This window comes from Carex rostrata, chromosome 29 (genome assembly GCF_964058835.1).
Source record: "Carex rostrata chromosome 29, lpCarRost1.2, whole genome shotgun sequence".
NCBI lineage: Eukaryota > Viridiplantae > Streptophyta > Magnoliopsida > Poales > Cyperaceae > Carex > Carex rostrata.
In genome coordinates this window covers 393522-537700 of record NC_135946.1, presented here as the reverse complement: position 1 = coordinate 537700, position 144179 = coordinate 393522, and the positions used below count along the sequence as shown (strand labels likewise).

Sequence of the window (144179 nt, the reverse complement as noted above, 5' to 3'; positions counted from 1 at the left end):
AACAGACATCGAAATTTAAAAATGAAACTTAAATCGACAATCAAAGAAAAAAATGTATATGAACTTGAAAGATATAATTTTAGATTACTATTCATACAATAAAAATAAGTATTATAGAATGATAGAATAAAAAATTTAAATAACAAAACTTATAACAATACTACTAATATAATTTGATATTAATAATAGAAACAAATATATGAAGGTGCCATTCTTACTTGTTAGTCTTCAATAAAATTCTAACAATTGACAATTAAAATTTGATAAATATTTGCTACATGTGCCGTAAAGCATGTGAGTCAGTGGATCACCTTTTGACTGCGATTCAGAATTTGTACAGAATTTCGTTTTTAAATATATAATATTTAATGAATTTAGGGGTGAAAACGGTATGGATAATATTCAATCTGTATTCGATTTGTATTTGAAAACTTAGATGTGGATATCTTTTTAAAATATTTTTATATATCAAAAAAAGAAATTTAAATAGATCTTAGTTTTACTAAAATGAATTCTATTTTCATTTATAATATCACACATATTGAAATTTTATTTTGTAGAGCATTCTATTATGTGTATTTTTTTTAATTTGACATGAAGAAAAATTTTAGCTCAAATCCTAATTATTACTGGTAGTTTACAAAATAATACTTCCAAAGACGATTATAATTATAATGCAATCCAAAAGATGCTTAGTCATTTATACAATTTTAATTAATTTAGTTATATTTTGAAATTTTAATAGAAAAAATTCTTCTAAGTTATAAATATATTTGTCCCTCTCATAAATTTTTTTTTTCTTTTTTTTTGAAAGCTTGATAGCGGCTATCCCCTCTCATAAAATAACGCATGTAAGTTTGTAATCTAGTGATTAAAATTACACATTGCAATTGTGAAATACAAGCTTAAATCTCATCTACTACACATTAAAGATTTTTATATTTTACGTTTAAGGTATTTCTATTTAAATTTTCTAGTTCCGCCTTTAACATTGAACTTTATCAATGTCTTCACTGGGCATTGAAATTACGAATAAATATTAATATTTTGAAAACTTGTTCTGTAATCATCTTAGAAATTTGCATTACATACTTGAAAATACTTATATATCACTTAATTAGTTAGTGTAAGTGTATTTGATTGTCACACCCCGGAACTAGGGGTCGTGCAGTTACGCCGTGAATATATAGATGACTATACATTCACAAGGCAATTACGGTGTAAACCTAACATAATATCGGTTTACAACATCACCACTTATCATTTAATTCGATTTAAAATCATGTTTATACAAATACATTTATAGATTATCAAACTATACTCAATAGTATATGTATAAATTCGTGCAATAACTATATAATCGAAAGATTAAACAATCCCAAATCAATTCTCATTTTATACCATTTCTCTTCCCCGATTTCAACTCGATCGATCCCCATATTTCCAAATCAATATAAATCATTCCCATTAACATTTTATACACAGTTTAAAACATAAAAAAAATTCATATTAAATCACAGTAAACGTTTAATATACAATTAGGTTTACAAAACCACTCGACACGGTCCGATAACATGGTTATACACAAATACCATACCAAAACCCTATCGACATCAAAATGGACTCAATGTGAGGCATACCCTATCGCTATGCGGCTTAAACCTCACTGGTCGAGCACTCGAATCCCTTCTATTCGCGTTTACCTGCAAACACATACGAAAGAATAAAGTTCCCCGAGGGGATAGGGGGTGAGAAAACTTGTCAACCGTTTTCTCAGTGCGGAATTTAGTCAGGGCTACTGGATTTGTAAGAAATCCATTACCGGAACTAAATAAACCCGCAACGAGTTTCAATTCAACAATTCGATAAAAGAAATGCATATGCAACATATATAGAAGCAATTGAAATCTAACTCATATCACAATCAAATGAAATCGAAGAATTCATAGAATGGTTTGGTACAACAGATACAATTGCTAAGTCCAGTTACAATTGATAGATATCGACTATCCATCTCATTTGGCTTAACATTTCTCTGGTCTGGTTTATAGTCAAACATCCATATCAATTCGTCAATTTCCAATTTAGGATTGCATATCTCCCGATCATGCAACGGGTTGTCACTCTTCCAAAGAGAGACCAATAACAATCAATTATCCACAGTTTCAATCCTCCTGCTATACTCTACCTTTTTGGTATCAGTTAACCTAGCTCTGCCTTTCTCCTTGGTTACCGATACCCTCCACAATTAGGGTTATTCACCGTATGCGCATATGGGCCCTGAGACAAAGTCTAGTAGCTAGCTAGACATTGTCCCTACAATTCACTCATTTCATTCACAATTAACTTATCCTCTGCCCTCTTCACATTTCAGTACTGTGGTTCCATTCAATTATCAAAACGATAGAACAATCAATCGAATAACAATACCAACATGCTAGATCAACAATATCATATCAATTCAATTATATCATTACTTATTTTCATGCAATGCTGCAAATAATGCTAACAATAGAGATCCAACATGAGGTCATGCACAATAAGTCAATTAACAATTCAATCGGTATATATATATAAGCACACACATATATATATATACATGTACCGTTATTTAATTCTAAGTAATAGAATCCAAAACAGATCCCGTGAACCCCCGCACCTGATCAAGTAGGGCACTTGGGTAGGATCCGGTATCGCTAAACTCGACGACCTCGTCTAATCCGCTAATCCTCGGTCAATCGGGTCTTGGCCTAAATTACATGGCATAGCAAGTCAATTTCAATATATTTCATAATTCCTATACCCAATCGCATTCTAATACTCGTAAACGGTCAATTCAACAAATTCGGACGTTTTACCATCTTACCCTTGCAATTCACCCTTTTTTTTAGGGTTTAAGTCACATTTCTTCTCAATTGGGGTTTATATCGAATAGATAGCAATACGGAAGTCTCAATTCACTCAAACTCGTAATCACGGTCATTTACAATTCAATTCGTTCGAAAGTTGGTTCAAAACCCTAATCAATTTGGGATAATCTCACCATTCGGGTTTTAGTTGGAATTGAGACATGAAATCAATCAAATAACGCTCAAGAAGCAACAAAGACATTGATTCTCGAGTTTGGTTCAATTTGGTCGGGTTTCACCGAAACCCTAAAAATCAAGGGACGAGAAAATAGAGCAAACGAGAAGAGGGATTACCAAACCAAGTGGAGGAAGGGGCGAGATTCGAGCTGCTCTACGATTTTCTCAAGTTTCGGCCAATTCCGCGGGAAATCAAACTCTCTCTCTCACTCTCTATCTCTCTCTCGTGTCTCTCTGTTGGGGCGGCCAAAGAGAAAAAAGGGAAAGGAGGAAGAGAAAGAAGGAGAGAGAACAGGAATTTTTGCTAAATAAACCCTCACTTTATCGGATAAAACGTTATGACGTTTTGTTAAATCGTTATAACGATTCAGCTAGTGAAAAACGCAGGAAATAGTGTATAAAACGCATAATTTAATGTATAAAACGTTATAACGTTTTCTGAAAACGTTATGACGTTTTAATTGAATCCAGCCTTCATAAAATCGTCGTTTTTCATCAAGTTTTACAGCGAAAAACGTTACATAACGTTTTAAAACGTTATAACGTTTTAGGAAATTTTTTTTTTTTTTTTCACGATGTTACATTGATGGGTATCTTATCAAATTCATTCGGATGTCTGATTTTGACCGTTTGATATTGTAACACCGTGAAAATAAAAAAAAAATAAATAAAAAAAAATAAAAATAAATTAAATGCAAATTGAATTAAAAGCCTAATTGTTAAATTAAATTGTATATATATATATGTAGAGGGAGAGATAAATGTATAATTTCCTTATTTATTGAATATTGAACTATTGGAGGGGTTTATTAGCAAAATTCCCAAAACATGACATGAGGGCCCCCCTTTCCTTTTCTTTTCCTCTCCTTCCTTCTCTTTTCCCTTCTCCCTGCGCCATTCTCCCTCCCTTTCGTTTGTGAGCCGCCCCAAAGAAGAAAGAAAAAGAGAGAGTGAGAGAGAGAGAGCTTCCTCCTTGAAACCACCCGAAAATTTGAGAAAATCGAAGAGGAGGTTGATTCTCGCCCCCTCATCTGCTCCATTGGTACTTCCCTCTTCTCATTTTCTCTACATTTCTTCTCTTGATTTTCTAGGGTTTCGGTGAAACCCGAAAGATTTGAACAAATCTCGAGTAATCCCTTTCTATTTTGCTTCTCGAGTGTTAAATTGTTGATTTCTTGTTTCAATTGCAACCAAATCCCGATTCGTGGATTTTTTTTCCAAAAGTTGATTAGGGTTAGAATACCTTTCTTGCAAATTGACTCGAATTTGACCTTGACAGTGAGTTTGGGTAAACTGAGACTTCCGTATTGTTCCTATTTGGTATAAAACCCTAATTGCGAGAAAGTATGCCTTAAACCCTAAAATGGTATTTTACAAGGTTAAAAGGGTAAACTTGCAAGATTTCCGAATTTAGTGAATTGACCATTTACGGGGTATTAAAATGCGATTGGATATAGGAAACTATGACTTTTATTGCAAATGACTTATTATGCCCTATAATCTAGGAATAGATCCTATTGATCACGGCTTAGTGGGATAGAAGGAATTACCGAATCTAGCGAAAGCGGATCCGCTCTGCGCACCCTACGTGATCAGGTGCGGGGGTTCACGGGATCTGTTTTGATTTGTATTTCTTTGAACTAAATAACTGTGCATATATATATCTATTGGATTTCTAATTGAACCATTGTGCATACTAACATGTTGAATCTCTGCTTGAAAGCATTATTCGCCGCATTGCATGAGGAAAAGTAATAGTATAATTGAATTGATATGATTGTGATGATCTAGCATGTTGGTATGGTTTTATCGATTTCTGTTCTATCGTTTCTGATAATTGAATGGAACCACAGTACTGAATTGAATTGAATTGAATGAATGAATTGTAATTGCAAAGTCTAGAGTCGGCGCTAGACTTTGATTCAGGACCCATATGCGCATACGGAGAATGACCCTAATTGACCCAGTACCGGTTGGGTGAGGGAAATTGAATTGTGATTGTGATTGTAGGAGTAGTGAAACTGTGGTAAATTGAATGTTTATTGGTCACTCTTTGATAAGAGTGATGATCCGTTGCATAATCACGAGATATGCGACCATAAATCGGAATTGATGAATTGATATGAATGTACGACTATAAACCAGAGAATATAATGGTTAAGCCCGATACGATAGATAGTTGATATCTATCATTTATAACCGGACTTGGTAAGTTTATCAGTTAAGCCCAGAAAATTCTGAGAATTTCTCGATTGCTTTTGAATGTGATATGAGTTGGATTTCATTTGATTCTATTCTTGGTGCATGTGCATTCATTATTATTGCATAATTGAATTGATACTCAAATGCGGTGTGTGTTTAGTTCTGGTAATGGATTTCTTACAAATCCAGTAGCCCTAATTAAATTCCGCACTGAGAAAACGGATGGCAAGTTTTCTCACCCCCCCCCCTCCCCCTCGGGGAATTTTATTTGATTGAATGTGTTTCAGGTAAACGCGAGTAAAAGGGACTCGAGCTCGACAAGTGAGGCATAATCCGGATAGATTTAGGGTATGCCAACTCAATGTGTCCATTTTGGTGTTTGATTAAACCATCGTATGGTATTTTGTTGTATAGCCTCTTATCGGACCATGTCATGTTGATTGTAACCCTAAATACGACCTAAATATATATACTTTATGTTAATATCGATTATTATGTTTTAAATGTGCTTAAAATGGTATTGGAAATGGGTATTGTATGTTTAACTATGCGGGAATTGATTGGTTCGAAAAATGGGAATGGTATTATACAATATGGAGCTAAATACTAAAAACTGGGGCTACTTTGCGGGCCGCAGAGAATCGGTTGCGGGCCGAAATCAAGGAATAAAATCAAAGTACTGCAAAAAAATGAAAATCTGAATGGGCCTTGCGGGCCGCAACAATTTTATTGCGGGCCGCAAGATTCAAGTCAGAGACTTTGTAAAATGCTGAAAGAAAAATAGTCAGCTTTGCGGGCCGTAGCCCAACCCATTCCGGGCCGTAACCCAGCTATTGCGGGCCGCAATATGGACCTTTACGGGCCGCAAGAAGAAGAAGAAATTGTTGTTTTTATTTGACAGATTTGAGTGCCGATTGCGGGCCGCAATAAGCCTCATTACGGGCCGCAATAGGTCATGCAGAAATGTTTATTTGATGGTAATAAAGTCTAATGGAATTGGAATCGAACCGGATTTATTTTAAATCTAAATTAAATAGTAATTGTATGATTTAAATATGTTTGTGAGTATATGTCGAAATTATATAAATCATATTTGTATAAATATGATTTTTGATTAATTAAATGGTAAGTTAGATTGGTTGTAAACCGTTATTATGTTAGGTTTACATCGTACTTGCCTTGTGAGTATATAGGAGACTATATATTCACGGCGGGACTGCACGACCCCATGTGTCGGGGTGTGACAGATATATGTTAAGAATATTGTGAAAACTAAAATTATAAATCGTTTCGTACATCTAAACAAAAGCGTGAATCTCAGCACGAGTAGGACAATCTCAACCGTTAGCGTAACAATTTAATGAAAGTAACATTCTTCTTAGTTTGATAATTTTTTTGATAACAAAAGCGTGAATCTCAGCACGAGTAGGACAATCTCAACCGTTAGCGTGAATATTTGTAGCGTTTTTAAATAACTAGTAATTTTTTTTATAACATGTTATTTTATAAAAAAAAAATTTGCAACAGATGTCTTGGATGAGAAGAAGAAGAGAGAAAAGGTGTTTTGCATGATCAATCATACATATCTTGTTTAAATATTTTATAAATTATATAAATAATGTTAACTATGATTTATAATAGTGTATATACGAAAAAAAAAGGTTTATCAACAAATAAGCATGTTTTAATATTTTACTAAGAAGATAAAACATAACTTAGTAATTATATTAAAAAAAATTACATGGAATTTTAAAAATATAATATCAGAGAAAATCAATAAATCTATCTTGTCTGGTTATTTATATCACGCCTAACAAAGTTAACTAGTCATATTTAAAACAACAATTTTTAATTTCACCATTAATTTATCATTACATTGATTCTCGATAACTCTCTTCATGACAGTTTACATATTTTTTTAGTTTTTATTTTTTGTGATGAATCGACTATCTGTTTTGCTAGCTCATCACTAATGATTAAAAATAAAAGATAATAATTATAGGCAAACAGTGTCATTCAGTGCTTCTACAAATGAACAACAACAAAGAGTAACAATGATTAATATTATTAGATGATTAAGAATAACATAATTAGTTATAACTAATTATGTTATTAGACTTGCTGTTAGGAGTTGTAAGAACTATAGTTAATTTAACTATTGTTGTTAGGACTATAGTTAAAGATTAGTCAGGATGTAAAAGATATAAATAGCGATTTAATGCCTCTCTGTAAAAATACAATTCATGGAATAAAATCAAAGATTGGAATCTCTCTCTATTTCTTACCTCTGTTTTTAAATATTACTTTAACGATTTTATGTTATTTGCAATTACTAGATTTTTACTTCTCAGTAAATAAGACATCAAATCATTACATGTTAAGAAAAATTCAACAAAGATTATGTTTGTTTCTCTCTCTTTTCAAAAATAATATGATATATATTACAAAATAGAAACAAAGATTAGTGAGAATTGAGTTTGCAATCGAGAGAGAGAGAGAGAGGGGAAAGACAAGGCATATAGAGAGAGTGCGCTTGACTTGAAGTGGACGGCTGAATGTGAAGAGAGAGGGAGAGGGAGACGAAGAAAGAGGAATAGAAAAAACAAAAGAAGAGAAAGGGTGAGAGGAGAAAAAAAAATGATGAAGAAAATAGTTTTATTTTTGTATGTACACATTTATCACAGTGATCAAACATGTGGCGGTTTTAATCTTGATTCGAAAGTAACATAGTTAAGCCTATTAAATCTCTTCATGAATCTAACACTACAGCAGAAAGTACTTTTTGCGACCGGAACTGACTCTACTACAGCAGAAAGTAACATATAATATGCGGTAACTGACTCTACTCATAAATATAATATAAAATAAATTGTAATTAAAATTTAAAAATCAAACTTAAATCCACGAATAAACAGTATACGGTAAAATATTTTATGTATATGAATTTGAAAGAGATAATAAAGAATACAATTCAAGTACATTACAGAAAAATAGAATAAAAAATTTAACTAACAAAAGTTACAAAACTGATAACATGACTACAAATATAATTTGATAATTATAATAGAAGTCCGGCTAATGTCATAACGTTATAATTTCAATCTAAGTTATAACGAGTTAGTTGTTGAGATTTCAAAGTCCGAATAGTCAATCCGAACCGCTCAACACGGTCTCCATATTAAAATGTGCTTGGACACCAAATTTTATATTTTTTGAGATTTGTTTTTACTATTTATTAAGATAGGCACAAAATCATTATTTTGGATGGTCGAGAATGATCTGAAAACAACAATTTTGTATCTATTTTAAAAAATAGTAAAAAAATCTAAAAAAAAATAAAATTTGGTCTCTAAGCACATTTTAATATAGAGGTCATGTTAAGCGGTTCGGATCAATAATTCAGATTTTGAAATCTCAAAAACTAACTCGGTATAACTTAGACTGAAATTATAACGTTATGATATTAGCCGGGCTCTTATAATAGTTACAAATATGAAGGTGCTCAATAAATTCTAACAATTGAAAATTTGATGAGAAGGGGTTAAAGTTTGGTAAACATTTGCTACATGTGCTGTAAAGCATGTGAGTCAGCTATGGTTCTAAATAAACGCTATTAACAGTTTTTTTTTTAATAATAATAATTTTAAATAACTAGCTATAATTGTGTTATAAGCTATAGCGCTATAATCGTTATTTAGAACTTTGCTTTTTAATCACTTTGAATGAGAATTCTTTATTTATAAGAATTATTATTAAATAATAAAGAAAAATAATAATACGTACTGTAGTTTTTTTTTTATGACATGGATTCGCAAAAAAAATCGGATTCAATTTTTGGAGCTGATTTTTTTTTTCGGATCCAAAGTGTTCTATTATGTTTCAGAAAAAAAAATTTTGACTACTCTTTCTGTTTCAAAAAAAAAAATCAACCAATCTTTCTATTTCAAAAAGAATCCAGCCACTTAAAAAAAAATTACTTTGGTCCCATTAAAAAAAATCAACTTCAAAGTTTGAATCCGAAATTATTTTCAAATCTATCTATGCCATGGTGCACTCTTTTCCTGATTTTCTTTATTTTAAGAATGATTTTTATAAATAAAAAATTATCACCGTGAAGTAACATTGATGCTCAATCGTTTGGTTCTACAGAGATCTTTTTAATGAACTTATTAAATGTTGGGGCTCGTAGCCTGGATTACATCCAACTAACGCAGAATAACCTAATAGATTCAAAAAAAAATATATTGAACGCATAATTCATATTTAGAGGTGTATTTCAACAAAAAAAAAACTATGAAAGTAGTTCAACAAAAAGAATAAAAAAAAACTTAAAATTCAAAAATCACAATTCAAATTGATAATTCGTTTGGAATATGGAGGCTTGACCTCCATCTTTCTTTCAAAAAAAAAAAAAATTATTCAGATTCGAATATTCGCATATTTATAAATTGTTTGATGTTTGATAATTCAAATTGTTTGGTTTTTTTATAACACAACAACAAAGTAGGCACTTTTCGCGAGAGAAAAAACGTATTTATGACGGAACTCCATTGCAAAAAGTACCGTCGCGAATAAAAAAAACACGTTTATGACGATACTCCGTCGTGAAAAGTGCCTGTCTAAAAAGTCCAAATTGTAAAGAGAAATTGAATGCACCAAGATAGTTCATTTTTAGATTTTTTTTACAACAAATATAGAACTCTACAAATTCAAATTTTGAGATGTTTGAATGCACCAAGATAGTTCATTAAATAAACCAATATGAAATGCTTGAATTTGCAATCCAACATCTTTCTAAAATTAAGCTCATAAACACCTATGATTAAGCTCAATACAGTTTTACTAATTTAACATGTTTAGTAATTATATATTAAGGAGCTAGCTGTTGAAGGATTGACAGCTATACCAAACTATGTATATATAATATAATACAAATATCAATATTACTTGGCGGTTGGATTTTCGGTTTTTTTTTTTTTTTTTTTTTTTTTTAAATCGTATATGTTTCTTTCCTTTGGTTCTTTTGATGTTTCTTTAATCCATTTCCTTTGATTGTAATAATTGGATGTTTCTTGTTGAGTCCGTTTCCACAGCAGGTACTTGTCACAATCTAATTTGATAGGGATTTTATGTTCAAATGGTGTAATATGTGCCATTGGAGAGGCAAAAGGGGTAATTAAGAGGAAGAAAGGGTAATTTGGAATTCGTTTGTTGACATAATTGGTACATTTAAAAAGTTATTGGTAAGTGATTTCAATTTTGATGATTCTCAGCGACCAAATTATATGAAACTTTTACTAAATTGATATATAAATAATTTACATAATTAAAAAAATAGAGAACCAGTTTTTGATATGGTGGCAAAGACAATGTTCTTTGTGTGAGAGGTTTCTGGTTGAAAACTTAAATAACAGAATTTGTTGTAGTTATTAAAATAGATAATTGGATGGTTTGAACTCCAACCTTTACTCAAATAATAATAATAACAATAATAATAATAATAATAATAATAACAATAATAACAATAATAATAATAATAATAACAATAACAATAATAATAATAATAATAATAATAATAATAATAATAGCAACAATAACAATAATAATAATAATAACTTAATAGGTATACAATCCATTATAATCACAATTAATTAGCTATTCATAGGAGGAAGCTAAGATTCATTCATTCATCATTTATAACCCAAAAAAAGCATTATTCAATTTCAGCTACAATGCCAGCCATGAGCCATGCCACTGCCACTACATATATATATAATTCCATTGTATGATTGTAGGTCTCTCTCTCTCTCTCTCTCTCTTTTGAGAAATTTTTCGCAGAAGCTGCGAATTCGTGAAAAGGAATCGAAATCTCAACTTTTAAGTACAACAACTTTAGACAGAGGTTCTTTAATTCCCTCATTCTTTCTCAAAATTTTACTGTTCCTCAGTTCATCTGGTTTTTTAAAGATGAATATATATATGCGAACAACTAGTTTTGTAATTTTCTTCATCGCAGACACACATAGTGAGGCATTGTTCTTCGTTGTGGAGCAAAAGCAACGAAGAAAATTACAAAACTAATTCTTCGCATATATATATATATATTCTTGTTAAAAAAAACCATGAAGTAAGGAGCAGTAAAATTAAGAGAAAGAACGAGGGAATTAAAGAGCGATGGAGTCTTAAACAAGAGTGTGTTGGAGTTCCAGTGACAAAAAACAATACATCACTAATGTGTGTTTGCGAAGACTTCACCGGTGACCATAGTGACAAATGAATTATTCGGATTCGGTTTCGATGAGGTCAAAAGTTCGTGATTAGAATAATTCAGATATAATTCAGAAATGATTAGAAATTATCCGAATCAGAGATCTCAGTCCTGCAAGAGAGCAAAAAAAAAATGTCATGAGAAAAATTCGGAAAAAATTTGCGAATTATTCGGTTTAATTCGGTCAAAGTTCGGTCAACAGAATAATTCAGCGTTTGGTTCGGCATCACCGAAAAAACAAATTATTCAGATTTAAAATTAGAGTATAATTTTTACCGATCTAAAGTTGAATCCAAAAGCTTCACCGATCTTTTATGTATAGAAAAAATAAGGTATTTTTTCTCTTTTTCTCTATTATTTTATAATATATTTTATAAGTATTTTTTTCCCTTATTTGCTCAGCAAAATAGCCAACTATTTATTATTATTAAGAGACTGAATAGTCTACCCACAACATTTCTTATTTTCTCAGGTATAGATATTGAAATTTGGAAAACTAAATCTCACCTTCAACTAAAAAAAAAAAAATCATTTCTCTTTCGCTGAGAGCTTTTTTTAATATTTTATTTTTCTTTTATGGCTGGACCAGATTCTCATTGAGTTACAAATGAATTGTGCAATTTAAGTATATAACATTCCGTGAAGCAGTCAGGATAATTTCATTGTATGAACTTCAACACGAAAGATTACACCAAATATCAACAGAGTATCTCACAAGGGAGGCAAAGACGAATAACAGAGTATTTCATTTTTTTTTTTATGATATTAAAATACAAAAAAATCACATACATGACATATCGGATTTTATATTTTTAATTAGAATCAAAATTGTTCAACACTTATATTGAGAGATTTAGAAATTCAATTTATTTCTTGCTCTTCTAATTTAGAGATTTGTTAATCCAGTAAGGCCTCTACCCAATTAGAATCAAAATTGTTCGATATTTTTTTTTATAAATCAAAAAGTCAGAATTGTAAAAAAAAAAAAAAAAAAAATGAATGCAAGGTAGTTCAATTTTAACTCATAAACTTTATATACAAAAAAAATCGACAAATTCAAATTTATAACTTATAATACTGTAAAAGCATATAAAAATAAAAATAAATAGAAATATTGATAGGGTTAAATTGTAATTTTCAATTTTACACAACGAAATAATATTACAGACGTGATAAAATAAAACATGAACTTATACTTAATAATTAAATAAAAAGAAATAATATTTTCTTTTTGTAATATATAAAATTTAATCACTTGTTCATTTTTTTTTTCTTTTTTGCATCAGTTAGTTATAATGTATTTGGTCTGAAAATTTAAAAGATTAAACTAATAGTTCATGGGCTTTCATGGAATTCAATTAATTGGACTAAAAGTCTCAAAAAATCTTATTTTGACCGCTTGACTTTATACTATATTAATTTGAATGTTTAAAATTTTCACAGGTAGACGCATCACTCGTAAGGTATGCGGATTTTAACAGTTCAAATTCGTCATTTGAAGCCGATTTGACGGGTTTTAGACTTAAGTTCATCAAATAACTTGGTGAACTTAAGAACATCCTAGTTCTATTCTATGCAAGTATGTAACACGAGTAGAACTAGGGTGTTCTTAAGTTCACCAAGTTCCTTAGTGAATTCAAGCCTAAAATCTGTCAAATCGGTTTTAAATGATGAATCCGAACTGTTGAAACCCGCCTACCTTACTAGTGATGCGTCTACATGTGAAAATTTTTAACATTCGAATTAATATAGTATAAAGTCAAACGGTCAAAATTAGAAAGTTAATAAAATAATTTTAATGCATTCATTTTTTGAATAATTTTTTACCACTTGACTTTATGCAAAATTAATTTCAAAATTAAAAATTTTCACATGTAGATGCATCACTTGTAAGGTAAGCGGGTTTCAACAGTTCGAATTTGTTATTTTTAGCCGATTTGATAAGTTTTAGCCGATTCTTTGTAACGTCCTGATTTTTTTTCTTGTATCAGGCCGTGATATTTTATAACGTCGATAACTATTATGTAATTGGTTGGTATCTAGACGTTGTGGTCTATAACGTCCTCTGAACGTTATAAACCATCACATTTTTCTTATACATTAATTTTCAGCAAAATCTTTTCCTATTGTCGATATTTATTTATTTATTTATTTATTAATAAAAATTTTGGGTTTATGTGTATAGAGAAGGAGAAAGTAGGAGGGGTATTTTGCATGATCAATCATGCATGTCTTATTTTTTGTTTTAATATTTCTTGAATTATATAAATAATACCAGCTATGATATATTGCATATAGAAAAGGGTAACATGTTCTCAACAAATTGAACTGTCTTCATATTTTATTAAGAAATTTGATAAAACATAGCTTTAGTAATTGGATTCAATAGTTTACATGATTTTCTAAATTTTTTAAATAAAATATCAGAGAAAATCAAAAAGTCAGAGGGTTGGTACAAGAACTGTGCACAACACCTAAATGCCTATATGCAAGCTATTACATATTTTTAGGGTTTTGGTTGTTTGCTTTATTTATAATTATAAGAGTATCTAAAAGAGATGAGTCAGAAAGATTAAACTTTTGTCAGCGCCTATGAACAAAGTTTAACAAATTGGTCCCTGTTTTCATAATATTTACACTTTTTATTGTTTTTATCAATTCTTGACCGTAGGCTCTTTTTGTGAAATCAAGTTCACTTGTGCTGATTATTGCCTTGTTAGACTGTACATTTTATATATCCAACTTCACTTTTATGTTTACTTACACATCTCTATCAAAAGTTTATCTTTACAAGATTCAATACAATGGGTTGTATTATAGAGAGTCGTGAGGTGTTCGTATCCAATCATGGTACTGTGGAGTCAAGTCCACTGTTTACACCTTCATCTCACAACTTTGCACCTATATCCTTGTAACTTGTTTATTTATAAAAATAGGCAAATGCTTCCTAACTTGGTTCTAGTTGCAAAATTGAAATATTGCGTTGTATGCATAAACAGGTTGGTGTAATATGTAATGTTAAGAAATAAATTAAAAGTTACATTATCAAAAATAAAAATAAAAGCTGATAATTGCAATCATTTGTGTCTTTTGTAATTGTAGGGAAGGTGCAGGAGACTGCAGTTTGGGCAAATAGATGTAATGTTGGAGCTTGTTGTGTTTACAAGTTTTTACTGGTTCGTGCATAGCTGTCTTTTGGTTATGCATGAAAATAATTTGTAGGAGCACCGGAGGAGGGATAATGGTTTTGACTTAAATATTCACATGACATGAAACCCAACATTAAATTTTCAAACAAGTAAAAAATCAATGCCGTTTGCAATTGGAAAAGAGTTCCTGTATGTCGTGCTTGTAACATGATACTCGAGGCCTTGATGCGTTGTTCTTTAAATTAACATGGGTTTTGGATTGTAATTATGTGCTATTACTGACCTAAGCGCAAGAAATTTCTCCTTTTTTCTTTTATAACTCAATTTTGAGCTTTGTTATTGTAGTACACCGACTGAAGTGTAAGAGAAGATTCTGAAAGGGAGGATGGATCACTAACGTGGCTATATATTTTTTGACGAATCCCGCCTAAGAGAGGCTATCATTTCATTTTACCTCCCTATACCGAAATTTCAAATAAGCCTTAGGTAATTTTGACGAATCCCGCCTAAAGGAGTATTGTTCTGCAATAGAGCATCTACATTCCTGAAATTATTAGAGTTTCTAATCTGACGTGGCAGTTTCTAATCCAGTTTCAGAGATGTGGGAGAGTTTTTTATTTAGAAACTATGCAGGAAAGTTTCTTATTAAGAAACTGTCACACCCCAAATCCCGGGTCTGACAGCCTGCCGCGTATATTTATTAAGTGTCACATATACACGCAAGGCAGTGGATCTTTTTATATGCATTACCAATATCCTCATTTGCTATATCCGTGTAATCAACCTGAAAATAACCCAAAGGGTGGGGGTGAGAATAAATTATCAGTGCGAAATTTGCCACAGTTTAGATTATTGGACTTCCAATCAAACTCCATATTCAAAAATGAAACCCAAACCAAAACAGTTCAAACAGATATATATATTCATAAATAACAGAATGCCAATGCTCGACAACAATTAATCAGATGAATCACAGTTAACGTAATTTCCAAGATGAATTTCAAACACAACAGATATTTTGGCTTAACTCAATTCAGTAGGGCTTGTAGCAATTACAGATGTTCTTTCGAGCTGGACCCTTTATCAAACCCACATCTGTAGGGTTACTGACACCTACAGATGGCCAACCGAGCTGGACCCTTTATCTGACACCCATCTGTAATCGCTTGGCTTAACCGTTTATTAAAGTCTGGTTCAAGTCAAATAAAGAAAATCCTTTTTAGAATCGTTTCCAATATTCGCAATATTCAATTGACCTTCCAAATGCATTAACACGTAGGAGAATGCCACCGAGCCATAGACGTTACACACTAGTCATCCACGATTCCAATTCACACCTCATAACATAATCACCCTCCCTCGTCCCAACCGGTACTGGGAAACATTGAGGGTCGTTCACCTAAGGCCATTTAGGATCCTGGGAATCAAAGTCAGCATACAGCTCGACTTTGCAAATTCATTGGATCCAAGTACTTAACTTCGTAAATCCATTCACATACATATCAAATCAAATCGTGGTGACTTTCAATCAAATCAGATCATAATAGATCGACACATCCTACAACCATACCAGCATGCAAATGACTCAAGTCACATCAATTCGAGTTTAATTTGATTGGGCTATGCAAATGCTTTACACAATTCAATGATGCAATCAATGATATTCAACATGACAAACGAATAAACAGTTTAATTCCTGAAAATAAAGTATCAAACAAGTCCAAGAATCCCGCACCTGAATACGACGAGCGTACCGCTTAATTAAGGATCGGACGTCTCGTATTGCCTCGCAACGTCTTGCTCGACCGAGCCTGCACCTATATTACACGTATACTAGGTTTAAACTTGGTTCACGATCGAGAGGTTTACTCGAGTTACTCCTAGGGCTTATACCTTCTTTAATCAATTCCTATGCCTTTGGTATCAATTCGTTCGGTTCATTATTTCTTACCAAAATCCTCTAAAACCTCACACAATCTCATCTAGGTCCTCGGGACCATACAAACTCTCAATTGGGTAACAATTCACTTACTAGTTCATCAATTTGGTTCTCGTAACAATTCGATTTACCGTTTGGTTAAACCCTAATTTGGTCAAATCTCAAATCAGTCGTTAAATGTCCTAGGAATTCAAGATCAGGAGGTAACCCTACCGATTACAAGTCTAATTGGTTGGGTTAAGCAAATCAATTCACGATTATGCCCAGTTTCAATTTTGGCACGAAACCCTAGAAATCCAAAATCAACAAATCAGAAGAAATCGGGAAAAAGATTGACAAATAAACAAGCAAGGAGTGTAGAGGAACTAATCCTCAAGCAATTCGAACACAAATCTCGAGTTTAAAACGAGAATCTGAGAAATCGAGAAAATTCGAGGTTTAGAAATGTTATACTTAAGGGGCACCGCTAATTAGCTCGAAAACTGAAAATTAATTGCAATTGAAAGTAAAAGAGATGAGTTTAGAGAAATTGACACGCGGGATGATAACGGAGTTCGGCAAAACAATGGCCTACGTCTCCGGGGTGTCGCAACCTCTTTCTAGGTGCGCCTTTCTATTACCCAATATGAAAGGATTACAATTGTGAACCGTGAGCCCTTACAAAACGGGAAGTCACGGCCAACGAGAGATGAGCGCCGGCGAGCCCTTACAACCAGGGGATGTCACACGAGCAACTCGAGAACAAGAGAAACATTCAATAGATCACTCTAACCTAATCTAACTAGAGATTAGTGAAGTGGATTTGAGGTTGTTTGAGATTGATTGAGAGATATTGAAGTTTTAAGCTCAATCAACAATGGTGGAACCAAGCTCTCAGAAAATCGCCTCTTTTGAAGTTTAGGGACGGCTAGGTTTTTTTTGAAAGTGATCCCTTCGGTCTATTTATAGTGGCAGCTCAAAAATGAGCTGATTGAGCTAAAACGTTACAACGTTTTCCAGAAACGTTGGTAACGTTTTATGAGCCTTCAAAAGTCCGAGAGCTGCACCAAAACGTTACACAAACGTTTCAAAAACGTTACAACGTTTATAAAACGTTACAACGTTTATAAAACGTTACAACGTTTATAAAACGTTACAACGTTTATAAAACGTTACAACGTTTATAAAACGTTACATAACGTTTTGCACTGTAAAAAACTTGATCAAAATCAGGAATTTCTGAAGTTTGGAAATTAATTAAAACGTTACCAACGTTTTAAAACGTTACAGCACCATTTTTTGACTTTTTTTGACTTTTTTTGACTTTGATCGAGTTGTTTCACAGCGTTTTCTTAAGGTATAATCGTTATAACGTTTTACAAACGTTACCAACGTTTTTATCCTGTTGAAACAACATCAAAAACACTTTACCAAGTTTAGATTTTACAATTTACATTCTTGATAAGTCTTCATGATTTCTTCAGTTCAAGTATTCCATATTGCAATTCCATTTGACTTGAACCTGCATAATTCTAAAATAGAAGAAATCGTAAAATTCAATAATTGTATGTTTTTGCAAATTAGTCAAATAGACTAAAAGGATTATTGCTAGAACAACAATCTCCCCCTTTTGACGATTTGCAAAAATATACAATGCGAGTAAGTGCATAAATGAGAATTTTTTTTTCTCAATTTGGTTTACCCAATTGTTATTTTGCACGTTTAGCAATTTCTCCCCCTTTTGGAAATCGACGAAAGGGAGAAAAATTAGCACAAATTAAGAGTGCTCCCCCTCAATTTAGTAATATGATACCGATAATTCACAAATGAGATAAAATTGAGGAATTACTCTAATACTTCATGTCAAACATTTTACAAATCCATTTAAATGTCGCAATTTTAAAGCAATGATTATCAATCGACAAATCAATTCAATGCATATCAATATATCACACAACTTGTCAAGATTCTAAGATACACAATTCTACTCATTCAACAATTTTGCAATTTAACCCTTGACAAGTTATCAATTCACACAATTCAAATAATTCATACATCTCATACCAACAACAAATACCAAATTAACTAAGATATAGCAATTCAAGCAATTAACATTTTTGCATTCAAACCCTTAACAAGTTTACAATTCATGAGACTCAACAATTCAAGGATTTCGTGAAAATATTGACAATTTGGTTTTTGGTGTCGATATATATGAGTTTTTTTTTTTTTTTTTTTTTTTTAGTTCTAGAGTGAAGAACCACATTTTGAAAATCATTTTAGCACTAGTGTTGTCACACATAATTGGTATGTTGCGGAAGCGAATTTCATAATCATTCAGAGTTTGGATAATTCATAAAATTTGTGTGCAACAACTATCAATGATCCAAGCATTTTCATTACGAGATTTAATCAAACACTCCTACCTTGTTTAATCTCCCCATTTGTTTTTAGCAATTTGAATAAATTAGGGGAGATTTAGTATAAACTTAAGCTAGTTTAGTTTTAGGAACCCAAACAACATTTGGGTTGTTGTCTCCATTTCTAAACCTACACTCTAAGGAGGTATGGCCAATTTTGCAACAATAATTACAAAATGTAATTGATGGCTTTTGAGCAATAGAACCTTGCTTGAAAGTGGATTGGTATTGATGCTTAATTTTATGCATGCTACATCTATGACTATCATGAGACCTATTTGCAACTTTAGATGTGACACTCTTAGTTTTGTTGAAATCAAATCGATTGTGATGTTGGGGAACATCTCTAGCTACACCATTTCTTTGAGTTTGGTTTTGTAAAGCATTTTTATTTTTAAGTTCATAAAACCATCCATCGGGTCCTTTGAAATAAGTTTTGTTTGACCCCTTTGGATTAAACATGTTCTTATCACTATTTTGAAAAGTATTTTTGTTCTTGAAATTTCTTTTATTGTACTTATACCTAAATGCATAATTTGGTGACTTTTTATCTTGTTTAGCATTTGAGGCATGAGAAGACTTCAATTTGGATGACTCCTTGTTCAAAGGAGTTAAACCCTTTTTGGTAAAAAATTGATAAGTTGAGTATTGCTCACAATTAAACTTAAGTTTGGCATTTGGAATACTTGAAGTTTGAGAATGTTCCCCTTTTTCTTTTGGGCCTTGTATGTGATTGGATTTAAATGAGGATTTACCCTTCTCAAATCCAAGACCAACTCTATCTATTTTATGATAAGATTGATCATGTATCAAATTACTCACATAATAAGGATCTAGACTAGTGACATTTGAAGATTCACTAGGAGACCTTAATGCCCTATTTTCGATCTCTAATGTTTGAACTTTAACCTTTAATATGCCTATTTCACCTATGTGCGATGTTTTTAAATTTCTAACTTCACATTCTAACATGTCATTTTTAGCAATCAATTTTTGAATAATACATTCCTTTTCAACCAAAATTCTATTGGACTCATCAAGGAGAGATTGCCACCTAGGTTCATCATCATACCGTGTTAGAATCTCATTTGTGAAATTGCTTGTATCATTGGTTTCTAACCGATTGGTACACAAGTCATGTTTGGTCTCATCAATTGAATCATTATATTCTTCACCACCTTCTTCCTCATCGGTCAATTCATCTTCGGTATCAAGATCATTAAGACCAAAACTTAAATGTACCTCATTAGCGGAGCTAGTTGAGGCTTCAATTTCATCACCTTCCTTGTTGATGTTTCTTGATTTGACAAGGTCTTTAAGAAATTCGATGGTGATCTCATCGGTGATATTCTTGCTTGCGATAATCGAGTCGACATCAATTGCCGAGAGACCTTCATCTACACTTGCCATCAATGCAAGGTTTGTCTCTTGTTCATTTTCCGACTCCGTGTCGGATTGCTCCGCCTCACTCTCATTCGAGAATAAGGCTTGCAAGGCTTTAGCCTTTTTCTTGGCCTTGTACCCATCCAATTGGAAGCAAGTTTGAGTGGTGTGCCCTTTTCTATGACATGCGAAGCACGTCACTCTTTTGTTTTTCTCTTCTCGTTCCTTGTTGTAATTTATTTCAAGATCAAGCATGTCTTGAAACATTTTGGATAGGAGAATGGTATTTTTGGAGGTCTTATGATCAATTTTGTTTATAAATTGATCATTTGAGAGACAAGTGTTTGAGGAGCTAGAAGGTTTTCGGTTTTGAGCCGGAAATGCCATGGTTTTGAATTTTGAACTTTTCTTTGGGTTTCCGGATTGCCGAAGTTTCTCTTCGAAGCTTCGTAAGTGTGCATAGAGGTCATCCGGTGTGAGTGAGTCATGTGTGCCTTGAATTGCTTCTAGCGCACTCACCAAGCCGGACCATTTGTCTCTCGTGAGCATGATCCTCAATAGCTTCCCTACAATTTTATTGTTAGAAAGCGGTTCTCCCAACTCGGTAAATTCATTTTGGATATGCATAAGTCTATTATACATATCCTCAATGCTTTCGCCATCTTCAACCTTAAAGGTTTCAAATTTGGCTTCTAAACCGGTTAATTTGGTTCGTTTAATTTGGGTATTTCCCTCATACCGGTTTACAAGAGCATCCCACATTTTTTTTGCGGTTAAAGAGCTACCAAAGATTAAGGCAACCGATTCACTAACCAAGTTAATTATGACATTAATTGCAAGATTATTGTCTTTCTTGGTTTGTTTGGATTCGGGAGTCTCGATTTTAATGTCGGTGGTAGTGGTAGTGAATATTGGTGTATACCCCTTGTTAACCACATCCCATAACTCAAGAATGTTTAAATAATTGATCATGGTTTTCTTCCAATGCATAAAATTTTTGGTCGAATTGCCAAAAATTAGGGGTTCCTTCACGGGTCTATAGGGTGCCATTTGACAAGTTGATCTAACTCTAATTAAGTGTGTCTTAATTTGAGTAACTTGCTCTGATACCACTTTGTTATACTTAAGGGGCACCGCTAATTAGCTCGAAAACTGAAAATTAATTGCAATTGAAAGTAAAATAGATGAATTTAGAGAAATTGACACGCGGGATGATAACGGAGTTCGGCAAAACAATGGCCTACGTCTCCGGGGCGTCGCAACCTCTTTCTAGGTGCGCCTTTCTATTACCCAATATGAAAGGATTACAATTGTGAACCGTGAGCCCTTACAAAACGGGAAGTCACGGCCAACGAGAGATGAGCGCCGGCGAGCCCTTACAACCAGGGGATGTCACACGAGCAACTCGAGAACAAGAGAAACACTCAATAGATCACTCTAACCTAATCTAACTAGAGATTAGTGAAGTGGATTTGAGGTTGTTTGAGATTGATTGAGAGATATTGAAGTTTTAAGCTCAATCAACAATGGTGGAACCAAGCTCTCAGAAAATCGCCTCTTTTGAAGTTTAGGGACGGCTAGGTTTTTTTTGAAAGTGATCCCTTCGGTCTATTTATAGTGGCAGCTCAAAAATGAGCTGATTGAGCTAAAACGTTACAACGTTTTCCAGAAACGTTGGTAACGTTTTATGAGCCTTCAAAAGTCCGAGAGCTGCACCAAAACGTTACACAAACGTTTCAAAAACGTTACAACGTTTATAAAACGTTACAACGTTTATAAAACGTTACAACGTTTATAAAACGTTACAACGTTTATAAAACGTTACATAACGTTTTGCACTGTAAAAAACTTGATCAAAATCAGGAATTTCTGAAGTTTGGAAATTAATTAAAACGTTACCAACGTTTTAAAACGTTACAGCACCGTTTTTTGACTTTTTTTGACTTTTTTTGACTTTGATCGAGTTGTTTCACAGCGTTTTCTTAAGGTATAATCGTTATAACGTTACCAACGTTTTTATCCTGTTGAAACAACATCAAAAACACTTTACCAAGTTTAGATTTTACAATTTACATTCTTGATAAGTCTTCATGATTTCTTCAGTTCAAGTATTTCATATTGCAATTCCATTTGACTTGAACCTGCATAATTCTAAAATAGAAGAAATCGTAAAATTCAATAATTGTATGTTTTTGCAAATTAGTCAAATAGACTAAAAGGATTATTGCTAGAACAACAAGAAAGAGGAAAGGAGAGAAAAGAATACCGAATCAGGGAGTTGGGAGAGATTCACGGGCGCTTACTCGGTTCCAGTTTCGATTTCTCGCAACAATCGGGGGTTTAAGATAGACGGGAAACTCTCTCGCTCTTTTTTCTTCTCTCTTGGCAGAAATTTCACTTAAAATGATAAATGAATGAAGTGGGAGAGAGAGAGACAAAGGAATTATGCAAATAAACCCTCAGATTCATTCAGTACGGATCGCTCACCCGCACTGGATCTGAGTGCGGACGCACTCAGCATTTAGTAGGTCTTTCCAGCGCTTTCCAGAAGAAAATTTGGTGTCGGTGCGGGTCCTCCACCCGCAGTGCGAGTCACTTCACCCGCACTCGGCACTTAGTCAGTTTTCAGAAATGCATTTTAACACAGAAATCACCCGCAGTCAGAACTTAGAAAATTTTCGACATAATTTCAGAAAAAGTCCGAGCGTAATGCGGACGCACCCACCCGCACTCACAGAAATTTCAAAGGCAATTTAAGGAAAACAGAAGTCAGTGCGGGTCAGTCACCCGCACTCACCACCAGTGCGGACGCACTGAGCCTATAAAGTCTCAAATTCTCGAAATTTCGACGCGGTTTCGATTCACACTTAACTTACCTTATTAGAGGAACCTAAATTAAGGTTTTAACTTTCATTTTGTTAGCACAATTAACTTGATTCTTACTTTTAATTCATTTGAATTTAATTGTAAAAATTTCGTAACGTAACAGAAACTATTTATAAATTCTATGTTGGTTAAATGATTGGCTCAAATTATTTCTCCTTTTTAATTTATTGCTGACGTGACTTAATAGAAACTCATTTTTGTGAGAGTTAGAAAGTTTAGAGACCATAATTTCTAAAAAGTAGTTAATAGTTATTTAGAAATCCTAATAATAATAATAATAATAATAATATTTATATAAAATAATGTAGATATTTATAAGTACACTTATAATGAGTATAGTTAATATAACATCAGTGTCATTTAAGCCTATATAACACCAACTCCAAGATCTATCGAATCGACTTCAAACGGTGAATTCAAACTGTTCAAACCGATTTACTTCATTAGTTGTGTGTTTGCAAATTAATAAATTTTCAAATTTATTTAGTATCAAGTCAAGCGGCCAAATGAGTGAGTTTTTAAGTTAATTTTAATACATTCATTTGTAACGCTTGATTTGATACTAAAATAACTCGAAAATATAAAAAAAAAAAAAATACATGTAAACGCATCACTCATAAAATAAATTGGTTTTAACAATTTGAATTAATCGTTTGAAGTCTATTTAATCAATTTTAAAATTAGTGTCACATGACATCAATGTTATACTAGCCGGACTCACTTATAATTCTAAAAAGATGCATTTAATTGAATCCGTTTTGTATCTGCCTTCTACGTTATCTTCAAATAACAATTTCAAATTCTAACACTAGATCGAGACATTCCAATATATTTCTTGCACATTTTTCATTAAAAAAAAAAAACTCCACAAATTAAAATATTTAATTAAATTCTTAGCTCATTAAGTACACCAATATCCAACGCACGAATTTGCGGTTTGAAGACAATCAGTAATATCAAATTATTCCTATCCAACTATGATTAAGCAAATTATTATCCATCTATGATTAAGCAAATAATTTTTTAACAGCAGATTTCATGAATATCTTGTTGAGTCAGTACCATCCATTTAAGGAGATACATTGGCCATTGTTTCCTAAAACCCTGTACCAGTCTGGTACTGCCAGATAATCCAGTATCTTATAATTCTGATATAGAGGTTACCGAGGTGTTTGGATCAACAGAACCAAACTTATTTTCCAAAACAGATTAGATATCAATGCTACCTAGTCCCTACCAAGGCAAATAACATAGATGTTTCTAGATGTGACATGCATTATACTGGTAGAGGAATCAAATTCTTCAAAATCAAAATGACTGACAATAGATCTAGTTAAATGTTTTGTGTAAGAGGGCGCCTTATCGGAAGGAACCATTATATACCTTGTCTCGAATATATTTTGCATTCATACTTGTAACTTGGCCCATTATCAATTTTGGATACCGGCTTGTCATACCATTTGAAAACCAAACCAGTAATGGTGCCGGTGAAAGACCGCGACAATCTTTTGATTTAATCAAAATTGGATTTTAAAGAGAATCTAGAGTGGTAAGGAAGATCCATACTATGCAAAGAATAATACTGGTAACAGTTGGCCCAGTACATGCTAGAGCCAGTATATCATCTGATAGTCACAGTCTCTACTCTTTCATCTAGCATTCAAATTTTGTACAGTACTGTACTGGTTAGGCATGTTACTGGTACATGTTACCACCTTATGGCAAGGCAATCCTAGTTCCCTAATATAATGACAAGCTAGAAAGAAGAATATTTCAATACTGTCAATATAATAAAATCCAGCATTCATGCGAAAGAACAAAGGACCCATAAGCATATATATATAATTGATAAACTATCCATAGATAAGCACATTTAAAGTACACAAATAAGTGGTCATATCTACAAAAGGGTCAAAATTTGAAACACATTCAAACATCTCTTCCATATTCACCCTCATAATTTACCAGAATACATTTCTAGAAACAAAATTTTGAGGAGGCTAAGTACAAAACAACCAAGTATTTTCAATGGTGTATGCAAACTACCTGAGATTCAGAAAACCCTATCTGAGTTGCTCACTACTGAGGTCTAGTCATTATCAAGTGAGAAGCTAATGCATCCCGCATTCTCACACCACCTTCATCTCCTTCCCCTTCAAAATCTGCAAAGCCGGGTAAAGGTTCTGGTACAGTCTCTGTACTGAGCAACACCTTCTCTGGTACCGGTTCACCACAATTCTCCAAGAAATTGTGAAGCAAGCAACCCGCAACCACTACATAAGGCAAGGCCTCGGCTTGTCCCTCCTTCCAACTTTGACCGAGCAAGCGCCACCTGTCTTTTACCAGCCCAAAAGCTTTGTTAACAATCTCCATACCGCACGCATGCACCTGATTGAATACAACATGACCCGAAGGAGACTCAGACCCGATTTTATAAGGTGTAATTAGCCATGGAAGAAGGGGGCAACACGAACCGCCTAACACATACCGGGGTAGGGTTACAAGCTGAGTCTGGTACAAGTTGGTTTGAGTAAGGATCTGAACCGGTTTCATTGATCCATGCCACCCGATAGAGAGATCAATAAACCTCCCATTTGAATCAACTAGAGCTTGCGCAATCAGAGAACCTCCTAAAGATTGGTGTTTTATGGGGAATCGAGTGTAACCGAGAATGCCGCAACAGTTAGGAAGTGAAAGATGGTGAAACCCTTGAGTGAGGAGAGGGATGTCGGAATTGAAACCGAAGAGGTGGCAGAGACGAGTAGTGACAGCATGGCACACTTCGTAGAACGCCTGGCAAGCGAGGGATGGTGACGAGAGGCCGAAGCGGCGAGCAATGATGTGAAACGGCACAGCATGAGCAAGACGAAAGAGAGCAATGCCAAGTCTGTGTTCAGGTGGAAGGGTAGAGAAGGGGAGGTGAAGGGATTGAAGGAGGGAGTAGAAGGTAGGACGGGAGAGGTGGAAGGAGAGAGGGAAGGCAGAGGGGGAAGAGGAGGATAAGAGGCGGAGGAACCAGGAGGAAGTGAAGGGGGGAGAAGGGGAAAGGGAGGTAAGGGAGATGGAAAGAAGAGGGAGAGGGAGGAGGGAAAGGAGACGGGAGAGGGAGAGGGAGGCAGAGAGGAGAGAGGAATCGAGAGGGAGAGAGAGAGGAGGAGGGAGGGAAGGGTCAAGAGAGGAGAGGAAGTGGCGAGAGAGGGAGAGGGAAGAGGAGAGGAGGGAGAGGAGGTGAGAGAGACGGGAGTAACTGAGGGGTTTTAGCTTCTTCTTTTTGAGAGGAGGTGAATGGGAGGGAGGGGAAGGGATTTTGCGCTTGGCGCCGACGCTGCCGCTCTTGGTGGCAGCGGCTGCGGTGGCGGAGGAGGAGGAGAGCATGGTTGATGGTTTTGGGGGAGTGTGCGCAGCGCGTGAGTGAGTGAGTGAGAAAGGGTTCTGGGTTTTGCCATTTTGGGTTTTTTGTTTTTGGAATTCGTGTTGCCTAAGGTAACAGAATATTTCTGTTTGAATCTGGACCGTTCGATCGGAATCCGCACGAAAATTAAAGCCGACCAGTGGTCCGGACTTCGATCGGACGGTCGTAATCTAAACATAAATGTTCTGTTACCTCAGAGGATATGGATTCTTCTTTTGGGGAAAGGGAAAAGAAAGACAAGTGACGGAGAGAGAGCGACGAGATTAATGGATTAGATTGCGTTAGATGATAGGCATCGGAGACCTGTTGGAGCCGTCCGATCTACATCAAGATTTGTGTTTAAAACATAGTTCGTGGGATTATGTTTGCACGACTCTTGATGCCAATCGGACGGCTCAGATCTAAAATCAGATCTGATGGGCGACTCCAGTTAGATGATGTTGATAAGGGTAAAATCGTCAATTACAAAAAATCTTTAATAAAAAATGAATAGTTTTAAGATTTGTACTAGAGTACTAATTTATGGGTAAATATTTTAACAGAGCAGTCTTCACTTCATGCAGCACACGGACTATAAAATCAAAACGAAGACGCATATGGTTTGTGCGCTGTATGAAGCCGAAACGACTCTGTTAAAATCTTTACTCTAATTTATCAGAAAACCTCTTTCAGGTGCTGCACACAGCACACAACACACAAATTGAATTATACAAACTGCCAGGGTTAAGTTGGTTAATTCCTACTTTAAAAAGAAAGGTTTGATTGCTTTAATCTAAACTCACTAATTTTGTTTCAAAAAATGGAAGGAAATCAAGACAGACACCTAATTTCTCTGTAAACAACACTAAGCCTCTGCAAGTGCTTCAGAAAGCTTTGACAAAGTAGAATCTATCTTCTCTGCAACCATTGATATCCATGCCTATTAAGGTAAAAAGGAAATTAACCGAAAAAGAAATAAAATGAAATCAACATTTTTGTTTTCGAAATTCAAATAGTCGATCTGAACCGTTCAATGTGATCTTCATAAGAAAATGAACCTGCAAACTAAATTTTATATTTTTTAAAAAAAATTTTACTATTTTTTAGATAGGTACAAAATCACTAGTTTTGAATGGTCTAAAAATCTTTTGATAAAGTAATTTTCTGACTATCTGAAAGAATAGTAGAAAGTTTCTAAAAAATGTAAAATTTGATCTACAAGTACATTTTCATGTGGATATCATGTTGAATGGTTCAGATCAACTATTTAGACTTTAAAAATGAAGATATTGATCCATAGTACAGACCGCTGTGCGCTATGCATAGTACCATAGCCGAACTCTTCTCAAAATCATTAATTTTAAAGAGAAATGAAAAAAAAAAAAAACCTGATCAGTAGTTGTGAATCCTTTTACAGTGTCTCCTCCTATAATAGCAACCCCTCTATCACCAATTGGTTGTAATATAAGAGCCTAAATAGGAAAAAAAGAAAAAAGAAAAAATGTAATACGAAATTTTACAATGAATTGTTATCAACAAAGTAACTGACAAATGAAAATAATAAACACCTGGGTATTGTTAGGCAAAAATGGAAGCTCTGATCTTCCCGGATACAGGGGCAAATTTGCCAGATAACTTTCTGAGAAATAAAAAAAAAAAAAGATAATAGTAAGTGATAAAAAGTCCCTTAAATATTGGTAACTAAAGAGCAATACAAACATGTAACTGCGAGCGATAATTACAAATCCACCTATATCCAGGTCAGCATTTTACCAGTATAGTGCAAGCATGCGTTAATCACGCTACAACCAGAACTGGTACAGGTACCAGTTGGAGTGGTCTTTTTTTTTTGGATTTATAAAAAAGGAAATTCATAAAATAAAAAAATTAAAAAAAAGGATTACCATCCAGGTCAGTTTTTTTTCTACCAGAAACTGCGTAAGCATGTGCTAATCACACTATAACTGGTGCTGGTACAGTATCAGCTGGGTGGTCCTATTTTTTTGTTTTTTTTTTATTTATAAAAAAGATAATTCATACGTTTTGAAGATTGCATGCAACTTTTGTAAAGAGACCCTTGGGTTAACTTATTTACATCCACTGCCACTATGCCACCATCTCCCTCATATGACTCAGCTGCAACTCCAATTTGAAGAAGGCAATCATTTCCGTATACTACAACTAGAGATTTACAGCACGTGGCAGTTGAAAGAGATTCCCAAAACCTAGAAAAAATTGTACTCAATATATTTTCATTATTTAAATCAATTAGGAAAACAAAACCAATTAGGAAAATCACAAATCATAAAAAAGTTGGTTAAAATAAATAAACCATGCCACTGCTTAGATTTTCATGCCGATTAAATATATCGTACCATATCAACTCACGACTGGCATCGGTCGAAATACCAGGTTTAACCCACTTGCATTCTACACCTGATGGGACCACCTAAAAGTAGGTACAGCACAAAAGCAATTAATATGAAATAAAATAGGAAAGTCAAAAATTATATCCATTAAAAATGTCTTCGTATATGAATAATTGAATAGAACTTAACAATTGAAGAGCCGAGATGCAAATGTTCAGGGGCAATTTTGAAATTTCTCTTGCTTTAGATTTACAAATAAGTAGCAGGATACGAGTTTAAAGTGTCTTACTGGAGGTATATATTTAGGCCGAATAGAGAGCCAGATGAGGCCGGTTAGGATGTCAGTGACAGCCAAAGAGAGAGTTAATATATCGGCACGTGACTGTGAACTTTCCAGAAGGTTGAACAGAAAAAAAAAATGAGAAAGAAAAAGAAACTTAAATTCAAAATGGAGATTATAATTGAGTAACAGTTATCGGGTCGGGTTTTATAGGCAACAAAAGTTTAGTGTAACTCCATATGCTGGTGATTCGGTACGTTAAAATCATTGTGTCAACCTGACCCAATCCGATTAAACCCTCGACTTTTTGGGTATTTAGTTTATTTAATTTTAGAAAAATTCACTCATCAGACCCTGACCCAATCCATCTCTTCTCTTTACCAGTAGTGTGCCAGACCAACTGATAACCATCCGGTACCACAGTGCTTATGACATGAATTTATAGGTACCTACCGCGGCAGAACTATGAATTGAAAATTTTCACTTCTGAGAAAGAGAGAGACCTGGAGGCATCAGCAACAGGTGCAATACCAGAGAAGGCACGATTGAGAAGTACTGCTACCAAGGAAAAACCACCAACAAAAATCGGCAAAATCCTTACAAAATCAGCATTGTTAGAAGCCCATTCACCTATCCAGTCCCTTTGCGGCTTCACTCCTCTATACATTCCCTTTTCAGGAAATTAAATTAGAAAAAACAAGATTTTCAGAAAGGAAAGAAGCATTTCTTAGCTAGCCTTAAACATCCAAACCTTGTATCACTGACAAGTGGGTCCCACTTTACATCTTTCAATGATAGTTGTGCTAAATTTCCACTTGATTACCTTACCAGTGAACTAATTTGAATAAAAGCATTTCTTAGATAACCTAAACCCTACAAACCTGATATCACTGACAAGTGGGTCCCAGTCTACATCTTTCAATGATAGTTGTACAAATATTTCAATTATTTACCTTACCAAGGAACCCATTTGAATAAAAGCATTTCTTAGATAACCTAAACCCTACAAACCTGATATCACTGACAAGTGGGACCCACTCTACACCTTTCAAATGATATCCGTACAAAATTTCCAATTATTTACCTTACCAGTTACAGTTAGCAGTGTGGTGGTAAGTCCGTAAGTGAACTTATTTGAATAAAGATTGAAACTTTTGATACCTGAGAAGAAGAAGAAGTAACAGGAGGAGGAGGGGGAGAGGAGGAAGCTCTTGGAACTGGAGAGGAGCGAACAAAGCTGAAATGGAGGGGAACGAATGGAGCTGGTTTGATAGGTCGCGGCGGCGAGAGCAGGGAGCAGGAGCTCGCCTCCATTGATAAAATCTAGCGTTGTTGGATTATCCGATAACATCTAGTGTTGTTGGATTGAGTGCGTATCCTCTGAGATATCTTAACTTTTGCGTGACCGACGTGTCCGGTGCCTATTCGGTTAGGGGGTGATGTACCGACGTGTCCGGTGCCTATTCGGTTCGGGGGTGATGTAGGGGTCAGTATTATGTTGCTTTGAGATTCGTGTAGAACGTATTTAAACGGTTAGGATTTTCCATAAAGTCACGCAAAGTTTAAGATATCTCAGAGGATACGAATTCATGTGTTCTTGGATCTGGATCTGGATCTGGAACAGAGTCCATGAAACCGATTTGCGATGCAAAATGATCCCCAGCCGCTAGACGGCTAGAGAAAGGGATCAGGATCGACTGATTCGTATCTATTTTTAAAGGATTGTATTTGTATGGATCCTTTGATTCTGCTCCGAACATGTTGGAGAGGATCCAATTAATTAGTTATGCTATGTCGCTATGCTTCAACTATTTCGGATTATTTTATAGAATTCTCCTCATCTTTGAGCTTGACGGAGTACTAAGACTTCTTGTTTCATCATGCTTTGTTAAATGAGATTAATTTAGAGTAATATAGAATTATGACATAATAAGTTAAATTACTTACACAAACAGATTAATTTATTTATATATATTTTTTATTTGTACGGTCTACTGTTATAAATAAATTTTTAGTTTTTCACTCACCGTATAAATTAATTTAAATCATGACTTAAATTGTTAAATGATATATAAAATAGAAGGAATAAGATGAGATAAACTAAATTAATTCCCTTAAATTTAAGTAACAAATAAATATGATCTAAGTGCATAATGAAAATTTGATATTTGAGAAAATTTCTAGTGTGCCCATGCAAAATTTCAAAATAATCAATTTCTCCGTAAAAACACCATAATATATATCCAATATCCCCACTAAAACTAAACATATTATCCAATACCTATTTTACTTATTTAATCTTTTATTTAATTATTTTAAAAATTTATATGACAAATATATCCTTTGTGTCAACTCCCAGATGGAGCTCTCTAATTATCGAGACCGAATCTCCTGCACCTCTGGGGGAAGGAAATTCCTTTCTCTAGAACCACTGCCGGTGAGATTCGAGGTGAACCCGAAATCAAATATTTATATGTTAAAAGTGATCCTGACCTCATCCGGCAGTGACTTTAGGGGCAAGAATTTCCTGCACCTTTGGAGGTAGGTGATCTGGTCGCCTGATTATCTTCTCCTAGCTATGTGCTGACATAGTTTCTGCCGCGCGATTTGAACATTCCACGGTACTCATTTCCCGTCATAGGTTGCTTCGGATTATCAGTGGAGTGTAACCTGACTAATTTAATTTCCTGAATCAAGAAGAATTAATGTTACAGTACCCTGGTACTCAATTTCGCTAGAAACCTTGCAATTTGCAAGTATTAAGAGTAATTGAAGATAATTTAACCAAAGAATATTATATTTCATGATGAATTCAGTACATGACATATATGCATTCTTAATAGAGAAGGGATTACAATTCAATTTGTCTAATTAATTTCACTAACTAATTAAATATCGAACTGACACATCATTGAGTTGTCTTAGCACCTTCACTATAGAAGGAAATACTGACGGTGGGGGCCATTGTCAGTCTTGTTTATTTAACAGCAGCGGTCAGGTCTTAATTAACGGGGCCCAAGGTTCAGAGGAAGCGATAGTTTAATTCTGCATGCGTTTCCAATCTGATGCCCTTTTCCTCTATCTCTTCTATTCGGAAATTTTTTATTCATAAAATCATAGTAATTATAAAAAAGAGATTTATGAAAACTGATAGAGTATCTTGTTCAACCAATATAGTAAGATCATCAGCACGGATCATGATCCACATTTTATGGATCTAAGGCAATGCCCACGATCCATCTTTTCTTTTCTTTTTTAAACTTAGATTACAGTTTTAAACCGTTTTACAAAAAAAGAAAAAAGAAAAAAAGATGGATCATGGATATTGCCTTAGATCCATACTGACGATCTTACTATATTAGTTAAAAACGAGATACTCAATCTGTTTTCGTACATTTCTTTTTTATAATTACTATGAATAAAAAATTCTCCTTCTATTCCGCACTAGACCAAGTCAGACTGGAATGCGATTTCTCTCGATCCGAATTGGGTTCGTAACGAAGTCCAAATTCAATCTCTTTCCATTGTGCCTTCAGTAACCAAGACACGCTGCCAAAGAAAACATAAATCACTGAAAAAGTCAATATTTCGTCAAGCCATCTCAGTAGCATTATGAATCGATTGCTAATTCTTTATCATGTCCCTGCTCCTCTCTCTTATTTACTTGTACCACCTAGACAAACTGGCCCAAGGTTTACCTGTTACTAGGGGTGCAAACGGATCGGTATTTGTATCCGGAAAATAAAAGAAGATACGGATATGATTTTACCACTATCTGATCCGTATCGGATCCGTTTGCACTCCTACTTGTTACCCTCTTTCTCTCATATTATGGGGCACGTTGGTAGAACTCTATTTAATTGTTTCTCATTGGAAATTAAGTTGAGATTTGGTAAATTAAGTAGATCTGATGATTCTGATCAGACAGTCCGAGAACTAGAAATGGATCCAAGTCAAAAGTCATATTTTGCTGAGGCATGTGAAAGAGAAGGTTACGTACGCAAAGCAACTCATGAGTTGACGTGAAGGATATATTTGTCATCTAAATTTCTAAAATAATTAAATAAAACATTAAATAAGTAAAAGCGGATATTGGATATAATGTTAAGATTTATTGGGGAATATATATCAAATATTATGATGTTTTTATCTGAAAATTGATTATTTTGAAAATTCGCATGAGCACACTTGGAAATTTTTCCTTGATTTTTGATTCTAAGGTTCTAAGTAAATTTGGCATCTAAAAATAAAACGTAAATTTCACTGGATATCACTAGACTTTGTCGTTTGTCACGAATTGATCACTCAAATTTGATTAACCCTTTGTACGTAGCTACTGAAATTTTAATTTATCCCAATTAAGTCACCATATAACTTTTTTTATCCAAAAAATTAATAAAATACAGCTTTTCCGTTAGTATTTGGACAGAATAAGCATATTCCATTAAAATTTTAGACGGAATGAGTATATTCGTTAATATTTTGGACGAAAAACTTATAAAATGACTTAATTGAAACAAATGAAAAATTCAATAGCTATAAATAGACAGATCAAACTTGAATAAACTCATAATAGAAATCAAAATATAGTGACCTCTAACGAAATTTACCCCAAAATAAACGACCACTAGTTTAAGTGTGTGATTGCTATTTTTAACAACTCAAAACAGAACATCTTTAGAAAATAATCACCCTTTTATGTACTCTTTTTTTTAATGCGTGACAATATTACAAAATACAAGATATATAAGAAAAAAAAATATATCGTTAAGAGTTCAAAATTTAAACGTTAGAATTTGTCTAAATTTAATTTGATGAATTAAAATATAACTTTGTGATTCTTATTAGGTTTTTTTTGTAACTTTGTGTTGCGTCGCGTATAATTTCCTGCGTATCATGTCGGATTGCGTATAATTTCCTTAATATTTTTGCACGATCATGAATCAAAATATGTTCCCTTTAAAAAATAATGAATCCGTACACTAAATCCCTCAGCCAAAATTTTAATGAAATATTTTTCTATTGATCATAAATAGGGCTGGTAAAAAAATTCGAGGTTCGTGATTCGATTCGAGTTTGATTCGAGTTTAATTCGATTCGAAATGGGTTCAAATTGAAACAAACCAACCAGGTTCGGTTCGGAATTAATTCAAACCAAACTCAAACCTAGCCTAGTTCGATCGAAATAGGTTCGTGATTTTTTTGTGGTTCGAATCTCATAAAATGACCAGCCATTCATTTACCTGATTAAATTAAAATCCAAGATAGAGAGTCATAATTTAACTTAGCCGACACTCCCTCGCTCTCAAATCTCAATAATCTAGTTCTCTCTCCACCTCTCCCTAACTCACTCTCCCTCTAGCTCTAAAATCTAGCCGACGCTCTTGGCGACTAGCTGTCTCTCCGGCTGTCACTCCTCTCTCCGGCCTAGATGACTATCTCTCCTCTCTCTTCGGTCGTCTCTCATAGTTCATACCAGGAAAGCCGTCTCTGATGTATTTTTTCATGAACAATTTTTCAACTTAAAAACACTTATTTCATAGTTTATACCGGTAAAAGGAAGCCATGTGAATTTTGTCCCGCGAGAAAAAATTAATGTATAAACTTCCGGTATAACTAGGGCTGCTAAAAAATAATTTAGTTCGTGATTCGATTCGGGTTCGATTCGAAAAATGTGTAGTTCGCAATTAATTCGATTCGAAATGGTTTCGGTTTGAAACGAATCAAACCAGGTTCGGTTCGAAATTAATTCAAACCAAACTCAAACCTAAGGTAAGTTCGGTTCGGTTCGGTTCGTTGCCACCCCTAATCATAAACAGAGCCAATTTTTTTATTAATACTCTAAAAAATAAAAATTACCAAATCTGCCCTCTAAATTTTTTTTTAAAAAATATGCCATGACCGTACAAACGTGGGACGGTCAGCTTTTTCTACCAAATCGTCCCGTGTTGAGGCGGTCAACTTCTTTCTTTTTCTTTTTTTTGACCAAATCGCCTAGGGGCGGGGCGGCCAGCTACAATAACTTTGTTTTTTTTAGATTTTAATATTTTCATCTAAAAATGATAAATGGTAAAATTAATATTATATCAACTTTGAATGAAGATTATTTGTTAACTTTTAATATATCAATATTTTATATATCAACTTTTAATGAAGATTATTTGTGAAATTTCGAGTGCACGCATATTATATCAACTATAAAAGAAAATGACTTAATATGTACGAGACCATAATAACAAAAGAATTTAACTTTAACAATAATAAATAAAATATAACATATCAAATTATGTGTTTGAATAAAAAAACATTTTAACATTTAACATATATGTGAAAGTAGCTCTTTTGTTCCATTCCCCGATTTTTTTAAAAATACCCAAAAAAATAATTATTTTATTAAAAATAACCAAGTTTTGGATGGAATTTTAAAAATATCCAGGCAGCAGATTTTTTCTGCGCTCCCAAATTTTTATTCCGGGCCGCAGAAAAAATTTGCGCCCTGAAATTTTTTTTTTTTTTTTTTTTAGAATTTTTTATTCCGAGCGCAGATTTTTTTCTGCGCTCCGGATTTTTTTTTTTTTTTTTTTTTTTTTTTTTTTTTTTTTTTTAGAGTTTGGAGAAAAAAAAATCCATTATGTATATGTATGTATATGTATATGTATGTATATGTATATCTATGTATATGTATATATATGTATATGTATATGTATATATGTGTATATAATATATGTATATGTATATAATATTTATGTTTATGTATATGTATATAATATTTATGTTTATGTATATGTATATGTATATGTATATGTATATGTATATGTATATGTAGATGTATATGTATATTTTTTTTAAATTTTTTTTTTAGAGTTTGGAGAAAGAAAATATCCATGGTCTGATTTTTTTTAATAATATATGTGTATGTATATATAATATAATATGTGTATAATATATGTATATGTATATGTATATGTATATATGTGTATATAATATATGTATATGTATATATGTGTATATATGTGTATACATATACATAAACATAAATATTATATACATATACATAAATATTATATACATGTATATTTATATATATGTGTGTATATATATGTATATTTATATATACATATATTTGTATATTTATATATACATATATATACATATATATACACATACACATACACATACATATACATACATATACATATACATATACATACATATACATACACATATACATACACATACATATACATACATATACATAATGGATTTTTTTTCTCCAAACTCTAAAAAAAAAAAAAAAAAAAAAATCCGGAGCGCAGAAAAAATCTGCGCTCGGAATAAAAAATTCTAAAAAAATTCTAAAAAAAAAAAAATTTCGGGGCGCAAATTTTTTCTGCGGTCCGGAATAAAAATTCCGGAGCACAGAAAAAATCTGCGGCCTGGGTATTTTTAAAATTTCATCCAAAACTCGGTTATTTTTAATAAAATAATTATTTTTTTGGGTATTTTTAAAAAAATCGGTTCCATTCCATAAGCCGCACCATATATGAATGCATAGTCATAAATTAGAATATGAGAAGTCAAAACTAAAAATTATACAATACTTTTACTAATCTCATTTCTCATATCAATGTAGATAAGATTTTTAATATTTTCATATACAAAGACATAGCCATATATTTTCCATTTATTTATACAAAGACTAGCTATATACAAAGGCTCTAACATTGCTGACTTTGCTAAGCCTCCCGAAAAGATCTCTTACCCTCAGGGTGTGCTCCAATTGAGGTTACGCAGAGGGAGAGGAAGGAAAAAACACTGTGCGGAGGGGAAGCCTGCCTTAGACCGCAACTGCCAGAAAACTTCACCTGCTTCAGAACTGAAGAAGAGGAGAGGAAGCGGAGGTGAACGCGTACTGATTTTTGGTGACAATCTTGACCCCCAAATCAGAGTGTAAAGATCATTGTTCGGGGTTACGCTTCTTCCTTCGTCTTCTATTAATGAAGGTTTTCACTCTCAATTGCGGAGCACATCCTCAGCAAATTGGTATGTTTGTAGTCAATATCAACAGAAGAACTTTTGCTTCCTACTATTTTCATATATATATATTTTTTTTTTAAAATGGTACGGTAATAATTAACTTGTTTTATGAATTTTTTAACAATAGCTCAAACTTTTGGTTTGCTTTTATGAGGGGCAACCTGCAAATAACATAATAGTGCTGGTAATTTAATCATGATGAGAACTAGTAAGGTTTATCTTTACGAGTGAGAATTAGGTGCACAGCGAAAATATTTGGTCTAGTTTGCAAAAAGCCATTCAATTTTGTCATCTTTATATAGAGTTAGGCTAATATGACACTAGTGTTATATCAAACTAAATAACACCACATCTTAAACTCTTAGATCTGCTTTAAGATTCGTACAAAATGAAGTGCTTGAACAGTAAAAGCGGATAGTACGAATCTTAAAGCAGATCTAAGGGTTTAAGATGTGGTGTTATTTAGTTTGATATAACACTAGTGTCATATTAGCCTAACTCCTTTATATATAGTTTGACACAGTGTTGTAAATAACAGTATGCAGTCGTCGGACAGACAAGGTATCGCCAAGCGATTAATCGGGAATAATCGGTCATAATCGGAAATAATCGATCGATTAGTCAGAAAAATCCATAACGGTTTGGTCACTGCCAACGACTAATCGGCCGATTAATCAGCTTAAACTGACGTTTTTTACAACACTGATTTGACATAGCTGAATTTTTATTTTTATCATCTTAAAAAAATAAAAGTTAAACCAAATAACCATAAATTCCCTTATAAATAATAATAAAACTCCTAAAAGGAGCATAGAAGGAAGGTGTACCTTGTAAAACTCTTTTATTTGTCAATCAATCTGTTGGAGCTTAATTAAAAGATTACAACCTTAAAAACAATAACTACGAATTCTGATAAATTTTATTTTTGAGACAGTTACAATTTCAAATTAGGGATAGAAATTGATCAGTGTCCGCAGTTTGAAACTGTGAACACATTGACTTTTTTTTTTCCTCAAAATTTTGGTTTTCAGTGGCTTTGACCATAATTTTGACTTTTTCACTGCTATAGATTTGTTTTTGGGGCGAACAAAAATCAAAGCAACGGCTTTGATCAAGGAAAAGAAAAATATTTCGTCTGCAGTTTGAGTTGAAACTGTGAACACCTAATTAAATTGCGGCTGTGTGAAAAATAAATTCTGACTAAATTGTGATTATTTAGTTCAACAATTTTTTTTTAAGATGAAAAAAAAATAAGAATTTCGTTTGATATAGAGTTGTCAAAATATATGCTACCATTGAGTAATATCTGTCCCGTCCAGCAACATAGGATTAAGAGCTTAAGGAGCGCTAAGGAACTGATTTCGGTTGTCCTAATTCATGAGTGAAAGCTAAGGAATCTAAAAAAAGGGGTAGAGGTGCCTTAAGATTCGGACAGAAGATTAAGATCCGAACAAAAGAAAGTTAAAGGAGGTGTTATTAATACGTGCTAAGGAACCGGTATTTGATAGAATTAAGCTGCTAAGGAAGCTGAAAAAAGCGGATTAAGCCTTTAGGAGGCTTAATCTTTTGTTGCTGAACGGCCCCTGTTTCTACCAGTACATGATAAATGAAATGCCCATAAAAAGAAATTATAATACTTATCTTGGTAGGTAAAGGTACTTTAATTTGTAGGTGCTACAGATTCACAAAATGGAGAAAGTATTAAATTATTTTTATCTTGGTAGTGGATTAACATGGAAAATGCAATCTGGTTTCTACCAGTACATATTTTGTGATGACTGTATTATTTCGGTGTGCAGTTGTTACCATAGTGACAAACACAAAATTTAGATTCGGTTCGGCGTGTTAAAAAATTTGTGATTCGGATATAATTTGGATATAATTCGAGAATGGTTCAGTACAATAAGAAAGTTAAAAAAAAATCTCCAACAAAAAACCCCAGCAAAAAAAAAATTGGCGTTTTTCTCGCGAATAATTCGTGATTCGCGTTTTATTCGCGAATAAAACGTATTATATGTTTTTTTTTTTGCGTTTTATTCGGAGTTTGGCCCAGAAACATCAAAAAACGAATTAAACACAAATTAAATGCTAATTAATAGCGAATCTTGTTACTATGGTTGTTACTGGCACTAGAGTTAGCTGGTTTCGTTATAGCTTGGTTGTTACCCTGGTATGTACAATGATCTACTTGTTTATTTTCATTTGCATTTTTTGCCTCTTTTTATTTTGTAAGTTGCTAAGAACATCTAAAATTTCATAGTAGAACTACGGTGTCTTAAATTTATCAAGTCTTTTTGTGAACTTCAAAACTTAACTGATAAAATCGAACAAAAATTAGAGTTGAGCATATAAAGAGATTTGGTGAACTTAAGAACACTCTAGTTCTATTCAAAATTTCAAAGCCTTTTTATATCTCTAAAAAAAAAGTAGCTAACCGCCTTGCCCCTGAGCAGTTTGGTCAAAAAAAAAAGCAGTTGACCACCCCAATGCGGAGCGGTTTGATAGAAAAAGCTGGCACATGCTTGGACGGTCAAGGCATTTAAAAAAAACAATTCAGAGGGCAAATTTGATATTTTCTTTATTTTTAGGGTATTAATAAAAAAAATAGGGAAACATAGAGTATGTAACAATGGAATTGAGTGTACTCCAAAAGCATAGTATAAGAATCATTCATTAGATATAGGGTGTGCTCCATAATAGTTGTGCGGAGAGAGAAGGGAAGGGGATGAAATGTGATCAAGTGGAGTTCATCTCGGCTATATCCCGATTTGAAGGTGAGAGATTTTATTGAGTTTTTACATAGCATTCACCTCTGCTCTTCTCTTCTCTCTTTGTCTTTACTTGAGACTTTTTTTTTATTGTGGAGCAAGTAAACTCTCCGGACAACCCAATTCATCTCTCCTCCCCTTCCTTCCTTTCTTTTTTTTTTTTGAAAAAAAATTGGAGGTCAAGCCACCCAACTATTTAATATTCTTGTTATTACAACAAAGAATTTATTTCATCTGGATTTTGAACTCATGACCCATTCCTTTCCTTTAATAATTGAGTTGTAAAGCACATCCTTGAAATATAATTTTATTGTTGTTTTAGAGGCAGGAAAGAGAGATTACACGGTAAAAGAAAAGGGGAATTATTTTTTATATATTATTTTAAAATATTTGAATATGAATTATTTATCTGATAAATGACAAAATTAAATATTTTACTTACACATAATACATATAATTTTTTTAACATTGAATAATTTAAAGTTTATAAATTTAAAATTAATTTTAAATGAAGGAATGCAGTCTAATAGACATCGATATCTAATCAGAACTGTTCAATTTGTATCAAAATTTATACAGACAACTTTAGAAGGTGTGCATATCAAGCGCACACGGATCTTGACATGGATTAGACTGTTCTAATCAAGCATCGGATCAAATTTGGTCAGCCCCACTTAGGGCTGCACCAAAAGTTTGTAGTTCCTGATTCGACTTGAGTTTGATTCGAAAAAAATTCGCAATTAATTCGATTTGAAATTAGTTCGTTTTGAAACTTATTCAAATTCAAACTCAAATTAGAGTAAGTTTGATTCGGTTCGATTCATTTGCAGCCCTAGCCCCACTCCCTAATTAATTGAAAAAAGCAATAAATGAAATAAATTCATGAGTTTTTATAAGCTTAAAAGAATATATATGATATCATAAATTTTACAAGGAGAAATAAGTAATTTGTGATTTTTGAAGGATATATATGAAATTATCCAAAAAGAGTTGTCCCTTTTTGTCCTCTTAAAACAAAGGGGAGCAAGTAGTGTAGCCAGGTTGGAACTTTCGGTGATTACCCAAATGGATGCATCCAGTCCTTTCTCCAGTGAACAAAATCTAACCGTTGATTTATTTTATATTAGTGGTTAGATTTTTTCCAGAGACAAATACAATCTACTAATTAGTATGAAAACTAATAAAAAAGATGCTCCACATCAAACTTTTAGAATTTAAAGATATTATTTTGAATCATCAGTGTTGTGAAAAACGATTGTTTAGCCTGATTAATCAGCTTTTTAGTCAGTAACAGTGACCAAACCGTAATAAACAGACTTGTCAAAAAATTGTTTACGCATGAGATCGACTAATTGGCCAATTTATCCGATTATTATTATTTCCATAATAAACAGACTAAATCGTCTGTTTTATGTTTATATGGCCAATAATCGATCATTTTTATTATTATTATTTCCATATTTATCCATTATATGTAATCATGCTCTATATTTTTGTCTTGTAGTTTTTTTTTTGTTTTATATGAATATTTTCTAAATAGCAATTTTAGGAAATTTAATTACTTAACAGGAAAATTAAGTTAAAAATAAGTTTGATGAATTAAATTAATCATGTTTAATAAATCATGAGTATAATTTTGTAACATATTGATGAAAATGTAAAACTGTCTGCAAAATTTTAATTAATCGATTGTTGTTAGGTTGTACCTTGTCTGTCCAACGAGTGCATGCCGCTATTTATGACACTGATTGTGATAAAATAATACAAAAATAACACATTTTTATTTTATTTTTAATTTGCGCATATAGTATTAATACTGTATATGTATGGATTAATTAAAAACGGTTATGTCAAAATATTTACCCAAGTTTTCCTCTTTGTTTTTATTTTTGTGATTTCCTAATTATTGACACGTCTAAGTTTTATCTATGACCAATTTAACTTTATTCACCAATGAAAATTATCTAATTTTAAAGTGCCTAAGCTTAAATTAAAATTTTGAGATAACTTTATTTAATTGAGAGATATTCCATAAAAAAAAAAATTGAGTAGAGATAACATGCATATACACCAAACAAACAAGAGATGACGACATGTGATATGTGGATAAGATTTTAGAAGATCTACACCACAAATAACCAACATAGAAAATATATTTTTCTAAGTCTAACAAACTTATGACTTTGGAAGCAATGACAACTTTACTTTGAAAAATCAAACAACAATAAGTCGATAATAAATAAATCTCTTGCAACCTTAAGGTTGCAAAAAATTTATTTATTATTGACTTATTGATGCAACAAAAATACAGTGTTCAAGATTAAGATCTAATTTTGAGCACTGTATTTTTGTTGCATCTCCATTCATTTAAATCAATATGTGAATTTTTAAAGTTTTGTAACTCATGATTTTTTGTTTACTATAAGTGTAATTCGATAAATACATGAGAAATTTGTTTGTTTATTTTCTTTTTTATATAAAAGATGTAATACTAAAATTAAACTATATTAAGTGTATTGATACTAAAATTGATTATGATTAATATAATTGTACATATCAAATTCTAAAAATATTTAATTGAGTGAATGATTATACATTGCTAATTGATATCAGAGCGAATTGACAATATACTGCAAAGTGATAAATGAGTGAACTTAACTTAAAAATTGATCTTATATTATGTTCTATTGAAATTTCTTGTAATTTTAAAATTTTATTTAATTGTTATTCTACTGTTGGAATACTATTTAAAACAATTATTTGCATTTGCATGAGAAATGAGACTACAAATAAACTTTTTTTTTTGTCACGATGTGCAGTCTCTTTTTTCACTTCCTCGTGAACTCAATATGGTAGATTTTTTTTTCCAGTATGTGTTAGAAAATAGGAAAATTATTCACATGATTGTGGAAATAAGAATATACGTTGGGACCTCCGAACAGTTCATGGGAAGAAATATAGATAAATTCATTTTTTTTTTCGAAAAAATCTCCATTCTAGCAACTAAATGAGTTTTTAAATAACTATTAATTACTTTTTAGAAACTAAAGTTTCTAAACTTTCACATCTTCTTTCTCTTCTTCTTCTCCAATCTTTATTTCCAGACAAATTGAGGTAGGTTAGAAATGAAATCTAATCGGAATCAACAACACAGAGACTTATCGCGAATTCACCCATTCTAGTACTATTCCTGCACAATTCGTGAGAGTTTCATTCCTATAAAGATACAGTTTTTTTTTTTTAAACCGCTGGCTCGCTAAACCTATCACGAACCCTCCTCCTTTTTCCTAGCTTAAGACAAGCTATGTAGAAACTACACATGGAGTTCCGAGTTTCTAAATAAGTAATTAATTTTAGAATTACCAATCAATTGACCAGCATAAAATTTATAAACATTTTATATATAATTTCTAAATAAGAAACTCTTCCACATCTTTCAAATCAAAATAAAAACCACAACTTCAGTTATAAACCCTAATAATATTAGAAATGAAGATTCTCTGAAAGTTCTTATGGGAACACTTAAAGTCGAACTAGCTTTCTTGTACCGAGTATGAATATGAGTATGAGGTGGAATCAAGAGTGAATTTTTTATTTATAAATTTGACTACAAAACCATGAATTTAGGAATCTTTTAGTGGATGGTGAATAAGAGAAAATTATTAAAGTATTGAGGAGACATTGACACATAATTTAGCTATTTTAATCATTGTGAGGTCCAAATGATTATGGTAATTAAAAAGGTTTATGCATTGTTTCCAATAGCGATGGTTGATGGAGACATTGTAATTTGGTGGAACATATCATTTTGGGGTAGGTTTTGACTTTGCACTAATATTGATCACCTCTACTTTTTACACATGTAATGGGACTTTTAAATAAATTATTTGATGATGAATCAAGTCTTGTCTTGTCATGTACTCATGTTTAATTCAAATTTAATTTATTCATTAATTTTTTTTTCTGTTATTAGTCATATTTGACTGTAGCATAATTTATGAAATAAATATTTTATTCTGCACTTATGATGTTAAATATGAATAAAATGTAATAAAATAGTATAACATAAGAATCACTTATGCTGTCATAAATTAACTCACCTACTGAGGTTGCAAAATTTGTGTCACGTCTCTCCTCTTTAGATTGCATAATTTATAATTCTTTCATTGTAACAAACACAAAATTTATGTTCATTTAATCTTTCAATTGTTCAAGCTGTAAATTCATCACTTATGAAATAGATGGATTTCAACTGCTTAGATTTGTCGTTTGAAACCGATATAATATATTTTGGAGTTAAGCTCACCAAACACTTTGGTGAGCTCAAGAACACCCTAGTTTTACTCCTCTATTTGTATATCACAATAGTAATGTCATGAAATTTTTTTTTCTTAAAAAGAAATGGTATCATAACACAATTTAGTACCAAAATTAGAACATATTGTTAAATTCTTATTATGTATTTTTTGCATTATAAAATATTTACATATAGTTGTTTCCTTTTAAGGTGAATGAATAGTTTCCTTTAGAGTTTTTTTTTCTTATTTCACCATTGTTTACTTTTTATGTTGTGCATTTATTGGTCAATATACAAGGAGAACAAATTTGAAGGACAAATTGAGTATAAATATATAAAAATTTCTCTCAGCTCTCAATAATAAAAACCGTGCTCTCAAAATAGCACTGCCCTTGCATCGTGATTGGAACAAAATCATACAAATGATTATTTTAGAAATACATATAATAAATATCATGTGGATAAAAATTCAGATGCAAAATACATGATTAATCATAAAAAAATAACATATATATTCTAAATTTTCTCAATAAGGGAGGAAATCTTATAATAGATACAAATGCATTTTTTGCACATAACAAATTTTTTTTTTTGGTAATGAATAATATTTCTAAAATGAAAAAAAAAATTCAAATTAAGGAAAATTAATGGGAGATGAATCTGAGATTCAATTATTGGATGCCTTTACCAATGTTAGTAGGAAAAGTGGGCCCCTATTTATTGCTACCTTATCCAGCGCATTTCAAGCTGATAAGTAATCTTATAAGCAGATCTACTTCTCACCTTATAAGTCAGTCCACTTATCAATACGAGCTAATTTAAGTCTTTGTTGTTGTTTTCGCCTCTTCCCTTTCCTGATTTACGAATTACGGTCACAGCTCTCTCTCCCTTAAAAACCCTAATCTCTCTCTCTCTCTCACTTTCTCTCTTTCGATCTCGCGGGTGTCTCCTCTAAAGGTCAGATCCATTCTCTCTCTTTTCTTCCTTCCTTCTAGAATGTACGCGCCATGTGCAACTCATGCACGAAAGCAACCTGTTCGTTTGTTGAAATCAACTCGAATTAGGGCTGTTTCGTGCTCAAATCAGTTGGAATAAGAGTTTTGGTAAAGGGAATAGTGGTGGTATTAGGGTTATCCTGTTGAAAATCTGCTGGAATTAGGTTTTGTTGCTCGTGTCAGATGGGATAGTCTTGTATGTGTTACTTTGCCTGGTATTAATTGGAATTGAGCTGGAATTAGGTTGGAATTAGCCCTTTTTGTAGTCATTTTTTTAGGAATTTGCTTGGTTTACTATTAGAATTAGTGCCTTTGTAAGTACAAACATTACCTAGGCAAAGTTTTGAGGTTGTGTAGAACTAATTCGATCTGTAAAATGCTACAAATTAGAAAAATCTGGCCTTTTCGCGAACTGTTCTTGTTTCTGTATGATTTTACTTTTAGGCTCCATAACAGGAGAGAGTTTATATTTTATTATTTTTCCTAAAATGTGGTTCACATATAATTGAATGTTATCTCTGCACAGTGTTTACGAGACAAAATAACATGTGTCAAGATCATTGTATTCTATGCAGCATTTAGAAAATCTCTGATGCTGGTAACAAATTACTGACAGTTTTTTTTTTGTATAGTTTTGTGGAGTTCAGCTGGAGCTGGGCCTGCAGGAGCGGCCATGTCATCTCTCAGTAGAGAGCTGGTTTTTCTAATACTACAATTCCTAGATGAAGAGAAGTTTAAAGAAAGTGTTCACAAGTAATACCCTTTTTTATGTTATTATATTATTGCACTGAAAATATGCTGTATTACCTAATCTATGTCATGCATACCCTCAAAAGGATATCAATTATCAGAATTGAGAAAGCGGGTGGGTGGTTGGGTAATTTGTGTTGGACTTTGAGATAGGTAGATTGCAGGCAATGTTTCTCATCATTCTAGGAGCATATAATATACTAATAGTTTTACAGCGGTGTATTTATGAATGTAATTTGGTATAACTGTGACTGTAACGCTTCCCCACTCAAACCCAAAAGGGACATAATAAAGAATAAAAAGGAAAAAGAAGAAGGATCATAGGGTATTAAATGCTCTTATTTCGAAAAGTTTTGGAGGATATTAGTTACAGCTCACATTTTTTGTTTGGTAGTGTGAGTCAATATTTTGTCTCTTTCTTGATAAATGATGGAAATAGAAAATTTCATTGGATACAGTTCAGCATGTAAACAATAAATGTGCAGTAGAAATGCTAACTATTCATTGTTTAAAAAAATTGATATAAATGCTAATGTAATGTTTTGTTGGCAGTATTTAGTATGCAAATTTGTCTCTAAAAAAAGTTCTGATATCTTTTATAGACTTTGTTTTTCAACTCCTAGTATCTGTTTACCGTGTTTTTTATGTGTTTCTGCCAGAGAATGCTCATTTGAGACAATGGTAATGTATGAGAATGTGTAGGTAGTAGTTGAAGGTAGTTTAAGAAGTGCTTATTTTGCATTATTGTATTTTTGTTTCTATGGAAACATGCGGCACTGGCACCATTTTCTAAAAGAAAAAAATAGAATTTGAAAATGAAGTTGGGCACAACTTGTGTCCTTAATTTCTGCGTTGCTAGCTTGATATATTTGTCCTTGGGGAAAAAGTGAGAAACAAAAATATAAAACACGTACTTATTCCAGACATTTTGTAATTCTGGCCAAGCACTCTGATTTATGGCCGTAAATTTGTTATTTCATTTCCAGATGAGTTCATTACTGTTGTAATATTATGGATCTTTTGAGAATTTTTTGGCGTGAAGATCAAGGGGAAACTAATATCTTGAGGACAATTGTTAGCAAGCATTTGAAAAACAGCGATTAAATAGATTTTTGATCCCTTGGTTTAAATTTTTTCTAAAAAATGGATTTAACATATTCATGATTAAGCGGATTAAGAGCCTCTGATAACTTTAGTGCCAAAAACAGATTTAATGAATTTTGATGTTTGCAGTTTTGAACTATTAAATATTACATTACTACTTTTTTTAGATACCGTAGTGTTAGCCAATTTTAATACTATTTTTCTTTGGGAAATTGAGACCTTGTAGTAGTCAAGTACTAAATTATTGCATTATTATGTTACAATTTATAATGTCAAACATCTAGAATTCATATGCATTGTGTTGTTAAGTACAGATATGTGCTATTAATAACAGTACTGTTTTTAAAGTATTTACTTTCGGTAATAATACCACGTGTTAGTGTTAATTCAGGGACTATACCATGAAGTAAATTATTGATTGCCTTGTTATTTGCAGGCTGGAGCAGGAGTCAGGGTTCTATTTCAACATGAAGCATTTTGAAGAGGAAGTGCAAAATGGGAATTGGGATGAGGTGGAGAAATACCTGTCAGGCTTCACCAAAGTAGATGACAATCGCTATTCAATGAAGATCTTCTTTGAGATTCGCAAACAGAAGTATCTGGAGGCGCTCGACAAGTATGCCTTTATACTCCTGTTATATTTTATTAGGAGTGAGGCTATGGTACTATGTATAACGCAGATTGGTCCGTACTATGGATCAATATCTCCGTTTCAAAGACCAAACAGTTGATCTGAACTTTTCAACATGATCTCCATATGAAAATGCACATGTAGATCAAATTTAACATTTTTTAATATTTTTTTACTAGTTTTTTGATAGGTAGAAAATCACTTGATCTAAAAATTCTAGATCATTCAAAAGTAGTGATTTTCTACCTATCTAAAAAACTAGTAAATTAGTCTACAAGTATATTTTCTTATGGAAATCATGTTGAATGGTTCAAATTGACTGTTTGAACTTTGAAAAATGAAGATATTGATCCATAGTATGGACCAATCCGCGCTATGCATAATATCCTAGTATCTCTCTTTGTTATGTGTACCTGTAAAAACATTAAGGAACGTCATGTTTGGTTTCATGAAGTATCAAAACATATTGCACATAGGTCCTCATTATTTCCTTCGGAAAGATTAGCAGAGAATCTGTCTGCTTCTCTCTAGTTAAATGAGGTAGATGAATGGATTATTTATTTTTTTGGTGGATCTGTTCTTGTTTTTAGTTTGCGCCTTTTTTGTTTATGTGTGTGTGTATGTGTATATATATATATATTTATTTATTTTAATCTAGAATTAGGTCTGTTAAATAACAGTGTAATCAGATGAGGCTTTAAGCATCGGATTTGCCTACTAGGGACTAAGTTTTATGTGCCAAGGCAATGGTCATCTGTAATTGATGGTTGCTATTCTCTATTCTAGGCATGATCGATCAAAGGCAGTTGATATACTGGTCAAGGATTTAAAAGTATTTGCTACCTTCAATGAGGAGCTATATAAGGAGATAACACAGCTTCTCACCTTGGATAACTTCAGGTACTACAATTTTGATGCATTGTTCTCTTTTTTCTATGGTTATAACTATGAATTGTTCTAGTAATCGTCAATCTTTTGACCAAATTTATCCTCGATAATACCATTGTGCAATTGCCACAAATCAATTAACACTATGCTAATAGAAGCAAACTTGTGCAATTGAACACCAAAGAAAGGTAGAAGACGAGTGATGAATATTTTTTCTGGCAGAGAGAATGAGCAGCTCTCGAAATACGGAGATACAAAATCAGCAAGGTCAATAATGCTTGTTGAACTAAAGAAGCTAATTGAAGCAAATCCTCTCTTCAGAGATAAACTCCAGTTCCCAAGCTTAAAGAGCTCTAGGCTTCGTACCTTAATCAACCAAAGGTAATATTCGTAATCCAGAATATATTTGTTTCTTAGAATCCATCTTTGTTGCCCCGGGTTTAGTATCTTTTTTTTATTTTTTATTTTTTTATAATTCGGCATATTTGATCTTTTTTTTATGATTAATTTACCAAGTTTCTGACATATACGGTGCCATTTATGCACAGTTTAAACTGGCAGCACCAGCTTTGCAAAAATCCAAGGCCAAATCCAGACATAAAGACCCTTTTTGTGGACCATACCTGTGGCCAACCCAATGGTGCGCATGCTCCAGGTCCAGCCAACAATCCATTGCTTGGCTCCATGCCTAAACCAGGAGGCGGCTTCCCTCCCTTGGGTGCTCATGGGGTATCTCTCTCTAGCTGATTATCTGTGCAATCTTAATCAAATAAATCTCTTACGTTATTTGATAAATATGTTTGACCTTATTTGATCTGTACTCGAGTTCATGTTTCTTGCCTCTTAAGAAATGATAAATATGTTTTTCCAATAATTCTCATATGTTAGGCTGTTTGAAATTTAAGAAAAAAAATTTGAAAATCATGTAGCTGAGGTAATAGATAGCGAGATGAGAGGCACATATAACAGTGGATAATATTCCTTTAAAATTTCGTTAACTAAATATCAGTTTATATTATATCAGAGAACTCACTTGTTTAGCTTGTGAACTTACATAATATTATTTTTCAGCCCTTCCAACCGACAGCAGCACCTGTACCAACGCAACTGGCCGGGTGGATGTCAAACCCTTCTGCTGTAAGTCATCCTGCTGTTTCTGGGGCACCTATGGCACCTATGGGACTAGGCGGTCCCGCTAATCCCGGTACAGTCTTCTCATCAGGCCCTCCAATATTAGGTTATTGTACTAGTTTGTCATCTAATTTTCCATTTTTAATAATTTCAACCGATGCCACCTGCTTGTTCTTATTTAAAAGGAGCAGTAGATGTCTTTGATCTAAGTTTAACTAACTATGCCAAGTAATTGCTTGGGGTTATATTAGTTAATGTTGAAAATTGATTAAAAGTTGCTATAATTAGCATCAGAAGAAGCGTGGATGCTATAATCAATCTATTTTAGTGAAGTCAGAAATTAGAAGCATGATGAGCATGTAGTTTACTTTTGGTCAGCAGGGGTATTTATGGTAATAGGTGCTAATTTTAGATTGTAGTGCAGTTATAGGAAGTAGTGGGTTCTAAAATTAGATAGATGGATTTGCTATAAATCTGTAAGCATGTTATGCAATTGGGTGCAAGTTGTAAGAAAATTTCAGTATATTGAGAAATCAGTTTTTAGGTAAGCAGCAGTTTTTATTTTACCAGTTCGTACCAGTAAAGACTGCTGCAATTCAGCCAAGTTTCCAACAGTTAAGTAGGATGAATTTCAACAGTAAGTGAAGTTTGGACTAATAAAACTAATTTGTTTATGATAAGTTACTAAAAGGGAAAGTTGGATTGCCTCTGCAGCTTTAAATCATCCTGCTGTCTCTGGGGGACCCATCGGGTTAGGTGCTCCTTCAAATCCTATTCCAGGTAGGACTATTTTGTTTGTTAAAAAAAATAAAAATAAAAAGAACCTGATATAATGAAGATTATACTGTACCTAATTTATAGTCTGGCATGTACTTTGGCGCAAGAGTTGCCATCCTGAGTTAAATGACATTAGTGAAAAAAGAAAAATAGAAGCCTGTTTTTGAGTTTCTTACACAGTTTTTTTTTTTACTCCACGTGTAGTATCAGGTGGTCCTATTGGGCTTGGTGCTCCTACAAATCCTGGTAAGGTTTGCCTTGATATAAAAGAGATGAAAACAAATAAAAAGGTTGATAATTATAAAAGCACACATGCAAAAGGAAGAAGCTGAAAAGGAAAAGAGAATGAGCAAACTATAATTCAAACTATAATTGTTGCTGATAACACCAGTCATAACTGCTATAGTTCTATATTATTTTCTTCATTTGATATGGTATTATCTGGTGATTAACATATAGCTCAATTGCTGAAGAGAGCACCTCCAACTGGTTTTCCTGCAGCTGATTATCAAGCAGGAGATTCTTCGGAACACTCTAACAAGCGAATGAGACCTATTGGGGTTTCTGAGGAGGTCTGTGTTTTTATTTTTTATTTTGATTCTTTTTAATTTTTCTTCACCCTTCAATTAACAAAATACTAAACCATAGTACTGTACCATATCAGGGAGCTTTGAGACCTTGTTTTGTGCTTTCATGTTTTATTTAATGTCTTCACATTTGCCTTTACATTTGTGTTATTTAGTTTCACTGTAAAGCTCTTCTAGCAATATTTAATGGTGCAATGACTATTTGAAACCTGTTGTGAAAACAAAAACAGGGTAATTTGGCAGTGAATATTACTCCAGCAAGCTACCCTCAGAGCAGCCACAACCAGGTGATGTATGCCCCTGTTCCGGAAGACATACCCAAGACGGTAGTTCGCAACCTTATCCAGGGATCAAATCCCATGAGCATGGATTTTCATCCTGTCAACCAGACTATTCTTCTTGGTATGCTTTAACCTCTCTGTCTCTGTACAGAACTGGTACAATAGTAGGTTAAACTGGAAGGGGAGCATGAGATGAATTTAGGGTTAATGCGCCACTCATGCATCATGTTCTTATCTTTGTTTTGAAAGTCCAAACAGTCGATCTGAACCACTCAACATAATCTCCATATTAAAATGTGGTTGAAGGCCAAATTTTATATTTTTTTGGAAATTGTTTACTATTTCGATAGATAGGTATAAAATCACTGTCTTTGGATGGTCCAGAATCTTCTGAAAAACTGGAAGGGAAGCATGAGATGACTTTAGGTTTAGTTTGATTTATCACTTTATGGTTATATTGAAAAGATTGTAGTTGTGGTGCCAGGGGCAATTTGAATTCATGCATCTATTTAAGTAGAAACTTGGTATGAGAACTTAGATGATTTGAAAGAAGAGCACATTGAATGTTTTAAAAATGCAACTTTTTTGTTGCTAGTGAACTAAGTGAAGGCATCTTGAGTTGTAACATTTCTGTATTATATTTTGCCCTTCTTTATGTATATAGTTGGTACAAATGTGGGAGATATCGGACTTTGGGATGTGGGTACGAGGGAGAGATTGGTTTTAAGGAACTTCAAAGTTTGGGAACTTTCACAATGCTCCATGGTCTTACAGGTATGTATTCTCATCAAGTTGCTTTACCTGGTTTTGGCATTTACACTGTGTTTTTTGGTTGGATATTTAATGATAGGAGGGTAAGGTTATATGGAGGTTGTGGAGCAAGAGAAAAAGTCATCTTTGTTGATGGCATTGGGGCGCAAGAGAAAAAGTCAATACTAGGATATTTCTTATCTGTTTGGCACTCAGTACTAATGAAATTGATCTGTGGCACATTATTTTTGATCAGATGTCCATTATATATTTTTTTTTTCCGCATTATGTTTAATCTAAATACATATCATGAATAATTGTTTGACAGATTATGCAATCAAATTTCAGGGTTCCCTAGTTAAAGATCCTGCAGTGTCTGTCAACCGTGTGATATGGAGCCCTGATGGATCACTCTTTGGTAAGCTTATATGTTTCTATTTGAACCCATGGATCCTTAAGACCGATGTGGTGCTCTCTTCATTTTGCATAAAGGTGTTTTTTAAATATTTTGTCTGACTTGGATGTGCCTTGCCGATTTTAGAAACTTTCAGCGTATCTGTGCAATGAAATATCTATTCAGAAATTTCTCTACCTATTCAACAGGAAATATCCCTGAAAAGTTCATTATATATTCTTTTGTCAAGTCTCTAATAGAAAATACAGAAGTTGTGAAATACATTAGGTTTTTTTTTTATTTGAGTGAAATACATTAGTAAACACAAGCAATGAGATGTTGCAGATGAGGGTTTGTGTTAAGGTCTTAGTGTTAGTAGTTGAGAATGAAAAATTTAGGGCATACATTAAAATTTGCTGGGTTTCATCAAAAAATCTATATTATTTTAATAAATCTTAGACAACACTTTAAGTGTATAGCATTTACCTTACCCTGACTGTAATGTAACAATCTGTTGTAATACAGGTGTCGCTTATTCGAAGCATGTTGTACAAATATACTCATATCATGGTGGTGGCGATATTAGACAACACTTAGAGGTATGCTTTCTTGGTAGGCAATGACTTTAGAGAAGTCTGTATTGCAAAATCATACAAATGGAGATTCAAATGGATAGATGGATCTCAAGCAAATCAGAAATATCAGGCAACAAAAGATTAAAAAGAAAAGCAAGAATCTGATATCCAATATACCATACGGAACCAGTGTAGCCTGAAATAAGCTGACCAATGGACCTCTTTGGATTGATATTCAATATTTCCTCTTGAACTGAGATTCTATCCATAGTTGATTCCTAATATTTTCTGCCTCCTTTTGGTATTGAGTTGTAACAGATAGATGCTCACACCGGGGGTGTAAACGATATAGCATTCTCTCACCCTAACAAGCAGCTGTGCGTAATAACCTGTGGAGATGACAAAACAATCAAGGTCTGGGACGCGACGAGCGGGGCCCGGCAGTACACTTTTGAAGGGCATGATGCTCCTGTTTACTCTGTCTGTCCCCACCACAAGGAGAACATCCAGTTCATTTTCTCTACGGCCTTGGATGGCAAAATAAAGGCATGGTTGTATGACAATTTGGGGTCTAGGGTTGATTATGATGCGCCTGGGCATTGGTGCACCACCATGGCTTATAGTGCTGATGGCACCAGGTCAGTTGTTTTTCTTTATCAAGAAAAGGAATATGACATGGGTCACTATAATTCATGGAAGAATGACCTATATCTTTTTGTTTGAATTACCCAAGTTGAGGAAAAAAAAACAGGGAGAAAAAGGAATAATTTGTACAACTTCCTGAAAAGAAGGGGAAATGAGGGGTATTTTCAAGTCTTTCATGGGATACATGTGATGTTTTTAATATTTCTTGCATTCTAGACCTCATCTTAAATATCAAATATAGATACATTATTTAGTTCCTCAGCTCAAAAGTTTCATAATTGCCATCCTCTTCTTTTTTTGTTATTATTATTATAGGCTGTTTTCTTGCGGGACAAGCAAGGAGGGGGAATCATTTATAGTGGAGTGGAATGAGAGTGAGGGGGCAGTGAAGAGGACATATCAGGGCTTCAGAAAGAGGTCCCTTGGTGTGGTGCAATTTGATACCACTAAAAACCGGTACCTAGCAGCTGGAGATGAGTTTGTGATCAAGTTTTGGGATATGGACAACACTAATCTGCTCACAACTCTAGATGCTGAAGGTGGCCTCCCGGTATGATTTTTTTTTTAAACCAATAATTACATGCTATTGTTATGGGTCTGCTTTCAAGTATCAGTTTTGCTTTATTGACCACAGAATTATTGCATATCTGATATACGGGACTGATTTGAGGAATAGCAGAGTGCATAGTTTTTTTTTCTTCTGTTTGTTGTTACTAGGCGTGGCGAGCCAACGATAAACCAATGGTCAAAAAACAGCCACTCTCATGAAATGAAATCGTCCAACACGACTTGAGATGGTTTGGACATCTCCAATGGAGGCCTCCTGAAGCACCGGTGAGTACTGGAATTATAAGGTGTATCGAAAACACAAGGAGAGACAGAGGTCGGCCACGATTGACATGGGACGAAGCAGTAAAAAGGGACTTGAAGGAGTGGAATGTATCTAGGGAGTGGGCTTCGGATAGGAGCGCGTGGAAGCTAGCGATCCACGTACCAGAACCATGACCTAGTAGTAGTTAGGGATTATTTAGGAGTAGTATTATAGGTCTTAGGTCATAGGACTAGTAATTTGGAGGCAAGGATGTAAGCTTAGGACTTTGACCCCGACGATTGATAGTTTAGGTAGAATATAGTTAATATTAGTATTTGTATTATTACTATTATTATTGATACCAGTATTACTATTAGTATGCCTACTCTTACTATTATTATTATTATGACTATTTTTATTAGTATTATTATTATTATTATTATTATTATTATTATTATTTTTATTACTACTTTATTACCACTTATCTTGATTTTATGATTGTGATTGGGTTTCATTTGTAGCCTACCCCAACTTGTTTGGGACTAAAGGCTTGGTTGTTATTGTTACTAGAAATTTAAGTATATGAATACTTGTTTCAGTTCAGATTGTAAACTTTTTTTTACTTTTCTTTGCACATTTTTAAAAGTTTTTGGGCCTTGATTGTGGCTTAAAGATCAAGTTCAGTTAAAAGTAACATAAGAGTAAATTTTATCTGACTTGGCACGCTGCACTTGCTAGTTCCATTACTGTTTTATAACATGTACTAGGCAGTACTTTTCTAGAGATGGCGCAATGCTTATGTATGCATTGCTGTTTATTTAAACAGGCTAGTCCACGAATACGCTTCAACAAGGAGGGAACACTATTGGCTGTGTCTACTCATGAAAATGGTATAAAGATATTGGCAAATGCTGATGGATTGCGACTACTACGCACCTTTGAAGGTCAAAGCAGACAATTTGATGCTTCCAGGGCAATTTCGGAATCAAATACTAAGGTAGCATTATTACGATTTTGCCCCTTTTTTGGTCACTTGATATGGTACCATACCTGAACCATGCTTGTATTATTATATTCACAGCCTATAGTAAATCCATTGGTGGCGGCAGCTGCTGCTGCTGCAGCATCTGCTGGGGCTTCGACAACTGGTGCACCAAATACTCCTCAGACACCAATCTCTGCATTGGTTAGTTCTTTCTTTTTCGTTCTTTTCTCCAAAGTTTAACTTTGTTTATTGTTTCATAATTTCATGTATACCCCTCAAAAACCGACCAATCACAAGTAATGGAATGAATCATTTGCCATCGAAAACTGACAAATCATAAGACTGAATTTTTCTTGAACTGGCTACATATTTTTATTATCTTAATAAAGGGTAAAATGGGTACTTTATAAATTTAAAATGAGTTTTAATAGAAAGGCAATAAAATGGGTAAATTTGTGAGTTTTTGAAATTTAGAAGGATAAATATGATATTATGAATTTTAGAGGGGGAAATACATAATTTTGAAGTTTTTGAGGGATATACATGAAATTCCCCCTTCATATTGTGATCTGCCAGGATGGAATCCATACCGACTGGATAGAAAAATGAGAATTGACAGGCTATATTGAAGCCTTAAACATCAGGTTTCATAAAAAAGATGATTAAAACTTTAGAAACAAAGTAGAAAAATCAAGTTACATTGGATTTTACCAGTATTAATGGTACACATAATCAGGTCTTTTCCTGTTGTCCACTGTACTTTGTAATACGATACTATCTTATTAGATCAACTCTTTTGAAAGATCCATAGCAATTCTATCTTCTTTTTTATTGTTTTGTCTGATTAGTTTCATTGTTTAAACTCTCACTGGCACTGGTAAAATTGAATAGAATGGGGATATGAAAGGCATGGTGGATATAAAACCCAGAATAGTTGAAGATGCATCTGACAAGTCTAAGATGATGTGGAAGCTTACCGAAATTAATGAGCCAGCACAATGCCGATCTCTTAGGCTCATGGATAATTTGAGAACAAGCAAGGTACCAGTTTGTATTGTATTAAGTTATCAAATTGAAATGTTCTCTTGGAAATGCTGGTACCACATTGTATTGTGTGACCAGCACTGGTATGAACCACCGCATGGTATATGTCTAAATGAAGTTTTAAATTACAGATCTCAAGATTGATTTATACAAACTCTGGTGTTGCTCTTTTGGCTCTTGCTTCAAATGCTATTCATCTCCTCTGGAAATGGCCACGTAATGATAACAACCCTAGTGGAAAGGTAACGCCGATTGTGACCATGGTTGTTTCAAAATGCGATAAATTGCTTATACACGACTTGTGCAACCCATCCGGTGACTGTTTTCTCTTATTTCTTTTAAAAGCAATAAATGCCTGTTTCCATTGATCAACAGATATAAACCGATAGCAGTTCCTACTGGTTATTTCTGGTTATTGAATGCAATATATCCAGGGCAGAAAAAAGGAAAAAAAAAGAGAGAGTATTTTCCAAGAGTGATTGATACTGACCAGTATCAATTTAAATTTGAATTTTCAATATGTAGGCAACTGCTGGGGTAACGCCACAATTGTGGCAACCACCGAGTGGCATTCTTATGACGAATGACGTAACTGATTCGAATCCTGAGGATGCTGTGCCATGCTTTGCCTTGTCGAAGAACGACTCTTATGTCATGTCAGCTTCTGGCGGAAAGATTTCTCTCTTCAATATGATGACCTTTAAGGTACATATAGTCTATACCAGGGTAATTTTGACTGGATAATGATACTATTATATACTGGAACAGTCAAAACTTCTTTTTTATTTCTCCCCCTCTTTTTTTTTTGGTTTTTCGTGGTGTTTCTATTATTTAGTTGCTTCTAAAAGGATTCTTTAGATTTTTGTTGTACTTCAGTGGATCACAGGAGCCAAGACTTTGCTTTAAAATTTATTTAAGCTATGTTTTGTATTTTTGTTACATTTTAAGTACATGGCTGAGAGGTACATTGGCTCCTAGTAGGTAGCACAGATATATGAACCAACAACTTGATACAATCGAAAATAATGAGAGGAATATTAATTCACATCTGCTTTTGTTTACAGACAATGACTACCTTCATGCCGCCTCCACCAGCTGCCACTTTCCTAGCATTCCACCCGCAAGACAACAACATAATTGCCATTGGAATGGATGACTCCACCATTCAAATCTACAATGTCAGAGTTGATGAGGTTGTTGCTTGTTATCCTATTTTTTTATTTTTTATTTTTTAATTAAGGTTTTGAACTTTGATCCAGGCTCAATTGAGGATTTAAGAGCTTGGTGGTGTTTGGTTGAGGCCTAAGTTGGTTATTCAGCTGGCCTAAGCGATTCATGTTTGGTTGAGGTCTAAAGTTATGTCATGGCCTAAGTTATTAAAATATAGTATTGGTTAAAGAAAAAGGGGGGGGGGGGGAGATTGGATAGACTGACAGTGGGGCCGTAGGGGACTAACTGTTAAGCCACCTGGATAGGTGGTTTAAATTTAGAGGCCTAATTTTAGTGTTATGCCTAGTTGATCTGTAATCCGGCCTAGTTAATCCGTGTTTGGTGGAATAACTGAGGCCTAAACCCCTTATTCCATGGTTTAGGCCTCAACCAAACACCACCTTATGATGTGAAATAACATTTTATTGTTCTTGGATAGCTTTTGATCTGGAATTGGGAATAAATCTTGAATTGGATGGTTTTATTGCACTCCATGGATTTCTTTGCTTGTATACCGAATCAGAAAAGTACAAACGTTGTCACATACAAATCTAATATTGCTTTTTTTTTTCTTAGGTAAAAAGCAAACTGAAAGGCCACTCAAAGAGAATCACTGGTCTTGCCTTCTCCAATGTGTTAAATGTGCTTGTTTCCTCTGGAGCAGATTCTCAGGTTCCTATACAAGCTCCTTTATACTAGTCTAATGTTTGTTTATTTGAATATTAATCTTTTAGTAATATAGCTAATTTTTTCTCCTTTGGTTGGTTTTTGTCCTAAAACAATAGTGAAAGAAACATGGACACAGCTCAGCTGCTTCTTGCTTGGCCAAATTACCCGAGGAAATACAGAAGAAAATAAAAATAACATCCACTTATATAAGCAATCTATATAATACAAAATTCAATTGATCAAGTAAACAAGTTTCTAGGTTTTTTTTTTTTTTTTTCTAACTCATGACTTCCGAACATGAAACATGAAATAAACAATGCTAGACACTAGTTCATGTACACCAAAACAAAAGGTGTACAATGTAGCACTCTTAATAACAACTTGTTGAATTCTCTGTTGCAGATCTGTGTGTGGAGCACTGATGGATGGGAGAAGCAAAGGAGCAAGTTTCTACCAAACCCGCAAAGCCATTCTGGATCCAATTTGTCTGACACACGGGTCCAGTTCCATCAGGACCAAATCAATTTCCTTGTTGTTCATGCGAGTCAGATTGCCATCTATGAGACCACCAAGTTAGAGTGTCTTAGACAGGTAACCATCTTACTATGACTGTGCATAGTGCAGATTGGTCTGTACTACGGATCATTATTTTTGTATTCAAAGTCTAAAACTCTAAATTGTCAATCTGAACCGTTCAACGTTATTTTCATATGAAAATTCTTGCAGACTAAATTTTACAGTTTTTAGAATTTTTTTTACTATTTTTTAATAGGTAGAAAATCACTATTTTTTAATGGTCTAGAATCTTTAGATCAAGTGACTTTCTACCCATCTAGAAAAATAGTAAAAAAAATCTTAAAAAATGTAAAATTTGATCTACAAGTACATTTTCATATGGAGAGCATGTTCAAACGGTTCAGATCGATTGTTTGAATTTGGAAAATGGTGATATCGATCTATAGTATGGACCAATATGTGATATGCATAGGACCATAGCCTCACTCGTAGCTTAAAAGAAAAAATGAATTTATAGCTGCTACTAAAATCTGCTTAAATTTCAATCCCGAGGGCTGAAGCAGTTAGTGATTTGCAACTACTTTTCAAGTAGAACCAGTTATGCATGTCATGTAGAATTGATCTGAAATGAAACTGCAGAGCTGAAGTGACACCTGAGCACGCCCAAGTCAGATTTAGTATACTTTTAACATTGCAACAATACACAAGACATGATTAGGATTCTCGTATTAAGTATGTTAACTATGGTTGATTTTTAGAAATCTTATTGATTTTTTTTACTTCTTGTATTAGTGGGTCCCACGAGAAAACTCAGCACCGCCTATATCACATGCAACTTTCTCATGTGATAGCCAGTTGGTGTATGCAACATTTGTGGATGCCACTGTGTGCATTTTTAGTGCTTCCAATCTCAAGCTTAGATGTCGTATCCTCCCTGCCGCTTACCTTCCTCCCAATGTCAGGTATCGCTTAGTACAAAGTACATAAATATTATTAATTTTTTGTAAAACAAATTGGTAGAAGAGGTAATCTTAGTTTATATCTATTGCTAGTTTTTTTTTTTTTAATTTTTTTATTCCTGAGAACACCTTTCTGACTTCATGAATCTGAAATTAATATTTTTCACATCTTAAGCTGGTGCCTCTTTGCATAAAGCCTTATTCATTTTCTATATTGAACCGATTTTCACTGGACATAAATTTGGTATAGGAAAAGAAAATAGAATTCTTATCTTTGGGATGAAGAGTTATAAAGCCTGATAATTCTTGATCCAAGTTATTTGAACTTTTACCATGTGAAAACAATGAAGGAAATGTATAATTTTAGAAAAATTCACCTTACAATTTATGCCTATATTTCCATTTCGCTTGTTTCCTGAATCCTGATCAAGACAAGGCCTATTCTAATATCCATATTTATTCTTTTTAGACATAATATTATTTTTTTGTATTTTTTGTTGTTCCAGCCCAAATGTGCATCCTCTTGTGGTTGCAGCACACCCACTGGAGCCGAACCAATTTGCAATTGGGCTCACTGACGGAGGAGTTCATGTGATAGAACCTCTTGAGTCAGAAGGGAAGTGGGGGGCGGCCCCACCGTCAGAGAACGGGTCTTCCAGTAGCCTACCACCAAATGCAGCGCAAACTCCTGGGGCCTCTTCGTCAGAGCAACCACAGAGATAAAAACGATAGAAGATTAAGGCTTTGATTTAGTTAACCTTAAATTGCTTAATTTTTGTTTCTTCTCTCTCTCTCTCCTCCTTTCTTTCTCCAACTTTGGTGCTTGAGCAGTTGCTAACCAAGGTACGTATCTCTTTTTAGATGGTTATTTTAAAATATTATATCAAGTTGGGAAAACTTTGGAAAAATAGAAGTTTGTATCCAAATTAGAAAATTGGTAATTTCATGTCCTTAGTCGTGATGACTGTTTACACCGGTTTGATGAAAAGAAAATCCACACTGATAAAAGGAAAAAAAATATGAAAATGTTTCCTTCTGATGCGATGCACAAATATGGTGAAATTAAGTTAAAAGGACAATAAAATAGGGATATATGTGTTATGCAAGTGAGGCTACGGTACTATGCATACCGCAGATTGGTCCGTACTACGGATCAATATTTTTATTTCCCAAGTCCAAATAGTATTTCCATATGAAAATGTACTTGCAGACTAAATTTACACTTTTTAGAATTTTTTTACTATTTTTTTTAGATAGGTAGAAAATCACTACTTTAGAATGGTGTAGAATTTTTAGATCAAGTGAATTTCTACCTATATAAAAAAATAGTAATATTTTTTTAAAAATGTAAATGTGACCTTCAAGTACAGTTTTATATGGATATCACATTGAACGGTTCAGATCGATTGTTTGACTTTGAAAATGGAGATATTGATTCATAGTACGGACCATTATTAGCTATGCATAGTGCCATAGCCTCATTCATCATGTAATGTATTAGTAGCTTCTCTCCTTTGGAAAATTATAGGTTTTTTTTTTTTATTATTATGGTGCAGCTGTGCTTGAACAATAAGTATCCTCTCTCTATCTCTCCAGTAGAAGTCGAAGATGGGTTAGATATTTTAGACATCATCAGTAGATCAGAGTTTTTACAATCTCCATCTCTATTTAACTGTCTTCTTGCCTGGTTGAATATATTTCATGGCATCAAGGCAAGGAATTGTTAGCACCAGTTGTTAGCTCATGCAATTCTGTGTTTATCATCTGTGGTTGTCAGCTTGTGAGGTTTCTCTTTGGATTGGATATATATAGTCTTTGTATGTTTAATTGTATCTTTTTTTTTTTTTAAAAAAGGCAGCTCTTTTACCTTTGTACTCTTATCATCTTGTTAACAGTATCATTGTTAGTTAACATCTTGCATTATAAATTTTACTAGAAAAAAAGTGAATTTGAAGTCGAAGAATATTATGCTATTTGTTTTTCTTAATTTACTTTGTATATGTAATCAATATCAGAATTAGTGGGTAGATTTAAGATTAGTTTTGTTGGATTTTTTTTTTTCATTAATTCACTTTTTTTTTTATAGCCTATTTGTCTCCTTTTATCCTGGTCCACAATCTAACAGAAAAAGAAAATTCTTGAACCGACACAAAATACTTAAAACCCCTCAACATTTCCTAACTTTTAACTTTTTTATTTTTATTTTATATTTTGTTCGATTTTCTCCTCCTGTGCACCTTTTATTGATTTTGTTGGTTCAGGTTTTGGGTCAGTTTACATGTCATCAGCTTACAGGTTGAGATGAAACAATAATTAGAAGAATTGGTACCATTATCTAAATATTTTGTAACCTAAAAAAAGAAGAAATTGTACCACATCGTTGAATATTCATAAAATTATAAAAAAATAAGGAACAAAAATAAACTGAAATTAAGCCTGTTAGGATTGCTAGATGAACCGATTTTTTTATTAATCGAAAATAAATAAATAAAATATTGTAAAAGGGATTGATTAGGTGAAGATTGTCCCATTCCATATTTTCTTAATAAATAGATTTAGATATGGGACCATATCAGTAATCAGTACCACAACACAGCGCCACAGCGGCTTGTGATAGCCAATTAATGACCACAGGTGGTGAACAGAAATTTGTCTTTTTCACTAGTGGTGGACCATATCAGTACCACAACACAGCTGCGCTTTCTTAGTTAGTTGTTAAGTTACATTTTTTTTTAATTTGATAATATAATAGTTAAAAATAGATAAATCGCATGAATCTTTTTATTTAATTAGGGGGCTAAGGCTAAGGTGCTATGGCTTGCATAGAGACCTACGGTGCTACGGCTCAATATTCGAGTTTTCAAAATTCAAACGTTAGATCCGAATCGTTCATCTTGTTCTCCATCTTAATATGTGTTTGGAGGCCAAATTTTACATTTTTGAAATTTTTTTTTACTATTTTTTTTAGATAGGTAGAAAATGACCTGTCCCATGATTTCTTGTTTGTTTTTTTTGTTGTTGTTTGCTTTCGGACGGGAATGAATTTCCGTCCCAACTTTTAAGTTAAAATGACCCGTCTTGTGGAACGGCATAAAACAACCAGTTTTATGTAGATATCGAATTTTTGTCAAAATCATCCCGTTTTTCGATATTTTTTTAATTTATTTTCGATTAATAAAAAAATCGGCTAGATGAAAACCTTAGGGACAAAATTTGGAAAAGAAAACTCCCATTAATTGAAAGCTGCTCTGATAGTTTGATATAAATTTAACTGCTAAGTGAACGCAAGAGAAATGCATGAATTTATATAAATTGTATGTCTGCCTAACTTCACAAAATTGTTTTGACATATATATGTACTAAACATAGATGAATAGTTTCTTTTCATTTATGGAATGATATTATATATTAATATCCTCCCATATTTCTACTACAGTTAGAATTATTAAAACAAAAAAACAAAAAAAAACAAAAAAGGAAAAAAAAAAGAAATTTTAGTGTCCATCCAACTTTTGTGTTACTTATTTTGGAAATAAAAAAAACTAAAATTACATATATAAATTTAGTGTACATCAAATTTGAATCAATTTAAAAAGAGGAGGGTTCAAATGCCTCCATGTTTTTGTGCCTCCATCTCTCTCCATCATTTTCAAAGTTCAAACAGTCGATCCGAACCGCTTAATCTAACCTCCATACTAAAATATGTTTGGAGACCAAATTTTATATTTTTAGGAATTTTTTTACTATTTTTTTAGATAGGTACAAAATCAGTAAATCTAAACCATCTAAAAACAGTGTTTTTGTACCTATCTAAAAAAATAGTAAAAAAATTCCTAAAAATATAAAATTTGGTCTCCAAACATATTTTAGTATGGAGGTTAGGTTGAGCGGTTCGGATCAACTGTTTGAACTTTGAAAATAATAGAGAAAGATGGAGGCATGACGGAGGCACAAAAACATGGAGGCATTTGAACCATCCTCATTTAAAAATAAGCATTAATAATCTCCACAAATAAGTTGATTTTGCTTCATATTATTTTTGCATGCAACATCTCTTAAAAAAAATTGGGAATTACAGTAAAAGTAGGGGTGTCAACAGGTACGATAAGAACCGAATGAAAGTATTTTCATACCCGTACCTGTTATAAATTGTCCTTATCCATACCCTACCCTTACCCGTTATGAATTACCTTATCCGTACCTTACCCTTACCCTTTATGGTTGTCGGATAACGAAAAGATAGCGGGTAAATAACGGATAATTCTAATGTAATAATTATTTTTATTGTTTCTTAAATAAAACATTAAAATGCATTCATTTCACACGTGTTTTAAAATCTAAAGGGATATGCTAAAAATTAGTTACGTATTTTAATGGTAAATTAAGTGTAACACAATTATCTAAAGTAGTTGGAATATAGATATTTATTTCTCATTAATAAATATAATATATAATTTTTTATTTTATAATTATCTGACGGGTAACGGGTACATAATATGCTTTTACCCATATCCTTACCCTTACCTGTTTAGATAACGAAAAAAAAAATCTTTACCCATATTCGTATCCGATAAGTTCATAAAATGCTTTTTTTACTCATAGGTGTCTTATCAAATACGTCACGGATCAGGTAAACGGGTAAAAGGGTGCCATTGACACCCCTAAGTAAAAGACAGTAAATGCTGGCGCCAGATTAGGATTAGGAGAAAAGATGCGTGTGGAGGTGGCATTTCGTCTAAAAAAAGAGTGCCAAATTTAGCACAAATAGAGATCTGATTAGAACTAAATTTATGCTTGATCCAAATTTACCAAACCTATTTCTCAACCAACGCCTTTTTTGTCTGCTCTCCTCCTTTTTCTCCTCCGTAATTTATTCCTATATAGTATTAAATTGATATTTATTTATATTTTTATAATTATGCCATCCACCCCCTCCTCCTCCTCTACCTTCTCTCATACTTTCTCTCACAACCTTGTCACCTCGCCATCTCCCTCTTCTCCGTCAATCGACATTCCCTCCCGAGATGCAAGTTCAATCATAAATGTGAATGTTAATGCGGTCACTACACATGATCTTCCCCTCTCGGCTCCTACCACACCTATTTCGTCTGCGTGTGCTGCGTGCAAGTATCAGAGACGCAAATGTGGACCACAGTGCATGCTAGCGCCGTACTTTCCGCCAGAGCGGCAAAGTGATTTCCAAAATGCGCACAAGCTCTTTGGCGTAAGCAATATTGTCAAGAAGTTGCGCCAGTTGTCAGCACCTGATCGACAGAAAGCCGTCAACACAATGGTATACGAGGCGAACACGCGCGCTGAAAACCCGTCTGGTGGCTGCTACGCGTTCATCAAATATTACGAGGAATCTATCAGGCATTTGGAGAGAGAGCTCGCTTACACCCAGTGCCAAATCAATGATATTCGAGCTAACCAATGCAATATTGAAACCAATCAGCACGATATCGATCAACCATATCCTGGTCCGTATAAAATTAATTAAAGATTTTTTCTCAAAAAAAAAAATTAATTAAAGATTCATTTTCTTTAATTTCTTGATATTATTTTTACAATTTTCATAGTTGTAACCTCTTTGGTTCTAATTTAGGAATGCTCAAGTTCAACCGCATGCATGCAACAACCCCACAACTTGAATTCCATGCCAAAAGGACCACAATTAGTATACCATTTTATATAATGCCGTTATATATATTGATGGTTCACATCTTTGTATATGCACAACATATATATTTATATAATCTTAGTTTATTTGTTGGTGAATAATGAGTACAGATCAGAGTCAGTCGAGCTTCGTATCGTTGGATGACATAAACCCGAGTCAGAATAAGTTGCAAAATGAAACGCAGGAGCAACGGTTACAAAATTACTTTTATTTCAATGGCAATCAAACAAACAGGAAGAATAACAACAATGGTGACATAGGAGGCCATGATATCATGGCATACAATTATGTGAATAATAATAATTATAATGCGACCGAGCAGCAGGAGCAGGATCAGGATGAATTACGACCGTTTATGGATATCTTACCGATTTGTTCTGACAATGAGGAGGAAGAAGAAGAGCTGGTTTGCAAGAGCAGTGTTGATTTGCCATCTCTTAATTCACAGCTTGACACATCCACACAGTGCTGTTTAGGGTTAGGGTTCTCTGATTTTTGATTCAATTTCACATTATTTTATTTTCAATGTTTATATGTATATATAATAAGGTGGTGATACTAATTACTAACATGACAAACATGCTTGTAAGAGGATTACAATCCACACACACACACGCACACAATAATCTCCCTCTTTTTTTGTTTTGTTTTTGTTTTTGTGTTTGTTTTATTTTAATTTTCTGTGTCATTCGCTATTATTTCTTTTGGTGCATGTATTTTTAAAAGTTTCATGATCACTGCATTGCTCACTTGTTGTTTATTGTATTTTCTTTTTGTTAATTCATTTATTTATGTTATTCATTTTATTCATTGTACTAATCTTTCTTTAGCTTTCTTCATAAAGATACTGTTTTTCAGTGCCATAGCTAGAGATGGACAGAACAATTCAACAATAAATACGGAATTTTAAATAAATCTTCTCATTGTACCATCCATATCTCTCTGGAGAAAATCGTGGTGGTCAGATTGACATGAGACTTTTGTTAAATAAGATCGACGATTTCTGTCACGCTCATTTGGATTATATTGAGATATAGATGGCCTTAGAGTAGGATCAGAGGGACCTCATGTGATTCTTGTAAAGATGAATCAATTAGAGGTTTAGATGGATTCTTAAAGTATTTGTTCATTTTTGATATTCTAATAGACACATTTAAAGAAGAAATGGTCAATCACAGGATAATTGGTACCTAACTCAACAACTAATACCTTAACAATTTAATTAGGGTTGAGCTCTAAACAAAAATTCTAAAATTAAACTTGTTATATAAATATCTTTAGCCCCAAATAAACCCATAAAGGCAAGTTTAGGCCTACAAATTTCATCCCTAAGAATCCCAAGAGTTTTTTTTCCTCTAAAATCGGCCTACAAATCCTAGCATTCGCCTGAGCTTTTTTTGTTTTGTTTTCCGGATCACTCTCTCTCTTCTTTTTTCTTCTCACGAATTTTTTTTTTTTTTTTCGGATGCGACGGTGTGTAGATCCGACTGTCGGAGGCGGCGGTGAGTAGATCTAATCGTCGAAGTGCAATGGTGAGTGTCGGAGCATGACGTCGAAGTGTAATGGTGAGTAGATCCGTCCTTCAAAGTATGACGGCTATCGGACGCAAGTGGATCCGGTTGTGGAGAGAGCCGAAGAATCAGTTATTATGGTGTTTAAGAGTATAAATAAGTAGAATTAGATGATGAGAGTAGTTTAGATGAATTAATGAGAATAATGGAGTTTAGATCTAGTAATTAAGATCATTTGATTCGTTGTAAATACATTTTTTTTTATCAATGAAATTGTTAGTTAGCATTTAAAGTCACTAATCTTTTAAAAAAAGAATCACTTTTTTTTTTTCCGAATCACACTCTACACACTAAAACGGGTTCAAGTCGATGGGTACAGATAAGAAATTAGAGATAGACAAACTTTATTAATCGATATAAAAGTACTTAATTTTTAATTTCTATGGATAGGCAGTTGCCTACCCTTTCTCTGAATTGGCTCATCCTCTTTTGTTTCCTATTAGCATGAATTTTGCAATTTGAGTGCTACTAAAGATTGTCCATTTAAGATGAATTTGTTATTGAATTAGTGGCATTGAGAAGTACTTGGTAAATCTCATGCACAATGGAGACATCAAAACATCTCTTCTTTCTTTCAATGTGCAAATGCTATGGCGGTGTTGTGGTTGTTATGGAGACAATGTAATGAAGTTATCTTTCGAGGAAAAAGTTACTACCTTGGTTAGTTACCAACCGAGATGCGGAAGTCGCAAAGTTGTGGCAACAAGAACATGATTGCAACAGGACACTACAATAAAGTAGACACTTTTTGCGAGGAAAAAAGTGCATTTATGACGGTCATCCGTCACAAAAAGAAAAAACTGAACAATGAAAGTAGTTCGTCGCAAAAAGTCACTTTTTTATCCTCGCAAAAAGTGTCTCATTCTTGTTGTAGGAGTTGATCAGGATACAAGGCTTGCAAATTCAAGGAACAAAATTGATATTATAATAAAAGTTCTGTAATAACAATTAGGAACTGATGTTGTAAGCAATTTTATCAATATAGGTTTGATAGTCACTATCAAGTTTTCAAAAAGAACAATTAGAAACTGTCTATTGGAGATGATTGTTTTTTCATAAATTTTTCTATTTAAGAGTCCCAGTACATCTCAGTATTTTTTAGATGTTATTTCTAAAAAAATAAATCTACGTCTCTTCAAAGAGAAATGAGGACTCATGCCACTGTATTAAGTCCATGGTTTTACTCGTTTTTATCAATTTTAAGTTCACTCTTTTTTGAGACGGAGTCATATATGAAGATTTCATTCATTGTTTGAATTTGAATTCGGTCTGTTCATTAAATATTTGCACAAATCTCAAAACTCCCTGTAAATAGCTCAGATAGGTTCCGATTCAGATCAAACAGTCCGATTCTAATCTCGTCGATTACGTTACTTTAGAGGATATGTACTACTTGTGCCGGTTGTGGGATCCCCCTTTTACAAATCGACTAGGAATAATATTTGCAAATAATACAAAAAATTGGTGACAATTTACAAATAGCATTTGCAAATAACATTTTGCTGAAGTTTCAATAGAAGCCTACAGCCCAAAGCCCAAAGCCCAAAGCCCAAAGAAGCCCGCAGACAAGAGGGAGATGAAGATCAGATATTAAGTTACAATTTTCAAGTTAAAGCAAAAGCAAATCCTTCTAAAAGTACTCAAAATATCTTAGTTTATGGTCTATGGACTATGAATAAAACTTGGCATCTGAGCCCAAGCCCAAAACTTGGCATCTTAGTTTGTAATTTACTCTTTTTCAAATCATAATTATTTCTTTGTTTTCTCCCGAGGTTAGTAGAAAAATGAAATCAGACATGCATTAAACTGAAATGAATATTTTGGTTCATCTCTCTTTAGAAACTTTTTAAGTTCTCTTAGAATTTTTTTTTTTTTTTTTTTGTAATTTTATTAACAATGAAACCAAATTAATAGACAGATTCAGACTTTCAAGTTACGAGGGTCAAATACATATTTATGATCAATTATATAACATTTTTATATTGAATATGAAAGTTAATTTTACAGTATTCATAGTATTTTATTTTAAAATAAAAAACAAAATCATGTATATGCAAAAAAAATTTGAAAATAAATGAGGGTTTGTTGACCCCATTCACTCCATGTAAATTCGCTTCTGTTTGCTCCTTAACAAATGTAGATATATGGATACATCAAGAAGAATTCATATCACCCAAGGTAACAATTTTTTTTTTTTTTTTTTTTGTTTAGATCTGAATCGTTCGATTAGAATCCACAGAGATATTAAAGAGGCCCCGTACATTTCAACTTGAGCTGAATTAGTCTAGATTTTGATCGGACAGTTCGGATCTAAACAGAAGTTTATTGTTACATCATAGGATATAGATTCTATGAGCAACCTATATTTAAAGGTTTCATTGAAAGTAACAAAATTTGGGATTGAATCGTCTGCCCTCATGGGGGCAGGAATTTCCTGCCCCCAGAGTCACTGTTGGTGGATCCTCTAAACCCTAAACCCTAAATTCTAAACTCTAAATCCTAAATCCGGCCCCACCCGGCCCCACCCCACAGTGACTGAGGGGGCAGGATTTTCCTACACCCCGGGGGGCAGGTGATCTGCTTCCACAAAATTTGCCAGTAACATCAGTATTTTTTTTTTTTTTGAGATCAAGCCCGTAAGCGTCTGCATTACTAAGAAAGTTTACAACAATATATATAGAGTTTACATTATACATTTATACAACAGATTGTGCATAAAATGATTAAGATACACATTTATACATCAGAGCACAATCTGAAAAAACTGAAAACAGCTTACCAGAAAGCACGAAACTGAAAAATTGATGACAGTTTACCAGAAAACCCAATCTGAAAAACTAGAAACAATTTACCAGAAAGCCTAAAAACTGAAAACAGTGTATCAGAAAACCTAAAACCTGAAACAGTATACAAGAAAACCTCAAAGCTGAAACAGTATACCAGAAAACATGACACATCTTTGAAGCTAAGAGCAGATGTAAGATGTTTGCTTGGTCAGTATTTGGCATGTGTTATCAGAACATTATATAAGATAAATTCTTTAGACTTTACAATTTGATGGTTTTTTGGGGCATATGCAGAAAATGTAATAGTCTCTCAACTCTTAAAGTTATTAAATTCTGTATCGATATATATTTTTTCTCCTCTTTTCTTTGTTTTTCTTTATATCCCTTTGCTTGTTTATTTTATTTTTTGATAGTATTTCACTATTTATAAAACAATGCGGATTAATTCTTTGCTGGAAGTGCTTATGAGATCAGATCCAGTGCAATATCTGACTATGGAGAATGAGATTTGAGTCATCCGTTTTTAATCTAGCACGACTCTCAAAGCGGGCCCTCCTATATTTCATATAAACACCGAATTTATTTTGGCCATGTTGTGAGCAGAGGTGGATCTTAATGCAACCTATTTAGTCACCCCTATGTTTAAAACTTTAAATTATATATATTAAAATTTAATTAAATTTTATATAGTTCAGTCTCTCTTATAAAATATCAAATACTAGTGGCAATTCCACATTGTGTTTGTGGAGATTAGAGTTCAAATTCCACCTACCATACATTACTTTTTATTTATATTATATATTTTGGTCTCCTCCTATTTAAATTTTCTAGTTTCGCTCCTGATTGTGAGTATTGTAAACAGTCATTGGAGTCATGTGATATTAATAGAGGTGAAAGTGGATACAGATCAGATAGTGGCTAAACCATATTCCTATATTTTTTTTTTGTATCGGATATAAAACGGATACAAATACAAATCAAATTGGATATTTATTAAAAAAAATGTCAAAGTTCATAATATTTATCTAATTACGAGGTGAATAACATAATTTTTTTTTCATAATATATATATTAAACTATAAGGTATATATTTACTATTCAAATATAAATAATTAAAAATTTAAAACTATATCGATATCTATATCCGCAGGGATATTCGAATATCAATTATCCGTATCTAATTTGCGAAAACATATCAAATACGGATCCGATGCTATCTTTCTATGTTGGATTGGGTTAATTTGGTTTTGGAGTTGGGTCATATGAACCATATGAGATGGACCCATAAATATATATATGTATAATCTGTTGTAAATAATGGTATGTGCTTATTGGACGGATAGGGTACCGCTAAATGATTAATTAAAAATAATCAGGAATAATCGGTCATAACTAAAAATAATCGGCTAATTAGTTGAAAAAAATAACTAATCAATTAATTAATCAGCCTAAACGGCTGTTTTTTTTTTTACAACAATGGCATAAATATGCATGTAATCTCCCCAACCTACAAAAGTACAAATAAACACATGTATACCCACAAAAATCGGGCCATATTTATATAGTTGTAATGGGCGTATGTACTATTGTTATGGGTAACCATTAGTTAGTAATTAATATCACATGCACATATTCAATTTATACGCCCCACCCGGTCGATGCTTTTTGATTTAACACTGTTAGGAGGTCACTGTACTAGTGTCAAGTTGATCACATTACATTTAAATTGTGTCACTATTCACGGTACCTTCACAGATATTTCTGTTGGTAATATTGATGTATTCAAAAATAACTATTTTTGTTGGTGTATCCTCGTACCGTCGCAGATAATCACATATTTTATATAATTTCAGAAGGAAATAAATTCACCAAATGTTAGGAAGATTATAATTAATCAAAATTTGTTTAGATGATAGAAATCAAAATCAATATCATCAAGTTATTTTTTAATTTAGATGATAGAAATCAATTTTTTTATAATTTTAAATATTATCTCTAAATTAAATGTATGTAGATCAAAGATTAGTTATCAAATTACCAAGTACATACCAATACCATTATATTTTTCATTCTTTTCCATTTTTATGAAACTATTGATCATGTCACGTAATTAACTAGTAAAAATTATTTTTTAGGAGAAAAATAGAGGTCAGGCCTCCAAGTTTTTGGTTAGATAATTTTTCTTTTTCATGAAATTATTAGTGTCACGTAACTTGTAAAGAATGCATGCATGCATGCTCTCATTCAACCCAGTCACCGCACTAAAATATTTATACCAACTTACAACGAAATGGCTAGCTGATATGATATATATTTAACTTGCTAACTAGCATGCATGCATGTTCTCATTTGGATTAATCGCTATCTGCACTAAATTGTTTATACCAACCTTCGTAAGTTGGTATGAGGTATTAAATTCAGATCATAGGAGAGAGAAAATGAGCGAATGATTGGGTGCAAAACATGGCCTGGGTACATAAATTATTGCCTTAATATATTTTAATTAGACTTGTTTCTAAGTCATTTGTATGTTACTCTACAAATTCAGGCAACAAAAATCTATATATGATATTAGAGTGATGAGGCTATGATAATATATGCAAATTACACATTGCCGCTGTGAATTCATATCTCTGTTTTTTAAATTCCAAATAGTCAATTTGAATCGTTCAACATAATCTTCATATAAAAATATATCTACATTCATATGAAAATGTACTTGCAAATTGAATTTTATATTTATTTTATAATTTTTTACTATTTTTTAAATAGGTAGAAAATTATTGTGTGATTTCTACGTACCTAGCTATCTAAAAGAATGTTTAAAATTTTTAGAAAAATGTAAAATCAGATTTGCAAGTACATTTTCATATAGAAATCATCTTTGATAGTTTAAATTTAAAAAATAAATTTATAAATTTATAACATGAGTTGATCCGATCCGTAATGTACATATTACCATAGCTTCAGTACTCATGACATTAATTGTTTTGGGGTCATGCATGCCTAGATCTAAAAAATAAAAGATTTAGTTCGGACAATGATTTCCTTTGTTTGACATTTCTCATAAATAATTGTTTTGAAGCAAATTATAAAAATTGTCCCTTGTGGTATTATTAGCTTTCTATTAGGTTTTACAGTTTTAAATTTAGCATTTTATAGTACTAAAATTTCTTGATTCTGATATCTTTAACATCCATTACAAATATATATATATATCTAGAGGAGGGATCGGATGACACCCTTTTTTGGTGACATCGAATGACATCGTGCATTTTCAAAGTTCTCAAAGTTCAAACAGTCGATCCAAACTGCTCAACTTGATGGATATGCTAAAATGTGCTTGCAGATCAAATTTTACATTTTTCTGAATTTTTTTTACTATTTATTAAGTATTTAACAAAATCGCTATATTCAGACCGTTGAATTTTTGTACCCATCTTAATAAATAGTAGAATAATTCAGAAAAATGTAAAATTTGATCTGCAAGCACATTTTAACATATCCATCAAGTTGAACGGTTTGGATTGACTATTTGGACTTTGAAAATGCACGGTGTCATCCGATGTCACCAAAAAAGGGTGTCATCCGATCCCTCCTCATATATCTATATATATATATATATATATATATATATATATATATATAGGGTCTGTCTAAATTGCTGCTGGCAGCATTTCAGCAGAGGTGCTGCCGGGGCTATATTTAGCCGTGTGATGTCCAAACAACAAATCCTAACCGTTAGATGTTTAATCTATATTATAACCTACTTGGAGACCAAATTTTACATTTTTTGGAATTTTTTTACTATATATTAAGCTGGTTTGAAAACTGCTGATTTCAGTAAATTTCTGCAGCATTGAAATCAGCGGTTTTCAAACCAGCTTAATATATAGTAAAAAAATTTCAAAAAATGTAAAATTTGGTCTCCAAGTAGATTATAACATAGATTAAACATCTAACGGTTTAGATTTGTCATTTGAACAACAAAAAATAGAAAAAACAGTGGCAGCACCGCCGGCAGAAATGCTGCCGGCAGCAAATTAGCCACAGCCATATATATATATATATAGAGAGAGTGGCTAATGTGCTTCCATAAGCACTTGGGCCGAAGTGCTGCCACCCGATTTTTGATTTTTCAAAATCCAAAAAGTCGATCCGAACCGTTCATCTTGTTCTCCATATTAATATCTGCTTGGAGACCAAATTTTACATTTTTTGGAATTTTTTTGCTATTTATTAAGCCACTTTGAAAATTGCTGATCCAACGGTGAACCCCTGATTTTACTGTTTGGCAAGCCACCGTTGGATCAGCGATTTTCAAAGTGGCTTAATAAATAGCAAAAAAATTCCAAAAAATGTAAAATTTGGTCTCCAAGCAGATATTAATATGGAGAAGAAGATGAACGGTTCGGATCGACTTTTTGGATTTTGAAAAATCGAAAATCGGGTGGCAGCACTTCGGCCCAAGTGCTTATGGAAGCACATTAGCCACTCTCTCTCTCTCTCTCTCTCTATATATATATATATATATAGGGTCTGGCTAATTTGCTGCCGGCAGCATTTTAGCCGGAGGTGCTGCCACCATATTTTTTATTTTCTGATGTCCAAACAACAAATCCAAACTATTAGATGTTTAATCTATATTATAATCTACTTGGAGACCAAATTTTACATTTTTTGGAATTTTTTTACTATTTATTAAGCTGGTTTGAAAACCGCTGATTTCAGTAAATTTCTGCAGCATTAAAATCAGCGGTTTTCAAACCAGCTTAATAAATAGTAAAAAAATTCCAAAAAATGTAAAATTTGGTCTCCAAGTAGATTATAATATAGATTAAACATCTAACGGTTTGGATTTGTTGTTTGGACATCAGAAAATAAAAAAAGCCCCGGCAGCACCTCCGGCTGAAATGCTCCCGGCAGCAATTTAGCCACAACCTATATATATATATATATATATATAGTACGGCTAACGCGCTTCCTCTAGCATATGGGCCGAAATGCTTCCGGTGGAAATTTGAAATTTCAAAATCCAAAAAGTCGATCTGAACCGTTCATCTTCTTCTCCATATTAATATCTGCTTGGAGACCAAATTTTACATTTTTCTGAAATTTTTTACTATTTATTAAGCCATTTTGAAAATCGCTGATCCAACGGTGGCTTACCAAACAGTAAAAATCAGAAGCTACCGTTGGATCAGCGATTTTCAAAATAGCTTAATAAATAGTAAAATATTTCAGAAAAATGTAAAATTTGGTCTCCAAGCAGATATTAATATGGAGAAGAAGATGAACGGTTCAGATCAACTTTTTGGATTTTGAAATTTCAAATTTCCACCAGAAGCATTTCGGCCCATATGCTAGAGGAAGCGCGTTAGCCGTACTCTCTCTCTATATATATATATATAGACTAATGTGCATTTGTATGCATATGGGCCGATATACATACGGTCCAAATTTGAGTTTTCAAAATCCTAACGGTCGATCCGAATCGTTCATCTTGTTCTCAATATTAATATGTGCTTGGAGACCAAATTTTACATTTTTCTAAATTTTTTTACTATTTATTAAGCCACTTTGAAATTTTTTGATCCAATGGTGGCTTAACAAAACAGTAAAATCAGCAGCCACCGTTGGATCAGCAATTTTCAAAGTGGCTTAATAAATAGTAAACAAATTCAGAAAAATGTAAAATTTGGTCTCCAAGCACATATTAATATGGAGAACAAGATGAACGGTTAGGATCGACCGTTAGAATTTTGAAAACTCAAATTTGGACCGTATGCATATCGGCCCATATGCATACGAATGCACATTAGTCACTCTCTCTCTCTCTCTCTCTCTATATATATATATATATATAGGGATGGTGTTACATCTGCAAAAAAAAAAAAAAAAAAAAATTTCGTAAAACGTTTCTAAAACGTTATGTAACGTTTTTCACTGTAAAACTTGATAAAAATGACAATTTTATGAAGGCTGGATTCAATTAAAACGTCATAACGTTTTCAGAAAACGTTATAACGTTTTATACACTAAATTATGCGTTTTATACACTATTTCCTACGTTTTTCACCAGTTGAATCGTTATAACGATTTACCAAAACGTTATAACGTTTTATGCGACAATGTGAGGGTCTATTTAGCAAAATTCTGTCTCTTTCTCTCTCACTCCGTCCTTTTTCCCTGACTGGTGTGTGTTCCGCCCCAAAGAGAAAAGAGAGAGAGAGAGAGCTCCATTATTTCACGAAAGTTCGGGAAATCGAAGGTAGGAACGAGAAATTGGACGTGGAACTCATCTAGCTCTCCCATTTGGTATTCCCTTCTCTCCTCTTCTCCCTCAAAATTTGAATTTCACCATTGTTAGGGTTTTTCGTTTTAAACCCGAGGTTTGTGTTTGAATTACTTGTAGACTAGCTCCTTGAGCCTCCTTGGTTGTTTATGTGTCGATTCTTTTCCCGATTTCATTTCGATTTTGGATTTCCATTTCTAGGGTTTTTGGTACCAAATCCGAAATTTGGAAATGTTGTTGATCGGTTAGGCTAATCCGACCAAATAGACTTGTAATTGGTAAACCTCTCTCTCAACCTTGACATAGAGCGATTAATTCAATTTTCGATCAAATTAGGGTTAAATTAATTGGCAAATTGAATTGTTACGAGAACCAAAATAGTGAGACGGTAAAGGAATTGTTACCAAATTGGAATTGTGTATGGTCTAGAGGACCCAAACGTGAATATGAGAATTGATAAGAGATGTTAAGTAATTAAGACCAATGAAGAAAGGGTTGACACCAAAATATATGAATTTCGTTAAGGAAAGTATAAAGAGATTAATACAACTCAAGCAAGCACCCAAACAAAGGTTAAACCAAGGGTACATTTAATATAGGTGTAGGCTCGGCCGAGCAAGACTTTGTGGGACATTTCGAGACGTCTGATCCATAACTAAGCGGTACGCTCGTCGTAATCAGGTGCGGGGTTCTTGGACTTGTTTGATGTTTCATTTTCAGAAATTAAATTATCTTTTTCGATTGTCATGTTGTGTGATTGATTGTTGCATACTTGGAATTGTCATGTTGTTTGTTTGATTGTTGCATATTTGTTAGTTGCATAATCGTAATTGTGTGAATTGTTTGCATAACTCAATCTAGTTAAGACCGAATTGTTGTGATATGGTTGATTTGCATATTTGTATGGTTGTCATTTTGATTGTTCTCTTATGAATTGACTATGGATAAAGGTCACCACAAATTGATGATTGTGAGATGATATGTGAATGAAATGACAAGGTTGAGCTCTATCAGCTAACTTTGAGATGATATGTGAATGAATTTGCAAAGTCTGCTAGCTGACTTTGATCCCAGGATCCTAACGGCCTTAGGTGAACGGCCCTCGAGGTATCCCAGTACCGGTTGGGACGAGGGGTGGGTGACTGTATGTATATGTTGATTGTGATTATGGGTGACCTATGTGTGACGTCTGTGGCTCGGGGGGCATTACCCTACGTGGTAATGCATTTGGATGGTCAATTGACTATGACGACATTCTGATTTATTTCATGTGAATTTTCATTTTATGACTTCGAACCAGACTTTAGTAAATGGTTAAGCCAAAGCATTTACAGATGGGTGTCAGACAAAGGGTCCAGCTCGGTGGAACATCTGTAGGTGTCTGTAACCCTACAGATGAGGGTCAGATAAAGGGTCCAGCTCGGTGGAACATCTGTAGATGCTACCAGCCATAATAAAATGAGTCAGGCCAAAAATGTGTTTGTTTGAACTTCATCTTGGAAATTCCTTAAGTTGTTTTTCATTCGATTATTGTTGTCGAGTACATGCATTCATTTATATATATATTGTTATAGAACTGCTAATGCGATTTTGTATGGATTTCATTTTTGAACATGGAGTCTGATTGCAAGTCCGATAATCTAACTGTGGCAAATTCGCACTGAGAATTTATTCTCACCCCCTCCCTTTGGGTCATTTTCAGGTTTATTACACGAATACAGAGAGATGGTTCTGGATTGCATCTGACAGCATAACCACATGAAATTGGGGATTTGGGTGGTTGAAACTGACAGGATGCGGGAGACAATTCTAAATTATAGTTTGCCGTATTCTGTCAGATAAATCTTGTAAGGAATAAAAGGGATGTGGTTATTATGTAAATGTGTTATTGGTAATGCATATAAAAGATCCACTGCCTTGCGTATATATATGTCTTAATAAATATACGCGGCAGGCTGTTATACCCGTGATTCGGGGTGTGACAGATGGGCTAAGCTACTCCATGGAGTAAAATGAGTTGGTGCTCCACGCCGCCATATTTTTATTTTGAAAATCCAAACGACCGATCCGAACTATTAGATGTGATCTCCATATTGAAATGTACTTGGAGACCTAATTTTACATTTTTTGGAAATTTTTTACTATTTATTAAGCATTTTTCAAAATTTCTGTTTTGCTATGAACAGTAAAAAACAGTAAAATCGGTCAAAATTAGAAGGTTAATAAAGTCAATCGGTCAAAATTAATTTAGTATAAAGTCAATCGGTCAAAATTAGAAGGTTAATAAATTAATTTTAGTGCATTAATGTTTTGAATGTTTTTTGATCGCTTGACTTTATACTAAATTAATTCGAATGTTTAAAATTTTCACATGTAGATGCATCACTCGTAAGATAGACGGATTTCAACGGTTCAGATTCGTCATTTGAAACCGATTTAATGAGTTTTGGAGGCTCACCAAACACTTTGTTGAGCTTAAGAACACCCTAGTTCTACTCTAATATACATATACTATGAGTGAGGCTATAGGACTATATATGCATAGCACATATTGGTGTCTATTATGGATCAATAACTTAATTTTGAAAGTCCAAAAAATAGATCTGATCCGTTCAGCATGATTTTTATTTAAAAATGTACTTGTACATCATATTTACACTTTTAAGAATGATCTAAAGATTTCAGACCATTCAAAAGTAGCGTTTTTTTTACCTTTCTACAAAAATAGTTATTAAAATTCTGAAAAATATAAAATTTAATCTGCAACTACATTTCATATAAAAAAATCACATCGAACATTTCAAAATGGCTATTTCACAATAACAACAACAATAATATGACCAATGTGATACAAATTTCCAATTCTAAAAATTAAAATAGAAACTAAAAGATAGTTTAAAGACGTACTATTTATGTAATTTGATAGTTCTTGGCCCTTCTAACGACGACTTACTATTTATAAATTTGTCTATTGAATTTTGTAATTTGTAAGTACATCAATAATGTTTTTGTAAAATAAAATTATACTTTCAAATTATTTAACCTTATGATCTCAATTTTTTAGCTCCGCCTAGTTTAGGGTTGGGATCCCCTGAAGTACCTTAAAATTTGAATTTCAATCTGAATTGTCCGATTAGAATACGGGTCAATACAATCTAAGTTGAAATTCACGAGACCTCTTCAATATTTCTGCACATTTGATTGGATGATTCAGATCCATTTGTCGTCTGTACTGCCTACATCTATTAAAGATAAAGAATTAGCATTAATTCACAATTAATACCAACAACTTTACTAAAAAAAATCACAATACCAACACAATTTTTAATATTCCCCCCCAAAAAGACCCACCCAATTTTTAATATTCCTTGTGAACTCAAAACAAGTTTTATACATGGACCATCATTTAGTATATAACAAGACCTTATCATGAGCTATCATAATTAGTTAGTAATTGCAAGCACATGCAAATGTTCATTTTATGGCCCCACTATGGCCATGCATTTTCACTACAAGAATAAATACCAGAAGAAATGAACCAGTAAATTAAATTAGAGCAAAGTTAGAGTGTGATATCTTCATCAAAAGAGATTGATGAGCACAACTATAAAATCTATCACATGATTTTCAAACAATGAATCCAAAGTGTTGAATTTAATATCTATATACTTCATGAATGATGCATGTATATGATTTTTTTTTTAAAGTTACAAATTCATTTAGTACAAAGTCAGGTGGTAAAAAAAATGAACATTTTATAAGTTATTTTATAAGTTGTTTTATGTATTTATTTTTTATAATTTCTTTGATAATTGACCTTGTACTAAATGAATTCGAAACATTCAAAATTTTACATATACATTCATCACACATGAAGTAGATGAATTTCAATGGTTTAGATTAGCCGTTTGAAAACAATCCGATAAACTTTTAAATTATGCTCACCAACCCCTCTTGATAAGCACATCAAACCCTAACTTTGCTAGCTCATATATATCATCCACTACCAAAATGTGTCATTGAAATTTTTTATTGATCAAAGTTTTAAGTCAATACATTTTAAGGAGGATTTGTATAATTTACTTGTCGTTTAATTTGTTATATTGATAGTTTTTGGCCCTTGAAGACTTCCAAGTGGCAAGTTACACTTATTCTAATATATTAATGGGACAACAAAATATCATATATATAAATGCATCAAGCAGGTAGATGCAGAGAATATATACATTTCAAGATGCATGATTGTATGTACATTTTCTCGTTTGATCAACTGCCAACTGCTATACTTATTAAAGGTAAATAATTACTAAATAGCATGCATCCACTACCGCCAAATATTATCATATTGAAACAAGGCATTATTCACTACCACCAACAGTTAATTGTAGTCTGAGTAAAGTAGCATGCACTCACATGCTCATAGAACGCGTATATATCCTCTGCATTAACTCAGAAAGGAATATTTTGAGTTAATGAATCTCAACCGTTTGATTTTAAATGGAACCAATTCGGTTACTGCTTATACTATAAAGAGCCTTTCAATATTATAGGCAGTAACCGGATTAGCTTTGTTTAAAATCAGACGGTTAAAATTAATTAACTCAAAAAATTCCCTTCTGAGTTAATGCAGAGGATACGGATTCCATGCTCATACAGTTATATATGCCCCACAGCCACACTGGTCAAGTATAAATTTCACATACCAAAGATATATTAACTCAAAATATAGTTGCTCTAGCTTTATATTAGAACCACACATACCAAAGATCATTCCAATATAGTTTCTCTAGCATTAACCGGCACATGCATGTTAATTTTATATATATGCCCCACAGCCACACTGGTCAAGTATAAATTTCATAGGGTCTGGCGCTCTGGCGTGAAAGAAACGGAAGAATTTTTTTAAACAAAAATCGCAAAGTGCATTGTTTATTAAATTGTACGATCTTAGATATTTCTCAGTGGATGAATTTGGTTTAAGGCACCGTGTAATATATTTGTTTCTTTGTAATTAACTAGTAATAGACTAGGAATCTTTGTAACAAAACTTTTTTTTATCAATATAATTGTTGGCTCTGCCAAACTTGAAAAGAAAATAATATATCCTACGGCAAGTATTTTTTTTTTATCATCTAGAACAAGCTCACAACAAGAATGAGACACCTTTCGCGAGGATAAAAAAATGACTTTTTGCGACGGACTACTCTCATTCTTCAGCTTTTTCTTTTTGCGACGGTACTTTTCGCGAGGGAGTACCGTCATAAATTTGCTTTTTCTCTCGCAAAAAGTATCTACATTGTTGTAGTGTTAAGTATATTAATAATTACTTAATTCATTTGAAGTAAAGTTTGAAAAATAGCAGTTTATTTTGGTCACTACAATAATTCATAATTCATACTAAATCTAATCCTACCTTTTGACATTTATTAAAATATTAATATTTTTTATCCATCATATCATTAGCTTAATTAGTATTCCAAATAGCGTGAATCTAGCCATTATAGATTATATTATCCGTGGTATCACCTATCGATTAAATATATACTAACATCAAAATCTATGCCCTCAGAAACTAATTAAAAACATAATTTGTATGTATATCTTGCTTTTAATATCATCAGGGTATGTACATCTTGCTTTTATTATGTTGATAATTTCTGTTGGGCCTTGAAAACTTAATTACTGGGACCAAAATTTATCATATACATTTGAGGAGATGCATGATTGCATGCACATTTTCTCGTTTGATAATTAACTTTCTAACTTACACTTATTAAAGGTAAAAAAAATAATTACTAATTAGCATCCTACCCACTAACAGTTAATTTATTGCATTTATTTTCTTCTTTGAAAGGTAAGTAAGAAATGTACTAAAAAGTAGCAGGAAACTGAATTGATGAATTCTGAATTAAATTACATCCATCTAACATAAATAGTGGCTTATTAATTTCACTAACATGCACAAACAGTTACACATATAAATATATACTTTCTCTAGCTTTATGTTAGAACCACACAATATGCTAAAGATCATTCCAATATAGATAGCTATATATATGTGTTTATATTTTGGTAGAATTGCAAGAAATTTAACAAAAGAAAGAATTAAACCATGACAGATCATATCCTACTCTTAGGTTTTACTCTTACACTCCTACTAGTAAGCACTATAATTCTATACTTCCTCCGCCGCCTGCGCAACCTCCCTGTGATGCTTCTAGGTTACAGCTGCCAACTCCCGGATTCCGGTCGTCGCTGTAGCTTAGACGTGTGTGAATACCTCGGCCTACGCATGAAAATCTACAACGAAGAAGCGGTAGAATTCATGCGCCTCATTTACAGAAAATCGGGGCTTGGTGAGGAGACGTGCATGCCACCATATCTCATGCAACCTGTAGAAAACCTCTCGATAAAGCATCCGTTGGAGATCCAAGAGGCCGAGGAAGGCCTCTTTTCGACTGTATCTGCATTGCTGTGCAAGATAGACGTGGCGCCAGAGGAGATCTCGCTGCTTCTTGTTGGATGTAGTCTGTTCGCCCCTTCTCCTTCTCTCAGTGCAATGCTGGTGAAACGGTTCGGTTTTAGCAAGTCAGTTAAGAGCTACAATCTGTCTGGCATGGGATGCAGTGCTGGAACCGTGTGCATTGACCTCGCCGGACGCTTGCTACGCTGTCGACCAGGGTAAGTCATTTCACAGCTTAATTAATTATAATTTAAAGATTACAGGATGTTAATTATACTTAAATGGTCCATTTTATATTCATTTATATAGTATTTTAGTTAGAACATCTATATGGTTTAGTTTCACTGACATGACATGTATGTATGTATGTATATGAGGAGGGTTCAAATGCTTCCATTTTTTGTGCTTCCACTTTTAGAAACTTTAATAATTCAAAATTTAAAACTTAAAAGTCAAAATAAAACAGTTAGATGTGATCTATATTATTTTATCTATGTGCTCATAAAAAATTATCACATTTCAATTTTGTTTTTATGTGAATCAATAAGTTGAAAAATCAACGTCTAGAAATTATCCACATTAGTACGTTTTTTACAAGCTCTTGATGACAACCAAAACAAAATTGAAATGTCATAATTTTTTACACGTGCATAGATAAAATGATGTAGATCATATCCAACGGTTTTATTTTAACTTCTAAGTTTTAAATTTTGAGTTATATATTAAAGTTTTTAAAAATGGAGGCACAAAAAATGGAGGCATTTGAACCCTCCTCTCTCTCTCTATATATATATAGAGAGAGAGATCAGAGAGTTGGGCTTCGGTACTTCAAGTCTATATCTTCAATTCTAAAGTTCAAAACGTCGATCCGAATTGTTCAAGTTGCGCTCCATATTAAATTGTGCTTGGAAACCAAATTTTATATTTTTTGGAAACTTTTTACTATTTCTTTAAATTTTTTGAAAATCACTGTTTTTAGAAAATTCTAGACCATAAAAAACAACGATTTTCAAAAATTCTAATTAAATTACTGTTAGATGTTTTGGCTTGTTAGATCTTGAGTGAATAACGAGTTACGAGCAGTGGTGGAGCCACACAGAATCAGAAGAAGGCACTTGCTCTTGGCTTAATTTTAAAAAAAAGTTTTTATTTATATGATTTTCTCAAAAAATTGTAAAAATATACTTAATTAGAATATAAAATAATTATAAAATAATGCCTCATCCTAATTGTTTTTCCAAAATATGTTTCAAGCTTTTCTAAAAGAATATTAAATATAGTTACTATTCAAAATAATTATAAATTAATTATGTCTTATTTTAATATTTCAATCATATTAATGAACTAAACTAAAACAAATCGAACCAAGACAAGTTCGAACTTGAATTATTAATTAATAAAAATGAGGTAGATGTTTTGGCTCGTTAGCAGTTTTTCCAAGTAGATATCGAGCGAATCACAAGTTACGAACAGTGTCTGAGTCACATAGAGTCAAGAGGAGGACACCTGCTCTTGTTTTTTTTTTTTTTTTCAAAAATATATATACTGTTTTTCTAAAAAAATATCAAAATATGCTTAAAATATAAAATATTATAAAATTATGTCTCATCTTAAACTTTTTTTTTTCCAAAATATGCTTCTATTTCTATGTTTCATCAGAAGAAATTATAAAAATATATTTAATATTCAAAATAATTAAAAAATCATACCTCACCTTAATTTTTTTTCCAAAATAAACTTCTATATTCTATGTTTTTATCAGAAAATATTATACAAAATAAACTTAATATTCAAAATAATTAAAATTATGCCTCATCTTAATTTTTTTTCCAAATATTATAATTTATTTTACTTAATATTAAAAAAAAATATAAATTGTCTTATCTTAAAATTCTAGTCCCACCATGCATAAACCTCTAAGAGAACCATATGCATCTATGTCCCATCACCTTTAACATTTTTGTTTTTTGTTTTTGTTTTTGATGAGACCTTAAACTAAAATTTTCTATATGAAAGGTGTTGGAGCAAATTAATTAATTAATGCAAGAAATATACTTAATTAGTGAAGATGTGTGCATTTTGAATAAAATTAATGCTTAAATGTGTGCACCTTGAATAAAATTAATTTGGCAAACAAAATGAATGTACAAAAATTATGCTTAAATACATTTATTTTGCTAATTAAGCAAGTTAGCAATTTGATTATTAATTTTCTGTAGGGTCAATGCTTTCAGTAATGGGTCAAACAAATGAATGTACAAAAACAAATGGGTCAATGCTTTCAGAAATTTCCTGTTATTTGAGTGTACGGATCTGACATGGGGGCCCCAGACATTTACTTAATTTAAATGTAACAGTATTGACAGCTAGCATTGCTCTAGTAGATTAATATACAGTGATCTACAGTAAAAATGTATTACCATAAACAGCAAAAAAAAGTATATGATCCAAAACTGTAACCCTAGTAACTAGTTGGCGGATTCGGATCAGGTAATTAAGGTATATGATTATACTAGATTAGATCTGAACCGTTTAATTTAAGGAGGGTTCAAATGCCCTGCCTCTATTTTTTGTGCCTTCACTATGTCTTTATTTTTTTAAGACTTTAATAACTCAAAATTTAAAATTTACAAGTCAAAATAAAACTGTTAGATCGATGTGATCTATATTATTTTCTCTATGTGCTCATAAAAAAATATCACATTTCAATTTTGTTTATATGTAAATTAAATCAATAAGTTGAAAAATCAATATTTAGGAATTATCCATATTAGTACGTTTTTTGCAAGCTATTGATGACAACAAAAATAAAATTAAAATGTCATAATTTTTACATGTGCATATAAAATGATGTAGATCATATTCAAGAGTTTTATTTTTACTTTTAAGTTTTACATTTTGAATTATTAAAGTTTTTAAAAATGAAGGTATGATATACAGAGGCATTTGAACCCTTCTTTAATTTAAGTTTGCACAAATATTATTAAAGCGGGATTCTTATATTTTAAATAGGTTTGAAATTTTTTCGGCCTGACTTTGACTAATATGAACTCCTAGTTGGCTGTGTGAATTAATAGTTCGTTCAGTTTCTCTGTGTAGTTCATAGTTGTTCAATGTATGTAATAAATTGGGCATTTTGAATTTTGTTATAGGGCAAATTTCATGTATATCCCTCAAAAATTTTAAAATTATATATTTCTCTTTGTAAAATTTATAATATCATATTTATCACTCTAAATTTCAAAAACTTACAAATTTACCCAATTTATTGACTCTTCGTATAAAACTCATTTTAAATTTAAAAAGTACTCATTTTAACCTTCATTAAAAAATAAATAATATGTAGCATGTTTAAGAGAAATATGTTGTCATCTAATTAGTTGGTTGTGAAAGTAAATGGAACATTTTTTTTACTTGTGACGTGCACACAAGCATATGTCATAATGTCAATGTGCATATGTAAAAAATAAATAAATATATCATTTATCTCCGGAAACCGACCAATGAGAATACATAATATTTTTCAAAGAAAAACTACATGTTTTTATTTTTTTTAATTAAGAGTAATATGGGAATTTTATTAATCTAAAATTAGTTTTAAGAAACAAGACGCAACCTTGGATAAATTTGTGAATTTTCGAAATTTAGAAGCGTACGTACATACGCAACCTTGAGGATTTTGAGGGGTATCACCCTTCATTTTAAATTATAACGTCAATTTTATTTTTTATGAATTTGTTCGATTCGCAATTTCATGGGATAATGGTTGGCAAAAAAATAAATTCATTTTTTGGGAGAATTTCATATATATCACTCAAAAATTGTGAAATTACGTATTTACCAACTAAATTTCTATAATTACATATTTACCATCCAAAAATCTAATAACTCACATATTTACCTAATTACTAAAAAAATGAGATTAATTAAGTTTAAGATTATATAAAATATAATTAATAAGTCATTTAGTTTCTTCTCCTTTTCTGCCCCCTTGCTCTTTTGCGCACAATTTTTTTCCCCTCTTGTTGACATAACTTTCCATTTTTGCTTAAACTCTCTCCTCATCTTGTCTCTCCTGCTTAAACTCGAAGAGAAGAAGTAGCAGACTCCAATATAAGGATTCTAACTTCAGCTTGATCGTCTAAAATTAAGGTAACCACTTCAACTTTTCCAGCTGAATTCGATGCTGATATCGCAATCCGTTATCAAAGTAGTATCTGAGTTTGAGAATCTGTGTTTTGTTACTGGCTCAATTTGTAATATCTATTTTTTTAATCTTTTTATATTGGATATAAAGGAGAACGGTGCTAAAGAAAGAAAGATAGGGTATTAAGTTAATTCTTGATTAATTATAATATTAAGAAAATTAAACACAATTAATTTGAATTTTGAGTATATTTCATATATATATGAAAGTTAATATTGGGTAAATATGTGAGTCATTAGATTTTTAGATGATATATATGTAATTATAAAAATTTGAATGATAAATACGAAATTTCACAGTTTTTGAGTGGTATATATGAAATTCCCCCTAACTTTTTTGAAGCGGTTTTGTAAGAAATTAATGCTGAAGAGAAAGTCTACGTACCTACCGAAATTAAATGTTGAAGGGACAATTCTTAATTTTGTCATATATATGCTTTGTAAAATGACAACTTTCCATCGAAACTTTAATGTTAGGTGTGTACTTCTTTTAGAATATATTTAGAGTGAGTCTATGGTACTATGCATATCACGGGTTGTTACCGTGGTACGGCTCTATATTCGAGTTTTCAAATTCTAACGGTCGATCCGAACCGTTCATCTTGTTCTCCATATTAATATGTATTTGGAGACCAAATTTTACATTTTTTAAAATTTTTTTACTATTTTTTTAGATATTTAGAAAATCACTTGATCTGAAAATTCTGGACCATCCAAAAACAGTGATTTTCAATAAATCTAAAAAAATAGTAAAATTTTTTTCAAAAAATGTAAAATTTGGTATCCAAACACATATTAATATGGAGAACAAGATGAACAGTTCGGATCGACCGTTAGGATTTGAAAATTCGAATATAGAGCTGTAACACAGTGCCAAATCGTAATATGCATAGTACCATAGACTCACTCATATATTTATATCAACTTCATTAAGATTGAAGTTATTGTCTTACAAAAAAATTGAAAGACCGTTTTGAAAATATCAATTGAGGGGCCATTTAAATATTTTGCAACACACGCATACATATATATATTATATATATGTGGCTCGGTCCCTCATTTGCACAGATCTTAATGCAAATTAAACAGTTTAGATACGATTTTACATAAATATTGTCTATATAACTTTGAACAAAACCCAATTTCAATAAAATTATCTCCGTTCTAATTGGTTTCTAATTTCAGCGTTTGGTATAGAATACCCTAACAACCAACCCCAAAAGTCTGGAGATTTCATTGCCAAGTAAGAATATGTCAATACTGTCAAAAACACAGTAATAGCAACAATAAATGAGCACTTTTTTTGAACTACTTTCCATATGAAGAAACAAAATCAGCACCTCTCTCTGTATAACATAAATAAACAACTCCTATGCTTCACATTTGGTACCTAGCTAGCTAGCTTAATTATACTATACCATTACCATGACACCTTTTCTCCTTTTATCCTTACCTCTCTTCCTCCTTACAATGACCATCCTCTTCTCTATCATCCGGGGCCGCCTCCGTCGTTACCCGATACTACTACTAGGATACAGTTGTTACCAACCCGACCCGCAACGCCGTGCCATGCAGGACGTGTGTGAGTACCTCGGCATACGGACAGGATTATACTGTGATAAGAGTCAATCTTTCATGCGTGCAATCTACCGCAAGTCGGGTGTAAGCGATGAATCATACGGGCCGCCTTACCTCTTCCAACCGTTGCATCAACTCGATAGAAAGCATCCTTTGGCAATCCAAGAGGCCGAGGAGAGCCTCTTTTCGGTTGTTTCCACCCTATTATGCAAGACCGATGTAGAGCCACATGAGATCTCGGTTGTTATAGTGGCGTGTAGTATGTTTTCACCGTCTCCGTCTTTAAGTTCTATGCTTGTCAACCGGTTTGGGTTCGCCGAGTCCGTGAAGGCATACACCTTGTGTGGCATGGGATGCAATGCCGGCACCATGTGTGTCGACATGGCCTCCCGTTTACTTTGCAAGAAATCTGGGTTAGTGGTCAATTAGGAGTTTAATATAAGCGTAATAGGGATATTATCAATTGTTAAGTTGGTATAATTGCCTAAGTTGTCAACATTACTAAATAAAAAGAAAAAGAAAATATTACAATTTTAATATGAGGTGGAGTATGGTGTTTTGGGAAGTAAATTAAGTCTATATTCATTTTAAAAGTTTAAATAGTCCATCCAAATCTTTTAACACGATCTTTATATTAAAATATGTTTGAACAAAAGAAATTACATTTTTAGAAATTTTATAATATTTTTAAATTTTTTTGAAAATTACTATTTTTTTGAAAATTGTGGATCATAGAAAATCAGTGATTAAATTTTTTTTTTAAGATAATAAAAAGTTTCTGAGAAAATGTAAATTTAGTCTCGAAGCACATTTTAAATTAAATTTATGTTGAATGATTCCAATCGATTATTTTTACTTTTAAATCACAAAATATTGATTTAAAATATACTGAACGAGGAAGTAAAACATAAACTTTACTTTCCAAAACATATTAGTCCACTTCATTATAATATATATATATACTAGGCTAGCTACTTCACTTCATTACAAATATATATTTTCTAATTAACATGTCACTAATTTTTTTTATGGTAATTATTTAATTACAGATATGCACTTATAGTGGTAACAGAGGGCATGGGTGGCAACTGGTACTTTGGCAATAACCGCCACATGCTCGTCACCAACTGCATCTTCCGTGTCGGATCGACAGCTCTGCTGCTCACAAGTGACCCAGTGCAGCGCCCCAAGGCGAAGATGGAGCTTGTGCTGACCCACCGGACCCACCACGGTGCAGATGATTCGGCGTATGGTGCTGCAATTCAAATGGATGATGATGAAGGAATGGTTGGCGTTGCGCTCACAAAAGATCTGATTCGGGTTGCCGGAACTAGCTTACGCCAGCATATCAGCACCTTGGCACCTTCCGTGCTACCTCTGTCAGAGATGGTAATTAGTCATATAATTAGTTAATTAAATATATTAATTAACAGCTGCTAACTAGCCGTTCTAGTACTTAATTAATTAATTGGAAGTACTCTCCATATACTTATATTGATTAAAATAAGTGAGTCTAATTAAGGTACTATGCATATATAGCGCACATCAGTCCGTAATTTGAAGTCCAAACAGTCGATTCCAATGACTCGATATGATCTCCATATGAAATTGTTCTTGAATGCCAAATTTCATATATATATATATATATATATATATATTTTATTATTTGTTTAGATAGATAGAAAATTGTTAATCTGAAGATCATGGACCGTCCGGAAGTAGTGATTTTTTTTACCTACCTAAAAAGATATAAATTTAGTCTCCAAGTACATTTTCATACGAAGATCATATTAAGCAGTTTGGATCGACAAATTGATCTTTAAAAATGAAAATATAAATCTAGAGCACGGACTGATGTGCACTATGCATATAGTACCATAGCCTCTATAGAATAATTATTTAGTGGTTGATGCATATATATATATGTATAGGTGAGGTATGTATGCAATGTGGCAAAATCGTACGTGGCGGGAGACAAAAAAGCGGCGAAGGCGCAAGTGCCGGACTTCACAAAAGCGTTTGAGCAAATCTGCTTCCACGCGGGTGGCAAGGCGGTGATAGATTCAGTGGGCAAGCTGATGAAGTTCGAGCGAGGGGTGCTGGAGCCCGCACGGATGACACTACATCGATTCGGAAACACATCAAGCAGCCTGGTGTTCTACGAATTGGCCTACATCGAGGCGAAGGGGCGCGTGAAGAAGGGGGACCGCGTATGGATGTTGGCGTTTGGCACGGGTTTTAAAGCATGTAGCGTTGTATGGAGAGCTCTCAAGGATTCCTCCCTGGATCCTGACAACCCATGGAAAGGCTGCATCCATCGTTACCCCGTGTCGTAAATGCCGGCGCCACAGACGATCCCGGTACCGGTTGCATTAATTTTGTTGGTTGTGATTATAATAATCGTATTGATGCATGTGTAAAAGTAAACTGGTCTGTGATCGATGCAGTTGCCTCTGTTGGTTAATTAATTTAAGGTTATGAGTGCCTTTTGTCAGGGTTAATTTAATGATGTTTCAGTTCAGGCGTACTCAGTGATTTAATGTGAACAGAGACTATTTTGTTTTTTTTTGTTTTTTGTTTTTGTTTTGAGAAACTAGTTACTGAGACTATTTTCTCTTAATTTTATTACTCTTTTTCACCACTTCCGATTATTTTTTAGTTTATCAAATTATACTAAAAATATATTATATTTGAGTTTATCAAATTATACTAAAAATATATTATATTTGAAAAATATTTATTTATTTGACACTAATACCAGTTATTGTATATATTATTTTATAAATGCAATAACGGATTATTTCTGAATTATATTATATTTATATATATTATGAGGAGGGATCCAATTACACCATTTTTTTGGTGACACCGGATTACACCTATGTTTGCAAAGTTCAAACAATCGATCCAAACCGTTCAACTTGATGGATATGTTAAAATGTGCTTGCAGATCAAATTTTACATTTTTCTGAGTTTTTTTACTATTTATTAAGATGGGTGCAAAAATTCAACGGTCTGAATATAGCGATTTTGTTAAATACTTAATAAATTGTAAAAAAATTTCAAAAAATGTAAAATTTGATCTGCAAGCACATTTTAACATATCCATTATGTTGAATGGTTTGGATCGACTGTTTGGAATTTGAAAACTTTGAAAATAGAGAGTGTAATTCGGTATCACTAAAAAAGGGTGTAATTGGATCCCTCCTCATATATTATATCTGAAACAATTAATTTGAGATCTGTCAAATTAATTGTTTTTAAATATTTCTTGTTTTGAAGGTTTGTTTTTAAATATTTCTATACCCGTCAGTACTGTCAAAGAGAGAAAGAAAGTTATTGGAAGTCAGAGAATGCAATAAATTGGACAGTTGTAAGGATGAAAATGAATGAATGCATGTACTGATTTGTAAATTAATGATGTAATTTGTAGTTGATAAGGATCAAGTACTATTTAGGCATGACACGATACTGTCCCGTTTTGTGGGATCGATAATTAAGATATGAATTTTATGGACAGGTAGGTATGTGTTGAATTCAGATCCAGTCCAATACCTGACTGAGTACAATGAGATAAGCAATCAGTTAACCTAGCACTAATCTTAAAACAAACTACTATATTTATAATTGAATTCACATCCCCTCAGTTTACCGGACTGAGTACAATTGAATCGGACGGTTCAAAAATATTCTATTTAACTTGGCACGAATCTAAAAGAACAAATAATACTGCCCCCTGCGTCATCCCGAGCAAGCACCGGCTGAGAGTAAATCTGGGCCGTCCGTTTCAATTGTGTTGAGTTCTGGGAGGATAAGGATCCTCTATAATTAGGGATGTAAATGGATCAGATACGGATTAATTAGATAGTGGTAAAATCATATCTATAGCCGCTTTTATTTTTCAGATACGGATACAGATCAGATATTAGACGGATATAGAAACAAATAGGATAATAAGGGATACGGGTATCTTCTTTTTATAATAGTGAATAACATATTTCATTCATAATATATATTAAACTATATGGGGTATATTTACCATTTGAATAAAGATAATTAAAATTTAAAAGTCTATCTGTTTTTGCACGGATATTCATATATTTGTATTTACTTTTAGAATACAGATCTGAATATGGACGGATAATATCCTATCCATTTGCACCCCTATCTACAATAGGCATGTCATTTCATTAATTGGCCAAGTAATCAAAATTGATGACTAATCAATTAAGTAATTATAATTAAAATCACCATTCAAATATAATATAAACATGGTGGTATCCCTATTAACTCAGACTAATTAATTAATCAAACAAAGATTTTGATGGTCATATTTTACAACACCCATATTTATAACATAGGGTTCATGGGACCTAGCTACTATTAGTTAGTTGCTATGATTAAATGCACCAATCTACTACCCCTGTCCTTTGTTGCCTGGATTTATTAATTGGGAAATTTTGTCAAGGTGATCAATCTCTTTTTCTTTTTTATGGATGAATTGGGAAGAAATTTACCTGAATTTGAATCAAGGATGCATCTGCTTTGGAAGGTAGTTGACAGGAGGAGGAGGTTCATATTAAATTTTATTTCAAGGACTACAATAGTAAATGGGCACACAATATATAAATGGCAATAACTTAGCACCTTTATGGCCTGGTATGAATTTATAATTTGCACATCACATGCATAAGACAAGTAAATCAAATTAACATACCTCAACATTTCCCTTTTTTCTCATACAAATTGACAGTAAAAGAGAAAATTATTCTTTTCTCATGTCAGTATGAGAACAGCATCTGAAAACCATGTGTTGGTTCTAAATAGGTGAAAGAACAAAATAAAATAGGTTATATTGAGAGAAGTCATAAATCCATTGTTACTTTTTTGACAAAAATTTGGAGATAAACCATCCAACTATTTAATATCTACAAAGAATTGATTTTTTTTTTTAGTTTCGAATATGCGATTTTTCACACGGAGAGTATTATCTTTACCACTAGACCAAAAGCTGGCTCTCAGATGAGGCAAAATTTAATTATTATAAATATTAAGTATTTTCTACTTTTTCCTATTTTTTTTTAGCAAATATAGAAATAGAACCATATTTTGGAGCAAAAAAAAAATATGGTGAGGCATAAACTTATTAATTTTTAAAATTTTGAAGTATATTTCACAATTTTCTAAGAAAACATAAATTAAAAACATATTTTTGAAAAAAAAATTGACCAGAAAAACACCTTTGACTCTATGTGTTATTTTACTGCACATTGTATCAGTTTGTGAACACAGACAAGAACATCATTGGCAAGGCGTCATTTGCATAAATGTGCAATGTGAACCTGCACAATTATCTATTTAATTGTCAAAGCATGCATTAACTAGAAAACTGTTGTACATTAAATATGCGTGGAAAGCATTATTTTGCAGAGATGTAGCATTTAAGTCAGATAGGAGAGGATAGAAGTGTGGAGAATGGGGTCAATTAATTTATCCCAATGCTTTATTTATTTATTTTTATGGAAATTTTGTAGGCCAATATAAGATCCACCGCCCAAATTTTTAAGAAAGAAAAAGAGGTCTGGAGAGGATTTTTTACTCAAAAGGTGTTAAATTTATTTCTAAGCTGTTCAAATTTCATGCTTAGCGGGGCCATTGAAGGAAATCATCCAAATAAAAAAAAGGTGTCATTATACAAGAATGAAACAGTATCCACGAGAATAAAAAGTGACTATCCACGAGGGTATACCAACATAAATATTTTTTCTATTAGCAACGGGAGTATCTGCGATGGTATATTGACAGTATCCCTCGCGGATACTGTATATATTCAACTTCAAGTAAGGCAGAAAGGATGCATGGAAGCATGGGGCGGAGATAGGATGTTCCTTCGCAAATTGACAATCTCGATTCACACGAGTACAGATCGCTAACGAGTAGTGATTATGAATTAAAAAATAAAAATAAAAGAATCGATTCTTATAAGGTATTGAGTAATGATTTCATCCTCCTCATTCTAGTGCCCTAACAGTCTCCCTGACCATTAACTACTTATGGTAACTATTTCTCCCATTCTAGTTAGTCTTTCTAACTGTTTTGACCCCTCTTTCTCTCCCGATAAAAAAAAAAAAAAAAAATTCGTGCTCTTCACAGCCTTCACAGCCTCCGCCTCTTCTCTTTCTTGGCGTGGTGCACCATTGAGACCCGGTGAGGAGAGCGTAGTGCATCGTCAAGATCTAGTAGGAAGAGCGTGGTGCACCATTGGAGGGGGTCCATGCTAGCCCAGCGAAGATTGTCAGAGTGCAAGATATGAATACTTTATGTTGTTAGATATAAATACTTCATTATTTGTTAGATATGAATACTTTATACCTTTAATATGAATAGTGTTAATGTCAGGTGTGAATGCTTACTATAAAAAAAGATTTTAAGTGAATTGAAGAGGTATTGGAAGAGATGTCCCAGAAGTGGTGTTTAATTTTGAATTGTATAAATTATTTCTTATATGTATAAATACTTCATTAATTAGATATGAATACTTCATGTTGTCAACATATGAATATTTCATGTTGTCAACATATGAGTACTTCATTTGTTAGATATGAATACTTCATTATTTAGATATGAATATTTCATTAGTTTGATATGAATACTTCATTGTATAGATTCGCTGTAGTGGTCCCCAATCTTGGCAAATGTCGCTTTCAGACGGTTGTGGTCTCCAATTCAGGCTGTCAGACGTCGTCAATGGTCCCCCTGGTCGTTACTGGTCCCCAAAATTAATAATCCCTCAACAGTTTGTGTTTACATTTGACTAATATTATGGATAACAAGTAAGACTACTTAAGTCCATAGGTATGAATACTACGCCTGTCAACGATGAAAAATCGCGTTAGCCCTGCAGGGTATCAGCAGTTATCTGATGTCCAAGTCAGTTAGGAGTCCTCTGTCGCACGTTTTTTGTCTTTTAGCGCGGGAGACGTTTAGAGAACTGATATGGAGGTACTGTTAGTCGATCCCTAAGATAATAGTGGGCTGTGAAAAAAATATAAAAATTGGCTGCATTGGGAAATTTGTAGGGTACTGCAAAAAATGTTCGAAAGTAAAACAACAATTCAATACAATTCGATTGTGCAAAAAATGTTCGAAAGTAGAACACCAATTCAATACCATACGATTGCAAGAGCATGCACGTACTCTGTCTGGTGTTATTCTTGTTTGACAACTTAACTGTGAAATAAATAACTTATTAGGTGTATCGAAATAGTGTTGGAAAAAATAAATTAAAATATTATATGATTCTTGATTTCCAACTTTTAAGTTTCAACGTATACAATACATAATTATTTTAGATATTAGTTTCATATTGAATTATTGATCCAATATTGGAAATTATAAATTTTCGTAAAGGTGGAGAACATATTAAAATGTTTGATAATAAAGAATGATTTTTTACAACCATGCAGACTTGCAATATATAGCACCGCCACACCTCCGTCAACCTTATTATTAGTAAACAAATAAAACATCCGATATCGGTGGATGTTATCATTAAATATAAAATGATAAATATTAATCTCATTATTATAACAAACATAAATTATTAATTAAATAAAATGATATAAAATATTGTATAAGTTGATATTATCATAAATTGCTAACTAAAAAAAGAAATATCAAATATTAGATAAATCAATTTTGTCATTAATTACTAAATAACAAAATCTATAAATCAATTTAATCATAATAATTAAAAATTTTATAGTTATACGTATGAAAAAAAAATTATAATACATAATTTTATATTTTGTCAATTATCTTAGCCGATAATGGGTAAAAAATATTTTTTAATCGTATTTGAGAGCTTTATCTTGTAGTTGAGAGGTCTTGGGTTGAAACTCCACTCACCACATTATGCATTTTAATTTTCAGTCCCTCTATCGAAGTTTTCTAGTTTTGCCTCTGGATATAAATAATAATTAATAAAATTTAAATATGAAAATAAATGAATAATTGTAAGTTGATGGGGAGATTGATGTTAAAAAGATAGAAAATATTCTATTGATATAATATATAAACAAAATAAAGTTGTAACAAAAGATAATGTGGTGTAGTGGTTTTCGAATCCTCTTAGAGGCAAAATAAATTCTTTTGTACTAATTAACGGGTTCGAATGATACTTGCTGGGTTCCGGATGGGTCAGTAGTAGGGACCCATATTTATTGGGTACCGAATGAGTTCGGATATCCGCTCCGTTTAGGTATTAGCATCCTTATCCGAATTCGATCTTCTAATTGATAATTATTCGGAATATTGGATTTCGGATTTCAGAGCGGATATCTGTGGGATATAATTCATATCAATTTACAGCCCTAGATGCAGGTCTTTAATCGTGGAAATACTTGGTCAGAACATGCAGCCATGATGGGAGCAGCACATGCTGTGACAACTGACAAGGCAGCAACATACGTTGCCTCTTCTGCCATTGCTCTGGATAATTCATTCGTTAGTGCCAGTATACAGTGGGTTTGGCGAGAAACAATTTACAAAAAATGATTTGTGCTGGAGCGCTGGGCTTGGGGAGTGAATTAATTTTTTATGGGCTGTGCAGGAAAATTTTGCTGACCCTGTGTAGGGAAAAATCATTTTTAGAGTTGGACAAAAGCCCAATTGCCGTTGAACTGATCAAAACTATTTTTCATATTACGTACGGGTGTGTTTTTGTGTGTGTGTATCTCTGAAAAACATAGAAATAGAAGTATAGTTTGAAGAATTTTTTTTTGTGAGGCATAATCTTGTCATTTTCTGAATATTAAGTACATTTTATAAATTTATATGAATTAAGTATAAATAGAATTATTTTTTTAAAAATTTTCTTGAGCAAAAGGACGAGTAATTTTCTATTTTTCTAATTTTCTAATTTTTGTAAATTAAATATAATTTTATAATTTTTCGGAAAACCATATAAACAAATAAAAAACATATTTTACAGATAATTAAACTTTATGGTGATATGTAATTTGATCAGACTTCTTCCTAGAAGATCTCCGCATATTCTATGGGAGAGTAGGTTTTCGGATGTGGCGGGTGATGTACATGAGTCATTTGAAGGTACTGAGCAACTTGCGATTGCAAGTCTTTTATTTGCACAAGCCGGAGTTTGAGAGGATAGTGTTTGAAGATAATGTGTAGTATTGGAGATGAAGTATGAACTTGTTTTGAAGATTTAGGCTTTCACTTGTTTTGTTGGATCTTTTAATTAGTTTAATTTGTTATGAAGTATGAACTTAAGTTTAATTTTATGGACTTTGAATTTCATAATTAAGATTAACTAGTGTTTAGTATCTATATTTGATTTGAATTTGTAAAGGATGTAATGTATATTATGGATCTAATGTTATGTTGTTTGGTATTATAATGTTCACTATCAATTTTATATTTGTAGATGCAATTGTTAAGCTATAACTAGTCTTTTAGATGAATTATAAATTTGGGTGATGTGAGTGTGTACATACACTATGGCAAAACTATCAATTTTTTTAACTTGTAATGTTAAATTAATAATATAATAAATATAATATATATAATATATATAATGGTCATATCCTCCATTTTTGAAAGTTACAGTATCGCCGTATCTGTATTGTATCCGATACGATACCCATGCAACATAGATAGAAACAATGTTCTACACGACTTTAAATGGATATTTATGATCTAAATAATATAAAAAGATAATGTACTATTTTGAACATAAAATTGGGATGAATATTTTTATTTTCTATTACAAATCTTGGAATTCAACTACAGTGTTTTAGGAAAATATACACATAGAAGGAATCTGACATAATTATACAAACTGAAGCAAGAAGACAATGATACATTACCATGAAGAAGAATATCAAGACAGAAAACTAAAATGAGTACATAAAAAGAAAGGTGATATTACTGAGAAATTATAGAGAAAATAAAATATACAACAGACAAATAGGACAAAAATGAATATAACTAACGACCAAAAGCATTGCTCCCCTCAGCTTCCTTGTCTATATTGAAATAAGAGCCGGTATAATCAAACTCCATGTGATGATCAGATCGTTCATTGAGCAGATTCTCTGTTTCTTCAGGATTGTTTTCTTGTCCCCAAGGATGCTGCTTCAGTTTGCTAATTCGATGAAGCTCGTCGGCAACTTCCTTCATTATAGGTCGTTCTTCCCCCTTCATATTTAGACATTCTTTAGCCAGCTCAGCAACTGCCTTGATTAATTCCATGTCATCTACATGTTTTATTTCATCATCTAGAAGCTCTTGCATTTTGTCCTCTTTCACAACAGAGAGAAAGCGAGACGAAAGACTCATCTCTTCTCCCGATACGTGAAAATCAATAACGGGCTTGCTGGTTAGAAGCTCCAAAAGAACCACACCGAAACTGTACACATCGCTCTTATCCGTCAGTTTGCAAGATTGCATGTATTCTGGATCAAGGTACCCGCATGTTCCTTGAACAAGCGTGACAATTTGCGCCTCATCTGTTGGAGCTAGTATGGATGCTCCAAAATCAGACACCTTTGCCATGTAATTTTGGTCCAAAAGAATATTTGCTGACTTCACATCTCCATGGAAAATCGGAGGAGATGCTGAAGTATGCAAGTACGCAATTGCTTCAGCCGATTCATATGCAATCCTTAGACGGGTGTCAAGGGAAATGTGTGATCCTTGCTTTTTATGGTGGATATAGTGATATAGAGTACTATTTGGGATAAACTCATATACTAGAATAGGAACCTCGACCTCTAGGCAACAGCCTAAGATTTTTACGATGTTCTTGTGGTTAATTTGTGAGAGAATAAGCATTTCTTTTCCAAATTCTTTTTTTCTACTCTCATCAACTATCTTACATTTTTTAATGGCAACCGTTTGATCTCTTAGAATTCCTTTGTAAACAGTGCCTTGGCCTCCATGTCCAAGAATATTTGAACTGTCAAAATTACTTGTTGCTTGTTCAACCTGTTGGTTCGTGAAGATTGTAAAACCATACCCTTGGTCTGATTTAATCTTCTCCAACAAAATCCATCCTCCATGTTGTTCAAAGAACTTTTGTTTTATTTTAGAATATTTTCTTCTTTCTAAGACCCGATATATACCAACAAACCCAATAAATAACAAAACAAAAATACCAGCAGCAGTTCCTGCAATAATATACAGATCAAAATTGCTTTAATTTCTAGTACAAATATTTGTAGATGTTGCTTCTAATACATGCCTATTTATATAACTTCAGTTCTGATCAATGTGATAGAGAATTGTATATATGATTTATTTTTTAGTTTTCAAAAAATGAAGACATGCTATGAAACTTGTGTTGTTTTACATTTCGACCTATCGCGATCTCTCTCTCTCTGTTTGAGAAGCCATGACAAGTTAAAAACCCCGATATATCACTCTATCTCTATTTCTCTCTCCCTCCCTTCCTCCCTTGGTTTTTTATCTTTCAATTTTACCTTGGCTATGGCTAGTATGCTGAGCATGTGATGGCATGCACATGTCCAACAGTCCAACCACCATGTCACCTTAATTTATATATGAGCAGCACTTAGCACTACGAGGTTAATATTCTGATATTGCATAATTTTCTTTGTGGGACACAAAAGTTGATAATGTAATATTAGGTCTTTCTGATTTGTAATCATTCATAGTTATTGCAAAAGAATTTATTGAAGAGTTAGGCTAATATGACACTAGTGTTATATCAAACTAAATAACACCACATCTTAAATCCTTAGATCTGCTTTAAGATTCGTACAAAATGAAGTGCTTGAACAGTAAAAGCGGATAGTACGAATCTTAAAGCAGATCTAAGGGTTTAAGATGTAGTGTTATTTAGTTTGATATAACACTAGTGTCATATTAGCCTAACTCTTTATTGAATGGAAGGTCACATCATTTTTTCTGTCTTCTTTCATTTTTTTAACGGTCAATTGAGTTGCCACTTGTTCAGACTTCTTAAGTATGCATATGTTTTTTAAAAGATTTTGGACCATCCAAAATCAGTGATTTTATAACTTTCTAAAAATATAATACTTGGTCTTCCAAGCACATTCCACTAGTACAAAAAACCCCTTCACCGACCCTTAATCACCGACTATTTTAAGCAAAGCATCAGTGTTGCTCACACTACACTGACTCTTTTATTAAATAACAGTCAGTGTTGTTGTTCAACACTGACGCTTTATAAACAGTCAGTGTTGGTTATCAACACTGACTGTTTTTCAAAAAAGAGTCAGTGTTGAACACCAACACTGACTGTTTTTCAAGTGTCAGTGTTGATTATCAACTCTGACGCTTTAAAAAGAGTCAGTGTTGGTACTCAACACTGACTCTTTTGGAAAACAGTCAGTGTTGAGTACCAACACTGACTCTTTTTCAAAAGAGTCAGTGTTGAGTACCAGCACTGATTCTTTTTCAAAAGAGTCAGTGTTGAACACCAACACTGACTCTTTTTCAAAAGAGTCAGTGTTGGTGTTCAACACTGACTCTTTTGAAAAACAGTCAGTGTTGATAACCAACACTGACTGTTTTCCAAAAGAGTCAGTGTTGAGTAGCAATACTGACCCTTTAAAAACAGTCAGTGTTGGTGTTGAAGACTGACTGTTTTTTTTTTTTTCAAATATCATAATTAAAAATATATTATTTTGTTTTGAACATTTCATTGAACACATGTAATACATGAATTTATTTAATAATATCAAGTTAAAACTTAAAATCTTTCAAGTTTTTACAAATACGAATTTAATAATCACAAGATAATACAAAAAGACGGAGAATCCTAAAGAAAATCACGAGTTAATTATATGAAATTTGATAAGGGAATCCAATTAAGTAATTTGTGAATATTTTACAATACAATGAAGTCTTCCAAAATTTATAATATATTTTTAAACTTTGATTAGTTGTTAAGAAAGTATGTACATAAATAAATAATATGATAATACAGTTTATGTTGAAGAGCATAAAAATAAAAATATGTTAATTAGAAACTTAGAATTTTGTAAATTTAAAAATAAATTGTTAAATAATTTTGACACATAAAATTATATAGCATTATATGCATGTTGCATATATGAATTTTGCATAAATTAAGGTGGGTTGTTCTAAATTCAATTTAATTCTAACTTCAAATTTTGCATAAAATTATTCTAATGTTGTGTATATATTTATTGCAGAAAAAATTGGATTCACCCCAAAGGGAAGGCAACAGTTGAAATTATGTTAAACACAAGCAAAACAGAGAGCATGCTAAAAGAATTACCATTCAAATTGGATTCACTCCAAATGTCGTCCGTGGGTCGATTGGAACCGTTTCAATTAGTAGTACAATTGTTTAATTGTTTAAATTGATTAAGTAGTATGATATGGACTCCCACCCACAACCTCAGAAATGGACACCTCCTTTGAAATCAAGACCATTCATCTCCTATCAAACGGAAATAAATTTACAAATCTAAATTTAGGTAATAATTGTACAGAAAATAGTATGAAAAGAATTAAAAATAAATATTTTCTACTATTTTTACATCTTATATGTCAAATAATACTTATAAATGTCAATTTTATATAATTTTATCGTTATTTGTCTCTTGAAATTGAGCCAATAATTTCATACCGTTCATTTTTACGTAATCAATCAACGATCGATGTGCAATGAAATGAAATTTTATTTTCATTTACCTATCAATCAAGAGGATGAAATATTGAAACATCGAAGCACTATAAACACTTCTAGTTGGATTGAAGCTTAGACATGATCGAACTTCGAAAAATTTTATTTTGGTTATGTTTAATATTTTTTATCTCATAAACTTTTGCAAAGAATATATCCCTTAAATAAAATTCAATCTATATAATATAATTCTATATATACAAAATTATTTTGCAAACTTTTTTATTTCTCTTCCTTGCAAATTTTTTAACTTTCTGTCGAAAAAAATTACCGACGGTTTTTAAAGAAACAGTCAGTGTTGGTGTTCAACACTGACTGTTTTTTGAAAAACCATCAGTGTTGATAATCAATACTGACTGTTTTTTAAAAAACAGTCAGTGTTAACACTAACACTGACTGTTTTCGAAAGCAGTCAGTGTTGCTCTCAACACTGACCTTTTTTTTTTAAACCGTCGGTGTTGCTCTCATCACTGACCCCTTTTTAAAACCGTCGGTGATTTTTTTGGCAGATGCCGCTGAAATTTTCGTTCCCGGTTATATGTTTCGATTTTAGCCGCGAAGTCATTTCCCCTTCTAAATTTCATTTCCCTCTTCGCGATAAACCCTCTCCATCTCTCTCGCTCTCTTCAGACCCTGTAGCCGCCAGACCTCACCCTTTTCGCCTAGCCCTAAACCCTCTCCGCACCATCCCTCTCTCTCGCATCAGATCGGCACCATCCCTGACGCACCATCTCTCTCTCGATCTCTCACCAGCACAGACGCATCAAATCGGCACCATCCCTGACGCACCATCTCAGTATACCGATGAATAATTAAAGGGGTTTGAGGCTGAATCAAGTGCTCAGGGAGGTCATTCAGAACATTTAAAAGGTTTCAATGGTTACAGAGGCTACAATTCAACCTGAACCAGGTTCTGGTCAAGCTCAGGTCACATGACCATGCATTTTCAGATTTGTCTGATCCATTTGCTCATGAATTTTGTACATGGGTTGTAAATTTTGTTTTACGGAACCAAAGAGACATGGATTAAGGGCTTGTATACCAATTTTTACCATTTTAGAGATTTTATTTACATTTTTAGGAATTATTCTCCTGTCAGGGGCATGGACTGTCATTTTGACAGGAAAATTCAGAATTCTCTCATTTTTAAATATGAACTTTGAAAATTCATAACTTTGTGTAGAAAAATCAGAAAAATGCAAAGTTTGCGTCCATTTCATGTATTTTTCAATTCTTTATCTGACTGTGGAATTGGTTTTGCAATTTAGTCCTTCAATTTGTCAGTATCAGCTGATTTTTCAGCAGAGGTCAAAATAATGCTTTTCATTGCATTTCATTGTGACAGTAGCAGGCCTATTCTCACTAGCTGTTGTCATTCCTTACTGGTAAAATCATTTTTGGTTTTATAATTTATGCTGTAGAAATTACAGATGCTGAAGACTCCAGAAGTTGTGGTACATAAACACCGGATGTAGATTGTTTAAGCTATACGCCGAGAGATTATCTACTGTTTCATGTGTCTAAGGTTGGTTAGATACTCCCTGCAAATATCTTAAACTATTATTAACTATCCAACATGTAGATGTAATTAGTTACGAAAGTCTCTCTAACCCTGAGTATTGTATGAATTTAAACAAGAGAACTCTACTCTTATTCATGGTAGTACCTAATTTGTTAAATATTGGTAAATAATTTATTTTGTAATTAGTGGTGTACAATGATACCATTGTTAGTTGGTCAAGGGTTAAAAAAAAGTTCGTTCATTTGAGGCCTCCACGATTAGGATGCTTCCAGTAGAAATAATTTCTTGCATCATTATGCGATTATATATTTTTTGTGTGGAATTGTTCTTATTATATATTTATTGTGGAGATGACCTCTGTGATTATAATTTAGAGTTTTCTTCATTTCATTGTGACTTGATTTTAATTTGTATGCGATTTTACTTGAAAAAGGTATGTTTGAAAAATGCTTAACAAATGTATAGTTCAGGGGCAATTCAAATGTCACGTTCAACTTTTGCCTACAAATTTTCGAAGTTAATTAGTTCAACTTTTGCCTATAAATTTTTGAAGTTAATTATAGGCATGGAGTGAATACACTTCTACGGTATATTGTCATACTACCCTCTTGTCATGCACTTTGTCATTGTGATATTAAATTTAATGGCACAGATTCTAATTTTCACTAATTGCTATCCGTAGGTTGTACTAGGTGAAGTGGCAATGTGAGGTTGATTACGTTGAATAGGCCTCGTCAATTGAATGTCATCTCTTCTCGGGTGGTACTATCCTTTGTATTAGTTATAGGTTGCAAGAAAGAGAAACATTTTTTATTTAAGTCAAGTAAATAGATTTTTGATGGCAATTAACTTGGATAATTTGGTGTCTTTTGTGTGTTTTGTGGATATATGGCATGTAATTTGGATAACATGAAATTTGATAATTTTTAATGGCAATTAACTTTTTTGTTGTCTTTTGTTTGTGATTGTGGCATATTAATTTTTTAATGTCAATAAATGTTGAATGGTAATATATGGCTAGCAAAACAGAATCATGTCAACACAGAAAAACAGTCGGTGTTGATGCACAACACTGACTGTTTTGAAAAGAGTCGGTGTTGGTGCTCATCACTGACTCTTTTTAAAAAGAGTCGGTGTTGGTGCTCATCACTGACTCTTTTTGAAAAGAGTCGGTGTTGGTTCTCAACACTGACTCTTTTTGAAAAGAGTCGGTGTTGGTGTCAACACTGACTGTTTTTTAAAAGAGTCGGTGTTGGTGCTCAACACTGACGCTTTAAAACAGTCAGTGTTGAAGCCAACACTGACTGTTTTTAGAGAGTCAGTAAAAGGTATTCTTCACTGGCGCTGGTTTTACTGACGCCGCTATAACAGTCGGTGTAGGGGTATTTTAACAGTCAGTGAAGGGGTTTTTTGTACTAGTGTTCTAATATGTAGAGCATATTTGAGAGGTTCATATCAATTGTTTGAACTTAATTTGAAAATGGAGATAACGATGCGAGGCACGATAGAGGCAATTGAACCATACTATATCATCAAATATAAAAATACTAATTGTTGATCATTTTATTTAATAAATATAATCATTAACTAAAAAAATGTAAAATTTTGTATAATCAATCTAATCATAATAATAAAGATTATACAAGTTGTGATCTTTTATCCACGATGTATTATGATGTTCTATTTGTTTTTTTTTTCTGTATAAAACATATCACATATTTTATATACTTCTATTGAGATTATACTAGTTGATTATATATTTAAAAGTCTTTTGCATTACTGTAACTTAAGGAAACGTTTTTATTATTTTTCTCTTTTTTGGAAAGCAAAATAATGTTTTTTTCCCTAAGAAAAAAAAAATCTAAGTTTCCACTTTGAGACGGTCCATTCATGCATACCCAATTAACCACTCCATTTCGATTATTATCCAACCACTCCATTTTATTATTTTTTTTCTATATGTTAAATATGATTCATACTGGATTCAGTATGTTAGTATTTGGGTGATTGACTTTTTTTAAGAAAATTGGATAGATACAATTTATTATGATCCTATTTAGACTCAAGCTAAGTAGGCAATATTTTTTATTTATCCAGAAAAACATTGAAAACTTCATGGAAGTAATTTATCCAGAAAAGGTAATAACATATATACCTATAAGAAGGGCCGCATTGAGATCGCACTCTCTCGGATTGTTATGGTTGCTCCGCCAGCCGAAACGACAAGAGCAGCGATATCCTCCTTCAAAATTGTGACACTTTCCTTGCTTGGAGCATGCATTTTTGTTGGCACATTCGTCAATGTCTGCATGAATATCACAAAATATCTATAAGCCTATAAAAGATTAAATAAATAAAAAAGAGCAAGAGCAGAAGAGAATGAGAGAGAGAAAGACCTTGGCAGCCTGCATCAAGGTAAGGATTGCCTTCATAACCATCGGAGCAATTGCACAGATAACCACTACCAGTGGTTGAGTTCAAACAAATACTGTGATCACTTCTGCATGCATAGGAGGATTTATTTTTCAGTGCATTGTCGCATGTTGTGTTTCCTATGGCCCAGTCGAGAACCATAGGCAGTGGTTGAGAGTTAAAGAGAGTAAAATTATCTGGACTTAAAGTCAGCCAGTCACTAGTGATGTAAGTTATGTTGAACTTGAACTGAGCCTCCTCCACCACCATAGCATAGCTGCAACGACTGAAATTATACACATCCGAGTTGTTGTATCTATCATCAAAGTATGAATAGATCCCGCGTGTTTCTTTGGAGATAGCTGTCTGGCAACAACCAATTCCAGAGCAGGATCCATACTGAATGATGGTATCTAGGCTATCACAGGAAGAAAGGCACCCAACTGAGTAATTAGATTTAGAACTGAAGTCAAGGATGAGATAGGCAAGTGTATTACACCCAATGACTGTAAATTTGTTCTTGTTTTTGTTGACCCAGAATTTACCATCGAAGTAAAGTCCATAATTAGAATTAGGATCCTCTTTCTTGGTGTTATAGCACTGGGAAGATATATGGCTGCCTACACGTGCCTCGCCCAGTGACAGGCTTATATTCAGAACAGGAAGATCAGCAAGGTAAGGTGTAGGTGTAGTACCATTATTGTAAGTTGTGTTGCAAGTGATCTAAAAATAATTAACTTCAGACTGCAGGGAGCAATTTGGGCCAATGCCGAAAGGGTAAGGGATGGGAATTCCACCACAGCTATCTTGGCAACTAGGCAGAGCGATGGTGCTTGCTGATTCAGTGTTTTTGAAGTGGAGGAGGAGAAGAATAAGTTGGGTTAGTATCATTACTTGGAACAAATTTATTTTTGTTTCTTTCATCATATTCATAGAGAGCTAGCCTTAATTAATTACTGAGTTCTCTGGTTAATTTTACTGCACTTTGAGGCTCTTTATAAAGTATTAGTCTTCTGAATTTATTTTCAATTTTAGTTAACATCGATCAGACGCGCGTATTGATCTTTCCAAAATGACGCGCTTAGTTATAGAATGAATTTTTTTTTTATCAAAGTAGGGGTGTAAACGGATCGGATAATATCCGATTTCGTCTAAATCCGAATCCGAAAAAGTACGTAAATTATCCGATCCATATCCGTATCCCAAAAAAATATAAGGGATACAGATATGGTAAGACTTTTTACTATCTGTATCCGACCGTTTACATTTTAAACAACAACAAATGTGATATATGTTCTTAAAGAGGAGAGTTCAAATGCACCCAAATTTTTGTGCACCTAAATGCACCCTATCTTTTAAATCTTTTTTCTCCGTTTTCAAAGTCTGAATAGTCAATCCGAACTATTAGATGCGATCTATATATTAAGATGTGCTTGGAGACCAAATTTTACATTTTTTAGAATTTTTTTACTATTTATTACGCCACTTTGAAAATTGCTGATTTTACATTTTCTGGACCATTGGATCAGCGATTTTCAAAGTGGCTTAATAAATAGTAAACAAATTCCAAAAAATGTAAAATTTGGTCTCCAAGCACATCTTAATATATAGATCGCATCTAATAGTTCGGATTGACTATTTGGACTTTGAAAACGGAGAAAAAAGATTTGAAAGATAGAATGCATTTGGTTGCACAAAAATTTGGGTGCATTTGAACCCTCCTCGTTTTTAAATTGATTTATTAAATTACATATTGTACGAATAATTTATTATATTGCATATAGATATATATTTTAATGAACAATATAATACTATGACATAATTAGTGACTAATATTTTAATAATATAATAGATGTTTTGTAACTAACAAGTTAATTGTGAAAAATATCCATATCCGTTCGATATCCGATCAGTATCTGTAACATTTAATATCCGATCCGTATCCGTATCCAAGACTATTTGAGATTATCCGTATCCGTATCTAAAAAATTATAATGGATACAGTAAGATCACTATCCGATCCGTATCCAACTGTTTACACTCCTATATCAAAGCCAGCCAGCCATACATTTATTCATGTATATTAGTGTTTTCAAATCTATGTTGCATAGATACGGATACGGGTATCGTATCGGATACGATACGGATACGGTGATACGGCAATTTTCAAAAATGAAGGATACGATACGGCTATTAATATATATATATTTTTATTATTTTATATATTATATTTAGATAATCATAATTTAAATCAAATTTGTAGGAAAAATAAAGACTTAATTTAAGTATAAGTTAAATACCATATATATCTAGAATACAGCACATGTGACCTCTAGTGTAGTGGTGAGAGTTTTGGCACCGCCAGTGTGTATCCGGGTTTGAATCCCGCCTTCAGCAGAAAAAAAAAAATTGAGCGGTTCACAGACGCGGTCCACAGGCGTGCGCGTGGTCTACGCGCGCGGTCTATGGGAGCGGCGCGCGGTGGATGATCCTGTGCGGCCGTATCAAGCCGTATCTGTGAGTATCCAGCCGTATCGGTGGGTGTCAACGGAGTATCGGATACTTATCGTGGCCGTATCGGACGCGTATCGGAGTAACATAGTTTCAAATAGTGATTGTTTACTTTTTATTCCCTTAAATAATTCGAGACTATTTTTAATATCACTATTTTGTAATAATAATCGCAAAATAATTAATCAGCCACACATTTATCACTATTTTGTTTTGAAACTCGATGTCCATACATTCATCAAAGCCAGCCAGCCATACATTTATTCATGTATATCACTATTTTCAAATAGTCATTGTTTACTTTTCATTCCTTTGAATAATTCCAAACTATTTTTAATATCACTATTTTCAAATAGTCATTGTTTACTTTTCATTCCTTTGAATAATTCCAAACTATTTTTAATATCACTATTTTCAAATAGTCATTGTTTACTTACTTTTCATTCCTTTGAATAATTTCAGACTATTATTAATATCACTATTTTGTAATAATAATCGCAAAATAATAAATCAGCCACACATTTATCACTATTTTGTTTTGAAACTCAATGTCCATACATTCATCAAAGCCAGCCAGCCATTTATTCATGTATATCACTATTTTGAAATAGTCATTGTTTACTTTTCATTCATTTGAATAATTCCAAACTATTAGTAGTATCACTATTTTGTAATAATAATCGTGAAATAATTAATCAGCCACATATTTATCACTATTTTTGTTTGAAACTCAATGTCCATACATTCATTATCCCTAATTCGAAAGAAATTGTTATAAAAAAAATCAATTTGTAGGAGAAAATGTTATTAAAAAATATCAGAAGAAAAATCGGCAATTACCAATAATTTACTTTCATTCAAACATCCACATGCACCTGTGATTTTTTTCTTGGTTGTCTTCATCATTAACCAAACAATTTGATGGACAACAGTGACAGTCAATACATGAAGTCACCTGCTCAAGTCAACTTAAATTTAAAGATATAAACACTTTAAAATTCAGTAAAAGGACCATGATTTTTTCTAGATGTTCGCATATATTGAAAATTATTGATTTGGACAAACACCACACGATTGTAGAACATTTCTTCTTTGTCAATCAAGTTTTTTTTTTAATTGAATTATCAATTATATGTGGGGTTTAAGACCAATTTTACAAAAATATAAGTGTAGGGGGTAAATTAAAAATAACAAATGTTTTAACCTGCAGATTTTGTAGAAGCTTGGAGAACAAATAGAGGAGCAGCTAGAGCTTAACACTGATGAAAGCCTCTTAATGTATAAAATAACCTAATTGATGGTTTTATACATTATGAGCTTTTTAGGTGATATATATAAGTTAGATTCTTAGCTGGCGATGATATATAATTAATGTATTGATTGGTTAATTTTGAGGTTGTAATTGTTTGTTGTTTATTAAGGAAAATTCTCTTCTATTTTTAAGTTCATACAAAATGTCACGGCTCAAGAAATTTTAACCAAATTAGAACATAGTTGTACGATTTCTATATTTCTTGTTGTATATATATTTATGTTTATGGTAATTTTTCATTGTGAGTCTAATAAATCCAATATTAATGATCATCCAAAATTTTAAAATACCGTCAATTTAGTTTAAAATCTTCAACACCCTGTGTCACTGCCAATTTGAAGTATGAAGATAATTCAAGATAATTGCAATTCTTTCTATTTACAAAAAATAATTGTAAATACTTGTACATATATCACTCAAATCATTAGCTGCATCTGATGGTCATGATGAATCTAATAAATATTTGTACATACATCGCTTTTGTGAACCGCTTGATTTAAAAACTCGGAATTTCCGTAATGGATCTGACCATTAACCTTTTCGATCTGACTGTGGTTTTCTTTTCTTTGAATTAACTTTACTTCTGGGGATGCACTTACATATATATATAGAGGGTAGAATATCAAGTTGGCAGTAAATTTTGGCCAAAACAAGTGATGCTGGTACAGGACATGCACTGTTGACTTGTGACACTGGTACCCTAATTAATGTATGATAGTCGTGGATGTCACTACCTTAGTGTAAACACATGTTAGATCTAGATACACGTCCTATTTGGAAGCACGTGCCGGTGAGGAAGTCAAAACAATTTGTCAAGGATAAAAACAATTTGTCAAGGATAGAAACAATTTTTCAAGGATATTTAATTCTTGAGAGCGACCTCCATCACTTTGTCAAGGATTGTTATTCTTGCCTCTCGAGTAAATCAATTTTGTACGAACGGCACTACTATACAATAGGCCATTATACTATCGCATAAGGTGCTAAAGTGTCAATAAATCACGCACTATTTTAATAAGGGGCGGATCATAGTTGAAATTTTCAAAATTTTATTACCAAGTACTAGAATATAACAAATTTAAAGGAGCTTCATTTTTATTCGAACGCTTCAATTTCTGTGTTTGTGCAGTGAAAAAAAAGAACGAATCCTTTCCAATTTGGAAATTAAGGTCATACCTGTAAAGAAAAGAAATAGTGCCGGATCCAATAAAAAGGTAAAAGACAATCCCTAATTAATCTTGCAATCTTCTTCCATTCTCCACCAACTCAGCAGACATGAGATAATTTTTTGATAAAATCAGATGACATGAGATTATGTGAAACAACAGCAACAACAACAATAAAGCAACATCTCCTGGTCTCCAGTTGTTAGCGAAAAAAATCACCTTCCATACAAAATTTGTGCATAGGAAGTAGACATCGGACAAGTTGGTTTCATTTTTTCAAATAATGTTTTAATTAATGCATAGTAACATTCAAACTTAAAATGAGTAATTAAACTTGGTAAATGTCTCAACTAATTATGATGATTTCTATTAAAGTTCGAGTACCACTACGAAAATATTTATTCAAAAAAATGTATTATGAAAGTGGGTAAACCAGGAAACACATGTTAGACGAAGTATTTCCAAATACTAATTATGATTTTTGGGGTGATGGATAATTAAATTTGGGGTTAATTTCTCATATACCCTTTAAGAGTTCTTCAATTTCTTATTTACCCCTCAACTCTTTATTATATTCAATATGTCCTTCAACTCTTTTTATCTTTTTCTATTTACCCATAAATTTAATTACTCTTATTTAAATATTATTAAGATCTATCTTTTCCCATTATACCCTTGCTCTTATTTATAAAGTTTTGTGTGCAACCAACAGCATGGTAACGTAAATCAAGAAAAACAAAAAAAAGGTACTAGCGAACAATATAATGCTAATCGAACTATTCAACATAGCAACCAAAAACCTTATTCACCCAAAATCAAACTATCTTAAGCAACTCCTGAACAAAGGTTTTGAAAACAAACTTTATGAAATTAATTGTGTTCTTGACAAGGTAACACAAAAACACACAAAATTAGACATACAGCGTAAAATATATATATATATATATATTTTTTATTTTTTTTGTTTGAAGGTTAGATGGCCAGCTGTCTTACTAACTAATATATTAAAAAAAGAATTTTTTTTACAGCGTCTCTGTATTTACTATGCAATTTATCAGAATTGAAAAGTAATATTTACAATTTATCAATATATTAATCTAACTAAACTAAACTAAAGTCTTATTAAGGTAGCATCAAATCGCCACTTCCGCTACAGGTTTTGTAACCGTGTACCACTGTTGGTCAGTTGCGCCAGTGTACTGGTCTCTTGTACCAGTACCGGCTTATTCTCTTGAGAGAAAACTCTTTTGTTTCTTATCGCCACAGGGCCCATGGCCCCGCTGCCAAAACCGTGTCTTAGACTGTTTTTGTATTCATACCCACATACGTATGTACCATGCTCCAGAAAATATTTCATAACTATGCAACGGTGTGTGGGAATGGTAAATTTTGCACTTAAGCCCCTCCAGAAACTCATGGCGTACCATCATTTCCACAGAATGTGATCCGATGTTTCCATCAAGGTTTCACCACACAATGCTCAGTTCAGGTCCATGCTGCATCCTCTCGTCAACAAGACCCGCTGTGTTAGGAATTCTTGTTCTTTAGAGTTGAACCCGTAGATCGAAAAGCCTTTATTATCTTTAGCAGCACCTTGATCGAGTTTCCATAATACTAAATTATAGATGCAATCTATTAGCATTATATTGTTGGCTAGTACCTTTTTTTGGTTTTTATTGATTTACGTTACCATGCTGATGGTTGCACACAAAACTTTATAAATAAGATCAAGGGTATAATGGGAACAGATAGATCTTAATAATATTTAAATAAGAGTAATTAAATTTATGGATAAATAGAAAAAGATAGAAAGAGTTGAAGGACATATTGAATATAATAAAGAGTTGAGGGGTAAATAAGAAATTGAAGAACTCTTGAAAGTTATATGAGAAATTAACCCTTAAATTTGTAGGATGTAATTAACATAATATCTCTAGTTGTAAAATTGTGAATAATCTTTATAGGGGACTACTTTACGTGGGCCCAACAAGCACAAGTGGAAATACCCAAATTTGCTTAAATGTTTAAACAATGGCAGTGTATTTATTGGGCCACCTCATGTCTTCATCAAACCAAAAAAAAATAAAAAATGAAAAGACATTTAAAGCCCAAAGCATGATACCTAGGGTTCGGTTATTGATTCCTTATATATGGGGCTTCAGCCACACAAATTAAATTACCAAAATTCTTGTCTGGCAGAATAAGTTTCATTGAAACTTCATTAAAACTTCATGCTCCTGCCTGTTTAGGTGAAAAATTAAAATGGTATGATCCAGTGAGTTCTTTGCTGGCTTTATCTATATAATTTCCCAAAAATATTTTGCAAAATTTCAAATATTCCTATTAAATAAATTTTAAGTTGATAATATATATTTATTTATGTGATAAAGATTTAAATGATAGTATGTATTGATTTGTCAAGATATTTGAGGAAATCAACAAAGTTCATACTGTGAGATAGTATATTACTCGTAATTCTTGCTACATAGTCGCTAATTTGTTGCAGCATATACATTGACAATATAGCATCTTTATCGTTCGAGAATATAATCAATCTTAGAGTATTTTTCTTATTCAGGAGCTACGGATTTGTCAGCTACCATGAATTTGATGAGATGTGGACATTTTTTAAGTCTTTATGTATGTCGTATCTCTTGAAACTAGCTTTTCACAATAAAAGTATAGTTCAATTTTGGTCTAAAGAAAATTGACATTAATACTCAATCTTCAAAAATAGAAAAAAAAAAATTGTTCTCCATATCGTAATCAATGATCAAATAGTATATACATTTATGTTTAAAAAAACTGATATATTTTTCCTTTGCTTTATTTTTCCAGCAGGAGAATGAAGACATGGTAGAGGGGTCCTCTAGTGAGGTTGTTTTACTAATTTGTCGATTTGTATTTTAGATTTCTTGACACATTCTTGATTTTTTAACTGGATTCTTTTAATATAAGTAATTATCATCTTTTGCTTTGAGACATCATCTCGACTCATTAATTTGATTTATTTAATTCATCCGTAGGTTTGCCAAGATGTCAGACAACATTTCGACTCATCTGAGATCAACTTCACACACGCACATAAACTAAAGGATGAGGTTTTTTGGAAGTGAATTAGTAGAAGGCTCAGCATCCACCGTCCCCGCTTCCACTTTCATCACCGATGAAGGTTTATTGTCGGGCTTGCCGCCCAATGGAACACCTCAGAAATCCCCAATTGTCTTGCCACAATCCAATTATCACTTGGCCAGCATGTTCTAATTTTTAGGATACAACAATCCAGATCCGTGCTGGCTACTTCGTCACATCTTTTGTCTGATCAGCGGATAACATTTGTTGGGTATAAAATCAACAATGCATGTCGTTTACTCAGATTTAGTTATGGACTAATAGTTACCCGTACAGTGGATATCCGTAGTTCCGTACAGTGGCTAACATGAGTAATGCTCCAATGGGTAGGATTGTAGAGAGCGTGTTAGGATTTAATGGAGTTCGGGTGTCTACAGAGATGCTCTTTAGTAACTGGGATGCCCAGGAGATGTTAGTTTAGTTGAATTAATTAGGGAAGTAGTACTATGTTTACATGCAAAATTTATACTTTTTGTAGTTATTTTAGTATCAAGTCAATTTGTCAAAAATATTAAAAACTGAATGTATTAAATAAAATTAACTTAAAACTCTCATATTTGACAATTTGACTTGATACTAAATAAATTCAGAAAATTATAAATTTTGCATTTAAACATACACCTAGTGATGAATTATCGGTTTGAATTTAATTTGTCATTTAAAATTGATTTGATAGGTTTCAGAATTAGTGTTATATAAGCTAAAAATACACTGATTTCATACTAGCCTAACAAATTAATGCATGCCTTGTTTGGTCTTTATCTCTCTCCTTAAATTCTCCTCTATATTAATGCTACTTACCATATCTTTCCAAAAGAAAGAGAAAAAAAAGACAGATCAAGACAACAGACAAGCATTCGACTTCTTTGTTTGCGGCTTAGATCTAAACTGAATCGATCCATATGCAGGTATAATTTCTATGTATATCTATGTGTACATTTTTAACATTGAATTAAGATACCTGACAGGCTCGTGACGAAGATGGAATGAATTGCATTGTACATTTTGGCAAGAGATGAGGATGTTACTCATCAAGGGAGGAGATCATGAGGCGTTGATTCGACGTGAGCTTGTTCAAGTGTTGTCTGAAGCATAGAGAAGATTATGCCAAGACATTAGATTCATGTTGTTGTAAATTTGCATGTTTATCAAGTGTGTAAAGTGTATGTTTCTTGTAAAATGGTACATTGTCTTGTTGTTTCTTGAATTATGTGATATTTGTTGTTTCCGGTAATTTTTCATTTTTATTGAAATAATAATTCCAATAAAGAATCTGGAGGTAATTAATGGATATTTTAATTTATAGATTGAAAGATAATATCTCTACTCTCTAGTTGTAAAATTGTGAATAATCTTTCTAGTGTTGCCAACAAGGTTAAGAAAAGTGCCTAGAATTATAAAAGATGCCATTATTAGAAATAATTTTTCTTTTACTTTGTTGGTGGTTTACTAATCTACTTATTTAGGCCCAACAAGCACTAAGTAGTAATGAATACCAAATTTGATTAAATGCTTAACTAATGATAGTGTAAAACAAAAGAAAAGACATCCAAAGCCCAATGCATGTTACATTGGATTTAATAATTGATTCCTTGTGAGCTTCAGCCGCACAATTTAAATGACTAAAACCCTTTTTGTGTAGAGATGAAATGAGTTCATCGAAACTTCATGCGCATACTGGTTACGTGAAAAATCAAAATGATATGATCCAATGCGTTCTTTTCTGGATTTATCTATATATATCTCTCAAAAATGTCTTTCAAAATTTCAATAAGGTGCTAATATATTTATAAAAAGATAGGTAATACATGTGACGAAAGATTTAAAAGATAGTATGTATTGATTTATTGAGATATTTGAGGAAACTAATAGAGTTCAAACTCTCATATATCAAATTGGCCACATGGGCATGGGAGCACTATGTAGGTCTGACACTATGCTATTTTGTTTTGTGTTGTTATCAGCTGCGATTATTTGAACATATTACTAGTTTCCTTGTAAGTTACCTAGTTTAAATATATAAAACGGACAGTTAATTCTTGCTTTTTTTTCAAAAAAGAAATTTGGCCAACAGATTCAAAAATAAATAAACTATTTCAAATTGCTTATAATTTTAATTCTCTCTATTTAACTATAAAATTTTGGGTCTGATGTACATCGAAAATAAATTTGAATCTGATGGATATCAAGCCGTTTAAGATTTGTGCGCATCACGTTGCTTATTTCACATCACAAACATCTATGGAGATCAAGTGCAAACAGTTTAATTAATTTGACAACTGTAACAATATTTTCTCAAATTTATATGCATGTTTTTGTCTTGTCTAGATTGATTGTGATTCAATTTCAATAGAATATTAATGTCATTTGATATCCAATTGAATGCATTAAATATGTATTGTTGCAATTTTCAAATCATATGATGAATGAATCGTCACACATAATTCAAGTCATTTGATAAATAAATTTTCATACAAAATATTTTTTAACAGTTATTAGTTGTCAAATTAATTAATGATAAATAGATCACACCCAGAAAATTAAAACATAGGTTTTGGCCGATTTTTTGTTTGGTTTCTTTTCATTGCTTGCCTCCTTAATGATTTTCTTCTCTGTTTTACAAAAAAAAAATTAATCTCCTTCTACTACAAAGCTTCCTAGTTTCAAGGATCTACCCATTTTTCTTAAATAAAATTACTACAAGAAGACACTCAACTGCAGTCATCTGTTTTTATAATAAAACAAATTAAATTTTCAAAATTAAAAATGTGATAAATATTTGATAATTAATTCATTCTGTAATAATAATTAGGGTAAGACTGACAAATTAATTCCCGGGCTGTCGGTGCATAATTAATAATAATGATTTATTATATATATAAAAAGCTACCAACATAGAGAATTTAATCAATGCTTTTGTTCCATACATGTTGAACTTATGTACACAGTTTTTTTTTAAAGAGATGTTATACTATAGACTCTAGAGTATCTCAGGCATTTAGAATATGAAGATTTTGAATCTTTGATGTCATGCGTGAATTACTTTCAGACAATGATGATCGATGCATATTAACATTTATGCTTAAATAAGTACACTTGGTAAATATCTCCACTAATTAGCATTGTCATGTATACCGTACACATCATGTATACCTTCCTTAATTACTTCAAAAATCCTTAAACACCTTTCCTTAATTATTTAAAGAGGGATTTGGCTTATTTCGGTGCTTGTCAATGGATGATGATTTTAACAGAGCAATTTTGGCATCATGAAGAGCACAAATCGTATGTATCACTGTTTAGATTCTATAGTCAGTGCGCTTCATGAAGCCAAAACTACACTGTTTAAATCGTTACTCCATGTCAATGATATTGACAGACACACTACAGCCCAAAATGAAATGTAAGAACTAGGTAAATGCTCTCTAAATATGACATAAAATGTCCATTTAATTTTCTTTATTCTTAAAAACTGAACAAACATTACAGGATGATCATCATCTTTTGAGTCAAGTTAACAGTTAACACTGCAATAATTGTGAGTAAGCAGTTTATAGTCATTGAAACTTAATGCAGTGATAATGATTTAAAATCTCTGTATTCTGTGATAACATCTATCCAAAATTAACCAAATCCATAAAAATTATTCTTCAAGAAGAAAATTAGCTGCCTAATAAATTACTACAAAAGATCTGACAAATCCCATCTCTCAAGATCACATGACTAGCAACTATCTCAAGAGCAATTGATCTGAGACCCATCAGAGAGGTGGAGTGTGCAGCCTTTGGACCCGCTTGTCAGACAGCAATTGCAGCTAGCCGTCAGATGCTCGTTGCCAGAAGAAGGGCAAGTCATGTACTCGACTTCTAGACACTACTGCGGGCATGCAACAGCTTTTGCCTTGCTGCCCATTTCTCCTATGAACAGCATTCCTGCTTTGAGGAACAAATGGTACGTCCATGTAAACAAGTAAATAACTTTTCTTCTTTAATGCAAATTTAAAAAAAGAAAATTAAAGTGAAGGATGTACCGAACAGTAGGAGAATAACAGCAATGGAGAGCCTTGTGTAAGCCATAGTTAACCTTTTTATGACTGTGGTTTTCTTTTTCTTTTAATTAACTTTACTTCTGGGGATGCGCTTACATATATAGAGGGTAGAATATCAAGCTCGCAGTAGAGTTTGACCAAAACAAGAGATGCTGATACAGTACTTGGCTGTTGACTTGTGATACTGGTACCCTAATTAAAGTATGATAATCATAGATGTCACTACCTTAGTGTAAACGCATCTTAGATCTAGATGCACGTCCTATTTGGATGCACGTGGAGGTGAGAAAGTCAAAAATTTGTCAAGGATAAAAACAATTTGTCAAGGATATTTAATTCTTGAGAGCGACCTCCATCACTTTGTCAAGGAATTGTTATTCTTGCCTCTTGAGTAAATCAATTTTGTAGAATATTATGACCATTAAACATCTGGTTAAGAGAGGGTGGCTAAAATGATAAAAGATACCATTAAAATTCTGTTTAAACATTGGCAGTGTAATTATTGGGCCACCAGATGCCTTCATCAAAAAAAAAAAAAAAAAAAGGAAAAGACTAAAGCCGAATGCATGATACCTTGGGTTTGATTATTGATTCCTTATGGGCCTTCAGCCACACAAACTAAATGACGAAAACCCTTTTGTCTAGCCATGGAATTAAGTTTCATTCAAACTTCATGCTCATATATGTTTAGATGAAAAATTCAAATGATATGCTCTAATGAGTTCTTTGCTGACTTTATCAATATATAAATCTTCTAAATTTTTTGCACAATTTCAAACATTTATATTTCATAAATTAGGTCCAATGTTTTAAAGTAATTAAGTTGCTAATGTATATTTATAAAAATATAGATAATAAATATGTTGAAATATTTAAAAGATAGTATGTATTTGTTCGTTAAGATATTTTAGAAAATCAATAGAGTTTATACTATGAGATAATACATGGGACGTAATCATCTCCAATTGGTCGACCATTAATTCCAGCAGATACATTGACAACATAACATCTTTATCATTAGAGGACATTATCAGTCTTAGCGAATTTTATTATTTACGGGCTAGGATTTGCCAGCCTAAGTGAATTTTCTGGCCAAGTTACATATTTTCTGGTCATTATGTATGTCATATCTCTTGAAAATGTCTTTATCAATAAATTAAATTGCAATTTGTGTCTAAAGTAAATTGACAACAATACTCAATCTTATATATAGATATAAAATAGTTCTTCATATCGTGATCAATGATTAAATAGTATATACATTTATGTATAAAGAAAAGTTACAATTTTTTTCATTGTTTTATTTCTGTCTGTCCGCAGTCCCTTCTAACAGGTTTGTATTCTCAAGTTATCGTAGGATGCTTGTTATTAATTATAAATACATTTTAATATATATATAGAGAGAGAGAGAGGGGATCCAATTACACAATTTATGGTGATGCATCTTGACACCATATTTTTATAAGTCATTTTTGCTATTTTAAAATCCAAACAGACAATCCGAACTATTCAACATGATCTCCATGTTAAAATATGATTGGAGACCAAATTTTACGTTTAAAAAAAAAATAGTATTTATTAAGATGTGTAGAAAATTGTTGTTTTCAGACAATTTTGGGCCATTGAAAAGAAACAATTTAAAAAAATTCTAAATAAATAGTAATAAATTTCCAAAAAATGTAAAATTTGGTCTCCAAGCACATTTTAATATGGACATCATGTTGAACGGTTCGGATCGACTCTTTGAATTTTGAAATCACAAAAATGACTTATAAAAATATGGCATCAAGATGTGTCACCATAAAATGGTGTAATTGAATCCCTCCTCTATTTACTTTTTACCTATTTTCATACAGTTAAAATCTACAGTTAAGTATTGTTAGAGTTTTGATTTTTCCATTATACCCTTCTTTTTTTCTCTTTTATACTGACAAATTAAAAAAGTGCCAACTGAATCAGAACCATAACAGAGTGAGGAGAAAAGCTAAACTAATGTGCGACGCTCTCCAGTGCTCTCCAATAATAGAGGTAGAAGATAAGAGAAGAAATGTTGAACTGGAAGGAGAAGAAATGGAGAAGAACAAAACAATTACAAACCTTTTTTTTTTTTTTTTGAAAAGTAACAATAACAACCTATTCAGTACATAACCTCTTAAAATTAGAATACCAACGTTTAAAAAGTTGTAAAAGGTATACCCACTAACAAAACCTCTAAAAGTCAGAATAGGAGTTCATACCACCAGTAAGTACTCATAAAAGTCTTTCATTCTTAAATTTTCACATTTACTTTTTACCCATATAAATCAGAAAATTATAAAAACACCAAATCCTTTGAATTCTTATCAAATTGATCTCAACAGCAAAACAACCAAAGCATTCAAATCAAATTAATCTCAACAACAAAACAATTAGCAATTTTCAACTAGAAGATGAACTCAAAGCTTATTCTGCTTTAGGTTTCCACAATGAAATACCATATATTATGTTACCCTTCCAACCCAAAAAGAACCAATTACAATCTTCTTCAACAAAACATGCCTCATTATAACCAGTTCTAAAAAATTCACGGCATTCTTTCACTACACGTGGATCTACCGGAAATGGTTGTAAACCGGTCTGCAAATTTCGTATGTGCCAATGCTTGTAGTTTTCCGGTCTTACCAAATCTGATCCTTCACAAGCTATCAGATTAATTATAGAAGGACCATAAATTTCTCTTTCCAATAGATGCAAATGCTTATAGTCCCCTAGAACCAATGTGTCATGCATATCGAAATACCTGGAGAATTGCAACAGAACCTGTCTAAACCGTGTAATAAAGAAGGGACTGAAGGATAAGTTGAATATTCCTTGAACGAAAAGTTTCGGTTTTGTCTCTTGAATCAGATCGAGGAGTTTATTCCTAGGAGTATTTTTGCCTGACAAAGGTTCGTCCCTTATGCTACCTAATCTATAAAAAGAATTAACTATAAGGACTTCATCATCATTAATACTAAGATCATCAATACAAATGGCCTCCCATTGTGAGGTGATCCCCTGATACTCAAAAGGAACTCCAAAACTTCGAGCATAATCTTCCAACCTCCTTCCTGTCTCGTTGATTCTTTTAGCACGGTGAAAGCCCGGCTGAGGCAAATCTATCCCAGTAATTCGTAATTTTGGGGGTCCATCTTTTCTTTTTGCAAGTGATTGAATTAGAGATGGCCATTGGAATCCCTGAGTAATGCCAAAATCAACTACATGGATTTTTGATGCATTGCTTGTGGCATTGAGAATACTCTCATTAGCAAAATGATGTGAAACTCGCATGACAGGGACTACCCTTGAGTACCTATAAAAGGCCTTCATATAGTCATTAGTGCTTACTTGTCTAGTGAAATACTGGCGATAGGTCGCACTTTCTGTACCGGCCAAGCGTACTTCTAGTCCATCAACAAGAATGCATGCAAGCCTTTGGATCCCAACTCCAATAGGAGATGCTTCCTTCCTTATTTGTTTTATAAGTTCACAAGAAAATTTATTATCATTCATATATATTGCATTTGCACAAGATATGAGACTTGCTCTGAGATTGATATGGTGTTGGTTTTGATGATACTCGCTATATGAGTTTGCTTCGAGCTCCTTGATTTCTCTTAGGCTAGATATTTCTTCCCTTGAACAGTTTTCCTCGTTGTATAGTACTAATCTATCCCACATCTCATCTCTAATTGTTTCCTCACCTGAGACCATGGCTATTTTGCAATTTCGCTCCTCCAAAAGGTCCAAGTCCCCATCATTTGTATTCCTTTTACCCTTTGATTTACTTTGCAAATTACTTTCTCTCTCTTCCCCCAATCTAAACTCTAGTGAGTTGCTTTCTCATTTCTTTGTTGGATTAAGTGAAAGATTGCTCACTTGCAAATTAATTGACAATTTATTGTGATTCGGAAGGAACTTCAATCCTTCTTCTACACCTCTCTGAAATTCAGCAGCCAGCAAATTCTCCAAACACGGACCCACTTGATCTTTTAAAACAGAAGTTGTGAATTTAGGATTTACCTTTGATTGTTTTGGTACCAATTGATTATCTGGTAAAGGTGGATATTTTTCCCCAAGGATATCATAAAAAGGTTTCTCCATGTCCCTAAGAGCTGTATCTTGATAACCATTTATCTCATCTATATCTTCCTCCAATAAATACCGGCTTATGTAGTCTAGTGTTGGATCTAAAAGTATTTCAGACTTCTCATGTTGGTTCAGAGAAAGATTGTTATATTGGCTTTTTTCGGGGATAATTTGTGTGAAGTTAATGGAACTGTGCAATTCATTTGCCTTCAAAAACCTTGAGTTGTTCTCTTTCGGCAAAGCCATGTTTGTTGCTTGCAGCTTCCAAAATTTGATTGACAAATATTTGTTCTAGAAATATCATGAATGAATCAAATTAGTGAAGTGAAACTGTTGAATAACATTATTCAGTAAAAAAAAAAAATACATTTCCAATTTCACCGTTAATAGTTGGCTAGTTAAGATTAATTTAGTAGAAATAGAAGAAGCATCAATGTCAGTTTAATTATATATATTTGTTCTTATGTTCCTTATTTACTAAAAATGCATTAATTAAACACCGAACTTTCCAAATAACTAAGAGCTTTAAATAGGGACAAAATCGGTGTAGAGAAATTATTTTTTTCTGTCAGTTCTTAGCGTTGTGATTGGAGCACTTACAATAGCTCTTCTCTTTAATGAAACTACTAAGATAACTAAACCAACCAACAGCTATCAACTGTTCTTTAATTAAACCAGTGTTGTAAAAAACGTCCATTGAGGCCGATTAATCGTCCGATTAGTCATTGGCTGTGACCAAACCATTATAGATTTTTCTGACTAATCAACCGATTATTCGTGATTATAGCCGATTATTCCCAATTATTCTCCATTAATCGACCGCATACCTTTATTTACAACATTGAATTAAACTAGCTATATTAGTAGAAACTAAAACATAAACAAAATAAATAAAATAATAATCAGTTTTAGCAAGGAACATGGCATCCTTATAGTGTCCCATATTAACTTTCAGAAAACAAAATGCAAGTTCTATAAATAAAACAAGAAAATAAAACTTTTTTTTGTTTTTCATAAGCCATAAAAAGGAAAAAATAAAGGGTGCCAACTACGCCCTATATTTATAATTTCCCTTTCTGCTCTAATTTTACTGATTTTCAATGAAATCAGTGCCATTGTGAGGCCACTTTTGTCAGCAAAAAAAAATGTAAAAGGGTTGAGAGAGAATTTTCCAGCATACCTCAAAAGAGCATCACCAGTTAGGTCGATGAAGAAGCTCCATTTTAGATATTATATTGAGAAGTTTGTTTGGGATTTTTGTAATGAGGGAGATGATCACAGCAATAATATAATAAACTGTATAAATAGATGTTAATTATGTCGCTTTCTAGACTGTCAACATAGAGAAATTATAACGGATACGGATACACTAAGACTTTTTACTATCCGTATCCGAACGTTTACACTTTAAACCATAACAAATGTGATATATGTTCTTAAATTGATTTATTAAATTACATATTGTATGAATAATATATTGTATTGCATATAGATATATATTTTAATGAACAATATAACAATCATATAATTAGTGACTAATATTTTAATAATATAATAGATGTTTTGTAACTAACAAGCTAATTATGAAAAATATCCATATCCGTCCGATATCCAATCAGTATCTATAACATTTAATATCCGATCCATATCTGTATCCGTATCCGTATCCAAAAAATTATAACGGATACAGTAACACCACTATTTGATACGTATTCGACCGTTTACACCCCTATATCAACGCCAGCCAGCCATACATTTATTCATGTATATCACTGTTTTCAAATAGCCATTGTTTACTTTTCATTCTCTCGAATAATTCCAGACTAATTTTAATATCACTATTTTGTAATAATATTCGCAAAATAATTAATCAGCCACACATTTATCACTATTTTGTTTTGAAACTCGATGTCCATACATTCATCAAAGCCAGCCAGCCAGCCATTTATTCATGTATATCACTATTTTGAAAAAGTCATTGTTTACTTTTCGTTCCTTTGAATAATTCCAAACTATTTTTAATATCACTATTTTCAAATAGTCATTGTTTACTTTTCATTCCTTTGAACAGTTCCATACTATTTTTAATATCACTATTTTCAGATAGTCATTGTTTAATTACTTTTCATTCCTTTGAATAATTCCAGACTATTATTAATATCACTATTTTGTAATAATAATCGCAAAATAATTAATCAGTCACACATTTATCACTATTTTGTTTTGAAACTCAATGTCCATACATTCATTATCCCTAATTCGAAAGAAATTGTTATAAAAAAAATCAGTTTGTAGGAGAAAATGTTATTAAAAAATATCAGAAGAAAAATCGGCAATTACCAATAATTTACTTTCATTCAAACATCCACATGCACCTGTGATTTTTTTCTTGGTTGTCTTCGTCATTAACCAAACAATCTGATGGGCAACAGTGACAGTCAATACATGAAGTCACCTGCTCAAGTCAACTTAAATTTAAAGATATAAACACCTCAAAATTCAGTAAAAGGGCCATGATTTTTTCTAGATGTTCGCATATATTGAAAATTATTGATTTGGACAAACACCACACGATTGTAGTACATTTCTTATTTGTCAATCAAGTTTTTTTTTTAATTTAATTTTCAATTATATGTGGGTTTAAGACCAATTTTACAAAAATACAAGTGTTGGGGGTAAATTGAAAATAACAAATGTTTTAACCTGTAGATTTTTGGAAGCTTGGAAAACAAATAGAGGAGAAGCTAGTGCCTGACTCTAATTGATGGATTTTAGGTATAAAATAGAGAAAACCCTCTTAATGTATAAAATAACCTAATTGATGGTTTATACATTAAAAGGTTTTTAGGTGATATATACAACAAGAAAAATAGAAATCGTACAACTATATTCTAATTTGGCTAAAATTTCTTGAGCCTAACATGACATTTTGTATCAACCAAAAAATAAAAGAGAATTTTATTTTTTGGTTGATAATGGAAAATATCTACAGAGTTTCAACAAACCCACAAGGCGGGCTTGCCTTAGTACTCAGGATCTTACAATTTATTTATTAAAAAGGCCAGCAATAAAAATTAGGAATGATAAAAGTTTATCAATTCCAACTCGTATCCCTGTAACCCTAGGTGATGGCACTAATTCCCTATATAAATAGCGCCTAGTTGTGTGCATTTATTGTCGCTGCATTAATATTAAGATATCCGCTGGTTTTCGTTGCTGTGAATGTCACTTTTATGTTAATCACTTTTACATGTTATGTTTATGAATTGGATGCTACATGTATTTTGTTTCATAGATGCTTATAATAAAGTAGATCCGTAGATGCTTGTAAGAGAGTCAAATTTTTTGAATTTATCGCCTTGCCGCATCATGAAATCCTTCAGTGAGAAGGTGCGGCGGTTCCTTTCTTTCCACAGTGTCTATGTGCCTGCTGCCCATGCAGTATCCCATCGTCTCCTACTCACGCCTTGCAGCCTCTTGCTTTCTCTCCTTCATGCGGTTAATGGATCTGTTTTGGTTATTCTTGGTAAGTTTTAACTCTGCAGTCAAACCTAACCAGAATCCGCTTGCATATGGACATGTTAAGAAAAGATGATCCCTTGTTTCCATGTTAAGAAGAGATGATTTTTTTTTTTTTTCATTCAGTAATAATTTTAAAGTTGTTGTCAGCTGGATTTCGTCTGTTCAAAATCAGATGGTCTAGGACAAATTTTTGAAAGTAGTTTGAAATTATAATTTTTTTATATGGTCCGTTCTATACTACTTCTTCGATCATAAATAATAATAATAATAATAATAATAATAATAATAATAATAATAATAATAATAAAGCTTTGAATAGGTATCGTACGTATTATTATACGCACATCCTATATATAATAATAATCTTACTAATATATTAGATGATTTCTTTTAAAAATAATATCGATGAATATTGTCATGACTGTTAAAGGAAAATCAAAATTTCTTCGTCTAAAGGAAACACAGAAACATCAAGTTCATTCAAACAAGTAATTCTTGAAGAAATTAATATGATTTTTCTAATTTTTTTGAAAATTTGGAAAATTATATTTTCAAATATTTTTTTCAGAGAAGAATTAGTCGTCATCGGACAAGTTCATTTCATTTTTCAAATGATTTTTAATTGCATAGAAATGTTGAGGTCAGGCTTTCCATTATTAATACAAACACTAATGGTGTCATATATAGTTTGTAAAGAAAAAAATAAAATAAAACAAGGAAGATAAATAAACTTGGTAAGGAATCTGGGGGTAATGCATGGATATTTAATTTTGTTGATGGAAATCTAATATCTCTAGTTGTAAAATTGTGAATAATTAATCTTCCTGATGAGATCAGCTAAAATAAAATAAAAAATACCGTTATTTGAAATAATTAGTAACTTACTTTATTTAGGCACAACAAGCACCAAATTTAATTAAATGGTTAAATAATGACAGTGTAATTATTGGGTCACCTCATGCCTTCATCAAACAAACAAAAGGAAGAAAATCCAAAGCCCAATGCATGATACCTTAAGTTTGATAATTGATTTTTTTTTGGGCTTCAGCCTCACAAATTAATTGACCAACACCCTTTGGTATAGAGATGAAATGAGTTCATTCAAACTTCATGCTCATAACTGTTTAGGTGAAAAACTAAAATGATATGATCCAAGGAGTTCCTTGCTTGCTTTATTAATATATAAATGTCCTAAATATCTTGCACAATTTCAAACATTTCTATTCAATAAATTACAATCAATGTTTAAAAGTAATAAAGTTGCTAGTATACATTTACAAAAAGATTAATAATAAATGTGATGAAAGATTTAATAGATAGTATATATTCTTTCATTAAGATATTTGAGAAAATCAATAGAGTTATAATATAGTGCATAACACGTAATTCTCGCCACATAGTCGCCAACTTGTTGAACATATTCATTAGCAACCGACCATTATCATCGTTCAAGGACATTATTAGTCTTAGAAAATTGTATTATTTAAGAGCTAGTCTTTGTCGGCCTCAGAGAATTTTCTGGCTTAGCAGTAATTTTTGTAGTCGTTATGTATGTCATATCTCTTGAAACTAATCAGAGTACAAGGCTGCATGTCCTGAGGAAATATGAATGGAAAAAAATATTGTTTGTTATTATTATTATTAAAATTGTTTCTCATTTGATAAGATGTTTCCAACTATATATCTTTCATTAATTATAAAAAATCATTTGAACCCAACAAAGCTGTTTTTCCAAAAAAAAAAAAATGTTATAATTATTACAGTTTCTCATTTATAAAAAATTACTACATACTGGCCTGAGATAACTTTTTCTTGGATCCTCTATTATTCAATTAAACCAAACAGAAATCAATTAAACCCAACAAAACTTTTTCTCTTAAAGACAAAAAAAAAGTAAACAAATGTAAGAAAATAAATTATTTATTGGGCACCAGTATTAAGCTTGACTCAAATAATTATTCAAAAATCCAACAACTGAACAAGAACACGAAAAATTGAAAGGAAATAAGAAAAAACAATATTAAAATGTATTAATAATAAATAAGGAGGATCGACACGATAACTTGAAAACACAAACCTTTTAAAAGGAACTGCCGACACACAATTCTTTAATAGCATTCCTACACCTTCTATCTTTTTATAAATTTATTAGCAACTTAGTTAGTTCAAAATATTGAACCTAATTTATTGAATAGAAATGTTTGAAAATTGAAAGATATTTGGGATATTTATATAGATAATGCCAGTAAGGACTCATTGGATCATATTATTTTAACTTTTCATCTAAACATGTATGAGCATGAAGTTTCAATCAACTTATTTCATCGCTAGATAAAATGGTTTTGGTCATATAATTTGTGTGGCTCAAGCCTAGAAAGAATCATTTATCAAACCCATAATAAGGTATCATACATTGGGCTTTGGATGTTTTCTCTTTTATTTGTTTGATGAAGACATCAGATGGCCCAATATATAATTACAGTTGTTGATTATATATTATGCGGTAATTTGCCTGCCTGGCATAGTTTGTATAAAATGCGTAGCGTTATAATTACGTTGTCATCATGTCACGTCGTGATACAGTTTCATTACGGTACGATACAACATGTATGTTAGTTATGTTTCATGACTTACGTATTGTGTGTCGTATTGCGTGTCTTGACCACTCTCTAAAAAAATAATGATCACAGCATGACACAGCATATCATGTTGCCAAAAATTCAAATTTTAGACTATAATAAATTTAATTATTTTTACCCAACCCTTGTACAACATTTTTTTTATTATTTTTATAAAATTTCAACATTTTTTATATTTCTTCTTTCATTAAACACACTTAAAAAAAATTGAACGTTGATTGCGTGACTATGATACCATGATTTTTTTTTTTGGCAATTTTAATCACCGAACGACACAACACAAATTTTTATAATAAGATATGTAATATCATGTATAATGCACTAACAAGTGCTTTTTATTAATTTGTTGCTTTTTATCTAATCACGTAAAAAATGAAAAAATTAAGATCTAACTTGAAAATGAAAACCTTTTAGAAGGGGCTGTCAACACAATGCTTCACACTATAAGAAATTATAAAATAAAATAAAATGAAACATGTATCAGAACTTTTTGGAACATATATGTATATACTAATTAATCATTGATCACGATATGAAAACTATCTTTTATTTAGACCCAAATTGAACTGCAATTTTTATTGAAAAAAAGCCAATTTTAAGAGATATGATATACATAATGATTACAAAAAATGCTGCTAGGCCAGAAAATTCACTGAGTTCGACAAATCCTAGCTTTAAATAAGAAAATACAGTAACACTCATGATGTACAAAGTGGCGATAATTATGTCACATGTACTATGTCAGAGTATGAACTATGCTGATTTTCTCATATATCTTAACGAATCAATATGTACTATCTTTTTTAAATCTTTAATCACATTTAACACCTATCTTTTTTATAAAATATATTAGTAACTCAATTACTTTAAAACATTGAACTAATTTATTGAATAGAAATGTTTGAAATTTTGTAACATAATTGGGAGATTTATATAGATAAAGCCAGCAAGATTCTCATTTTGGATCATATCATTTTAATTTTCACCTAAATATGTAAGAGCATCAAGTTTCAATGACTATAAACTGCTTGCTCACAATTATGCAGTGTTAACTTGACTGAAAAGATGATGATCATCCTGTAATATTGTTTGTTCAGTTTTTAAGAACAAAGAAAATAAAATGGACATGCTATGTCATATTTAGAGTGCATTTACCTAGCAGTTCTTACATTTCATTTTGGGCTGTAGTGTGTTAATCAATATCATTGACTAGGAGTAGAAAATTTAACAGTGTAGTTTTGGCTTCATGCAGCGCACTGATTACAGAATCAAAACAGCGATACATAGGTTGTGCACTTCATGAAGCCAAAATTGCTCCGTTTAAATCTTTACCCATTGACAAGCACCTCAATGAGCCAATTTCCTCTTCAAATAATTAAGGAAAGGTGTTTAAGGATCTTTTGAAGCATTTACTCACCGACTCACTGTATATATTTTTTCAATTTTCAAGAAACAGAGGACATTTTTTTTTTAACCTTTTTTCGTACATTTTAATTTTATGGGTAAAAATTCAGAAAATTCGGAAACTAATTAGTTGAGACATTTACCAAGTTTACTTATTTTAAGAGCTATGGAGTAGAACGATTCATTAAAAAAAATGCAAAACAGAGAAGAAAATGAGGAGAAGCAATGAAAAGAAACCAAACAAAAAAATCGGCCAAAACCTATTTTTTAATTTTATGGGTGTGATATATTTATCATTAATTAATTTGACAATTTAAAAACTGTTAAAAATATTTGTATTTGAAAATTCATTTATCAAATAACTTGAATTAATGTGTGAGGATTCATTCATCATATGATTTGAAAATTGCAACAATGCATATTCAATACATATTTAATGCATTTGATGGAATATCAAGAGATATTTACATTGCATGGAAATTTAAATACTACCAATCTATATAAATTTGAGAAAATATTGTTACAGTTCTGATGTTAATTAAACTGTTTTCAATTGATCTCCATCCATCTTTTAGCATTTTATTTTGCTAGAAAAAAAAAAAAAACACACTTGCAATATCTTGTGCATTACCATGGTGCAAAAGATAACTCTTTTGAACTTCGTAATAACTGTTTTTGATATGAAATAAGCAACGTGACCCGCACAAATCTTAAACAGCCTAATACCCATCAAATTCAAATTTACTTTTAATGAACATCAATCCAAACTTCTTAACTGAAATAGAGAGAATTGAAAATTATAATCAATTCTAGATAGTTTATTTATTTTTGACTTTGTTGTCAATATATATAATATAACAAATTGGCGACCATGAGGCAAATTTGGTGGCTGAGAGTATGAACTCTATTAGTTTCCTCAAATATCTCAATGAATCAATACATACTATCTTTTAAATCTTTCATCACATGTATTACCTATATATATATATCTTTTTATATAAATATATTTACACCTTGTTGGAATTTTGCAAGATATTTTTGGGAGATTTATATAGATAAAGCCAGCAAGGAACTCGTTGGATCATATCATTTTGATTTTGCACCTAAACAGGTATGCCCATAAAGTTTTAATGAACTCAATTCATCTCTAGACAAAAGGGTTTTGGTCATATAATTTATGCGGCTGAAGCCTAGAAGGTATATGATCAATTATCAAACCCAAGGTATCATGCATTGGGTTTTAATTATATATCTTTTCTTTTGTTTGTTTGATGAAAACATGAGGTGGCCCAATTATTTAAACAGTTAATCAAATTTGGTATTACTTGTTTGAATGAATTTGATATTACTGTGTTTCCTTTACATGAAGAAAATGGGATTTTTATTTAACCGTGACCACACTTTATTGATATTATTTTTAAATTTTTTTTATCTAATATTAATATAAGATTATTATGATAGGATGTGCGTATAATAATATATAGGATTACTATTGAATGGTAAGAAGTATTTTTTTGTTCTCATCTAAAACCTAGAAGAAAATATATTTTAACGAATCTTAGAACAAAAATTTGTGTTCGAATTTGAAGCCTCTTTTTTTTTTTAGGATCCATCCAAACAGTAGTATGTATAGAAGGGTGGACAAGATGATGTTGCATTACGATCCGCGCTGAAGGTCGGTGGACGAGATTATGCTGCACCAATGCACTGTGATCCATGGTTGCATAACATGTTACATTATGCATGCCAGCCTCCTAGAAAATTTTAAGGATATTTTTCCTTAGATTACATTATCAAGTTCAAAAATAGAAGGCATTTTAAAAACTTAAATGATCATTGATATTGGAAATTCATTATGCTCACAATGAAAAAGTAACGTAAACTCAAATATGTACATCAAGAAATATAGAAATCGTACAACTATATTCTAATTTGGAAATAATTCAAATTTCTAAAATTTCTTGAGTTTAAAGAGAATTTTCCTTAATAAACAACAAACCATTACAACCTCAAAATTAACCAAACAATACACATTAATTAATTACATATCCTATCTAATTAGAAATTATAACCTGTATCACCTTAAAAAACCCTAATGTATAAAATAACATAATGTCATCTAAGAAACCATAATTTAAAGTCATAAATCAGCGTCAAGCTCTAGCTAGCTAATAATTCTACAGGTTAAAACATTTGTTATTTTCAATTTACCCCATGCACTTATATATTTTCTAAAATTGGTTTTAAATCCTCATATCATTCCACTCAACAAAACTTGATTGACAAAGCAGAAATGTACCTGTGTGGCGTTTGTCCAAATCATGATTAACCTGAACAAGGTGACATATATTGATGTGCTCTCTGATAGATGGCTCGTCGAAAATGAAGTACTCAGCAATGCAAGCAAGATCGCCTTATCATCTAACAAACAAAAATGATCATCAAATTTAATTTGATTTGATTTATGTACAACAAGAAAAGGAGAACAAATATTAAAAATAATACATCAGCTATTTGAGAAAGGAAAGGAATACAAGAAATGTATGCAACTCATCAAAAAAGATGACTGTCCTAAGAAAATATGAATGGAAAATTGGAAGGAAATTAAAGAAAAAAAAATCAAAACACAATATGAGCATGTATTAATTAATTCTTATGATGAGATTAACTTAAATGCAAACCTTTTAGAAGGGACCGCCAACACACGATGCTCTACTATGTTTACATTCACCTGCTTAAAAAATAAAACAAAATAAAATATATCAAAATTTTTTAAGCATAAATGTATATACTAATTAATCAATGATCACAATACGGAGAACTACTTTTTCTATATCTATGAAGATCATGAAGTATTAATTGTCAAGAGATATGAACTACAATTTAATAAATAAAAACCAGTTTCAAGAGATATGACGTACATTACAACTAAAAAAAGTGCCGCTAAGTCTGAAGAGTTCATGAGGCATGACAAATTCTAACTCTTAATGAAAAGGGAAATTCGATAAGACGGATTATTCTCTCGATGTGCAAAAAGGTTTTTCTGTAAATATGTATTATGCAACTATTTGACATGCGTACTGTGAGAATTACGTCCCATGTATTATCTGTGAGTATGAACTCTGTTGATTTTCTCAAATATCTTAACAAATCAATATATACTATCTTTTACATTTTTCATAAATCTATTAGCAAATGAATTAGTTAAAAATATTAAACCTAATTTACTGAATAAAAATGTTTGAAATTGTGTAACATATTTGGAAGATTTATATAGACCAAGCCGGCAAGGTACACATGCATTCAATCATATGACTTTAATTTACTGAATAAAAATGTTTGAAATATGAGCATGAAGTTTCAATGACTATAAACTGTCTTTTTAGTTCAATCACGTATTTTAATTTGCAGAGATACTTGCTCACAATTATTGTTTCGATGTTTACATAGAAAATAAATAAAATATGAGGATCAATTGATCCCGTTCTCCACACTTACCTCTGACTTAAATGGTACATCTCTAGCTAGAAGATAATGCATTTCACATTTTATAATATTGGCTCATATTTAATGTCCAACAGCCTTATAGTACTTAAACTTAGACGATTAATTAATAAAGAGATAATTGAGGGTTCACGTTGCACATTTATGCAATGTCGTTTTACAAACGGACACAACTATTTACTCTCAAAACATATACTTTTGTTTGTCTCTTTAGTAAAAAGGAACGTAAAATTATAATTAGATTAAAAAAATTATAAGATTATGCCTCACCATAAAATTTAGCATATGGTTGTGTGTTTCAAGTAAAAAAATGAACTATTTACTCTCAAAACTGATCAATTAGAAGAAAAAAAATATTCCCTTAAAAAATTACATATTTTTTTTTAATAAATGATAAAATGAGAACTTTATAAATTTAAAATGAGTTCCAATATAAATGCCAATAAATTGAGTAAATTCGTGAGTTTTTTAATTTAGAGACAAAAAATACTTAATTTCGAAATTTCTGAGTGGTATACATGAAATAAATTATAATGGATTCATTAATTATATATTTTTTACCTTCTGATTTATACAAAATTAATTGAAAATTTAGAAATTATATATGTTAACATATCATTCGTGAAGTAAAACGATTTTATCTCTATGATTTCATTATTTGAAGTTAATTCGATAAATTTTGAAATTAAGTTATCAAAACATCTAATGAGCTTAAAAACATCCTACTTCTAGTTTTAATATCCCACCAAAATATATATATGTTTACATGAATGTTCTGCAAATTTGTATGTACGCGAAAGATTATGTGACTTCCTTAGATTGACTTATATGAATTATTACAAAAAGGAGAAAAGATATATTAAAATTATCATTTAATTTGAAAATCCACTTCTTCCTCTCTACCTACTTGCAAGTCCTTTTATTTTAGATAATAAAAATAAGAAAAAAAATGGCGATTTGCTTTTTTGTGTGTAGGTGTCACACCCCAAATCGGGTATAACAGCCTGCCACGTATATTTATTAAAACATATACGTAAGGCAGTGGATCTTTTATATGCATTACGAATAGCACCATTACATATTAACCACAATCCCAATATTTAAGAAATTATCTGACATAATATGGCAAACTATATATTTTAGAAATGTCTCCCGCATCCTGTCAGTTATAACAACCCAAAACCTCAGTATTATGTGGTTATGCTGTCAGATGCAATCCAAAACCGTCTCTCCGTATCCGTGTAATAAACCTGAAAATAACCCAAAAGGTGGGGGTGAGAAATAATATAAATATTATCTCCCAGTGCGAATTTGCCACAATCAGGCCACTGGATTTGCAATCAATCCATATCTAGAATTAAATCCTTCCAACTTAACATTAACAGTTCAGTTTATATATAAGTGAATGCAAATGCTCAATCACAGTATTCAATCGAATCTCAACTCACAGAATCTCAAATGAAGCTCAACAGAGATATATTTGGCTTAAACTCAGATTATTAGGTCTGGTATCACAAACAGATGATCCACCAACTTGTCACACAGGTGGCCACGCTAAACCCACACCTGCCGGTACTCAATACCATCCACTGACCCTCATCTGATGTGCTTAGGCTTATACCGTTAATTAAAGTCTGGTTCATAGTCAGATAATATTTCGTATGCAATAAACTCAGAATCGGTAATTCTCAACACATTAAACAAACCTGTCATTCCGGTCCCAGACTGGATATGACATCAATCAGACGTCTATTTATAGTCACCCATAATCACCGTCAGAATCAGAATCAGAATCAGATTTCCCCCTCCCAACCGGTACTGGGATTAGCGAGGGTCGTTCACCATATGCGCATAAGGATTCCGTAACCAAAGTCTAGTCATGACTCTAGACTTTGCAGAGCTCAATAGATTTCCATAAACATAAACTTGTAGTGACTCAACTATAGTTCAGAATAGGAGATTCATACAAACGGTAAACCATTCAAAATGATAGGTCAACAGTATCACAAAAATCCAGTTATAATTTGATTGGGCTATGCACATGATTCACACATCTCAAATAATGCAACAATTAGTTGTTCAACATGAAAAACAAATAATAATTTCATTCTAAAAATGTAATATCAAACAAGTCCAGTAACCCCGCACCTGATATCGTAGGGAAAACAATGAACTCGTAAGCCGTACTACTTCGAAAAATTGCATCACATCTGTCTCGCCAATCTCTTTCATAATTAAGACGACGGATAGCAATAGCTTCTATTTACTTTCAATTAAACATATTACCAATTTCCCTTTTAATATTTCTCTCTTTTTCCATTATTTTTCCTCTCCCTTTCTCTGTTACCGTATTCTTCTCTCTCTCTTTTTTCATTTTATTTGTTTCCTTTTTCTCCTTCAGAGAATTGAAGAGAGGCAGATAGCATAGGGTAGTGAGTCGGTTAGAGGGTGATGCTTAATGGAGGAGAGCCGCGTGGCACAAAAGCCACGGTATTCCTTTCTTTCTTTCTTTTTTTTAATATTGTTTTGCTTACACATTTTATAAAATAAACCCTCAAATTTCTTAATTGATAACTAATCCAAAATTGTTTGAAAACAACTTTATTAAACACTTCCTTATAAAAAAATATTCATTATACAGTCGAATACCTTTTTTTTTAGATATTATAATTATTGGTGATTACTTCGAATTAGTAAAATTTATTCTATTAAATGTTATGTATTTACCTGAAAAATGTCCCTCATATATTCGTATATTATCATCACTTATTAATTTCATATTTGTATTTTACAGAATGTAACATTCTTCCCCCCTTTAAAAAATTTCGTCCTCGAAATTAAGTCAAAATAGAAAATAGTATTTTTCTTACTCTAAATTAAGTAGACCAAAATTTGAGATGCATAGTTTAACCAATTTAACTAATAATATAAATTCAGTACGCTTCCCCTGCACTACTCTGATGTTATGATTAAAATTTATTTAGCATTTTCAAATTCAAAATTCTAGCTATACTTAAAATTTTCACATAGTAGCATAATATAAGGTTATCCTTTACTTCTTTGATAACCAATCAAAGAAGAAAAGATATGCCTTTTATTATGTAAGACCGGTAATCAAAATTGATAGCCAGTCAGTTTTGTACTGGTCTCCATAGTTATATATATATATATATATATATATATATATATATATAAAAAAAAATTATAATAATTTACTCATAAAAAAAATTCATTACAACAATCACGTAATTAGTGTATACAATTGAAAGAAAAAGAACAAAATTTTGACAAACAATTAGTCTTGATGTAACTTTATGTAACACAATTGTTATTTACAGTTGAGAACTAATAGTAGCCAAGTTAATACTTAATTTATATAATACACTACAATAACAATGAATTACTGTGAACATATATATATACAATATATTTATTATATATCTCGTGTTGTTACGTTAACATGTTTCTATTATTGCCTAAAATATATTGAGTACTATATATATAGAATGTTATATTCCCTGCTATTAAAATGAACTCTTTAATGATGTCTAGTGTTATAGTGGCATTAAACAGTTTTGTACAAATATCATTGAAAATAATAACTTATAAATTAATAGACTTACACTATGAGCTAGTAAATATAGAATACAATCAAAATTAATTTTTATTGCTTATATACTTTTATAGCAGACTCTTATTAACATATGACCGGGACACGTTAATTAGTATCTGAAAAAAAAATACTATCTTAAACATCTTATATAACTAAACTTTCATAATAAATATATATATATATATATATATATATATATATATATATATAAACTCTATAATTACTACATTCTTTAATGACTATATAGCTTAACCTCAAATCTTCAGTCCTTAATGTTAACATCACAGATATATTATAATTAGATAATTAGTTGTATTTTGAAACTGAAACTTATATTAATCTTATCAGGGAAAAACAAATGAATTCTCATGTTTGTAACATCAAATACTAATCTAATTTTGCTATGCTAGACACTTAATCTTATTTACTGTGCCAGACATGTCATGGAAAGCTAATTTTAGAAATTCCTATATTCATTGAAAATAAATTATAGCTAGAACATTTGAACATATACTCTTCAACTAAGATAATGTGATCATTTAATAGTTATACAAGTGAATACATATTGCTCTATTAGATATAGAATTGTTACTTTGGAAAATGACCATATAGTTTACCTTCAAAAATATGTTACCACGTAGATTACAAAAAAATTAATAGTATAAAGTTATTTGATTTGAAATTCTTATTTGATATATTCTCTAAAACACTTCCCTTTTACCATAATAATTTTTTTTTTCTACCCTAACTACCATACAAAACAATTTATTAAAGTTCATATTATATTTTCAAAATTTTATGAACTGTGAAAATTCTAAATTTGTCTTCTCTAGACGTTTTAAACTTCGAATTCATCTTTTCACGTCCGATAAAATATATTGTTAATAGACGAGAGAGAATTTCCTAAACGATATTAATGACTCGATCAAATCTCACTGATATTTACATTTTTTTTTTTTATAAAAGTAAATAAATAAGAATAATAATTTACTCATACAAATCCATTTCAATATATCACATAATTTATACAACTGAAATTTTTTTAACAAGCAATTAGTCCTAATTTATACAATTGCCATTTATTGTTGATAACTAATATTAGTTAAGTTAATACTTCTATATAATATAATAAAGTGCAATAATAATTTATTATTATGAATATGCAATGTAATTGTTATATCTCGCGATACGTTAATATATTTCTATCAATATTGCATAAAAATACCGAGCACTATATAGATTGCTATAGTTGTATGTTGTCAAATTAAGTCTTTAAACATCTCTAAGGATACGACTATATATAGAATAAAAGAACAGATAAATACCACTAACATATAATTATCAATTAGTATACATATATAATATATGATAAACTTCAATTAACATATGATTACAATATCATTAACAATGTCAAAAGTCTTAATTATCTGAGACATCTTACATAATCTATACATATATATAATACAACCTATATGACCTGTTTGAAATTAAGATGACATTAATTTCTTCTTAACTTTCTAGTTAGTCAAAAATTGCAGAGTCGTATACATCTCTTATCCACTTAATTACTTTATTTTAATCATTTAATATAATTTGCAGATAGAACAAAAATAATTTTGAATGGTTTCTACATCCATTGTAATTTGAATATAGATTGATCATTTTAACACTTATTGTATTAGCACAAACATTTATAAATGTACAAACTATATCCCTCATATTATATAGTTCCCGTTAATAAAATAAAATTAATATCATTAAGTTATTCAATTCGAAACTTTCGTTCATGAATACTTTATATATATTAAGCACTTGACAATTATTAAATTATGTTATTAATTCTAGCTCTATCATAAAACTATTTATGAATATCGTTAATTTAATATAGCCTGCACTTGTATAATTAGCACTTGCTAGCTAGTTTAGATATATATATTATATAAGCATACAAAGAAAATACTATTATTCCCATCATTATCTCCTTTTAAATACATATTTATTAATTGCTTACCCGATTACAATAGTATACAAACTATAATAACATCAAATTTAAAATAAATATATTTGCAGAGAAATAATTACATAGGAATTTATATATCGATTTTTACTCAGAGATTAATAACCTATATCCATCCTTCAGAATTATCAAAAACTGTATTATGTTTTAGAGTATTATGTATTTTTTTTGTTTATAGTAAATTATTTAGCCAGTACCATAATGTCAGAAACATTCTTTGCTTCTTTGGTAATCAGCCAAATAAGAAAGAATATTTCTTATATTATTTAAGATCAAATCAAAACCGGTGATGAGTCAGTTTTGTCCCGATCCTCGTACCTTTGCAAAAACAAACAGTTTGCTCGAAAAAGAAAAAAAAATTATCACAGCTAGAAAATATAATGTTTCTTTTTCAGATTGTCTATACAATTTATAATAGACTTTAACTAACATATACTTAGAACGATATAATAGCCAAGTAATTACTAGCTAGCTCAAATACCTTATGTAATTTGTACTTATAATATATATTGGGTATCAATATTGCTGTTTATTAAAAATGACTTTTTAAGTTCCTCGACCTTTTTCTTTTCATAGCTCTAAAATTGCATGTGAAAAAAAAATAAACAATATACCTAAAGTCCTAAACAGTACATATAATAATTGAGTTCATTATTATATGTATGTATATAGTAGAAACTAATTTTAGCTCAGTTCATACATCTATTACAATTAAAATATAAACTCATCATCTTAACAAGGATTCAATACCTATGATCATTTTTTACCTCTAAACAGCCATACTAATAAATCCACACAACTCTCAGATTTTATTGAGTGCCACTTTAACAACAGAGAAGTTATGTATTTTATTTTACCTTTATCGTGTAACTTTTGGATGTAAACTATACTTATAATAATGTACACATATAAGAAATATTATTAAGTAAATTCGTTTAGAACTAAAGTAATTTACAATTATCATAATTCGTGGCTAAATAAAGCTAATACTTACTAATGATTTAGTGGCGACCACACTCATATTAACAAACTCTATTTAAATATATTATTATAAACCTACAATTAGTTATAGACATTTATCTCAACCAGGCTTCTCCCTTATATATCTATTGATTGTATGTACTTAACAAAGTAAATAATTTATAACAATACCATACTCATAATAAATAGCTATAGGAAATAATTGTGCTGATAATTCAATTATTAGATCATCATAAAAAAAAAATTACATCATTCCTTATCAGTTAATTAAAATTAAGTTTAATTGTAAATCTACCCTAAGCTTATCTTTTATAGGTACGTATATTAAACCTTCAATACGTTCTTTGGTGTCAGTTAAAGACAACATTAATAGGTAAGCGAGATAATTCGTGAGCGATACTAATGGATCGATCAATCTCACAGACGTTCTCTAGACAGCAAATGGGTTATTGATACTGCATATCCATGCTCTGATACCATCTTAACTGTCACACCCCAAATCGGGTATAACAGCCTGCCACGTATATTTATTAAAACATATACGTAAGGCAGTGGATCTTTTATATGCATTACGAATAGCACCATTACATATTAACCACAATCCCAATATTTAAGAAATTATCTGACATAATACGGCAAACTATATATTTTAGAAATGTCTCCCGCATCCTGTCAGTTATAACAACCCAAAACCTCAGTATTATGTGGTTATGCTGTCAGATGCAATCCAAAACCGTCTCTCCGTATCCGTGTAATAAACCTGAAAATAACCCAAAAGGTGGGGGTGAGAAATAATATAAATATTATCTCCCAGTGCGAATTTGCCACAATCAGGCCACTGGATTTGCAATCAATCCATATCTAGAATTAAATCCTTCCAACTTAACATTAACAGTTCAGTTTATATATAAGTGAATGCAAATGCTCAATCACAGTATTCAATCGAATCTCAACTCACAGAATCTCAAATGAAGCTCAACAGAGATATATTTGGCTTAAACTCAGATTATTAGGTCTGGTATCACAAACAGATGATCCACCAACTTGTCACACAGGTGGCCACGCTAAACCCACACCTGCCGGTACTCAATACCATCCACTGACCCTCATCTGATGTGCTTAGGCTTATACCGTTAATTAAAGTCTGGTTCATAGTCAGATAATATTTCGTATGCAATAAACTCAGAATCGGTAATTCTCAACACATTAAACAAACCTGTCATTCCGGTCCCAGACTGGATATGACATCAATCAGACGTCTATTTATAGTCACCCATAATCACCGTCAGAATCAGAATCAGAATCAGATTTCCCCCTCCCAACCGGTACTGGGATTAGCGAGGGCCGTTCACCATATGCGCATAAGGATTCCGTAACCAAAGTCTAGTCATGACTCTAGACTTTGCAGAGCTCAATAGATTTCCATAAACATAAACTTGTAGTGACTCAACTATAGTTCAGAATAGGAGATTCATACAAACGGTAAACCATTCAAAATGATAGGTCAACAGTATCACAAAAATCCAGTTATAATTTGATTGGGCTATGCACATGATTCACACATCTCAAATAATGCAACAATTAGTTGTTCAACATGAAAAACAAATAATAATTTAATTCTAAAAATGTAATATCAAACAAGTCCAGTAACCCCACACCTGATATCGTAGGGAAAACAATGAACTCGTAAGCCGTACTACTTCGAAAAATTGCATCACATCTGTCTCGCCAATCTCTTTGTCACACCCCGGGACAGGGGGTCGCGCAGTTTCGTTTTAAAATGCGGTTTTGTTCATGCAGATCTATATATATATATATATATATTGATATATGTTTATGTGGGTGGGCCTCATTCTATTAGTCTGCGGGGGGTGGCAGGGGGGCGGCAGCCCCCTGCGAGCGTTGTCTGAGGTTACGAAGCACCGCTCAATAGAGCCCGGAAAATTTGATTTCAAAGAAGTCAAATGGCATAAAAATCCTTTAACCGACGGCCCAGATTAGTCAAATTATCATATGATTTGATTTAAAACAAGTTTGGTTCAAAACCGATTTAATTTGGCTAAGTTATACCCAAAACAGTATTTTTGGGAACCCATTGCGGCCCGCAATAGGGCTGTTGCGGCCCGCAACCCTTCCCAAAATTTCCAGCCTCTGCAAACTGCCTCTGACTCCATTCATTGCGGCCCGCAATGAATTTATTGCGGCCCGCAACAATTTCCAAATTTCCCAGCCTCTGAAGGGAGCCTCTGCCTCCATTCATTGCGGCCCGCAACCAATTTATTGCGGCCCGCAACCAATTTATTGCGGCCCGCAATGGCCTGGTTGGCTGCTAACCTGCGAACTTCCCTCTGTCTACTCTCATTGCGGCCCGCAATAGGGTTATTGCGGCCCGCAATAAGGGTACTGATTTTCATTCCTTTGCCCATTTTCGTGAAATTTCACCCCGTTTTCAAACCCGATCAAATCCCCGTATAACTAAACAATTATTCCCCATTCACTAGCAATTTTAATGACATTTAAAATGCAATTTCAATATTTAAATCATAACAACCATTTAAAACATACCGTTAGGGTTTTATAACATAATACGGTTCGATAACAACCTATACATCAAAATAACCGACTACGGGTTCAACTACACATTCAAAATGGGTACAAAAAGGGTTTGGCATAACCTATTAGCCCGGCCTACACTCACGTGTCGAGCCCGAGTCCCACTTCACTCGCGTTTACCTGCACATATCAATTCAAAGGGAAAAATTCCCCGAGGGGAGGGGGTGAGAAAACCTGTCATCCGTTTTCTCAGTGCGGAATTTAACAGGGCTACTGGATTTGTGAGAAATCCATCACCAGAACTAAATACACTAGCAATAGAGCTTCTATTTAATTATTCACCAACAATAATAAATGCACATGTACCGGGAATAGATTCAAACGGATTTCAATTCACATCTCATCAACATCAATCAACGAATTTCCAGAAAGATTTGGTTTCACAGATATAATATATATACGTCTGGTTATGAGGTACAGATATCAACTATCGATCACCTCCGGCTTAACAGTTCTAATTTCTGGTTTCAAGTCATACAATTCCATCAATTCATCACTTAAAATATGGACGGGCATATTCCGCGAATATGCAACAGAATATAAATTTTCTCAAAAAGAATCACTGACACTTTCACTGAATCACTGAACCACTGAACCACAGTTCTACCTAAAATTACACTGCACTTCCCTTACCCAACCGGTACTGGGTTCACTAGGGCCATTCTCCAGATGCGCATAAGGGTCCTGGATGAAAGTCTAGTAGCTAGCTAGACTTTCCACTATGATACACTGTTCACTTCACACAATCAATCCAAGTCATACTGTGGTTCCACTCACTTATTCAAAACGACAGATCAACAATCGATAAACCGTACCAACATGAGAATCAAAACAGTTATACAATTCAATTACACTAATATCACAATTAATGCAATGCGGCAACAAATGCTTTCAATCAGAGATTCAACATGCTATGCACAGTTTATTTAAATCAAGCAATCAACATAAATATAATAATATGCACCGTTATTTAGTTCTACGAATAAACCCCAAAACAGATCCCGTGAACCCCCGCACCTGGTTACGTAGGGCACGTAGAGGGTCCGCGATCTCGCGACTCGGTAAGCTCGTCAATCCCGCTAGCCGTGCTCGTTAGGATCTATACATAGGTCAATTTATTAAATTCCGGCATTTTTACAATTTAAACCCTCAAATCAATTTTTTTGGGAAAAATCCGTAAATTGGAATTTGGTTGCACTTTGGAACACGGAATCAGTCAATT

The 144179-nt window shown here is 32.3% G+C and overlaps 6 protein-coding genes, 1 long non-coding RNA gene and 1 pseudogene across 15 annotated transcripts; 4 read left to right on the top strand and 4 right to left on the bottom strand.

The window, feature by feature from the left end:
• Positions 1-25131: 25131 nt before the first annotated feature.
• LOC144546282 (LOW protein: nuclease-like protein) lies at positions 25132-27265 on the bottom strand. Its single transcript, XM_078294844.1, has one exon. The coding sequence runs from the start codon at positions 26685-26687 to the stop codon at positions 25392-25394; it is 1296 nt and encodes a 431-aa protein (XP_078150970.1). The 5' UTR covers positions 26688-27265; the 3' UTR covers positions 25132-25391.
• A 139-nt stretch (positions 27266-27404) lies between these two features.
• Positions 27405-30703, bottom strand: CCB4 (cofactor assembly of complex C). The gene is made up of 8 exons (XM_078294845.1): positions 30514-30703; positions 29856-30022; positions 29362-29461; positions 29079-29152; positions 28744-28928; positions 28272-28342; positions 28092-28175; positions 27405-27643 (listed from the first exon to the last, which is right to left on the bottom strand). Exons 1-8 carry the CDS (start codon positions 30664-30666, stop codon positions 27569-27571), a joined length of 909 nt encoding a protein of 302 aa, XP_078150971.1. The 5' UTR covers positions 30667-30703; the 3' UTR covers positions 27405-27568.
• A 14569-nt stretch (positions 30704-45272) lies between these two features.
• On the top strand, positions 45273-61993 carry LOC144546275 (protein TPR3-like). 6 transcript variants are annotated; one of them, XM_078294833.1, is made up of 27 exons: positions 45273-45411; positions 46082-46202; positions 47740-47919; positions 48721-48834; positions 49045-49203; positions 49371-49551; positions 49894-50026; positions 50668-50733; positions 50941-50976; positions 51190-51302; positions 51548-51719; positions 52263-52372; positions 52697-52766; positions 53268-53341; positions 53636-53955; positions 54278-54512; positions 55600-55770; positions 55855-55959; positions 56650-56799; positions 56934-57044; positions 57328-57507; positions 57867-57995; positions 58588-58683; positions 59083-59271; positions 59989-60158; positions 60662-60998; positions 61712-61993. In XM_078294833.1, exons 2-26 carry the CDS (start codon positions 46123-46125, stop codon positions 60876-60878), a joined length of 3561 nt encoding a protein of 1186 aa, XP_078150959.1. In that variant the 5' UTR covers positions 45273-45411; positions 46082-46122; the 3' UTR covers positions 60879-60998; positions 61712-61993. The 6 variants fall into 6 exon arrangements, with proteins under 6 accessions (XP_078150959.1, XP_078150958.1, XP_078150957.1 ...); XM_078294832.1 differs by having other exon boundaries at positions 50935-50976; XM_078294831.1 differs by having other exon boundaries at positions 50635-50733.
• Positions 61994-64975: 2982 nt separating this feature from the next.
• LOC144546338 (uncharacterized) lies at positions 64976-66451 on the top strand. Of its 2 annotated transcripts, XM_078294883.1 has the most exons (3): positions 64976-65635; positions 65761-65832; positions 65946-66451. In XM_078294883.1, the coding sequence occupies exons 1-3, from the start codon at positions 65074-65076 to the stop codon at positions 66332-66334; spliced, it is 1023 nt and encodes a 340-aa protein (XP_078151009.1). In that variant the 5' UTR covers positions 64976-65073; the 3' UTR covers positions 66335-66451. The 2 variants fall into 2 exon arrangements, with proteins under 2 accessions (XP_078151009.1, XP_078151010.1); XM_078294884.1 differs by lacking the exon at positions 65761-65832.
• Positions 66452-82615: 16164 nt separating this feature from the next.
• LOC144546528 (3-ketoacyl-CoA synthase 17-like) lies at positions 82616-91257 on the top strand. 2 transcript variants are annotated; one of them, XM_078295077.1, is made up of 3 exons: positions 82616-83168; positions 89784-90123; positions 90666-91257. In XM_078295077.1, the coding sequence occupies exons 1-3, from the start codon at positions 82699-82701 to the stop codon at positions 91068-91070; spliced, it is 1215 nt and encodes a 404-aa protein (XP_078151203.1). In that variant the 5' UTR covers positions 82616-82698; the 3' UTR covers positions 91071-91257. The 2 variants fall into 2 exon arrangements, with proteins under 2 accessions (XP_078151203.1, XP_078151202.1); XM_078295076.1 differs by lacking the exon at positions 82616-83168 and adding an exon at positions 88535-89147.
• Positions 91258-98509: 7252 nt separating this feature from the next.
• LOC144546104 (wall-associated receptor kinase 3-like) lies at positions 98510-112650 on the bottom strand. The gene is made up of 4 exons (XM_078294635.1): positions 112591-112650; positions 106373-107111; positions 106132-106281; positions 98510-99923 (listed from the first exon to the last, which is right to left on the bottom strand). The coding sequence occupies exons 1-4, from the start codon at positions 112648-112650 to the stop codon at positions 98743-98745; spliced, it is 2130 nt and encodes a 709-aa protein (XP_078150761.1). The 3' UTR covers positions 98510-98742.
• Positions 103706-104926, top strand: LOC144546527 (uncharacterized). Its single transcript, XR_013508819.1, has 2 exons — positions 103706-103979; positions 104659-104926. It is a non-coding gene; the product is annotated as an uncharacterized LOC144546527 (long non-coding RNA).
• Positions 112651-120917: 8267 nt separating the features above from the next.
• LOC144546366 (scarecrow-like protein 33 pseudogene) lies at positions 120918-123934 on the bottom strand (annotated as a pseudogene). Its single transcript, XR_013508753.1, has 2 exons — positions 123845-123934; positions 120918-122955 (listed from the first exon to the last, which is right to left on the bottom strand). The product of XR_013508753.1 is annotated as a scarecrow-like protein 33 pseudogene (transcript).
• Between the last annotated feature and the right edge of the window lie 20245 nt (positions 123935-144179).

Bases quoted from the DNA above. Each gene is read 5' to 3' on its own strand.
- LOC144546282 (XM_078294844.1), bottom strand. From the start codon at position 26,687: ATGCTCTCCTCCTCCTCCGCCACCGCAGCCGCTGCCACCAAGAGCGGC.
- CCB4 (XM_078294845.1), bottom strand. From the start codon at position 30,666: ATGGAGGCGAGCTCCTGCTCCCTGCTCTCGCCGCCGCGACCTATCAAA. The intron at 29,462-29,855 runs GTCTCTCTCTTT...CCTTCTGGAAAG, and splicing joins CCTGTTGCTGATGCCTCCAG to TTCACAGTCACGTGCCGATA. The intron at 28,176-28,271 runs GTGTTTATTATT...TTTCCTATTTAG, and splicing joins TTTTGCCTAACAATACCCAG to GCTCTTATATTACAACCAAT.
- LOC144546275 (XM_078294829.1), top strand. From the start codon at position 46,123: ATGTCATCTCTCAGTAGAGAGCTGGTTTTTCTAATACTACAATTCCTA. The intron at 46,203-47,739 runs GTAATACCCTTT...TGTTATTTGCAG, and splicing joins TTTAAAGAAAGTGTTCACAA to GCTGGAGCAGGAGTCAGGGT. The intron at 56,800-56,933 runs GTACCAGTTTGT...TTTAAATTACAG, and splicing joins ATAATTTGAGAACAAGCAAG to ATCTCAAGATTGATTTATAC.
- LOC144546338 (XM_078294883.1), top strand. From the start codon at position 65,074: ATGCCATCCACCCCCTCCTCCTCCTCTACCTTCTCTCATACTTTCTCT. The intron at 65,636-65,760 runs GTCCGTATAAAA...GTTCTAATTTAG, and splicing joins TATCGATCAACCATATCCTG to GAATGCTCAAGTTCAACCGC. The intron at 65,833-65,945 runs GTATACCATTTT...TAATGAGTACAG, and splicing joins TGCCAAAAGGACCACAATTA to ATCAGAGTCAGTCGAGCTTC.
- LOC144546528 (XM_078295076.1), top strand. From the start codon at position 88,582: ATGACACCTTTTCTCCTTTTATCCTTACCTCTCTTCCTCCTTACAATG. The intron at 89,148-89,783 runs GTTAGTGGTCAA...ATTTAATTACAG, and splicing joins TTACTTTGCAAGAAATCTGG to ATATGCACTTATAGTGGTAA. The intron at 90,124-90,665 runs GTAATTAGTCAT...ATATATGTATAG, and splicing joins TGCTACCTCTGTCAGAGATG to GTGAGGTATGTATGCAATGT.
- LOC144546104 (XM_078294635.1), bottom strand. From the start codon at position 112,650: ATGGGCCCTGTGGCGATAAGAAACAAAAGAGTTTTCTCTCAAGAGAAT. The intron at 107,112-112,590 runs GTACAAGAGACC...AATTATTTTTAG, and splicing joins AAGAGAATAAGCCGGTACTG to ATCACTTGCAACACAACTTA. The intron at 99,924-106,131 runs GTATATATGTTA...ATATTATTGCAG, and splicing joins CAATGCGGCCCTTCTTATAG to GAACTGCTGCTGGTATTTTT.